We start from the raw sequence: 144,179 nt of genomic DNA, 5'->3' as shown, positions 1-144,179 counted from the left end.
CCAAATACATGCAAGAAAAAAATAATTGCATTCATTGGCATGAAGGAATTAAATTTGAGAAAATGATTAAGTGATTCTATTTTCTCTCGTCATTTAAGAGGTAATATAAATAAATCTTTGCTTACGTATTAATTTTTGTTTTATATTATTTATTAATGGTTCACTGAAAGTAATACCAAATGATCATTGAGGCTATAGCCTGCTTTACACGTTGCAATTTCGCATATGATATCGTATGCAATTTGCAACGCCCCCATCGTATGTGTGGCACGTTCAATTTGTTGAACGTGCCGCACATACGAGTAACCCCCGTCACACGTACTTACCTTCCATACGACCTCGATGTGGGCGGAGAACGTCCACTTCCTGGAGTGGGAGGGACGTTCGGCATCACAGCGACGTCACACGGCAGTCGGCCAATAGAAGCGGAGGGGCGGAGCTAAGCGGGACGTAAACATCCCGCCCGCCTTCTTCCTTCCGCATTGTGGGCCGGGAGCCGCAGGACGCTGGTAAGATCTGTTCATCGTTCCCGGGGTGTCACACACTGCAATGTGCGCTACCCCGGGTACGATGAACAATCTAACGTGCAATTCTAGAGAGAGGTACGATGTGTATGTGATGAACGTTTTAACGTTGAATCGCAATCACACGTACCTGTCACACACTGCAATGTACTTACAATGCCGGATGTGCGTCACTTACGATGTGACCCCGCCGACACATTGTAAGATACATTGCAGCGTGTAAAGCGGGCTTTAGACTGCATTCATACATGGGGGGGAGGTTTGCAATCAGGGCACAAAAAGGCATTGTTTTGTTGTGATTTTTCATTCCCCAATCACCTTAAAAGGAACCTACCACTTGATTCATGCACCCAGGTATATATTTCTCTGAAACACTCAGCCAAATATCAAGGTAGAAGATGCGGCCGGAATCTATTACAACAGACAAGACTAGTCTGACTTTTCTCAGCACCACATTCGCTGGGTGAGACACCTTTGAATCAGTGGGAGTAAAAAAGCCAGCTCGAGGCAACACTGGACTAGTCTGCTCTCTGACTCTGGTCTCCGGCCAGCTCTTCTAACTATATTTTTTACAACGCTAAAGCATAACTGAGACAGATAAAGATGGCTGCCGTCTTGCAGCCAGTAGTGAAGTGTTGGTCGCGAACAATCTGACACAAAAGGCCGCTTCACACGCTGCGATCTCGCTAGCGAGATTGCTAGTGTGCATACCAGTCCCCGTCGGTTGTGCGTCACGGGTAAATCGCTGCCCGTGGTGCACAACATCGCTAGTCCCCGTCACACTGCTTACCTGCCTAGCGACGTTGCTGTGACCGATGAACCGCCTTCTTTCGTGAAGAAAATGGACCATACAATTTATTGAGCATTTTCCCAATATCTGGTGGAAATCTATTTTTTTGATGCACAGCAGCACTCAGAAGGGAAGGAGCGCTATTTAAATTTTGGGATTGCCATTTTGGCTGGAATAGAATGCAGACACCATGTCACATTTGAAGATCCCCTGACATCCCAAAACAGCAGAAACACTCACAAGTAACCTCATTTTGAAAACTACATCTTTCGTGGAATTCATCTAGGATTAGTGAAATTGTCTCTCCAGTAAAGGAGACAAACTCTAGCACAGCGCCACCTATTAGAAGTAGCGATCCTAAAAGTCACAAGTGGATTTTCGACAATCCTTTGCAATATGACTCAGGATATATAAGCCAGATCAGAATCCCAATTTGCAGACACGGTGTTTCGGGGTGCTTGCCCCTCGTCAGTGCAAAGTATGGGGGTGTCTGATCTGGCTCATGAGAAAGCTATGTGGGGACCACGGGGGAACACTATTCTCCTTAAGGAGACTTTGCAAGCCAGTCTGGCTGCCAGGTAAGGGGACTTATAGCTGCAATGCCCCTCTGGGAAATATTCAAATTGTCTCTCCAGTAAAGGAGACAAACTCTAGCACAGCGCCACCTATTGGAAGTAGCGATCCTAAAAGTCACAAGTGGATTTTCGACAATCCTTTGCAATATGACTCAGGATATATAAGCCAGATCAGAATCCCAATTTGCAGACACGGTGTTTCGGGGTGCTTGCCCCTCGTCAGTGCAAAGTATGGGGGTGTCTGATCTGGCTCATGAGAAAGCTATGTGGGGACCACGGGGGAACACTATTCTCCTTAAGGAGACTTTGCAAGCCAGTCTGGCTGCCAGGTAAGGGGACTTATAGCTGCAATGCCCCTCTGGGAAATATTCAAATTGTCTCTCCAGTAAAGGAGACAAACTCTAGCACAGCGCCACCTATTGGAAGTAGCGATCCTAAAAGTCACAAGTGGATTTTCGACAATCCTTTGCAATATGACTCAGGATATATAAGCCAGATCAGAATCCCAATTTGCAGACACGGTGTTTCGGGGTGCTTGCCCCTCGTCAGTGCAAAGTATGGGGGTGTCTGATCTGGCTCATGAGAAAGCTATGTGGGGACCACGGGGGAACACTATTCTCCTTAAGGAGACTTTGCAAGCCAGTCTGGCTGCCAGGTAAGGGGACTTATAGCTGCAATGCCCCTCTGGGAAATATTCAAATTGTCTCTCCAGTAAAGGAGACAAACTCTAGCACAGCGCCACCTATTGGAAGTAGCGATCCTAAAAGTCACAAGTGGATTTTCGACAATCCTTTGCAATATGACTCAGGATATATAAGCCAGATCAGAATCCCAATTTGCAGACACGGTGTTTCGGGGTGCTTGCCCCTCGTCAGTGCAAAGTATGGGGGTGTCTGATCTGGCTCATGAGAAAGCTATGTGGGGACCACGGGGGAACACTATTCTCCTTAAGGAGACTTTGCAAGCCAGTCTGGCTGCCAGGTAAGGGGACTTATAGCTGCAATGCCCCTCTGGGAAATATTCAAATTGTCTCTCCAGTAAAGGAGACAAACTCTAGCACAGCGCCACCTATTGGAAGTAGCGATCCTAAAAGTCACAAGTGGATTTTCGACAATCCTTTGCAATATGACTCAGGATATATAAGCCAGATCAGAATCCCAATTTGCAGACACGGTGTTTCGGGGTGCTTGCCCCTCGTCAGTGCAAAGTATGGGGGTGTCTGATCTGGCTCATGAGAAAGCTATGTGGGGACCACGGGGGAACACTATTCTCCTTAAGGAGACTTTGCAAGCCAGTCTGGCTGCCAGGTAAGGGGACTTATAGCTGCAATGCCCCTCTGGGAAATATTCAAATTGTCTCTCCAGTAAAGGAGACAAACTCTAGCACAGCGCCACCTATTGGAAGTAGCGATCCTAAAAGTCACAAGTGGATTTTCGACAATCCTTTGCAATATGACTCAGGATATATAAGCCAGATCAGAATCCCAATTTGCAGACACGGTGTTTCGGGGTGCTTGCCCCTCGTCAGTGCAAAGTATGGGGGTGTCTGATCTGGCTCATGAGAAAGCTATGTGGGGACCACGGGGGAACACTATTCTCCTTAAGGAGACTTTGCAAGCCAGTCTGGCTGCCAGGTAAGGGGACTTATAGCTGCAATGCCCCTCTGGGAAATATTCAAATTGTCTCTCCAGTAAAGGAGACAAACTCTAGCACAGCGCCACCTATTGGAAGTAGCGATCCTAAAAGTCACAAGTGGATTTTCGACAATCCTTTGCAATATGACTCAGGATATATAAGCCAGATCAGAATCCCAATTTGCAGACACGGTGTTTCGGGGTGCTTGCCCCTCGTCAGTGCAAAGTATGGGGGTGTCTGATCTGGCTCATGAGAAAGCTATGTGGGGACCACGGGGGAACACTATTCTCCTTAAGGAGACTTTGCAAGCCAGTCTGGCTGCCAGGTAAGGGGACTTATAGCTGCAATGCCCCTCTGGGAAATATTCAAATTGTCTCTCCAGTAAAGGAGACAAACTCTAGCACAGCGCCACCTATTGGAAGTAGCGATCCTAAAAGTCACAAGTGGATTTTCGACAATCCTTTGCAATATGACTCAGGATATATAAGCCAGATCAGAATCCCAATTTGCAGACACGGTGTTTCGGGGTGCTTGCCCCTCGTCAGTGCAAAGTATGGGGGTGTCTGATCTGGCTCATGAGAAAGCTATGTGGGGACCACGGGGGAACACTATTCTCCTTAAGGAGACTTTGCAAGCCAGTCTGGCTGCCAGGTAAGGGGACTTATAGCTGCAATGCCCCTCTGGGAAATATTCAAATTGTCTCTCCAGTAAAGGAGACAAACTCTAGCACAGCGCCACCTATTGGAAGTAGCGATCCTAAAAGTCACAAGTGGATTTTCGACAATCCTTTGCAATATGACTCAGGATATATAAGCCAGATCAGAATCCCAATTTGCAGACACGGTGTTTCGGGGTGCTTGCCCCTCGTCAGTGCAAAGTATGGGGGTGTCTGATCTGGCTCATGAGAAAGCTATGTGGGGACCACGGGGGAACACTATTCTCCTTAAGGAGACTTTGCAAGCCAGTCTGGCTGCCAGGTAAGGGGACTTATAGCTGCAATGCCCCTCTGGGAAATATTCAAATTGTCTCTCCAGTAAAGGAGACAAACTCTAGCACAGCGCCACCTATTGGAAGTAGCGATCCTAAAAGTCACAAGTGGATTTTCGACAATCCTTTGCAATATGACTCAGGATATATAAGCCAGATCAGAATCCCAATTTGCAGACACGGTGTTTCGGGGTGCTTGCCCCTCGTCAGTGCAAAGTATGGGGGTGTCTGATCTGGCTCATGAGAAAGCTATGTGGGGACCACGGGGGAACACTATTCTCCTTAAGGAGACTTTGCAAGCCAGTCTGGCTGCCAGGTAAGGGGACTTATAGCTGCAATGCCCCTCTGGGAAATATTCAAATTGTCTCTCCAGTAAAGGAGACAAACTCTAGCACAGCGCCACCTATTGGAAGTAGCGATCCTAAAAGTCACAAGTGGATTTTCGACAATCCTTTGCAATATGACTCAGGATATATAAGCCAGATCAGAATCCCAATTTGCAGACACGGTGTTTCGGGGTGCTTGCCCCTCGTCAGTGCAAAGTATGGGGGTGTCTGATCTGGCTCATGAGAAAGCTATGTGGGGACCACGGGGGAACACTATTCTCCTTAAGGAGACTTTGCAAGCCAGTCTGGCTGCCAGGTAAGGGGACTTATAGCTGCAATGCCCCTCTGGGAAATATTCAAATTGTCTCTCCAGTAAAGGAGACAAACTCTAGCACAGCGCCACCTATTGGAAGTAGCGATCCTAAAAGTCACAAGTGGATTTTCGACAATCCTTTGCAATATGACTCAGGATATATAAGCCAGATCAGAATCCCAATTTGCAGACACGGTGTTTCGGGGTGCTTGCCCCTCGTCAGTGCAAAGTATGGGGGTGTCTGATCTGGCTCATGAGAAAGCTATGTGGGGACCACGGGGGAACACTATTCTCCTTAAGGAGACTTTGCAAGCCAGTCTGGCTGCCAGGTAAGGGGACTTATAGCTGCAATGCCCCTCTGGGAAATATTCAAATTGTCTCTCCAGTAAAGGAGACAAACTCTAGCACAGCGCCACCTATTGGAAGTAGCGATCCTAAAAGTCACAAGTGGATTTTCGACAATCCTTTGCAATATGACTCAGGATATATAAGCCAGATCAGAATCCCAATTTGCAGACACGGTGTTTCGGGGTGCTTGCCCCTCGTCAGTGCAAAGTATGGGGGTGTCTGATCTGGCTCATGAGAAAGCTATGTGGGGACCACGGGGGAACACTATTCTCCTTAAGGAGACTTTGCAAGCCAGTCTGGCTGCCAGGTAAGGGGACTTATAGCTGCAATGCCCCTCTGGGAAATATTCAAATTGTCTCTCCAGTAAAGGAGACAAACTCTAGCACAGCGCCACCTATTGGAAGTAGCGATCCTAAAAGTCACAAGTGGATTTTCGACAATCCTTTGCAATATGACTCAGGATATATAAGCCAGATCAGAATCCCAATTTGCAGACACGGTGTTTCGGGGTGCTTGCCCCTCGTCAGTGCAAAGTATGGGGGTGTCTGATCTGGCTCATGAGAAAGCTATGTGGGGACCACGGGGGAACACTATTCTCCTTAAGGAGACTTTGCAAGCCAGTCTGGCTGCCAGGTAAGGGGACTTATAGCTGCAATGCCCCTCTGGGAAATATTCAAATTGTCTCTCCAGTAAAGGAGACAAACTCTAGCACAGCGCCACCTATTGGAAGTAGCGATCCTAAAAGTCACAAGTGGATTTTCGACAATCCTTTGCAATATGACTCAGGATATATAAGCCAGATCAGAATCCCAATTTGCAGACACGGTGTTTCGGGGTGCTTGCCCCTCATCAGTGCAAAGTATGGGGGTGTCTGATCTGGCTCATGAGAAAGCTATGTGGGGACCACGGGGGAACACTATTCTCCTTAAGGAGACTTTGCAAGCCAGTCTGGCTGCCAGGTAAGGGGACTTATAGCTGCAATGCCCCTCTGGGAAATATTCAAATTGTCTCTCCAGTAAAGGAGACAAACTCTAGCACAGCGCCACCTATTGGAAGTAGCGATCCTAAAAGTCACAAGTGGATTTTCGACAATCCTTTGCAATATGACTCAGGATATATAAGCCAGATCAGAATCCCAATTTGCAGACACGGTGTTTCGGGGTGCTTGCCCCTCGTCAGTGCAAAGTATGGGGGTGTCTGATCTGGCTCATGAGAAAGCTATGTGGGGACCACGGGGGAACACTATTCTCCTTAAGGAGACTTTGCAAGCCAGTCTGGCTGCCAGGTAAGGGGACTTATAGCTGCAATGCCCCTCTGGGAAATATTCAAATTGTCTCTCCAGTAAAGGAGACAAACTCTAGCACAGCGCCACCTATTGGAAGTAGCGATCCTAAAAGTCACAAGTGGATTTTCGACAATCCTTTGCAATATGACTCAGGATATATAAGCCAGATCAGAATCCCAATTTGCAGACACGGTGTTTCGGGGTGCTTGCCCCTCGTCAGTGCAAAGTATGGGGGTGTCTGATCTGGCTCATGAGAAAGCTATGTGGGGACCACGGGGGAACACTATTCTCCTTAAGGAGACTTTGCAAGCCAGTCTGGCTGCCAGGTAAGGGGACTTATAGCTGCAATGCCCCTCTGGGAAATATTCAAATTGTCTCTCCAGTAAAGGAGACAAACTCTAGCACAGCGCCACCTATTGGAAGTAGCGATCCTAAAAGTCACAAGTGGATTTTCGACAATCCTTTGCAATATGACTCAGGATATATAAGCCAGATCAGAATCCCAATTTGCAGACACGGTGTTTCGGGGTGCTTGCCCCTCGTCAGTGCAAAGTATGGGGGTGTCTGATCTGGCTCATGAGAAAGCTATGTGGGGACCACGGGGGAACACTATTCTCCTTAAGGAGACTTTGCAAGCCAGTCTGGCTGCCAGGTAAGGGGACTTATAGCTGCAATGCCCCTCTGGGAAATATTCAAATTGTCTCTCCAGTAAAGGAGACAAACTCTAGCACAGCGCCACCTATTGGAAGTAGCGATCCTAAAAGTCACAAGTGGATTTTCGACAATCCTTTGCAATATGACTCAGGATATATAAGCCAGATCAGAATCCCAATTTGCAGACACGGTGTTTCGGGGTGCTTGCCCCTCGTCAGTGCAAAGTATGGGGGTGTCTGATCTGGCTCATGAGAAAGCTATGTGGGGACCACGGGGGAACACTATTCTCCTTAAGGAGACTTTGCAAGCCAGTCTGGCTGCCAGGTAAGGGGACTTATAGCTGCAATGCCCCTCTGGGAAATATTCAAATTGTCTCTCCAGTAAAGGAGACAAACTCTAGCACAGCGCCACCTATTGGAAGTAGCGATCCTAAAAGTCACAAGTGGATTTTCGACAATCCTTTGCAATATGACTCAGGATATATAAGCCAGATCAGAATCCCAATTTGCAGACACGGTGTTTCGGGGTGCTTGCCCCTCGTCAGTGCAAAGTATGGGGGTGTCTGATCTGGCTCATGAGAAAGCTATGTGGGGACCACGGGGGAACACTATTCTCCTTAAGGAGACTTTGCAAGCCAGTCTGGCTGCCAGGTAAGGGGACTTATAGCTGCAATGCCCCTCTGGGAAATATTCAAATTGTCTCTCCAGTAAAGGAGACAAACTCTAGCACAGCGCCACCTATTGGAAGTAGCGATCCTAAAAGTCACAAGTGGATTTTCGACAATCCTTTGCAATATGACTCAGGATATATAAGCCAGATCAGAATCCCAATTTGCAGACACGGTGTTTCGGGGTGCTTGCCCCTCGTCAGTGCAAAGTATGGGGGTGTCTGATCTGGCTCATGAGAAAGCTATGTGGGGACCACGGGGGAACACTATTCTCCTTAAGGAGACTTTGCAAGCCAGTCTGGCTGCCAGGTAAGGGGACTTATAGCTGCAATGCCCCTCTGGGAAATATTCAAATTGTCTCTCCAGTAAAGGAGACAAACTCTAGCACAGCGCCACCTATTGGAAGTAGCGATCCTAAAAGTCACAAGTGGATTTTCGACAATCCTTTGCAATATGACTCAGGATATATAAGCCAGATCAGAATCCCAATTTGCAGACACGGTGTTTCGGGGTGCTTGCCCCTCGTCAGTGCAAAGTATGGGGGTGTCTGATCTGGCTCATGAGAAAGCTATGTGGGGACCACGGGGGAACACTATTCTCCTTAAGGAGACTTTGCAAGCCAGTCTGGCTGCCAGGTAAGGGGACTTATAGCTGCAATGCCCCTCTGGGAAATATTCAAATTGTCTCTCCAGTAAAGGAGACAAACTCTAGCACAGCGCCACCTATTGGAAGTAGCGATCCTAAAAGTCACAAGTGGATTTTCGACAATCCTTTGCAATATGACTCAGGATATATAAGCCAGATCAGAATCCCAATTTGCAGACACGGTGTTTCGGGGTGCTTGCCCCTCGTCAGTGCAAAGTATGGGGGTGTCTGATCTGGCTCATGAGAAAGCTATGTGGGGACCACGGGGGAACACTATTCTCCTTAAGGAGACTTTGCAAGCCAGTCTGGCTGCCAGGTAAGGGGACTTATAGCTGCAATGCCCCTCTGGGAAATATTCAAATTGTCTCTCCAGTAAAGGAGACAAACTCTAGCACAGCGCCACCTATTGGAAGTAGCGATCCTAAAAGTCACAAGTGGATTTTCGACAATCCTTTGCAATATGACTCAGGATATATAAGCCAGATCAGAATCCCAATTGTCTGCAAATTGGGATTCTGATCTGGCTTATATATCCTGAGTCATATTGCAAAGGATTGTCGAAAATCCACTTGTGACTTTTAGGATCGCTACTTCCAATAGGTGGCGCTGTGCTAGAGTTTGTCTCCTTTACTGGAGAGACAATTTGAATATTTCCCAGAGGGGCATTGCAGCTATAAGTCCCCTTACCTGGCAGCCAGACTGGCTTGCAAAGTCTCCTTAAGGAGAATAGTGTTCCCCCGTGGTCCCCACATAGCTTTCTCATGAGCCAGATCAGACACCCCCATACTTTGCACTGACGAGGGGCAAGCACCCCGAAACACCGTGTCTGCAAATTGGGATTCTGATCTGGCTTATATATCCTGAGTCATATTGCAAAGGATTGTCGAAAATCCACTTGTGACTTTTAGGATCGCTACTTCCAATAGGTGGCGCTGTGCTAGAGTTTGTCTCCTTTACTGGAGAGACAATTTGAATATTTCCCAGAGGGGCATTGCAGCTATAAGTCCCCTTACCTGGCAGCCAGACTGGCTTGCAAAGTCTCCTTAAGGAGAATAGTGTTCCCCCGTGGTCCCCACATAGCTTTCTCATGAGCCAGATCAGACACCCCCATACTTTGCACTGACGAGGGGCAAGCACCCCGAAACACCGTGTCTGCAAATTGGGATTCTGATCTGGCTTATATATCCTGAGTCATATTGCAAAGGATTGTCGAAAATCCACTTGTGACTTTTAGGATCGCTACTTCCAATAGGTGGCGCTGTGCTAGAGTTTGTCTCCTTTACTGGAGAGACAATTTGAATATTTCCCAGAGGGGCATTGCAGCTATAAGTCCCCTTACCTGGCAGCCAGACTGGCTTGCAAAGTCTCCTTAAGGAGAATAGTGTTCCCCCGTGGTCCCCACATAGCTTTCTCATGAGCCAGATCAGACACCCCCATACTTTGCACTGACGAGGGGCAAGCACCCCGAAACACCGTGTCTGCAAATTGGGATTCTGATCTGGCTTATATATCCTGAGTCATATTGCAAAGGATTGTCGAAAATCCACTTGTGACTTTTAGGATCGCTACTTCCAATAGGTGGCGCTGTGCTAGAGTTTGTCTCCTTTACTGGAGAGACAATTTGAATATTTCCCAGAGGGGCATTGCAGCTATAAGTCCCCTTACCTGGCAGCCAGACTGGCTTGCAAAGTCTCCTTAAGGAGAATAGTGTTCCCCCGTGGTCCCCACATAGCTTTCTCATGAGCCAGATCAGACACCCCCATACTTTGCACTGACGAGGGGCAAGCACCCCGAAACACCGTGTCTGCAAATTGGGATTCTGATCTGGCTTATATATCCTGAGTCATATTGCAAAGGATTGTCGAAAATCCACTTGTGACTTTTAGGATCGCTACTTCCAATAGGTGGCGCTGTGCTAGAGTTTGTCTCCTTTACTGGAGAGACAATTTGAATATTTCCCAGAGGGGCATTGCAGCTATAAGTCCCCTTACCTGGCAGCCAGACTGGCTTGCAAAGTCTCCTTAAGGAGAATAGTGTTCCCCCGTGGTCCCCTCTAGGATTAGTGAGCATTTTTAACCCTTAAGTGATTCACAGAATTATAAAATTAGACTGATTAAATGAAAATGTTGCTTTGACCCTGATTTTTTTTAATTTTCAACGGGGGTAATTAGAGAAATCACATGGCACAATTTATTGCGCAATTTCTCCTGTCTTCGCCAATACCCCATATGTGGTCGAAAACTACTATTGAGGCATAATGCAAAGCTCAGAAGGGAAGAAGCTCCATACATGAGTGTAAGGGTGCCATGTCACATTGGCAGAGCTCCTGAGGTGCCAGAAAAGCAGACCCCCCAATAAGTGGCCCCACTTTACAATTAACCCCTTCAATGAATTAATTTATGGGTGCAGTGAGCATGTTGCCATATCAAGTGCCTCACAGAATTTTTTACCATTGGGTGGAGAAGAAAAAATAATATTTTTGCTACTAAAATGTTGTTTTAGAGCCAAGTTTTAATTTCTATAATGATTAATAGGAAAAATTAATTTCACAATTTGAACAGTTTCTTCTGAGCACTCCAATACCCTACTTGTAATTGGGAACTAATTTTCAGGCACAATGGAAAAACCAGAAGTGGATGAGCGCCATATTATAGTACAGATTTTGCTGTTATGGATTGCGCGTGGCGCAATGGCGTGTCACATTGGCAGAGTCCTTGAGGTGCCACAACACCTAAACATCTCAATGAATACATCTAGGGGTGCAGTGATGATATTAACACGACAGGTGTGTGACATAATTTCATAATTTCATATGATTGGGCAGTGAAGAAAAAAATAAATACATTTTTACCACAAAAATTTTGTTTTAGCTCCAGATTTCACATTTTTACATGGAGAAATGGGTAAAAATAGCAACAAAATTTGTCTCACAAATTCTTCTGAACTTAGCAATACGCCACATGTGGCTGCACAGTGCTCCTCAGCCACACAGTGAGGCTACAAAGAGGAGCACTATTTGACTCTTAGGCCGGAGTCACACTTGTGAGAGACTCGTGCAAGTCTTGCATCACATCACCCGATATGGCCTACAGCTCTCCTGACAGGAACATCTCAGCTGCATAGACATACATGCAGCTGACCCGCTCCTGTCAGGAGAGTGTGTGGCCATGCCGGGTGATGCGATGTGAGACTCGCGCTAGTCTCTCACAAGTGTGACTCCAGCCTTTCAGCACAGATTTTCCTAGAATAGTTTGCAGACTTCATACAGAGCCCCTAAGTGACAGAAGAGAAGAATGACCCCTCAAGTGACCTCATTTTGAAAATTACTCCCCTCTTTGATTTTATCCACAGGTGTAGTGACGATTTTGATTCCATGGATATTTTCCAGAAACAAGCAGCACTGGATGTTGCTGAGTGAAAATTGCAAATCTGCCATTGCAGTGCCCAGTACATTATAATGCCCCATACATTGTGCCCAGCTCGTGCTTCTGGAGACACGCACCACATAAATTTCTCACTATAGAAATGCAGAACATATGGACGCTAAGTTTAGTTTAGGCACACTCTAAAGCTCAGAAGGGAGGGGGGTTATTTTTATTTGGGAGTGCAGATTTTGATGGATTTCTTTTGGGGAGAAAGCCATGACACTTTTCCAGAGACTTTGTGTTACAAGTAACATGGAAGTGTGCCGCCCCCGTGTCAGCAGCTAGGCTGCTCGGATCTGGATCCATGGTGTTTCGAGGGGCGACCGGACCCGGAGGTCAAGCGGCCACTCAAATGAAGGGGGTATTTACAGGGGATTGTGTTTAGAGTTCGTGACGCCACCCGTGGTATGTGGTAATGTGGAGTACCACCGCTGCTATTGGGAGTACCCGGGGGCGATGGAGTGGGGCAGCCAGAGGTTAGAACCCTCTACGGGTAGGGGGAATGCCCCGGGACTCGGTGATGGTAGCTGGGTAGTGCCATGGGGAGCGAAGGGGGTTACTTTCGTACTCAGTCCAGTAACTGACACCGACAACTGGATAAACCAAAGTTTCTGGATACCGCTGCCGCTGAGGGGAGCTAGTTCGGGTCCCGTCCCCAATGGTGCTGCCTGGTGATCCGTGACCTTCCTCCTGGCACTTAGTTCACTTCTCTGTTGGTCTCGGTAGTGTAAAACTAGTCGGGTCCCGCTCCCCAGTATGGCTAACTGTCGGAGCTTGCTCTCAGGGTTCACGCTTGGGATTTTCTGGACCGTTTTTGTGGAAAGTCCTATCCCCCTTTGTTGCGCTAGTACCCTGATTTTGTAGTGGGTGGAGAGCGGATCTTGAAGGCTCCGTTCTCGTCGGGTAAATTGTCAGGTTGCCTGAAGCTACTCCCTGACCTAGGGTCCACGTACCTTGGTCCCAGCCCGGTGATGGTACAAGGCCGCCAGATGTCCTCCTCGACAGTTCCGTGCCCCTTGTCACGATCCTCTGCGACTGTGGGTCCAGCTCCTACTAGATCCAGACCACCGTCTGCTACCTAGATGCTGTCGAGGAGCCCGGCTCCTGACCTCCTCTCTCCTTCACTTCCAACACTACACTCTCCAATGACTACTGGCACTCCTGACTAGAGTTGAGCGCGGTTCGCGGTTCTCCAGTTCGCGGTTCGAGTGATTTTGGGGGGTGTTCTAGATCGAACTAGAACTTGAGCTTTTTGCTAAAGTTCGATAGTTCTAGTTACGTTTGAGAACGGTTCTAGCAGCAAAAAGCAGGGCTTTTTACAGCTACAGTGTGCAGGAGCCATCGCTGGTAGCCTGCCAGAAGCTGGTAACCAAGATAAACATCGGGTATCCAAGCAAAGCGCTTTGGTTAGTAACCCGATATTTATCCTAGTTACGTGTGCAGGAAGCCGACACTTCCCCGCTCAGCTCACTCCGCCCCCTCCTGCACGCGGCATGTACACATACATACACACACACACACACACTCACACTCACCTGTCCCCAGCCATGCAGTCCACGACACTGACGTCCTCAGCGCCAAAGACCCCGCTAGGCTCCACCTACTATGCACTCAGCCGCCAGCACACATGGATCCGCCCACCTGGCACTCTGCACACATGGTCCCGCTAGGCTCCGCCCACCTGACACTCTGCACACATGGTCCCGCTAGGCTCCGCCCACCTGGCACTCTGCACACATTACCCCGCTAGGCTCCGCCCACCTGGTACTCTGCACACATGGTCCCGCGAGGCTCCGCCCACCTGGCACTCTGCACACATGGTCCCGCTAGGCTCCGCCCACCTGGCACTCTGCACACATGGTCCCGCTAGGCTCCGCTCACCTGGCACTCTGCACACATGGTCCCCCTAGGCTCCGCCCACCTGACACTCTGCACACATGGTCCCGCTAGGCTCCGCCCACCTAGGAATCTGCACACATGGTCCCGCTAGACTCCGCCCACCTGACACTCTGCACACATTTCCCCGCTAGGCTCCGCCCACCTGGCACTCTGCACACCTGGCACTCTGCACACATGGTCCCGCTCTGCTTACCTGCGGTGATGAAGTCCCGACCTCAGCGCTGTCAGCAGTACCTCGCTGACAGCAGCACTTGTCATCCCCTGCAGTGACCTGGGCTGACCCATTGATGTTAGCTCAAGTCACTGCATTGCTCTCCCAGCCAATGGGGAACGTCCTGCTCTTCATTGACTGGGACAGTGTGCATCGTCATGGCAACCCCTTGGATTACACCAGACCTGGATTTGTTTTTCTTTCTAATAAATTGGTTAAAGAGGGAATGTATTGGGGAGTGTTTTTTCAAATAAAAATGTGTTTGTCGTCTATTTTTTTTTATTACTGACTGGGTTGGTGATGTCGGGTATCTGATAGACGCCTGACCTCACCAACCCCAGGGCTTGATGCCAGGTGACATTACACATCTGGTATTAACCCCATATATTACCCCGTTTGCCACCGCACCAGGGCACGGGATGAGCTGGGGCGAAGCACCAGGATTGGCGCATCTAATGGATGTGCCACTTCTGGGGCGGCTGCAGCCTGCTATTTTTAGGCTGGGGAGAGTCCAATAACCATGGACCTCCATAGTCTGAGAATATCAGACCCCAGCTGTCTACTTTACCTTGGCTGGTGATCCAATTTTGAGGGGACGCCTACGTGTTTTTTTTTTAAATTATTTATTTAATTTAAAATAACAGCGTGGGGTGCCCTCAGTTTTACCAGCCAAGGTGAGGCTGCCAGCTGTGGTCTGCAGGCTGCAGCCGTCTGCTTTACCCTAGCTGGCTACAAAAATAGGGGAAACCCCACGTCATTTTTTTTTCATTTTTTTGGCTAAATACAAAGCTAAGCACCCCTTAGTGCCACATGAAAAGGCACCAAAGGGTGCAAAATTACAAAATGCAGGAGAATGGGACATGATGTGTCTTTCTGCCATTATAATGACAGAAAAGTCTGATATGAAGTGTACAAGCAAAGGAAAATCACCAGAGCGCTCTACGCTGTGAAAAGCAGTAGAAAATGGCACTGGAGTGAACATTTGACCGCCTCATGTAGGTTGAAGCTATGGATCCTGGGGTAAATTTATGTATTTTCCCTCCTTCAGTTTTTTGGCAGTACACAAAAAAACGGAAGGCACATGGATGACAAACGGATGACATACGGACCGTCTACGGAACGGAAACGGATGCCACACGGATGCACCCGTGAAAAAAAACGGACTGTTTTTTGCAGACCGCAAAAATGGATCGGTCGTGTTAATGTAGCCTTATTCTGATCTGCCGTTTATAAACAGCAGGCAGAAATAAGTGAATAGCGCCCCCCAGTGTCAGAAAATCTCCGGGGTTTCAGGGGGTAGCTGAGACCCTGGAGATCATGATTCAGGACGGTTTTTCCGGTCCCCGCTCACGTGATCACAGGTATACACCGTACACCGATGATCACTTTACAGTAAATGACAGCGCCGGTAAAAAATTATTTATCTCCCATCTGGCATAAACAAACATGATAAATCTCCTCCCCGGTCCCCCGGTGTCGCCAAAGTGCCCCCCCTGATGCCCTCCCAGAAATCCAAGATGGCCGCGCGCACAGCAGTGCGCCGGCCGCATTCACCCTACTCCTCAGATTTCTGTCGCATGTGTCATGGCATATGCGACAGAAAACTCCTCCCCAGGCCCTGCCAGGTCAGCCCCTATAACCACACCGGTGTTCCCCGGTGTCCCACAGTACCTGCGCAGCGTTGATCCCCCCACGGCCCTGTCCTTCACAATAGACGCTGCCGCATGCACAGAGCGGCTGTCAGCTCAGCTTCCTGTGTTCAGACACAGTGAGTGGTGGTTATGCATCTGTAAGCTAAATGGGCAGCACGGTGGCTCAGTAGTTGGCACTGCAGTCTTGCAGCGCTGAGGTCCTAGGTTCAATTCCCACCAAGGACACCATCTGCAAGGAGTTTGTATGTTCTCCCTGTGTTTGTGTGGGTTTCCTCCGGGTACTCTGGTTTCCTCCCACACTCCAAAGACATACAGCGCTATGGAATTAATAACGCTATATAAATGAATAAATTATTATTATTACTGCAATGCCCTGCTCATGAGTTAAGGAACATAATTGATCAGGAGAGCTATACTACATTTCCAAATGGAGGGATTTGCTTTTATAGTTTCCCTGCTGAACGACTACCAAACATGAGAGTCCGTTATACGCCACAAGAAAACACATCTAAATAGCGAGCTCTGTTGTTAAGTATTCATTCAGCTGGATAACTGGACTTAAAGGGGTATTCCATCTCCAAGATCCTATCCCCAATATATAGTAGGTGGAATAGCAATAATATCAGCAAATACCAATATTTGGAAATGTAGAATAGTTCTCCTAATTAGGCATGCCCTTACCTCATGAGCAGGGCATTGCAGCTTTGGTAGCAACAGTTACGACATGGACTCTGCTGCTGTGGACCCGGGGAGAGTGAGTGCAGATTCATTGCACCCACACTCCTCACTAGAGTTGAGCGCGGTTCGCGGTTCGTGGTTCTCCAGTTCTAGGCTCGAGTGATTTTGGGGGCTGTTCGAGATCGAACTAGAACTCGAGCTTTTTGCAAAAGCTCGATAGTTCTAGATACGTTCGAGAACGGTTATAGCAGCAAAAAGCAGGGCTTTTTACAGCTACAGTGTGCAGGAGCCATCGCTGGCAGCCTGCCAGAAGCTGGTAACCAAGATAAACATCGGGTATCCAAGCAAAGCGCTTTGGTTAGTAACCCGATGTTTATCCTAGTTACGTGCAGGAAGCCCACACTTCCCCGCTCAGCTCGCTCCGCCCCCTCCTGCACGCCGCATGCACACACACACACACACACACACACACTCACACACACACACATGGTCCCGCTCGGCTTACCTGCGGTGATGAAGTCCCGCCATCCCGACCTCAGCGCTGTCACTGTCCTCCATGGCCGCCGCTTGTCACATCACCTCTCGCTTCCGACCCGAGACTGACTAGCGGTGACGTCACGGGCCTCTGCCGATACTTGGTGTGAAGGCGCTGGTCATTGAACTCAGTGACAGGGGCTGTCAGTGTGCTGGAGATCAGCGCAGGTAATGTACCTCGCTGACAGCAGCACTTGTCATGCCCTGCAGTGACCTGGGCTGACCCATTGATGTTAGCTCAGGTCACTACACTGCTCTCCCAGCCAATGGGGAACATCCTGCTCTTCATTGACTGGGACAGTGTGGATCGTCATGGCAATCCCTTGGATTACACCAGACCTGGATTTGTTTTTCATTCTAATAAATTGGTTAAAGAGGGAATGTTTTGGGGAGTGTTTTTTCAAATAAAAATGTGTTTGTCGTCTATTTTTTTTATTACTGACTGGGTTGGTGATGTCGGGTATCTGATAGACGCCTGACCTCACCAACCCCAGGGCTTGATGCCAGGTGACATTACACATCTGGTATTAACCCCATATATTACCCCGTTTGCCACCGCACCAGGGCGCGAGATGAGCTGGGGCGAAGCACCAGGATTGGCGCATCTAATGGATGCGCCACTTCTGGGGCGGCTGCGGCCTGCTATTTTTAGGCTGGGGAGAGTCCAATAACCATGGACCTCCCTAGTCTGAGAATATCAGGCCCCAGCTGTCTGCTTTACCTTGGCTGGTGATCCAATTTTGGGGGACCCCTACGTGTTTTTTTTTTAAAATTATTTATTTAATTTAAAATAACAGCGTGGGGTGCCCTCAGTTTTGGATTACCAGCCAAGGTGAGGTTGCCAGCTGTGGTCTGCAGGCTGCAGCCGTCTGCTTTACCCTAGCTGGCTACAAAACTAGGGGGAACCCTACGTCATTTTTTTTTTCATTTTTTTGGCTAAATACAAAGCTAAGCACCCCTTAGTGCCACATGAAAGGCACCAAAGGGTGCTCCACTTTTTCTCCACTTTTTCTCCATTTTTTCTCCACTTTTTCTCCACTTTTTCTCCACTTTTTCTCCACTTTTTTCTCCACTTTTTTCTCCACTTTTTCTCCATTTTTTCTCCACTTTTTCTCCACTTTTTCTCCACTTTTTCTCCACTTTTTCTCCACTTTTTCTCCATTTTTTCTCCACTTTTTCTCCATTTTTTCTCCACTTTTTCTCCACTTTTTCTCCACTTTTTCTCCATTTTTTCTCCACTTTTTCTCCACTTTTTCTCCACTTTTTCTCCACTTTTTGTCCACTTTTTGTCCACTTTTTCTCCATTTTTTCTCCACTTTTTCTCCACTTTTTCTCCACTTTTTCTCCATTTTTTCTCCACTTTTTCTCCACTTTTTCTCCACTTTTTCTCCATTTTTTTCTCCACTTTTTCTCCACTTTTTCTCCACTTTTTCACCACTTTTTCTCCTTTTTTTCTCCACTTTTTCTCCACTTTTTCTCCACTTTTTCTCCACTTTTTCTCCACTTTTTCTCCATTTTTTTCTCCACTTTTTCTCAACTTTTTCTCCACTTTTTCTCCACTTTTTCTCCACTTTTTCTCCATTTTTTTCTCCACTTTTTCTCCACTTTTTCTTCATTATTTTCTCCACTTTTTCTCCACTTTTTATCCACTTTTTCTCCGTTCTTTTTCTATGGTCGGTCTACCCATTAGCTCTGCCATGCATACTGTAGCTCTACACCTACTGCACATGTTACTTTATGATTGACATCTCTTTCGTACCAGAGCTGTCTAAGCCTACTCTGACCCCATATTTGTCATTACTATATTGTCCTTGTACTGTATTATGACATTTGTATCATGTGTTTCATTTCTTGCTGTGTTGCAATTTTTTTGCTGCATCCCAATTGTACCTCTACATTGTTCGAGTTTATGTTATTGTTCTCTCACTCTGATGTGATACTGATTATTGTCATTTTTCATGATTACAAGCAGATAAGTCCAGTCTGACGAAGGCTGAGGCCGAAACGTCATTTGTAACTTGTTTTGGACAAAAACATATATGCTTATGAAAATTTTTTTTTCTTAATACGGACCAATAAAGAGTGATTTTGCATTACTATCCGTGACTTACTGACTTAGTCTGGGAGATTTAGAGTGCCGAGGTTACTCACTAATTTTATCTATTATTACCTCTGAGCACCTATATACCAGTGAGCAGAGCTTCCTCTACAGTAGTTCTCCTGATTAGGCATGCCCTTACCTCATGAGCAGGGCATTGCAGCTTTGGTAGCAACCATTACGACATGGACTCTGCTGCTGTGGACCCGGGGAGAGTGAGTGCAGATTCATTGCACCCACACTCCTCACATGAAGGGTCCGCACTCCTAGAAAATGGGGGATACGTTCCCTGAGTGTCTCCCCCCCATATTCTAGACGGTCGTGGGACCCCTTTATTTTTTTTCTTACAATAAATTGGTGAAAGAGGAAATGTTTTGGGGACTGTTTTTTCAAATAAATTTCTTTTGTCGATTTTTTTTTTTTTGTTAGTACTGACAGTTTATGATGTTGGGTATCTAATAGATGCCATGACATCACAAACTGCTGGGCTTGATCTCAGGTGACTTTACAGCTAGTATCAACCCGATTTATTACCCCGTTTGCCACTGCACCAGGGCACTGGATGAGCTGGGGTGAAGCGCCAGGATTGTCGCATCTAGTGGATGCGCCACGTCTGGGGTGCCTGCGGCCTGCTATTTTTAGGCTGTGAAGGCCCAATAACTATGGACCTTCCTACCCTGAGAATACCAGACCACAGCTGTCCGCTTTACCTTGGCTGGTGATCCAATTTGGGGGGGACCCTACTTTTATTCTGTAATTATTAATATTTATAAAATAATTATAAAAAAGAGCCTGAGGGGACCTCCACATTGGATCCCCAACCACGGTAAAGCTGCCAGCTGTGGTTTTCAGGCTACAGCCGTCTGCTTTACCCTAGCTGGCTATCAAAAATGGGGGGACCCAACGTCATTTTTTTTTTAACTATTTTTTAAATAGAAAAAATTAATGGGCTTCCCTGTATTTTGATTGCCAACCAAGGTAACGGCAGGCAGATGGGGGTGGCAACCCATAGCTGTCTGCTTTATCTGCTGAGAATCAAAAATACCGCGGAGCGCTACGTCATTTTTTTAAAGATTTATTTTTACAGCACTGTGATGTCCAGCAATCAAAATACAGGGAAGCCCATTTTATTTTTAGTTATTTAAATAAATAATTAAAAAAATATATATGGGCTCCCGCTGCATTTTTTGTATTGCTAGCTAAGGGTAATCCAAGCAGCTACTGGCTGCTAACCCCCACTGCTTGGTGTTACCTTCACTGGCAATGGAAAATCCAGGGAAGCATTTTTTATTTTTTTTGCCAAAAAACTTGAGCTTCGCCATATTTTTGTATGCTAGCCAGGTATAGCAGGCAGGTGCTGGAAGAGTTGGATACAGCGCCAGAAGATGGCGCTTCTATGAAAGTGCCATTTTCTGAGGCGGCTGCAGACTGCAATTCACAGCAGTGGGGCCCAGAAAGCTCAGGCTAACCTGTGCTGCGGATTCCAATCCCCAACTGCCTAGTTGTACCTGGGTGGACACAAAAATGGGACGAAGCCTATGTCATTTGTTTTCTAATTACTTCATGAAATTCATGAAATAATAAAAAAAGGGCTTCCCTTTATTTTTGGTTCCCAGCCGGGTACAAGTAGGCAACAGGAGGTTGGGGGCAGCCGTTCCTGCCTGCTGTACCTGGCTAGTATACAAAAATATGGCGAAGCCCACATAATTTTTTCAGGGGGCAAAAAACTCCTGCATACAGTCCTGGATGGAGTATGCTGAGCCTTGTAGTTCTGCAGCTGCTGTCTGTCTGTATGGAAAAGAGCAGACAGCAGCTGCAGAACTACAAGGCTCAGCATATTCCATCCAGGACTGTATGCAGAAGTTTTTTGCCCACCAAAAAAATTACGTGGGCTTCGCCATATTTTTGTATGCTAGCCAGGTACAGCAGGCAGCCACGGGCTGCCTCCAACCCCCAGTTGCTTATTTGTACCCGGCTGGGAACCAAAAATATAGGGAAGCCAGTTTTTTTTAATTATTTCACTTATTTCATGAAATAATTAAAAAACAAATGACGTGGGCTTCGCCCCATTTTTGTGTCCAGCCAGGTACAACTAGGCAGCTGGGGATTGGAATCCGCAGCACAGGTTAGCCCGAGGTTTCTGGGCGCCTCTGCTGCGAATTACAGTCCACAGCCGCCCCAGAAAATGGTGCTTTCATAGAAGCGCCATCATCTGGCGCTGTATCCAACTCTTCCAACAGCCCTGAAGCCGGGTAGCTTGCTGGGTAATAATGAGTTAATACTAGCTTTGTTTTACTAGCTAGTATTAAGCCAGAGATTCTTAATGTCAGGCATGTTTGACCCGGCCATTAAGAATCTCCAATAAAGGGTTAAAAAAAAGACACCACACAGAGAAAAAATACTTTAATAGAAATAAATACACAGACACATTAGAGACTCCATGTTTATTACTCACTGTCAGCCCTCCACGATCCATGGTCTTCTGTCTTTCTCGTTCAACAAATGCAGCTCTGCTCCATCACTGCTGCATGGGGGAAGACGCTGCTTCCCGTGCAGCCTTCACTCCGTGAAGGCTGCACGGGGAGCAACGTGAAGCCTTCACTCCGTGAGAGATCAGTGCTGCTGGCTGTTAGCGGTAACAGCGGTAACGCTGACAGACGCGTTACCATAGCAACGGTGCTCCGATCATGTGATTCCCGGAGCCGCGGTTAGCGGTGACGTCACCGCTAACTGCGTTGCTATGGCAACGGTGATCTCCGTTAATGACCGGCTGTGTCAGCCAGTCCCTAACGGAACGGGGAGTCGACCGTGTGCTAGAGCATGTCGCCGGTACACGGCGATACACAAATGTGCACCGTGTACCGGAGAGTGCAATGACAGGACCTAGGACAGGACATGACGTCAAAGCCATGTGACCAGTCTATAGCCAATGAGATAATAGCCACGTGACTGGTCATATGGCTATTTTGACGACGTCACGGAAGGTCCTGTCAGTGCTGGTTATCTGGAGGACGCAGCGATCATCGGAAGGAATAGTGACAGGAGACAGAGTGCAGGACGCATCGCGGGCACCGGTAAGTGTTATGGCAATGTTTATTAACTGTATGTGTACATTTATAATGCATTTTTATGTGTTTGTGATTGCCTCCCATTCTTTCCTATTGGTTCGAGTTCGGTTCGTCGAACGTTCGCCGAACCGAACTCGAACGGGACCTCGGTTCGGCAAACCGAGCTCGAGCCGAACCGCGGCTGGTTCGCTCATCTCTACTCCTGACCTCCCCTTAACCAACCCCCCAAGTGGGTGACCCTATTCCACTCAGGCCGTCCACTGGTGTGTCTGGTGGTTGTGGTGCAGAGTGTTCCTAGGATTTTAATCAGCTGATGTAGGCAACACCATGTAGTTGGGGACCCATAACCTAGGAGGAGGTGGATAGTGCACAGAAGGGCATATTGCACAATACCCTGTGACGACCTGATAGTCCAGGGCATCACAGAAGCACCCCATATTTTCATTGACAGATGATGGATCTGAGTGGAGAATTTGTTATTTTTGTGGAATGAGATGAAGTTTTTATTGGGAACATTTTTGTGACCTTTAGTATTACATTTATCCTGTGTACTACTCAGAGCAGTTACTTAGGGCTTTACACCTAAATATCTGAATGACATGATTCTGATGAAATGCTTGATGGATTATTATAATTAGGTAGGCAGAGATACTTTGGTCTCTGACCTCTGTTCATCTATTCAGCAGTGTCCGTGTTTTCAGAAGTGCACAAAACTGTGGCTGATTGCGCTTTTATGAACACTTAAAAAGACAGACACTACCGGATCGTAGGCCAGGCATAGTCCACAATGTCTCCATCTACTTCACTTTAGGGAATGTTCCATTGGGGTTCCATCTGAATTGCGTATTTCAGAGATATACATCTAAACACTGATGTAAGTGCTCACCGTAGAGAGCAGAATAAGTGTGAACCCAACCTTTCCTCAATCTGTGGAAGAAGAATGAATACATCAGCAGCAGGTCAAGAATTGCTTTTATTTTTTTGCCCGTTTACCATGTTGTATAAGTGATTTGACAGCCTTATTCTTGTGATCGGCCTTATCATTGTGATTACGGTGATACAATATTTATATAGTTTTTGATATTTGGCCAGAATCATACATTAAAAATGCCATATTTTGAGAGCTTTAATTATTCTCTTTTTCTGCCTACAGAGTCATGTGAGGGCTTGTTTTTCCAGAATGTTTTTATTCGAACCATTTTCAGGTTCATGACATATTTTGATGACTTCTTAATCAGTTTTTTTGTAAGTAGAATGAACATCAAACGGTTATTCAGGAATTGTTTTGTTTATCCCGTTCACTGGAAAAAATTGAAAAGATGACTTTATTCCTTGGGTCAGTGCTAGTACAGCGATATCACATTTAGGCTATGTGCGCACGTTGCGTATTTCCATGCAGTTATGCTGCAATCTGCACCGCAGCATAACTGCATGGATCCTGCGTCCCCAGCATAATCTATGAAGATTATGCAGAAGATGTGCGCACGTGGCGTATTAGGCTATGTGCCCACGCTGCAGAAAATGCGCGGATTTTGCCGCGGATTTCTAGCGGAAAAGCCGCGGATTTTCCAGAAATCTGCAGCACAGCTACTCCCCAGCCATTTCTATGGCATTTGGGAAATGCTGTGCCCCCGCTGCGGATTTTTCCACAGCGGAAATCGTGCGGATTTTCGTGCGGAGAAATCTGCAGCATGTCAATTATTGTTGCGTATTTCTCCGCAGGGTCCCATATACTTACCTGCCTCACCCGAGTCACTTTCTCCGTCCAGTGTACAGGAGCGCGGTGAATCCAGGTACAGGAAGGAAGAGGTGGGCGGAGCCTGCACGAGCTCCGGTCATGTGACAGCTGGAGCTAGTTCAGGCCCGCCCACCTTCTCCTGCAGACGCTGAGAGAGTGACCCCGCTGCCGGAAAGCGAGGTGCTGCATGATCGAGGTAAGTATGAACACCCGATCACTGCAGCACTTGTTCTGCATTGAGGATGCAGTGCCGAAGCCATGGTACTGTATCCTCAATGCAGAATGCCCGCACCATATCCGCAGGACATTCCACAGCACGGACACAGACAAAAGTTGTGGTGCTGTTTCTTGGGAGCACCTGCGGAATGTCCTGCGGATATATCCGCAGGACACTATCCCCATGGGCACATAGCCTTAGAGCGCAGCGCTTCGGCTGCTGCCCGAAGCGCGCGTTCTAAGAAGTGACATGTCACTTCTTTCTTGTGCTCTGCATGCAGCACCCGCTCTGTCTATGGGAGGGGCTGCACTCAGAGCGCATGGAATCTGCTTTTTTTTTCCTTCATTACAGACTCTTTCTGCAGCGATATAAAGCGCACGTGTGCTGTTCAAACCGCTGCAGAAATTTCTGCAGGGACAAACGCTACGTGCGCACATAGCCTTATGGGTATTTTTTTTATATACATATATTTTGCCTCTTTCTCACAATCAAAGCAATTTTATAGAAAAAAAAATTGATTTTGCATTGCTGTATTCTGACAGCTATAGTTTTTTTTATTTTTATGCTAACAGAGCTGAGTAGGGGCTTGTTTTTTGCAGGACAGGATGGCCTTTTCAGGGATACCCTTTTTATTACATTTGACTTTTTGATCACATTTTATTGCACTTTGTTTTCCGGCGGTTTGATGGAACAGAATAATTTTTTGCACTTTTTATTTTACAGTGTTCATTGAAGGGGGAACACTTGCCACAGTGACAGAAGAGGAAGAAGCAGGAGATGCAATTGATGGGGCGGCCAGGGAATGGTGAGGCCCACTAGGCCATGTTTTACTGCAGTAAGATACCCAGACCTGCGCATGTTACATGCGCATGTGTACCGCCCCCGTGTCAGCAGCTGGAACTGCTGCTCTGATCCGGATCCGCAGTGGCTCGAGGGGTCTCCGGACCCGGAGGTCGTGCGGCCACACAAAACAAAAAGAGGGTATTTACAGAGGAGTGGTATGTGTAACGGTCGTGACGCCACCCACGGTGTGTGGTAAGGTGGAGGACCACCTCTGCCGTTGGGAGCACCCGGTGGCGATGGGATGGCAGCCAGGTGTTTAACCCCTCCATGGGTTGGGGGAATGCCCCGGGGCTCGGTGATGGTGGCGAAGGGATACCGTTGGGGAGGTAACGGGCACTGCATACTCACTCAGTCCAATAATGCTGACACCGACAACTTGTAATCCAAAGTTCTGAGCACCGCTGCAGCAAGGAGGGAGCATGCCTGGATCCTTTGCCCGTTGGTGTTGCTTGTTAGCCTGTGGCCTTTTCCTTGGCACCTTTCTACTGATTGGCCCCTGTAGTGTAGAACTAGTCGGGTCCCGCTCACCCGTATGGCTAATGGAGTGAGCTTGCTCTCAGTTTTCATGCTTGGCATTTTCTGGACTGTGTATTGGGAAAGTCCTATCCCCCTTGTTGCACTAGTACCCCGATTTTGGAGTGGGTGGAGAACGAATCTTGAAGGCTCCGTCCTCCTCGGGTGAATTACCAGGACGCTTGAAGCTACTTCCTGGCCTAGGGTCCACCTACCCCGTTGTGCCTTGGCACCTGCCCGGAGATGGCACAAGGCCGCCGGCTTTCCTCCTCGGCAGTTCCATGTCCCTTGTCACGATCCCCTGCGACCAGGGTTCCAGCATCTACCAGGCCCAGACCAACCTCTGCCACCTAGTATTCTCAAGGAGCCCAGCTCCTAACCTCCTCCAACTGACTTGTGACCTCTCCTCACGAAAGTCACCACTCAACTGACTTGGTCCTGCCACTCCTGACCCTTCCAAACCAACTCCCCAAGTGGGCGGCTCTATTCCCTTCAGGCTACCCATTGGTGTGTCTGATGGGTGTGGTGCAGAGTGTTCCTAGGATTTTTGATTGACTGGTTCTTAGCAACACCAAAGGTCAGGGACCCATAACCAAGGGCAGATTGCACAATACCCTGTGACGGCCTGATAGGCCAGGGCATCACACATGTGTCATTTCATGCATGTACTGTAGTAGTCAAATCATTGGAATTTGTACCTCTACTCAGTTTTTGTATACAAAGTTGGCAGATAACACGAGTTGGGTCATCCTTTATGGTCTCAAAAAGGCCCAGGCTAGTCAACTCTTGCCACCCATGCAGCTGCTTTCCTCCTCTTGAGTCTGGGAATCTAAGGAGCAGACCTTTGATGTCCATAGAATAGAATGTGTGAACAGCGCTGCAGACTCACCAATCTGCGGTTCCTCACAGTCAGTTGGGTGATTGATGAGTTGAAACACGGAGGGAAACAATGGTAATTAGAGTGCTACCTCTGAGGACTATACTGTGTGTAATGTTGAGGTGGAGGAAGAGGAGTAGAGGTCACTTGATGCAGCACTTGCCATACACTGTAGCACATGCTCTTTCTGGGCCTCATCGACAAGTCGTACCGCTATGCGGCTGCCAAAGGAAGGCAGTCAAGTAGCCTGTCCAGTAACAGAGGTTGTCAGTTGTCTTTGGATAGGATGAGCCAGTGTTTGCTCAGTAGAGCTTTCAGTAACATTAGCACCTACCCCACGTACACCTCAAACAACAAGCCTATTTCCCCTAACATTACGACCTTGGTGTTTCCCACTCATGTTTTATGTACCCTTCCCCTATTTTAACCAGCTGTTTCACAATGCCAGGCTCACCCCTGTCAGTCACCTGTCACGAAGTTAACAATCAGTATTTATTTGCTGAAATAGTGTGGCTAAAGGCCCCGTCACACTAAGCAACATCGCTAGCAACATCGCTGCTAACGAACAACTTTTGTGACGTTGCTAGCGATGTTGCTGTGTGTGACATCCAGCAACAACCTGGCCCCTGCTGTGAGGTCGTTGGTTGTTGCTGAATGTCCTGGGCCATTTTTTAGTTGTTGCTGTCCCGCTGTGAAGCACAGATCGCTGTGTGTGACAGCGAGACAGCAACAACTAAATGTGCAGGCAGCAGGAGCCGGCTTCTGCGGAGGCTGGTAACCAATGTAAACATCGGGTAACCAAGAAGCCCTGTCCTTGGTTACCTGATATTTACCTTTGTTACCAGCCTCCGCCGCTCTCACTGTCAGTGCCGGCTCCTGCTCTGTGCACATGTAGCTGCAGGACACATCGGGTTAATTAACCCGATGTGTGCTGTAGCTAGGAGAGCAGGAAGCCAGCGCTAAGCATTGTGCGCAGCTCCCTGCTCTGTGCACATTTAGCTGCAGCACACATCGGGTAATTAACCCGATGTGTGCTTTAACTAGGAGAGCAGGGAGCCAGCGCTAAGCATTGTGCGCTGCTCCCTGCTCTGTGCACATGTAGCTGCAGTACACATCGGGTAATTAACCCCATGTGTACTGTAACTAGGAGAGCAGGGAGCCAGCGCTAAGCATTGTGCTCCCTGCTCTATGCACATTTAGCTGCAGCACACATCGGGTAATTAACCCGATGTGTGCTGTAACTAGGAGAGCAGGGAGCCAGCGCTCAGTGTGCGCTGCTCCCTGCTCTCTGCACGTGTAGCTCCGTGCGCTGGTAACCAAGGTAAATATCGGGTTGGTTACCCGATATTTACCTTAGTTACCAAGAGCAGCATCTTCCACGAGGCGCTGGGGGCTGGTCACTGGTTGCTGGTGAGGTCACCAGCAACTCGTGTAGCGACGCTCCAGCGATCCCTGCCAGGTCAGGTTGCTGGTGGGATCGCTGGAGCGTCGCAGTGTGACATCTCACCAGCAACCTCCTAGCAACTTACCAGCGATCCCTATCGTTGTTGGGATCGCTGGTAAGTTGCTTAGTGTGACTGGACCTTTAGTCACGGAATTATCAATCAGTATTTACTGTATATGCTGAAATGTTTATTTGTGGCAGGACCACAGAATTATCAATGAGTATTTATATGCTGAAACATCTATGTTTTGAAATGTGGAGGCTCCAAGTTGGGTCTTCATGTTGTGTGTTGCCTATGGTGTCAGGGGTCTCAGAGCACCAGATCTACACCTACTGATAATCACGTGACTCATCCACCAGTTATTGATCAATGTTTAAGGTACTGTAGGAATGCTGAGCCAAGCTCTGTCCCATGCATCCATGTTGTGCCATTATACTATTCGTACTCTGGGGAAATTTATGCCACTGTACTAGAGTGTGCCTCTAATTTTTTGAAACATAGAGACTCCAAGTTGGGTCTCCTTGTTGTTTGCTGCCTGTAGTGGCATGGGTCTCAGAGCACCAGGCCTAGACCTGTGACTCATCCACTTGTTACTGATCAATGTTAAAGAAAGAAATGCTGGGTCATTATACTATTTACACTCTAGAGCAATTGTTGCCACTTTAGTGGTGTCTACCCCTAATTTTTTTAAATGTGGAGACTTCAAGTTGGGTCTCCTTGTTGTGTATTGCCTGTAGTGGCAGGGGTCTCAGAGCACCAGGCCAACACCTGTCACTCATCTACCTGATAATGATCAATGTTTAAGGTAGAAATGTTGGTCCAAGCCCTGTCCCACCCTTCACCATTATACTACCTGTACTCTGGAGCAATTGATGCAACATAAGTGGTATCTGTCCCTAATTTTTTGAAATATGGAAACTCCAAGTTGATTTTCCATGTTGCGTGTTGCCTGTAATGGCAGGGGTCTCAGAGCACTAGGCCTACATCTGTCACTCATCCACATGTTATTAATCAATATACAAGGTAGAAATGCTGTGCCAGGCCTTGTTCGAGGCCCTGTCCCATGCATCTATGCTGTACCATTATACTATTTGTACGCTGGGGCAATTGATGCCGCTTTTACTGATGTTTACCACTAATTTTTTGAAATGTGGAGACTCCAAGTAGGGTCTCCTTGTTGTCCTTGTTGTGTGTTGCCTGTAGTGGCAGTGGTCTCAGAGCACCAGACCGATACCTGTCACTCATCTACTGTCATTCATGTTTAAGATAGAATTTTTAGGCCAAGCTCTGCCCCAGGCCCTGTCCCATGCATCTATGCTGCGTTATTATACCATTTGTAGTCTGTGGCAATCCATGCCATTTTCCTGGTGTCTTCCACTAATTTTTTGAAATGTGGAGACTCCTAGTTGGGAGTCCTTGTTGAGTGTTGCCTGGAGCAGTAGGGCTCCCAGACTGGCAGGCAAGCACCTACCTTTCACTCATCTACCTCTTTTACTTTCCATAAATGTGTCTAGCAATAACAGTCTATGAAGATAATATTACAGCAAACTGAGTGTAGCTGAGCAGAAAAGCAGTTTGAGCTCTTGCATGAGGTATGAGGGCTCCCAGCCCACCAGGCCTACTTGTCATTCTTCCACTTGAATATTTCTTATGTTAGTAGTTTAGGAAGCAAATGGCTGTGGCACAACAGTGGGGCTTCACTGTAAAACGGTTTGAACTGTTTTGGCAGTGTTTGATCTGTTCGACTGATCTGACGTCTTGATCCATTTTCCTGTAGGGTTCTGTCTGGTCAGTCTCTGTTTTGTCTCCATTTTGTCTTGCCTGTTTTTGCCCTGGCTTGTCTCTGTTTGTCCCAACCTTGGCCTTTCTGCCCAGGTCACTGGGTTCTGCCTTAGAGTAGCCCCTGGCAACTACCTGCAGCTCAAGCTTAATCTCACCACCAGAGGCTCTAGCAAAAACCAAGTAGTTGGTTAGTCAGATGCCTCCAGTGTAAGCCCGACCCCATGCTGCAGTGCGTCCACACACTGAGAGGGCACATAGAGATGTATCAGTTATGATCACACAATTCTGCAGTGAGATCAGGAGAGTAGAGATTGCCGTAAAAGATGTCTGGTACCTGAAGGTCCAGTGATGACTACCATGAAAGGAGGTGCTGTCTTCCTTTCAGGGTCCAGGAAAAAGCCCCTCATCAGCAGCCATACAGTCTATCCCTTCCACCGGCCATATCTTCACCCACCATTTCTGAAGGTAAATGGCAGGAGAAGAGACTTCCTTTGGGCCTGGTGACAGGGGGCATTGTAGCACCATTGTCCAAGATGGGACGTCGACTTAATCGCCTCTCTGGCTGGGTCGTGTCCACCCCTGCACTCCCTCTGCCAACCATAAGTGCTGCTGTCCTCTCCTCCCCCTGGGGCCTGTGCACACCGCACATGCTCCCTGGGAATGCACTTAGGAGAGTGCTTTAAATACATCAGCCATAGCCTATCAGGGGAGGTGCCTGCGCAACGCTCCTAGTTAGTTAGCCTTTAGTCTGCTAGTTAGTCATCAGGTCCCTTTGATCCTGTGCCCATCACCTGTACCTGTGCCCACCTTCCTGTACCTGTGCCCGCCTTCCCATACCATTTCTGTCAGTACCTGCCTGTCTGTTGGTAGGAGATTCCAGGACTGTTTCACTATGGCATGAGACCTTTTCACAATACAAGGCGATAACTCCCCTCCAGCCATTACATGCTCCAGCTCCAATAGAAATTGACCTTCTCCTGGTTCCTATGTTTAAACTCCCCATTTTCTATACCTACTAGGTGGCACCTATTCGGTTTAGGTCATTATCCAGGCAACACTGGATCCTTGATATACCCGGGGCACTATTAACCCATTCCTTGATATTAATATTAGGACCCTGTCGTCCATATTCTGGACTCACATACATTTCATTAAGCCTCTACAGGCTGTTGGTTACTATAGCGACACCCATTACCTGTGTACCTACTAATACACCTACCTATCATATACACCACCTAGCCTCTTTACAGGTTATTCAGCGATGATAATTCCCTGCAAATTAACCCACATATTCTCTGTGTTAATCCATCTGATGGTCCGATTTTGATAAAGGCCTGGGGCCGAAAAGTCAAAAACTGTTAATGTACTGTTTTACACCTATTTTCACTGAATAAAGAATCCATAAGAAATTCCATTCCCTGTTTTACTTATTGGGGTTCTATGAGTGCCGGAGTTCTTTTTCTTTTTAGTACCTGCCTGTCTGGTTGCCTCAGTCAATTCCGCCTGTACCTGCCTGCACCTGTGTCCTTGCCTGGGGCTGTCTCCTGTTCTGGGGGGCAGCTGCTACAGTCTCAGTCACTGCCCTGGGAGTGGTTCCTGCCGTGTGCCTCATGCTAGGCGCTTAGTTACACCCCTCCCACTAAGGGGGTTAGCCCAGGTCCCCTCTGTTGTCCAGTGGTCCACTCCCGCTCACCGCCTCAACCACACTGGTGGTGAGCGTTACATTATTTTTATATATGTTTTTTCTTTGACAAAAAAATGTTACTAGCTGCACAAGAAAAACAATATTATGTTCTTACATAACTGTGTGAAAAGGAAAGGATGTTATTTAGAAAAAAACTGCTTCACTTTATAAACCTTTCCTTTTAGTCCACACGGCTGTTAGCAAGATTTTATTTTTAATACAAGTTCAGTGCGTAGCTTGTTCCCAAATGAATTTCTGTCACAATCTATTAGAAGTAGACTTATTCACACATAAAAGCCTTCTAAAAAAAGTAGACATCTGGGAGAGAATATCAGAATGGATAAATATTACAAGTGCCGTCTACCTTCATAGAGGACAATGTCTAATATTTGAATTTAAAAAGTTGTGCAGATATTTGTATTGTGGGCTGTGTAGCATTTCAGAACTACTCTAAATATCAACTTTAAAGCAGATTAATTTTAAATAAATAAAAACCAAAATACATAGCAAACTTGAAAATTGATTTGTTTTAACATCTGATTTTCTTGATAAATTAATTTAAATAGTATTTATAATATCCGTTAAAGGAGTTATCATCTATCATTTTTTTGGCCCGACTTTAGTTTGTTAAAAATTTACAATCCACACAATATTCACCTTCCTCTGGTCCATTAGCGAGTCTTCAATGCTGCTCCCGGTTTCTGGCAGTGAGTTCAGCAGCTCTTCCCGTGTAGCTGTAACATGCCGTTTTGAGACACTGAGGTCAATGACATTAGCTGTGTTGCAAATGTCATGTCAATAACACGGTAGCCAATCGGTGATCTGAGCAGCTGTGAATGGGCATTTAGGTTACATGGGCAGAGACACTGAACTCACTGATTGGTTGCCACGCTGGTGACTTGGCATCAGCACCATTGCCGGTGGACATGAAGAAGGTGAGTATAGAGATGCTTGTAATTGTTACTAAATTACAGGTAGGGCAGATAATTGTTTGAAAAACGACAACCTCCTTAATGACAGGCCTCTGACTGCCATAATCACCATCACAACCAGAGATTATGTTGTGAGAGGGCCAATAGGCGCCCAGAAAAAATGACAGAGAGGGAGTTGGAAGACTTAAATACCACTTAAGACAGAGCCGCGTGATCAGAATGAACTCGGATGAACTTCACCTGACTACATTGTCATTGCATGGCTCTGTCTGTGTGCCACGGCCTGATTTACGATCACAGGTGAAGGACTCACTGGTGACCATAAATCTTCTGAGTGACTGAAGTGAGCTGCGCGATCAGCGGTGCCATCACTCAGGTGGAGGACTGCAGCTGGCCGCGGGTCACCTGAGAGCTGTGGCCTCAGGGTAACCTGAGTGATGTCACCGCTGATCGCGCGGCTCACTTCAGTTGCTGCGTGGAGCTCTCAGGAGCGGCAGTGTTCCACAGCCACTCCTGTCAGCTTCATGTAGCAGAGCTGAATGCGTCGCGGGACCTCGTGAGAATTACGCCAGACCTGGACGGGTACTTGGGGATTTTAATAAAGTGGTTTATTTCAAATAAAGGATTTTTTCGGATGTATGTGTTTATTTACTTTCACTTACAGGTTAATCATTGGGGGTGTCTCATAGATGCCTGCCATCATAAACCTAGGACTTAGTGGCAGCTATGGGCTGTCATTAACTCCTTGTTACCCCAATTGCCACCACATTGTCATGTTCCCACGGGAGTCCACTCCTGCGACTTCTGCTCCGATCGCCAGGGGACGCAGTATTCCCACCATGGATAGTGCTGGTGATGGGAGATGAGTCGGTGTCCGTGGCTCTGCTGAGCACAGGCTCCACTCATCCACTAGGCTGGGTTTCCCTGTAACCTGCAGTACCACTGGCTGATTGTAGGTGGTGTGTGTCTTCCAGCTGAAGTTGCCATTATTCACCTGCAGCCAATGGGAAGACACCATACCTTTCTTATCCCCCTCCTGTCCTCTGGCCACTGCCAAAGATAGTCTATATTCCTGGTTCCTGTGCTGTTTGTATTTTGATTCCTCTGCGCTGACCTCGCTGGTGTTCTGACTACCCTTCTGCCTGTCGTTTATGTACCTCGCTGCCCAATCCGGATTTGACCTCTGCTTCGTTTGCGGATTACGTCCTTGCCTGCCGATTCTGTCCTTGTTCTGCAATTCCTGGTTTGACCCTGCCTGACGTCTACTCTCTTGGACTGCAGCCTTCCACAGCTAGTGATCACCTTGGGCCCTGTGTAATACCAAATCCCTGTAACGGGGGTTAAAGGGTTTCAGGGTTCTAGGGGTCCTTCTTGGTGAGTGGCTTCCCTCTAGCCTGTCCATTAGAGCCCGTCTGAGTCTGTGGATCTAGGCAGGAGTTACACGCACCAGGGCAATTTGGGATGAGCCGGGTAGAGTCCCGGGACGGTTGCATCTAATGGATGCGGCAATTCCAGGCGGCTGCTGGCTAATATTTTTAGGCTGGGGAGGTTCACCATCCTCAGAATACCAGCCTTCTGCCGTGTGGCTTTATCTTGGCTGGTATCAAAATTTGGGGGGACCGCATGCCGTTTTTTTTTAAACTATTTATTTATTTTACTGCACTACATAGCCCGCCCACCAGTGGCTGTGATTGGTTGCAGTGAGATAGCTGTCACTCAGCGTGGGGGCACGTCTGAATGCAACCAATCAGGTGCCAGTGGGCGGAGGAAGCAGGGAATACGAGATGGAATGACTGGTTGGCATTTTCAAAAGCTGGAGAAAACGCCGGAGCAGTGTGACAGCCGTGCAGTGCCGTGCCGGTGATCGGTGAGTATAAGGGGGAGGGGAGTTAGAGACTGACAGACAGAGAGACCAAAAGACCTGTGTTCTGTTTGTCAAAAAGGCGATTTATGGAGCTGCTAGCAGCTACTGGGCACTGTGTCAAAAGCTGTGCCCACTTGATCACCACCAGGACAGTGGATTATATGACAGCTGAGCCCTGACTCTTATAGGCAGGAGTAGTCTGTGCGCTATCCCTGGTTATTTATTCACCTAACTACTGTGATCAATAACAATTGCAGCATTTGGGGGCTTGAAGAGAGTGCGCTCCCTCCCAATGATCAAGAAGCCCGCAAGATAATCATGGGGCCCAATCGTTGTCAGTGCAACCCGAGGTCGTCATGACTACCAACAGGTCGCCCAGCTATGGCAAGTCTCTGACCTAATGCCAAAAGAAAGTTCTCAGAGGCTTATTTCAGTGCAGCACTGACATGTTTAAGAAAAAAAGTAAAAATTTGTGAAAATATTTAAAAAACAAAAAATGAAAATAAAAAAACAACTTAATATCAATAAATGCATGTAAGAAAACAAATTATATATTTATTAAAAAAAATAAAATAAAAACACATTTGGTATCGCCACACCGAGAACACCACAAATCAAAACTTTCACAATAGTTAACCCTTTCAGTGAACATAAAAAAATAATTAAAAACTGTCTTTTTATCATACAGCTGACAAAAAAGTGGAATAAAATGCTATCAAAAATACATATATAAATAAAAATGGTTTAGCTGAAAACATCTCACAAAAAATAAGCCACCACACTGCTCCGTCACAGAAAAAGTAAGTATTTGCAATACATGGTATTGATAACATCCTTCTCCAGCACCACATTTGAAAAGCATTGATTCTTCTTCTGCCTTATTTCTTCATAGTCCAATTTTCACATCTATGTAAGGGCTCGGTTTCACTGCTGTATAGCTTCCAATGCGATGCATCAGAAGCGATATGCTAATGACCCTCTGCTGCGAGTGTGAGGCGACGGTCATGCGACTGTGGCCCAATCTTGCGATCGGATCACAACTGCAGCGAAGCGGGTGGGTGGGGGGGGGAGCACTTTCTCCCTCTCCTCCGCGGCCTCTCTCTGCATACATTGGACTGCGGTTGGATGACATGCGAGTGCAGTGCGATGTTTCTCACGCACCCATACACTTGTATAGGTGCATGTGAGCTGAGACTCGCTGCCAAATGCAGTATGCTACAATTCATTTCTCATGCTGATATGGCACGAGAAAGCAAATGCAGATGGACACCGCTCTATAGTCTTGCACTGGTGTGAGCACAATCCGATATTTTATCAGATTGCACTTGTCTGTGCAAAACACAAGTGGAACCAAGGCTTTACTGTAAAGCTCGCCGGTGTTAAGGTGGCGAGCGTGAGTGGCCCTACTGGACCACAAGGGGACCCAAGTTTACCTTGACATGGGAGTGGCTTAACTAAGCGCCTACTGGGTATACACCAAAGCTTCAGATGGTCAGAATGGGCTTCGCTGCCAGTAGACGCCAGGTGCCATTTCCAGGGGTCTGTCTAGAAATGTGGCAGCTGTGTTTCAGGTTTTGGGGTGGTCGCTGGGCAAGAATGAATTTTAACTCCTTCCAAACATTTTCTTTTGGGTTCAGGTCTGGAGACTAGCTAGGCTTCTCCAGGACCTTGAAATGCTTCTTATGGAGCCATTCCTTGGTTGCCTGGCTGTGTTTTGGGTCATTGTTATGCTGGAAGATCCAGCCACAACCCATCTTCAATACTTTTACTGAGTAGATTGTTGGCCAAAATCTCGTGATACATGACCCCATCCATCCTCCCTTTCATACGGTGCAGTCATCCTGTCCCCTTTGCAGAAAAGCATACCGAAGGTATGTTTCCTCTCCCATGCCTCATGGTTGGGACAGTGTTCGTCCTCCAAACATGGCAAGAGGAGTCGATAATAAATAGTCCTATTTTGGTCACAACTGATCACATGACCTTCTCCCATGCTTCCTCTGGATCATCTAGATGGTCATAGTCAAACTTCAAATGGGCCTAGACATGTACTGGCGTGAACAGGAGAGACCTTGCGTTCCCTGCAGGATTTTAATCCAGGACGGCGTAGTGTATTACCAACAGTAATCTTTGAGACTCTGGTCCCATGTCTCTTCAGCTCATCGATCAGGTCTTCAGGCATACTTCTGAGCTGATTCCTGACATTACTCAGAATCATCCAAACCAACAAGCGGAGATCTTGCATGGAGCCACAGCACAGACCATGAAGATTGACTGTCATCTATGCGTTCCATTACCAATCTTGTGCTTGGCCTTACCTTAAACTGACAAGCAAGAACATCTAATATATAAAGCTCAGTGAGAGTGTGTGTGTGTGTGTGTGTGTGTGTGTTTGTCCACTAAAGGAATCCGCACCGTCGCATATACAATCACGAAATTTTGCACAGACACTCCATGTGACTCAGGGAACGTCATAGACTATGTTTGGGTGGGAAAATTTAACCCCGTGCTTTCCAGTTACTCTACAAAAATCCTGCAGCCATTAAACTGAATGGAGATGGGAGCTGCAGGCTATAAATAGCAACTGTCAGTGGTTGCTATAGGAACAAAATAAACTGTTAGTATAAGAAGCTTATGTGTGAGGTATAAAGATGTCGGTGGTGAGACGGATAGAGATAGAAAAAGACAGAGACAGCCCGGGCAAAGAGAGAGAGATACAGATAGACTCATTCAAATACAGACAGAGAGATAGAAACAGACAGCAAGACAGACAGACAGCGACACAGACAGAGACTGGGAGAGAGACAGAGACAGTTACTATCCCGGGCAATGCCCGGGGACTACAGCTAGTATATAATAAAACACAATCAGATCGACATAATCAGTGCTAATTGCTAGAAAAAGTCTGAATCCCTTAGGGCCACGGACTGTGCTCCATCTCCATTGGTCCAATAGTCTTTGTCCACAGCAAGTTCCCACGTATGCATAATACTTCAGGTGTACGCTAGGGGTGTATATCCACGTAGTAGATTTGTGTGCCGATTTTGTGCACACAGAACTGCATGTTTTGGCAGGAAAAAGGCAGCATAAGAACGTTTATCATTTTTTATGAGTTTTTAGTTCATTGCGATCCTCGGGGTTCCTGAGCTCTACCCTCCACGATCACCGCCAAATGTCTGGTTGATGTTACAGCTGGGATCCAGCTCTCACTGCCAGGAGCAGTGCCCATGCTGCTTCCGGCAGTTTAACTCCCTAAAGGCTGGGGATCAATAGTGTTCTCTAGCCTTGAGGGGGCAGGGAGAGGAATTGCTTACCTCTCCCTGGCAATTGGGTCCCTGTAATGCAAAGAAACCCAATCGCTGCCATGACAACCCTGGGTTACAGAGCTACGGATTGCCTCCCAGACCATGCCGGATGCATGGTGTGTGATGCGAAGTGTCAGTGCTGCGAGTGCAGCACTGACAAACCTAATCCACTACAGCGATCGAGCAGAAGCTCTGCAGTGGATCAGTGATCAGACACAGGAAAAAACATAGAAAGCATTGAGATCCTGCAGGTTATTTCTGTACCAAAATGCGATAGGAAAAAATCTGCAACATATGCACAGCAAGTCAGAATTCTCAGACTTTGCTGGGATGTGTTTTTCCTTGTAGTACTAATTCAAATCTGCAAGAAAAAGTAAAAAAAAAAAAGCAGAAAAACGCACACAGCCTAATAGTTGCGCAATAATTCTTTACAAAGATATACTCAAAAGAACGACAAAACACTTTTTTTTTTTTTTTTTTAACGACTCAGATTTCAGGTTCTGTAGCTGTTCTATAAAATTGTCAAATATATAAATTGCCTAATAATTGCACTCGCTGTGTATTTCCTAGTTTATGGCTGTACTCGGCTCATAAAAGATTAAAGAAGTTGTCCAGTTACCAAAACTGATTTTTTTTTTTCTGATAAATCTTGCTAATATGTGCCCCTCAACACATCTATTATGTTTTTTCAGCAAAATTACCTTTTATTGTGCACCAGCAGCACATGCTCATTGCTGGCTCCAGCTCTGATGGGGTTAATCTCTCCTCTGACTTCCTGTGTTCAGTTCCTACAAGTCCCAGAATTCTTTGTGGCTCTAGGGCGGTGTCTAGCTTATCTAACACACCCACTGTGTCTAATACACCCACTCTGCTCTCCGACCAAACACTCCTCCCTGCCTCTTCCCAGTGGATGTGCACTGAGAGCAATCACACAGAGACAGCAGCAGCTCTACACAGCCATGGGAAGAAAGTGTGTGTGCGCGTATATACAGTGCATGTGTGCGCGTATATGCAGTGTGTGTGCGCGTATATGCAGTGTGTGTGTATATATATATATATATATATATATATATATATATATATATATATATATATATATATATATATATATATATATATATATATATATATACATACACACACAGAGTGTGTGTGAGTGTGTATGTCATACTCACCTGTCTGCAGGGTCCCGATGCCATGCCCGCTTCCAGCCCCTGTCTCGGTACCGCCGCTCCGGCTGTGTGCAGTCTCCCCGGGGCACGTACGAAGCTTGCAGGACCTGGCGGTGGATCACCTGATGCAGTCACCTGACGCATCAGCTGATCGATTCTCGCGGTGTCGCCGGCTTTTTCGCGCCCGGCCGGCTATCAGCTGATCCTGCCGTCAGGGGACTTCATCAGCTGATTACCGGCAGCTCCTGCAGTGATGGGCCAGGATCAGACTCCGCTGCAGGAGCTGCCGGTAATCAGCACATAAGTGAGTATGTATTTATTTATTTATTTCTACTGATGCATCAGGTGATTGTATAATCGGCTTTTATACAATCAGCTGCTGTGTGATGTGATTCACATCCTTTAACCTGACACATCATCTGATCGCTTTGCCTTCCAGCAAACCGATCAGATGATATTGGATCCGGATTGGACGGCGCGGAACCCTAACCCAGGATTACTGCGGAGGGGGGTTTATTTCAATAAAGATGGAGTCTCTAATTGTGTTGTGTTTTATTTCTAATAAAAATATTTTTCTGTGTGTTGTGTTTTTTTTTTACTAGAAATTCATGGTGGCCATGTCTAATATTGGCGTGACACCATGAATTTCGGGCTTAGGGCTAGCTGATAATATACAGCTAGCCCTAACTCCATTATTACCCAGCTAGCCACCCGGCATCAGGGCAGCTGGAAGAGTTGGATACAGTGCCAGAAGATGGCGCTTCTATGAAATTCATGAAATAATTAAAAAAAAAAAAAAAAGGCTTCTCTATATTTTTGGTTCCCAGCCGGGTACAAATAGGCAGCTGGGGGTTGGGGGCAGCCCGTACCTGCCTGCTGTACCCGGCTAGCATACAAAAATATGGCGAAGCCCATGTCATTTCTTTTTTTCTTTTTGGGTAAAAAACTGCATACAGTCCTGGATGGAGGATGCTGAGCCTTGTAGTTCTGCAGCTTCTGTCTGCTCTCCTGCATACACTAGTGAATGGAGGATGCTGAGCCAAGTAGTTCTGCAGCTGCTGTCTGCTCTCCTGCATACACTAGTGAATGGAGGATGCTGAGCCAAGTAGTTCTGCAGCTGCTGTCTGCTCTCCTGCATACACTAGTGAATGGAGGATGCTGAGCCTTGTAGTTCTGCAGCTGCTGTCTGCTCTCCTGCATACAATGAACATTTTGAATAAGGAAATGACATCAGACCTTTTTTTTTCATCAACAATCTTTAATGGCATTGTGCACTGATTAAAAACGCAGTGAGCAAAAACGCAGCAAAAAACGCACCAAATCGCGGCAAAAACGTGACATGCAGCACCGCAGATGACAGAGCAGAGCAAGTTGGTGACATGCTCTGCTCTGACACATAGTGTGCTGCATGTCACTGTATCCACTCTGGGACTTGTTGTGCAGGTGACCGGATGATACATGTCACTAACTGCCCCACTCTGTGATTTCTGCTGCATAGTACCAACTGTATACACTCTCACCTGCACAACAAGTCCCAGAGTGGAGACAGTTAGTGACATGTAGCATCCGGTCACCTGCACAACAAGTCCCAGAGTGCAGAAAGATAGTGACATGCAGCACACTATGTGTCAGAGCAGAGCATGTCACTGTCTCCACTGTGGGACTTGTTGTGCAGGTGACCGGATGATACATGTCACTAACTGCCCCACTCTGTGATTTCTGCTGCATAGTACCAACTGTATACACTCTCACCTGCACAACAAGTCCCATAGTGGAGACAGTTAGTGACATGTAGCATCCGGTCACCTGCACAACAAGTCCCAGAGTGGAGAAAGATAGTGACATGCAGCACACTATGTGTCAGAGCAGAGCATGTCACTGTCTCCACTCTGGGACTTGTTGTGCAGGTGACCGGATGCTACATGTCACTGTCTCCACTCTGGGACTTGTTGTGCAGGTGAGAGTGTATACAGTTGGTACTATGCAGCAGAAGTCACAGAGTGGGGCAGTTAGTGACATGTATCATCCGGTCACCTGCACAACAAGTCCCAGAGTGGAGACAGATAGTGACATGCAGCACACTATGTGTCAGAGCAGAGCATGTCACTGTCTCCACTGTGGAACTTGTTGTGCAGGTGACAGAGTGGAGCAGATTGGTCCCATGCAGCGTCCGGTCACCTGTGCTGCAGCGGGCGGGTGGACAGTGTGATCACATACTTGCGTGACAGGGGGGATTTCAGTGGAGGAAACCCCCCCTGTACTCCACACTGGAGCCCGTACCTTCCACAGCTGACGGAGGGTAAGAGCGCGCTCTGCCTTCACCGCTCCACACCGGCGTCCTCCGGATCCTCCCCTCGATGCTGGGCTGTGACGTGCGGTAGTCACCGCCAACAGCCCTGTCAATCAGTGTGAGTGGCGCCGGCATCCTCTGACGTACCCGTCTAGTTTGAGAGCCCGGAAATGCCGGGACGTCAGAGGATGCTGGCGGCCACAGCTCCAGGGGGTCATGTGACAGGCACTGAGCGTGCAGGATAGCGCCGCTCAGTGCCAGAACTGGAAACAGAAGCCAATGGAGAAGATGCATACAATGGTAAGTAACAATCATTGGGGGAAAAAAAAAATGGGTGAACCACCCCTTTAACATAAAAATACATGTGATTCAAACATGATTAAGTACATCATAAAGTAAATTAATGTTGATTTTCCTACAAAAGGCTATGTGCGCACTGAGCGTTTTTCACAAAGTTTTCCACAACATTTTTGGGCTCCAAACTGCATGACTTTGCTTCCCCAGCAGTCTATGACTTTTCATTTTTGCTGTCTGCACACAACTTTTTAGCTGCGTTTTTGAGCTAAAAAAAAAAATAAAAAAAAATGGACATGTCAATTCTTTCCTACGTTTTTCCCCCATGCAATCCATTGGAAAAAACGCAGCAAAACGCAGTGATCAAAACGCAGCCAAAAACGCACCGAAATGCGGTAAAAACGCATGCGTTTACCGGTGCTTTTTTGCCACGGGTGATTTTTTTTGTGCGTTTTTGCTGCCAAAAATGCACAAAAGCGCAGCGTTAAAAAAAATGCTTAAGGCTATGTGTGCAATAGAAAATGGACTTTTCTTAAGAAAAATCTGCACCCTCTGGCAGAATACCGCACCCACGTTTTTTCCAAGGATTAATCCCTGCGCTTTTTTACCATTATGTATGGCAAAAAACGCAGGTACCTGCAGAAAAGAAGTGACATGCACATTCTTTTTTCTGCAGAAGTTGTGCAGAAAAACCTGTAGGGGAAAAAAAAACCGTAGTGCGCACACCATTTTTTGTTACCATAGGATTTGCTGGGGAGTAACTGCAGAAAGGTTATGAACATTTTCTGCAGCAATTTATGCAACAAAACCGCAGCAAAAACCGTGAAGTGTGCACAGGGCCCCAAAACAGATTACAGTGAAGTCATTATATTGGCCCTTATACTTAAGGTCCAGTCACACTAAGCAACTTACCAGCGATCCCAACAACGATAGGGATCGCTGGTAAGTTGCTAGGAGGTTGCTGGTGAGCTGTCACACTGCGACGCTCCAGCGATCCCACCAGCAACCTGACCTGGCAGGGATCGCTGGAGCGTGGCTACACGAGTTGCTGGTGAGCTCACCAGCAACCAGTGACCAGCCCCCAGTCTCCTAGTTACAGCACACATCAGGTTAATTAACCCGATGTGTGCTGCAGCTAAATGTGCACAGAGCAGGGAGCAGCGCACACTGAGCGCTGGCTCCTTGCTCTCCTAGTTACAGCACACATCGGGTTAATTGCCTGATGTCTGCTGCAGCTACATGTGCACAGAGCAGGAGCCGGCAGCACAGGCAGTGAGAGCGGAGGAGGCTGGTATCAAAGGTAAATATCGGGTAACCAAGGACAGGGCTTCTTGGTTACCCGATGTTTACATTAGTTACCAGCCTCCGCAGAAGCCGGCTCCTGCTGCCTGCACATTTAGTTGTTGCTGTCTCGCTGTCACACACAGCGATCTGTGCTTCACAGCAGGACAGCAACAACTAAAAAATGGCCCAGGACATTCAGCAACAACCAACGACCTCACAGCAGGGGCCAGGTTGTTGCTGGATGTCACACACAGCAACATCGCTAGCAACGTCACAAAAGTTGTTCGTTACCAGCGATGTTGCTAGCGATGTTGCTTAGTGTGACGGGGCCTTTACACTACTGTTAACATTTGCATTTATATCACTGTCATTCCAGCTCTGATGTTTGTTGTACCCAGTTTTACAATCCGGCTTTAGCAGAACATATGACAAATTCAATTCCACAGCCAGCTCCTTTTGTCAATTCTTCAAGATCGGATAAAAATCCCACTTAACTTGTTTTAAACCAGAGAACCTCTTTACCACCAATTTATAGTAGAAGTGATAACTAGTTGATGGAGAAGGAGACGATTGCTAGATGGGGGCGCTTTTATTTCCATAAGAATGGAGCAGCATTGAGCATGTACGATCTCTGCTCCATTCATTCCTGATGCCATTTTTGTACTGGGAGTCAAAGGTCCTTGCCGGAGAAGTCTATCTGCTAATTGTGTACAGTCACTGATCAGCAAGTCATTACCTATCCGGCAGCTAAGGCGAAAACGTATCTTAACCGGACAAGCCTTTTAAAGTTAAAAAGAAAAACAAATAAAACCAAACTGCAATCATTCAGTAACTTTATTGCTCACCTTTCATACAATCAGCATTCTTTAGAGTAGGCTTCTTTCACAGCTTCACAATGCTTTAGGTACAAAGAAAATCCAGCAAGAAGCATTATGTGGCTCTTGGTCACGGCTTAATAAACATTAGAAATCCACACAGGCTTTGTTTTCCTGCAGCATTCATAGAGAAAATGCCCGGGCATAAACTTCTATGCCCAAGTCGTAGTGCATTTATTTAAGAAAACAATTAAATAAAATGGAGAGCTACCACGGCACAGTCCCCAAAAAACAAAAATGAAAGAAACCCCCCCCCCAAAAAAACCTCGGGAGGAATAGGTGATAACTGCACTTATATACCATGCTAAAATCGCATAGTCCCCTATGGCTAAACACAAAATGTGTTTTAGGGCTGTTCTGGACTGCTTTGCTGTCTACAGTAGAGCTCATGTAATGGAGTCTAACCTATCAGAAAAGAAACCCGGACAGTCAAAGTAAAAACAGTAGAGAAATTAATAGGGTAATTCCCAAAATCAAGATTTCCCATCTATAGGAAAGCGGACTATTTGCCTATTGCTGGGAGCCCGGAAAACGAGGCTCTATATAGCCCCATCTTGATTGGAGTGGAAGTGCAGATGCCCAACGTCTGCTCCACTCTTTGTCTATGACAGTGCTGGAGAAAGACAAGTCCAGTGCTTGGTTATTTCCAGCTGTCCCCATTGACAATGAATGGAGAAGATGTTGAAGTTGTGCTCCTCCACTTTATTTAAGCTAGAGCACTACATTTTCAGAGGTGCCGAAATCAAGGCTCTAGGACTCAAAAACAACAACAAAACAAAAAAAATATGGGACAGTGAAGCCCAGTCTTGAATTAAGCGGAGGTCAAACATGGGCACCTCTACTCCATTTGAGACTGGGCTGCAGCGCTTCATTCTCAGGCTTCCAGAGACCCAATTTCACGTTAACTGGGACCCCTAGCAATCGGCAAGTTATCCCCTATCATACAATTAGGGGATGAATTGTGACTTTGGGAATAACTTTCTAAAGCTTCAATACTACATGTACTTTGTTAGCTGCAGTAACACAACCACCACTGTATTGCTCCATTTGGGACTGAAGACCACAGACAAGTGTAACTGTGTAACCTGCCATATAGTATACTATAAATAAAAGTGACAACTTCCTTAACCCATTACTTTCTACAGTGAAGATAATGCTATCAAAGTGTCCTTTGCATAATAGCAGTAACATCACTCCTGTAATCATGTGCGGCTCTGTATATTTGCATATATGGAGGGTCACGATCCGCAATAGTGGGACAATCTGTATGTATACTAGAAGTGATGTTTCTTAGGGTGTCAATACATAATGGAACTTTCCAGAAAATGTGACATTTAAGTCATAATTTTAAAGTTGTGTAGATTCAGAAGAAACAAATGTTGTGAGGATAATATTAATAGATGATTTAAAGAAAACCACATTTCTAGTTCGATAGAAAAAACACTTATGTTGCAGATATTTCCACACTGGTTTACAGAGGTCGGACCTGCAGTGGATTTCTGAACAAATTACAATGGCAACACTGTGGATGAAATTTAGAGGATTCTCATCTACACCATGCAGAGACAATTCAGAGTAAATTGGTAGCATTGTGGATTTGGCAGATCGATTTATGCTGCAGATTGGAGCACGAATTTCACTTTTTGCAAGGCAAAGAGTTAAGACTGATGTTAAAGTAAAGCAATTCCTCAACTGAATCCAGGGTGTAATCTGCATTGTTCTCTGCAGATTTTCCAAATAGTACCCATACATATTATGGTTCATACAAAAAAAAACAAACAAACCCTAAAATAAAAATAAAAAAAATCACCCCCAAACACCCAAAACACAGGAACTTTTGGCTGGGCTGAGCGCTCATGTGTTTGGGATTACGTTACCAAATTCCTCTTACATCCAAGAGAACAAAAGTTGGCCATTGGAAATCCAGCTTGCCAGATCCTTTGATCCGCCAACATTGTATGTCAGAAGAGATCTGGAAGGCCCCCATACACATTAGATTGCGGTCCTGCCGACTATGGCAAGTTTTGCCAACTTTATTGTAATGTGTATGGGGACATTAAGAAGACCACACTAATACAGTCTATGCAGTGATCAGCAGATTATAACATGTCCATCAGTTTCTACCGGATCAGCAGATTATAACATGTCCATCAGTTTCTACCGGATCAGCAGATTATAACATGTCCGGCTGTCCGAACCCCCAGAAAAGCTGTTTTGGCTGCTTACTTGTTCTGCAACAGCTGTTGTAGGGAAGACCCTTTAAATGTATGGTCATTCTTCTTAGGATGGCTTCACAATGAGAGTACAGACTGAGATCAGACAACTCTAGACTATATGTGAAGCTGTTGAGTTCCAGTCAGGAGACCTGTGGACAGTCTACATCGCTGTCCATCCCCAGAACATAAATGTCGAATGTGTGGAGCCAGCCAAATATACAGAGCAGGATCAAGACAGCAGGTGCTTGTTAAGAGCTGTTAAGGAAATCTGTCAGTAGGTTTTTCTATGTAATCTGACTGCACCTGGAGGTAGGGACAAAGACCCCGATTTCAGCAAGGTATCGCTGAGTATTCTGGTGCAGCAGTTATGACAGTCACAGATTTCTCTGCTGATCTAGCAGAGCTCAGTTGTTGAACTGTGTATAGCCTCACAAACACCACTGATAGGCAGCTTTCTGTGTGCATTCTATAGTGACAGAGCTGCTAATCAGTGCTGGGGGCTGTGGTTAGACCACCCTGCACATATGCCACGTTGTTCTGTAGTAATAATCTCCTGATAAAACACCAATTGCATAGAAACAGCAAAACCCAGCCTAGTAAGTGACACATCACTATAATCAGGGACTCTGCTCCTATACTATGGTGCTCTCAGATTAGATTACTTAACAAAAACCTGCTGAAAGAGTCCCATTAAATCTGACTGATAGAGGGGTCCACTTTTTATGTCTATATGTCGTGATAGGACCTTGTGAACAAACCCTTTAGTAGCTCCCATTGAAAGTGATGTATCAGCCCAAAATACTACTATAGGTAAAATGTAAAAAAGAAAAAAAAAAAAAGTAGAATTAGAGTAAAGTAGAAATGTAAGATATGGAAATGGCAATACAGAAGAGGCCAAAAAAAAAAAAAAAAGAAGAAGACTCCAGAAAGATATGTAGACCTGCATAAAACGTTCTTTTTGTCGATCCTGTACAAAGCTTGACCTGTATCTTGGTCCTATGTCATGAAACAGTCAGCTCTTAGGCCATGTGCCCACGGGACAATGTACACACGGATTTTGCGGCGCAAAACCTGTGGATTAATCTGGATTTTCCAAATAAATCCGCAGGTTTGCGCAAGTACAGACACTCCCCGTGTTATCCTATGGGATTTGGGGAGGGCTGTATCAATGCTGCGGTATGTACGGCTCTGGAATATGCTGCGGATTTCCTGCAGCCGCACGTAACTGCATGTCAATTATTCATGCGGAAATATCTGTGGATGTCCCGCCTTTCCACTTTGGAGATAGAGGCCGGGACTTCCGCGGTATTTCCGCACTTGTTCCGCAGATTTACCGCAACAAAAATGCTCGAATCCCGCAGCAATGGATTGCTGCGGATTCCGGGCAGCAGCTGCGGTAAACCTGTCGACAAACCTGCGGCAAAATCCGTGGGTACGTTGTCCCGTGGGCACATAGCCTAAATGAGAATTGTATGGTTAGTGGTAATATTACCATTCTCCACGAGCTCAATAGAGAGAGAAGTCTGAGAAATTCAGCCCAAATACTGTGTTGTATGAAAGGTGTAGAGAAAAAAAAAAAAGCGTTCAGGAATAAGATTTTATTATTTGATTCCACACATGTAATTGGTTATGTGTCAGATGGAATAACCTGATCAAAAAAAGAAAAAAACAAAAAACTTTTCTGATCCGTGTGTTACTCTTATTACCTGAGCTCTACTATAACCATAGCTGGAATAATCTCAACTGGTGTAATGCCTGCCTTGTCCAAAACCAGACTGATTATATTGATAGCCTCCATGTTGAAAGTGCTGCTCAAATTGACCCCCTTGGTTGTAGCTCTGTGCGCCACGACCACCCCAACCACCACCATGTCCTCCTCTTCCTCCACGGCCACCCCGTCCTCCCCTGCCACCTCCACGGCCACCACCTCGGTCATTCTGATGGCCTCCGTCTTGATATCTGTTGTCTTGTTGGTAGCCTCCACCCTGAAATCCACCTCCAGAGTAGGATGAGCCTTGGTAGCCACCATATCCTCCTCCTCCTCCACCTCCTTGGTAATTACTACTGTTTCCTTGATAGCCACCACCTTGGTATCCACTGCCACCTTGGTATCCCCCAGTTTGAAATCCAGAATCTCTATAGCCACTATCTTGATAGTGTCCACCAGTATTACTGCCACCACCATCTGTCCAGCCTCCTTGAACTTTGCTTCCTCTACCACCTCTGTTACCACCTTGATCATATCCTCCACGTCCTCCGCCCCGACCACCGCTTTGCTCATAGCCACCTCGACCACCACCGTGTTCATAACTGCCTCGGCCTCCACCATGTTCATAGCCTCCCCGGCCGCCATGTTCATAGCCTCCTCGACCGCCGCCATGTTCATAGCTTCCCCGACCGCCGCCATGTTCATAGCCTCCTCGACCACTGTAAGACTGTTCATAACCACCTCGTCCACCACCTCTACCACCTTGTGGGGGTCCATCTTGTCTCTTCTGCCAGGGAGGCATTTCTGGAGGAGGAGCCTCTATTTCATTTGGTCGACCACCTCTATCAGGAACTCTGCCCATTAATACCTGCAAATAAGGACACATCACTTAAATGATGTTAATATATAGATTAATAGATTAATGTCAATAAATAGATACATAGATTGCTACTAGCAGACTATAGGGGGCATTTATCAGATAAGTGGCAGAAGTCTGCCCGAAAAATCCCAAACCACAGTACAAAATGTTGGTTTAGTAAATTCCTCCCGATTTGATTTTCAAAAAGAGCCAAGAACTAAGACTGATGTAAAAACACATTTATTTCAGTATAACTGCAGACTGCTGAATCCAGACAGTGTGATTTGTATACTTGCGGTTACATGTTGACTAGTCTCATCTGGTTTCCTTCGAAAAAGAAATGAACTGAGATGTTGGATGAGACTAGTCGGCAGAAGACTGCAAGTATGCAAGTCGCCTGTATAGTGGTGACCATTTTCCAGAACAGTGGAATCATGATAGCGTGTACAAAGAACACTGTCATGATTAAGCAGTCTGCTACATTGAGTGGCTGCAGGCTTTTCATTTCAGTCTGGACAATCACTAATTATAATGAATGTAGGACATGTCGTAAATATACATTCGGCAGTCAAATGTCTTCTAGATGACGCATGCCATTAGCTAGCTGGAAACCAAATCACAGCAGTGACAAGACTTCGTTATAAAGATTGTAATTAATGTCTTACGTTTTCTGCTGAGCATTTCATTACACAATAGAAAATACAATTCACACTTGTACAGGATGTCTGGAGCCCACTGTGGGGCGGACCTCACAGCATTCATTTTGGAAATACTATTTTTTTTTTTTCTTTCAAAGATTGAGTATTAAAAGGGAACCCGTCAACTCCTCAAACACCCTTAATCTGCAGCCATAGGTTTAATGTGTAGGATAGTAGCAGTCCAATGCTTATCCCTGGGGCACGCTTACATTTTCCCTCCTGAGAGTCATAACTTATTTTTTTCTGTCCAGATAGCCTTATGGGGGCTCGTCTTTTGTGGCATGAGTTGTACTTTTGAATAACACCATTCATTTTATTAGGAGATGCACCTGGCAAAAAAATTCTAAGTATGCTGAAATTGCAACAAAGTGCAATTTCACAATTGTATTTTATTTTTATCTATCATGCTCGCTGTGCAGTAAAACTGACCTGGTAATATGATTCTCCGGGGCAGTGTGATGACATAAATACCAAATATGCACAGTTTTTCTTTTATTTATTTAAGTGGGAACAAAATTTGGAACTTTGTAAAACAAAATCCTTGTCGGTCGACATTTTATGAGACCTGCATCAATTTCAATTTTTGGGATATGGACCACTGTGATTACTTCATTTTTTGTGGCCTGAACGGTCGGTTTTACTGATAGTATTTTTGTTACGTTTTAATCTCCTCTCATTGCATTTGATTGCAATGTTGTGGAGGCCAAAATAGCGTAATTCTGATATTTCTTTCTTTTTTTCTTATCACGATATTTACGGACTGGATTAATCTATTTCAAATTTTGATAGATTGGACTTTTATGAGCACGGCGATACCAAATATGTGTATTTTTTTTTTACTGGGGCACAAAGAGGAGGACTTTTCATATTATTAAAAACTTTATTTTACACTATATTTAATAGTCTTTTTAGGGCCCTTGAAGCTGCGATCATCTCTGCTTGTGCCATGAGTAGAACTGCATCAGCACTTATGTGTAGTGAAAACCACAATCTCCTATGAACGCTAGATAAACGCTGGCTTTCACAGGAGTATCTTAATGACAGGCAAGGGGGTGTTCAGCAGATCCTTGACTGTCATATAAAGCCATCCGTGCCCCACCAGCACATCACAGGCGCCGATGTGAACAGCCACGGGGGCTCCACTCCACCCACAGCAGTTAGAGACTGTTGATGGCTGATTTAACCCCTTCACGACCTTGGACGGATCTATCCGTCCAGGATCGTGTCCCGTTAAGCCCCGCCCCCTGCCGCGGGCAGGCGGCGTGGATCGGCACACATATCAGCTGTTTTCAACAGCTGACATGTGTGCCTGCTAGCCGCGGGTGGAATCGCTTCCACCCGCGGCCATTAACCCCTTAAATCTTGCTGCCAAAGTCTGGCAGCAAGATTTAAATGCGCGCGGCCATGTTTGTTACTCACCGCCGCCCCCACCGGAAGTCACGTGTGTTATCACGTGACTATCGGTGGTTGCCATCGTAGCACAGGGTCATGTGATGACGCCTGCTGCTATGATCTTTCACTTTCATTTTCCCTCGGCCGAGAGCAGAGGGAAAACCAAAGTGAGTGAATCTGCTGATTACAGCGGTATTGCTGTGATCAGCAGATAGCGATCAGCGATCGGATTGCTGATTGCTATAGCCCCCTAGGGGGACTAGTAAAATAAAAAAAAAAAGTAAAAAAAAAAGTTTTAAAAAATAAAAAAAAACAAAAAAAACCTAAAAGTTCAAATCACCCCCCTTTCCCCCCATTGAAAATTAAAGGGTTAAAAAATAAATAAATATACACATATTTGGTATCGCCGCGTTCAGAAATGCCCGATCTTTCAAAATATAAAATCAATTATTCTGATTGGTAAACGGCGTAGTGGCAAAAAAATTCCAAACGCCAAAATTACGTTTTTTGGTCGCCGCAAGTTTTGCGCAAAATGCAATAACAGGCGATCAAAACGTAGCATCTGCGCAAAAATGGTACCATTATAAACGTCAGCTCGAGACGCAAAAAATAAGCCATCACTGAGCCATAGATCCCAAAAAATAAGAACTCTACGTGTTTCGGAAAATGGCGCAAAACGTGCGCCACTTTTATTGGACAAACTTGTGAATTTTTTTTAACCCCTTAGATACAAGTAAACCTATACATGTTTGGTGTCTACAAACTCGCACCGACCTGAGGCATCACACCCAGACATCAGTTTTACCATATAGTGAACACCGTGAATAAAATATCCCAAAAACTATTGTACGATCCCACTTTTTTTGCAATTTTTCCGCACTTGGAATTTTTTTGCCGTTTTCCAGTACACTATATGGTAAAACTTATGATTTCATTTAAAAGTACAACTCGTCCCGCAAGATTGACGGAATAATAAAAAAGTTACGGCTCTTGGAAGAAAAGGAGCAAAAAACAAAAACGCAAAAACGGAAAGTGCCCGGGGGCTGAAGGGGTTAATCAGGCATCATGTGGCGGGAAAGATGCAAGCTCGGAGTGTGAGCCAGCATCAAAGACCAGGACATGACATATGGCATAAATGTACCCTATATGTCGAGAATGGGGTATTGAATGCATACTCAGCTACAGAGAGAAAATTAACTTTTTGGCTCCCAGGAGCCGCAAGCTTTCAGCAGTCACAGAGGAGTGGTTGTCATTGTTCACGGCATTGCAAGTGGCAGCAGTAAGCACTCCCTGGCACTTTGACAGCCGGCTGCACACAGATAAATAGATCTATCTATATACATACCATAATTATATTATCACACACACAGATTTATAATATTATATATATATATATATATATATATATATATATATATATATATATATATATAATATATATATATACACATACACATATACATACACACACACACACACACACACACACACACACACACACACACACACACACACACGGTACAGACCAAAAGTTTGGACACATCTTCTCCACTCTAGAACAACTATGAAGAGGAGACTTTGTGCAGCAGGCCTTCATGGTAAAGAAGGGAATTTTGTTTACTTACCGTAAATTCCTTTTCTTCTAGCTCCTATTGGGAGACCCAGACAATTGGGTGTATAGCTTCTGCCTCCGGAGGCCACACAAAGTATTACACTTTAAAAAGTGTAACCCCTCCCCTCTGCCTATACACCCTCCCGTGCATCACGGGCTCATCAGTTTTGGTGCAAAAGCAGGAAGGAGGAAACTTATAAATTGGTCTAAGGTAAATTCAATCCGAAGGATGTTCGGAGAACTGAAGACCATGAACCAAAAGAACAATTCAACATGAACAACATATGTACACAAAAGAACAAACAGCCCGAAGGGAACAGGGGCGGGTGCTGGGTCTCCCAATAGGAGCTAGAAGAAAGATAGATTTTTGTGTACTCACCGTAAAATCTCTTTCTCTGAGTCTTCATTGGGGGACACAGGACCATGGTTATGCTGCTGTCACTAGGAGGCTGACACTAAGTAAACAGAAAAAGTTAGCTCCTCCCCAGCAGTATAACCCCTGAGCCAGAGGCGGACTCAATCAGTTTAGTGCACAAGCAGTAGGAAAAGAACCAAACAATCCTGAATAAGACAAGGAAAAAACTATAACCAAATAGACGTGCGACCAATGGCCTGGGAATAAGGCCACTGAGGCAACAGACCGGTAAAATGTAACTCAAAAAACACAAGCAGGGTGGGTGCTGTGTCCCCCAATGAAGACTCAGAGAAAGAGATTTTACGGTGAGTACACAAAAATCTATCTTTCTCCATCGTTTCATTGGGGGACACAGGACCATGGGATGTCCAAAAGCAGTCCCTGGGTGGGAAGAGAACCATCACCGGAGATCGGTAGGAAACCGCTACCTCCAGTCGGGCTTGACCCAGACCTACAATTACCTACCTTGTTACAGGTGTGCTACTGCCGCCCGCAAAGATAACGGCAAGACTGGCCACTGCCAAAGCTTGGGTGTGACCTGATAGGAACTAGTAAAGGTCTGCCTACTAGACCAGTAGGAGGCCCGGCAGACCTCGGTCCGTCAACGTCTGTAGTCCAATCATCCAAGAGACTCTCCTTGGACGGTAGAAAAAAACGGCGGAGGTCCGTTTTCCATGCAATAGGCTTCACCTATGACGGAAGAATCCCTATGGAAATCTTAGCCCTGGGCGCCAGCATGCGCCTCCTGGGACCGGATGAAAAGAGGAACTGTCCTGAAAAGATGAACTGACTGTCGGAGTAGACCGAAAGTGCGGTCCTGAGGGCACAACCTACTGAGGGCTCGTACCCGTTCAGGAACGGACTAGGCTCTTTTCAGGCTGAGAGAAGGTACTAGAACCGAACCCGAAACCCCAAACACCTTATCTGGAAGGAAGGCGGGCTGCCTTGGACCGAAGGGAGGGTAGTGGCCGGAGCACCCCCCTTGCCCTACTGGAGGACCTGGAAAAAAAGGGGGGGAACAAAGGCAACAAGAGAGAGCTGTCCGCCCTGATGCCCCTTGAGACAAGGAGACGGTCACGAGGAGCCCACCTATCCAAACATGTGGGAGTAAGAAGCCCTCGGAAAAGCTCAAACCGAGAGCCGTGAGGTGAACCCATCGCTAGATTAAGGTCCCACGTCACTAGTGGACGGCGATGCCGCCGAGCCAAAAGGACGCTTCTCTGCGTGAAACACCTTGGTCGTGGGACGAGAAGTGATAAGCCTCTGAACTGAAATGACCGCGTCGACACCAGGCCCCTAGAGGGACGCGCTAGAAAGCCGCATCCAGATCTGACTGTCAGCATGGCAGTAGTGCAGGAAAGGAGCGAGAGAGAGAGGAAAGAAGATGTGCTCTTTACACCCCGGAGGAATTCCACACGTGTGGTAATACATTTTCGAGGGAACCAGCTCCCCGGTCTCCAACATTGTCTGCATCCTTCTTGCCAACCGGCCTGTGCGAGCAAGAACCCGGGATCCGCTCTTAAGGTCGGGAAACTTAGGGGTTCTAAGTCCTGGTGGCAGAGAGGACTCGACACGGAAGAACTGGACGGTCTGGAAAGCGCCACAGGGCCTCTGCGAGTGGATTAAGTGACTTCTGTGAACTATGCTCGCCTGGGCCCCTCCATAGCCACCCTCTGCCTCGGTCCCTCTTGAGAAGCTCGAGATCATGGGAAGCCGTAGGCAGATGCCCAAGAAAATGAATAAATGAACCGGCCTCACAGCCGGACGAGGGCGTCGTCACCTAGCGCAGAAAAGGGGGGCACCCTAGACGTGCCGTTGACTAGAAAGCTGGATCGGGGGGCAATTAGGACCACGACTGGAGGTCTTCCTTCGTCGTAGATCTGGCTGGAGACGTAGGGATGTGAACTGCTGAGATTAGAGAGCGCGAGATCCGGCCCAGAGCAAGATCTTCTAGACCTCTTCCTTTTTCACGACACTTCCTGCGTCTCCCTGGTGGATGATGCACGCCACCGCTGTGTCATGGTCCGACTGGAACCTGACCGGAACAACCTCGCCCCAGTGAAGAAAACGTAACCAGTCTAACCGGATGGATCTGAAATCCTGGAATGCTGACGGGGAGACCACACATAGGGGGTGTTCCTCGGGATCGTGCTGTGGAAAAGTGGACAAGCCCACCCTAGCATAGGGGACTGGTAATGGTTGATGCTATTCCCCAGAGGAGACGGAGAGGGGATCTTCCCAGGGACCGGACACGAAAGCTGGTCCACTAGGAAGGGAAAGGCGGATCCCCCGGGGCCGACGGAGGCTACTTATCTCCGTTCTTCGGTGGGGACCTCTGGAAGGGCAAGGATGAACACCGGTAAGTGTACCACCGCTATCACCTCCCCCAGCCGCTGCGGACTAACCTATCGAACCCAACTTGGTGCGGGGAAGGAAAACTACTCCAGCGTGAAGAGTAACTTCCCTATGGCGGTCTCGAAAAACATGCCTAAGGGGATGATCTACCGGGCCGGGATCTGAAAGGACTCCAACCGGTGGAGCAGCTGCCCTAGTAGCGAGAAATGACGATGAGAGATAGAGGCGCCGTGACGGTTGCGGCTCGAACGGACAGGAGCCGAGCGGTGAAGGCGACGATCCTGAGCGTCTGGGCCGATGCTGGGAAGAGATGTGCCCTTCCCTCACGTAGCCTAGGGAGAGATGTACACTTCCCTCACGTAGTCTAGGGGATCCACTGGACTAACCTATGTCCGAAGGGACGTTCACCTAAAGGCGGAAGGAAGGTCAGCGACTCTCTAGATGTCGCCTCCGCGATCCAGCTCCTGAGGCAGAGGCCTCGACGTGTGGTCACACTGCTGCTATAGGCTCAGGCCGTGAAGCTGTTAAAGTGCCAGGGCTATGATGAGAAGGAACTTACCGAAGATGTCAACCAGTTCTGATCGGCAGAGATGGAATGTAGTCCTCTGCGTAGGGAGACCGTGTAGTCCCTGAGAGACGTCACCTTAGGGATGATAAGCCAAGAGGCAACCTGGCGGGTCGATCGCAGGGGGGCATGCCACTTCTCTCCGGAGCCCCTTGGAGAATGAATAAAGACAATAACAAGACTTACCGCTGGTAACGTCCAGTCTGGCTGATGTCTGTGAAGGAGCAGTAGCTCTGCGAACTATTGGATGTCCACTGACAAACATCATGGGTCCTCTAGAAAAGTCTTAAAGGAGACCTGTGTGCTCAGAGAGGAGAAGAGAACTATCCGTGGCCTTATGGTCTGACTCACCGTATCTTCCAGGCTAATCGTCATGCGCCGAACCTCGGCGCTTGCTCGGAATCCAGCAGAGGTGGTACGTCTGGGTTATCCCCAGAGAGGTCGGAAGGCTTCTGGACGAGCGGGAGCTTTGGACCTGGGAATGAAGGAAAAACCAGGGGGAGGCGCCGAAGGCGAGACCTGGCGGGTACGCTTCGAGCAGCGGGTGAGGTCCCTGGTACGGGACTCACCTCCCCCGGTGCGTGCACGTAGAGAAGGACTGTCCGTACCTTTAAGGCTTGACTCCCCATCCTTACCCGGCTATTAGTCATGCGCCAAACATCCCGGTACTCCTGCTCGAAGTCCAGCAGAGGTGGAAACGCCTGGGCCATCCCCGAGAGGTCGAAAGACTACTAGAGGAGAGGCAGTCTGGACCTGGGGAGTAAGGTGAACCCTGGGGGCGCAGAAGACGAGACCTGGCGGGTCCGCCTTGGGCAGAGGAAAAGATCCTTAGTACGGGACCCAACTCACCGGGGGGAATGCACCAGTCTTGCGGATGGTTACTATGGGGAGATAAGGTATGCACACCAGTGACTATGTAAGGGGAATACATGGAATAGCAGAAACTGCTGTGTGAATACTGACTTGAAAAATCCAATAGCTATGTGTAAGAGTGAAAATGTGAAAAATGGAATCTGCATTACTGCCATGAACATATGAATCAAGAGAAATTTAGCTACTGAATTGATCAATGCAATAGAGCCCCAACACTACGCCAAAGTATTTCTCTACGTTGGGGTCCCTAGCTTGTGTGTGTCCTCTCATGCAGTTAAAAAACTTACCGTGTATGGGAAGCTGAGACCCAGGCTATTTATGCGTATTATATGGATTGGCAATAGGTGTGGTGGGGAGGGTTCACAAACGAAAAACTACTAACAATAACGAATAACGTTTGGAACACCATTCTAAGTCTGAACTGGGTGCAAAAAACCTAAAAAAACATCACTATGGGGAGATAAGGTATGCACACCAGTGACTATGTAAGGGGAATACATGGAATAGCAGAAACTGCTGTGTGAATACTGACTTGAAAAATCCAATAGCTATGTGTAAGAGTGAAAATGTGAAAAATGGAATCTGCATTACTGCCATGAACATATGAATCAAGAGAAATTTAGCTACTGAATTGATCAATGCAATAGAGCCCCAACACTTATACAGTAATACTTTGGCGTAGTGTTGGGGCTCTATTGCATTGATCAATTCAGTAGCTAAATTTCTCTTGATTCATATGTTCATGGCAGTAATGCAGATTCCATTTTTCACATTTTCACTCTTACACATAGCTATTGGATTTTTCAAGTCAGTATTCACACAGCAGTTTCTGCTATTCGATGTATTCCCCTTACATAGTCACTGGTGTGCATACCTTATCTCCCCATAGTGATGTTTTTTTAGGTTTTTTGCACCCAGTTCAGACTTAGAATGGTGTTCCAAACGTTATTCGTTATTGTTAGTAGTTTTTCGTTTGTGAACCCTCCCCACCACACCTATTGCCAATCCATATAATACGCATAAATAGCCTGGGTCTCAGCTTCCCATACACGGTAAGTTTTTTAACTGCATGAGAGGACACACACAAGCTAGGGACCCCAACGTAGAGAAATACTTTGGCGTAGTGTTGGGGCTCTATTGCATTGATCAATTCAGTAGCTAAATTTCTCTTGATTCATATGTTCATGGCAGTAATGCAGATTCCATTTTTCACATTTTCACTCTTACACATAGCTATTGGATTTTTCAAGTCAGTATTCACACAGCAGTTTCTGCTATTCCATGTATTCCCCTTACATAGTCACTGGTGTGCATACCTTATCTCCCCATAGTGATGTTTTTTTAGGTTTTTTGCACCCAGTTCAGACTTAGAATGGTGTTCCAAACGTTATTCGTTATTGCGGATGGTTACGGCAGAGCGACAGCCCGGGGACGCAGCGCATGCGCACCCACCCGAGGGACGTCAGCACGGGTATGCGGGGTCTGAGAGAGGGCGCCAACCCGCCTGCCGGTGCGGGATACCGGTGCGTGCAGTGCCAGGGGCCGCGGAAGCTGGAAGCACTAATGTGACAACGTTCGGGGCAATTCATAACTGAGAGAACAGCCCTAAACCAACTGTACCTCTTATGCAAACCAAGAACCCGAATAAGAGCTCGTAAGAGTTAATATACATATATATATACATGTACATAGAAAAACCACTTCCAGATTTTCATTATTTAGAACTTATATCGCAGACTCAAACAATAACCTTGAACACAAAGAAAAAAGGGGGGGAGTCTTGAATGCAACCATGTACTTTTTGCAAATATCAAAAAGTATGTTTTTACTAAGAATAAAAAGAGCAATTTACAACCATCATAAAAAAAGCACATGTAGGATCTCAAACAATGAGTCATGGTCCAAGAAAAGACAGGTTCACACATTATGCTGCAGAAAAAATTCCCATTGAATCAAACAAATCCCATAATTTTTAATTAAATTCTCAACCTGTATTGTGCTCGTAAGAGTTAATATACATATATATACATATATGTCTACCTTTACATATTGAAATAAACTGAGCCCATGACAAAAGAAACAGAAACAACCACTACCGTTCAGAGAACGTGGCTAATGTTGGCTACTTTTCCCCCATATGAGGGTTGCTGTAGCCTCAGCAATCCGCAGACTAGGGGAACTGCTATAGTCAGTCTCTTTTTTTTTTTTTTTTTTTTTTTTTTTAAAAATGGATGCTGAGGAGGCTGGAGGTGGGGGGGGGCCGAGGAGAGCGGGAAAAAACCTCCACCGCCCCCTCCTGTGATGCCTGGGGCTGGGAGGAGGGTGGAGACCGAGCGGCCGGCGGCCAATCGCGCTGCGGCAGGAGGCGGGCCTAGGACGCCGGGGACAAGGCCGAAGCCGGGGCCTAAATTTTGAAGGCTGCCGGAGCATGGAGGGTACCGGCCGGCTGTCCTGCCAGCGAGCGGTGGCTGCGGCGCAGCTGCGAAAACCGGATGGCGGCAGTGCGTGCGCTCTGTCGCCCGATGCGGCCCGGGGCGTCCGGTGACTAGGCCCAGGCCGGAGCCTAAATAGAAGCAGCCAGCGCAGGGTAATGTAGAAACCGGCGGTTCTACCTGTGGGGGCGGCGGCGCGGCAGCGACATCCGTGCACCGGCCGTCAGTGTGGATTCCAGCGCTGGGAGAGGACGTGGCCGGGGCGCCCGGTGAGTAGGCCCGGACCGGGGCCTATATTTTGTAACCGCCTGGGGGAAGGTAGGAGGGGGTGTCCTACCTGGTCGGCGGCGTAGCCTCTGCCAGTGTGCAGGCTGCGGACCGCAGAAGGATGAGGCAGGCAGGCAGGCAGGCAGGCAGGGAGGTGGACGCCGGTGGGGGCAGGGAGCCCCCTGTAGTGAAGCAGCGCTGCGGGCCCCATCATCATCCAGACGCGCTGCGAGGTCCAGTCCCTGCTGTATGCCCCTTGCACCCTTTGGGGTGATACCGCAGGGTGAATAGGAGGTGCCCAGGAAGGATTAGCCCAGCGTGCCAACCCGGGAGTGGTACCGTGGAATTGGACGGGGGAGAGGGCCCGAGAACTCAAGCTTCTGCGACCCAGGGGAGTGGTACCCACACGGGCTGCGAGGGCTGAGGTAGAGAAACGATACCTGCAGAAAAAGAGAATTCCAACAGATGAGAGCGACGAGCGCCGCCGAGAGAAAAAAGAAAAAACATACGCAAAAAATCAAGTGGCTGAAGAGGGCCCAGTCGGCCCACATCAGCCTCCTACGACACTAAGCAAAAAACTGATTGAGTCCGCCTCTGGCTCAGGGGTTATACTGCTGGGGAGGAGCTAACTTTTTCTGTTTACTTAGTGTCAGCCTCCTAGTGACAGCAGCATAACCATGGTCCTGTGTCCCCCAATGAAACGATGGAGAAAAGGAATTTACGGTAAGTAAACAAAATTCCCTTCTTCTTTGTCGCTCCATTGGGAGACCCAGACAATTGGGACGTCGAAAAGCATTCCCTGGGTGGGTAAAAGAATACCTCAATAAAAGAGAGCCGAAAAACGACCCCTTCCTACAGGTGGGCAACCGCCGCCTGAAGGACTCGCCTACCTAGACTGGCATCTGCCGAAGCATAGGTATGCACTTGATAGTGTTTTGTGAAGGTGTGCAGACTAGACCAGGTAGCTGCCTGACACACCTGCTGAGCTGTAGCCCGGTGTCGCAATGCCCAGGACGCACCCACGGCTCTGGTAGAATGGGCTTTCAGCCCCGAATGAAGAGGAAGCCCCGAAGAACGGTAGGCTTCAAGAATCGGTTCCTTGATCCACCGAGCCAAAGTTGACTTGGAAGCCTGCGAACCCTTACGCTGGCCAGCGACCAGGACAAAGAGCGCATCTTAACGGCGCAGGGGCGCCGTGCGAGACACGTAGAGTCGGAGTGCTCTCACTAGATCTAATGAATGCAAATCCTTTTCACACTGGTGAACTGGATGAGGGCAAAAGGACGGTAAGGAGATATCCTGATTGAGATGAAAAGGAGATACCACCTTAGGGAGAAACTCCGGGACAGGACGCAGAACCACCTTATCCTGGTGAAAAACCAGGAAAGGGGATTTGCATGACAGCGCTGCAAGCTCCGACACTCTTCGGAGTGAGGTAATTGCCACAAGAAATACCACCTTCTGCGAAAGACGTGATAAAGAGACATCTGTCAGCGGCTCGAAAGGTGGTTTTTGAAGAGCCATTAACACCCTGTTAAGGTGCCAGGGTTCCAGCGGACGCTTGTAGGGTGGAACTATGTGGCAAACTCCCTGCAGGAACGTGCGGACCTGCGGAAGCCTTGCCAGGCGCTTTTGAAAAAATACTGAGAGCGCCGATACTTGTCCCTTGAGAGAGCCGAGTGACAAACCCTTGTCCATTCCGGATTGAAGGAATGAAAGAAAAATGGGTAAGGCAAAAGGCCAGGGAGTAAAACCCTTATCAGAGCACCAGGACAAGAAGATCCGCCACGACCTGTAATAGATCTTGGCAAACGTTGGTTTCCTGGCCTGTCTCATAGTGGCAATGACATCCTGAGATAAACCCGACGACGCTAGGAGCCAGGATTCAATGGCCACACAGTCAGGTTGAGGGCCGCAGAATTCAGATGGAAAAACGGCCCTTGTGACAGCAGGTCTGTGCGGTCTGGAAGCGCCCACGGCTGACCCACCGTGAGATGCCACAGATCCGAGTACCACGACCGCCTCGGCCAATCTGGAGCGACGAGAATGGCGCGACGACAGTATGATCTGATCTTGCGTAACACTCTGGGCAACATCGCCAGAGGAGGAAACACATAAGGGAGTCGAAACTGCGACCAATCCTGAACTAACGCGTCCGCCGCCAGAGCTCTGTGATCTTGAGACCGTGCCATGAAGGCCGGGACCTTGTTGTTGTGCCGTGACGCCATGAGATCGACATCCGGCGTTCCCCAGCGGCGACAGATCTCTCGAAACACGTCTGGGTGAAGAGACCACTCCCCCGCATCCATGCCCTGACGACTGAGAAAATCTGCTTCCCAGTTTTCTACGCCCGGGATGTGAACTGCGGAGATGGTGGAGGCTGTGGCTTCCGCCCACAGCAGAATCCGCCGGACTTCCTGGAAGGCTTGACGGCTGCGCGTGCCTCCCTGGTGGTTGATGTACGCGACTGCCGTGGCGTTGTCCGACTGTATGCGGATCTGCCTGCCCTCCAGCCACCAGTGGAACGCTTTTAGGGCTAGATACACTGCCCTTATCTCCAGAACATTGATCTGAAGAGAAGACTCGGTCGGAGTCCAGGTTCCCTGAGCCCTGTGGTGGAGAAAAACCGCTCCCCACCCTGACAGGCTCGCGTCCGTCGTGACCACAGCCCAGGATGGGGGCAGGAAGGATTTTCCCTGCGATAGAGAAGTGGGAAGAAGCCACCACTGAAGAGAGGTTTTGGCTGCAAGGGAAAGAGAGACGTTCCTGTCGAGGGACGTCGACCTCCTGTCCCATTTGCGGAGAATGTCCCATTGGAGTGGGCGCAGATGGAACTGCGCGAAGGGCACTGCCTCCATTGCTGCCACCATCTTCCCCAGGAAGTGCATGAGGCGCCTCAAGGGGTGTGACTGACCGCGAAGAAGAGATTGCACCCCTGTCTGCAGCGAAAGCTGTTTTTCCAGCGGTAGCTTGACTACCGCTGAGTGAGTATGAAACTCCATCCCGAGGTAAGTCAGTGATTGGGTCGGTGTCAACTTGGACTTTGGGAAGTTGATGAGCCACCCGAACTGCTGGAGAGTCGCCAGAGCGACGATCAGGCTGTGTTGACACGCCACCCGGGAGGGTGCCCTGACTAGGAGATCGTCTAAGTAAGGGATCACCGAGTGGCCCTGAGAGTGCAGGACCGCCACAACGGATGCCATGACCTTGGTGAAGACCCGTGGGGCTGTCGCCAGGCCGAAAGGCAGTGCCACGAACTGAAGGTGTTCGTCCCCGATGGCGAAACGCAGAAAGCGTTGATGTTCGGGTGCGATCGGCACATGGCGATAAGCATCCTTGATGTCGATTGATGCTAGGAAGTCTCCTTGTGACATCGAAGCGATGACCGAGCGGAGAGATTCCATCCGAAACCTTCTGGTGCTCACATGCCTGTTGAGCAGTTTGAGGTCCAGAACGGGACGGAATGATCCGTCCTTCTTTGGCACCACGAACAAGTTGGAGTAGAAGCCGTGACCATGTTCCTGAGGGGGAACGGGAATCACCACTCCTTCTGTCTTCAGAACGCCCACAGCCTGAAAAAGTGCGCCGGCCCGAGATGGGGGCGGAGATGTTCTGAAGAAACGAGTCGGAGGACGAGAGCTGAACTCTATCCTGTAACCGTGAGACAGAATGTCTCTCACCCATCGGTCTTGGACATGTGGCCACCAGGCGTCGCAAAAGCGGGAGAGCCTGCCACCGACCGAGGATGCGGTTCGGGGAGGCCAAAAGTCATGAGGAGGCCGCCTTGGAGGCAGTGCCTCCGGCGGTTTTTTGGGGGCGTGACTTAGACCGCCACGCATAGGAGTTCCTCTGGCCTTTCTCTGGCCTGTTGGACGAGGAGGATTGGGACTTGGCTGAGGGCCGAAAGGACCGAAACCTCGGTTGTATTTTCCGTTGCTGAGGTCTCTTCGGTTTGGACTGGGGTAAGGACGAGTCCTTTCCCTTGGATTCCTTAATAATTTCATCCAATCGTTCGCCAAACAATTGGTCGCCAGAAAACGGCAAACCGGTTAAGAACTTCTTGGAAGCAGAGTCTGCCTTCCATTCGCGTAGCCACATGGCCCTGCGGACTGCCACCGAATTAGCGGATGCTACCGCTGTATGGCTAGCAGAGTCCAGGACGGCGTTCATGGCGTAGGACGAAAAAGCCGACGCCTGAGAAGTCAAAGACGCAACTTGCGGAGCAGAGGTACGTGTGACCGCATTGATCTCAGACAGACAAGCTGAGATAGCTTGGAGTGCCCACACGGCTGCAAAGGCCGGGGCAAAAGACGCGCCTGTGGCTTCATAGATGGATTTCACCAGGAGCTCTATCTGCCTGTCAGTGGCATCCTTGAGCGATGAGCCATCTGCAACTGATACTACAGATCTAGCCGCCAGTCTAGAGACTGGAGGATCCACCTTGGGACATTGAGCCCAACCCTTAACTACGTCAGAGGGGAAGGGGTAACGTGTGTCATTAAGGCGCTTAGTAAAGCGCTTGTCCGGAAATGCTCTGTGCTTCTGGACAGCATCTCTGAAGTTAGAGTGATCGAAAAACGCACTCCGTGTACGTTTGGGAAACCTAAACTGGTGTTTCTCCTGCTGCGAAGCCGACTCCTCTACAGGTGGAGGTGGGGGAGAAAGATCTAGCACCTGGTTGATGGACGATATAAGATCATTTACTAAGGCGTCCCCCTCAGGTGTATCAAGATTGAGGGCAACGTCAGGGTCAGAGCCCTGAGCTGCGACGTCCGCCTCGTCCTCCAGAGAGTCCTCAAGCTGAGACCCCGAGCAGCGTGAGGAAGTCGGGGAAGATTCCCAGCGAGCCCGCTTAGCCTGTCTATGACTGTGGTCCGGGCAGGAGTCCTCCACGTGAGACCTAGGGGCCACCCCGGGAGCACGCTGCGGCGCAGACTGAGAGGGGCCTGGAGGCGATGATCCAACAGTGCCCGGGGCCTGTGTAAGGACCGGTCTGGACTGCAAGGCTTCTAGTAGCTTGGCAGACCATTTGTCCATAGACTGAGCCATGGATTGTGAAAGCGACTCAGAGTTTCTCAGCAAAAACTGCAAACTCTGTCCCTGCCGCTTGGACAGTGGAAGCAGGAGGGTCTGCCTGAGCCGAGGGGCCCACTAGTGACCGAGGCTCCGGCTGAGCAAGTGCAACAGGGGTCGAGCATTGCTCACAGTGAGGGTAGGTTGAACCCGCAGGTAACTTAGCCGCACAAGAGGTACAGGTGGCAAAATAACCCTGTGCCTTGGCACCCTTGCTCCTTGTGGACGACATGCTGTTGTCTCCTAGGAGAGTGATCACTGAGGGTATATAGCCAAAAGTAAACAACCCGGCCGCACAGAGAAAATATATATAATATATATATATATAATATATAAATATATAAATATATATATAAATATATAAATATATATATAAATATATAAATATATATATAAATATATAAATATATATATAAATATATATATATATATATATATATATATATATATATATATATATATATACACACTCTGGCACCCTAGGGGGACCAGCACCGGGTGACCGGTGTGGCTTACCGACCGCCCAAAGCGGAGTGTGTGTCCACCAGATTCCCTGCCTTAGGTCTCCCAGAGCTGCAGAGCTCGTTCCTGAAAATCCTCCACCGGCAGAATGTGTGTAAAAATGGCTGCCGGAGCTCTCAGGGGAGGAGGGAGCCGTGGGCGGCGACTAGTAAAGTGCGGGAATCTGGGGCCCCACAGTGATCAGTGAGGGGGGGGGAGGAAACCTAAAGTATGCTCCAGCCCTCACTGCCGACGTCAGGTCGACCGTCCCGCCCTTACCCCTGACTGGCAGGCCCGGGGGCGGGAGTTATGGTACTAGGCCGCAATGAAGCCGGGGACTAAATTTAATACCGCGGCCGACAAACAGGCTCGGTCGGCGCGGAAGTCCCGGTCTTCACAAACCAGCAGCTGCTGCAGCGTCTGTGAAACAAGCGCTCCATGCACAGTCCCCATGGGGACACAGAGTACCTTTAGATGCAGGGCCATGTCCCTGAGGATACATAGACTCCTGTCCGTCAGATTCCCACAGGGGCTGCGGAGGGAGCCCGGTCCCAGTAAATGGATGACCGGTCAGGATCCCACTTCTCCCAGAGCCTCTAAGGGATGGTGAAGGAAAACGGCATGTGGCTCCAGCCTCTGTACCCGCAATGGGTACCTCAACCTTAACAGCACCGCCGACGTAGTGGGGTGAGAAGGGAACATGCCGGGGGCCCTGTGGGGGCCCTCTTTTCTTCCAACCGATAAAATCAGCAGCTGCTGCTGACTAAAATGGGAAAGCATGAGTGGATGTGTGCCTCCTTCCACACAAAGCATAAAACTGAGGAGCCCGTGATGCACGGGAGGGTGTATAGGCAGAGGGGAGGGGTTACACTTTTTAAAGTGTAATACTTTGTGTGGCCTCCGGAGGCAGAAGCTATACACCCAATTGTCTGGGTCTCCCAATGGAGCGACAAAGAAATAGCTGCTAGGAAACCACTGCTAAGGACAGGCAACAAGCAGAAGAGACTTGTTTGGGCTAAAGAACACAAGGAATGGACATTAGACCAGTGGAAATTTGTGCTTTGGTCTGATGAGTCCAAATTTGAGATCTTTAGATTCAACCACCGTGTCTTTGTAGAAAAGGTGAACGGATGGACTCTACATGCCTGGTTCCCACTGTGAAGCATGGAGGAGGACGTGTAATGGTGTGGGGGTGCTTTGCTGGTGACACTGTTGGGGATTTATTCAAAATTGAAGGCATACTAAACCAGCATGGCTACCACAGCATCTTGCAGTGGCATACTATTCCATCCGGTATGCGTTTAATTGGGCCATCATTTATTTTAAACAGGACAATGACCCCAAACACACATCCAGGCTGTGTAAGGGCTATTTGACTAAGAAGGAGAGTGATGGGGTGCTACACCAGATGACCTGGCCTCCACAGTCACCAGACCTGAACCCAATCGAGATGATTTGGGGTGAGCTGGACCGCAGAGTGAAGGCAAAAGGGCCAACAATTGCTAAGCATCTCTAGGAACTCCTTCAAGACTGTTGGAAGACCATTTCCGGTGACTGCCACTTGAAGGTCATCAAGAGAATGCCAAGAGTGTGCAAAGCAGTAATCAAAGCAAAAGGTGGCTATTTTGAAGAACCTAGAATATAAGACATTTTCAGTTGTTTCATACTTTTATAAGTATTTTATTCCACATGTTTTAATTCATAGTTTTGATGCCTTCAATGTGAATCTACAATTTTTAAAGTCATGAAAATAAAGAAAACTCTTTGAATGAGAAGGTGTGTCCAAACTTTTGGTCTGTACTATATATATTATATATACACACACACACACACGTCTATCTATACACACTACCGTACATATATCTACATACAAAAATATATAGTGTTTTGAATTGTTCCAAAAAATGAAGCATTTCTCCCAGAAAATTATTGCAATTAGAAGTTTGGTTATACATATTTATTTGCTTTGTGTGTATCGGTAGAGCACAAAGGAGGGAGAAAAAAGGCAAATGGAACACATTTTCACACAAAACCCAAAAATCGGCTGGACAAAATTGTTGGCACCTCTCCAAAATTGTGGATTAACAACTTTGTTTCAAGCATGTGATGCTCGTTCAAACTCACCTGTGGTAAGTAACACATGTGGGCAATATGAAAATCACACCTGAGACCAGATAAAAAGGAGAGCCGTTGACTTAATCGTTGAATTACGTGTCTCTGTGTGCCACAGTAAGCATGGAGAACAGAAAGAGGAAAAGAGAACTGTCTGAGGACTTGAGACCCCAAATTATTGAACAATTATCAATCTCAAGGTTACCAGTCCATCGCCAGAGATCTTGATGTTCCTTTGTCCACAGTGTGCAGCATAATCAAGAATTTTACTACCCATGGCACTGTAACTAATCTCCCTGGACATGGACAGCAGAGACAAATTGATGAAAGGTTGCAATGTAGGATAATCTGGACGGTGGATAAGTAGCCTCAGTCAAATTCCAAAAGATATTCAAACTGTCCTTGAATGGAGGTTCAAAGATATTTTGGGGCTGTTTTGAGGTCTCTGGCATTGGATGTCTTGACTGTGCAAGGCATCATGAAATCTGAAGATTACCAAAGGGTTATGGGTTGTAATGTAGTGGCCAGTGTCAGAAAGCTGGGTTTGCCTCCCAGGTCATGGGTCTTTCAGCAGGACAATGACCCCAATCATACTTCAATAAGCATCCAAAAATGGATGGAAACAAAGCACTGGAGAGTTCTGAAGCGGCAGCAATGAGTCCGGATCTAAATCTCATTGTACATCTGTGGAGAGATCTTACAATCGCTGATGGGAGAAGGCGCTTTCATATATGAGAGACCTGGGGCAGATTAGAAAAGAAAAAAAAAAGAGTGGTCCGAAATTCCAGGTGAGAGGTGTAAGAAGCTTATTGATGGTTATAGGAAGCGATTGATTGCAGTTATGTATTCCAAAGGGTGTACAACCAAATATTAAACACAGTGTCAGCAATTTTGTTCGGCCAATGTTTGGAGTGATGTGTGAAGTTGTGTCCAATTTGCCTTTTTTCTGTGCTATTTTGTTTTGTTCCAATACAAACAAAGGAAACGTGTATAATAAAAACCACAATTTTTTTTGGGAGAAATACTTCAATTTCTGGAACAATTTCAAGGGTGCCAACACTTTTGGCCATGAGAGATGGCATCACAACATTAGGTCTGTTTCCCACCACTTGCATCTTACCTACCTTATTAATGGCACATGCAGTCTTTTCCCGGATTGAACCGCTACTAGTTCTCAAGATTTTCGAAAGATCGTGTCTTGCCGCCAACAAGTGTGCAACAGAAATGGAGCTTTTACCTGACAAGGCTGCACGCTTAGGCTGGTAAACCTTTGCCAATTTTTCAGACTGACTCTGTTTATGATAAAATAAATAAAATGAGACGTTACTGAACGTAATGACTGCTAGACAAAGAAGTGCCAGCATTTCAATAGGTTAGAAGATTTTATACAGTTACTGAAGGCACAGCCATATAGGGCTTGTGTGCAGACAAACATTTTACATCCAATGGCGCCCTCTCGTGGTAGAGATGAGTTTTGCGCGTTGTCAATGAACGAACATACAAAGATCTGAGCTAAATGTCTTAAATAGTGGTGAATTATAAAAGGTTTCCCAGTAAGGATCTTAATTAAAGGGGTGTTCTCAAGTTCTCTCTTAAAGGGAACCTGTCACCAGATTTGGTGACTATAAGCTGCGGCCACCACCAGTGGGCTCTTATACAGCATTCTAACATAAGAGCCCAGGCCGCTGTGACTTTATAATACTCACCTAAACAATTTGTGCGGTGCAGACTGGTCGGATGGGTGGCTCTGTTCTCCAGTACCAGCGCCTCCTCTTTCGCCCATCTTTGGTGTTTAGGTGAGTATTATAAAGTGTTTTTTACGTTCTACACAGTGGCCTGGACTCTTATATTAGAATGCTGTATATAAGAGGCCAACCGGTGGTGGCCGCAGCTTATAGGCCCCAAATCTGGTGACAGGTTCCCTTTAAGCAGCTTAGAGTTATCCAGTTTCCTTAAGTCCAGATTTTTGACAGGACAGGCTCTCCTTTTTGGGTGACAGTTGTGGTGACCTGCAGGGCTGTATGTATTGTTAGTAAAACTATAAAATTTAGCACAAATTCTGCTGTAAAACTAATTTAACACAAGAAGTACGCCTGCGTCTCAGTAAATTAAACATTGACAAATCCCTCGGGCCAGATGGCATTCATCCACGAAGATTGAGGGAATTGAGCTCCGTAATCGACACACCGCTGTATCTCATCTTTTTAGACTCGCTTGTAACAGGGTTGGTGCCTCAGGATTGGAGGATTGCTAATGTGGTACCGATACTTAAGAAAGGTAAGAGGATATATCCAGGCAACTACCGTCCAGTAAGCCTGACATCAGTAGTATGCAAAGTTTTTGAGGGCATTTTAAGGGATGACATGCAAAAATATATTGCAGAAAATAATATAATAACTGACAGACAGCATGGATTCATGAAAGATAAGTCGTGTCTAACCAACCTGTTGGGGTTCTATGAGGAGGTAAGTGCAAATCTGGATATTGGTAATGCAGCTGATGTGATTTATTTGGACTTTGCAAAGGCATTTGATACTGTACCACATAATAGCCTTATACTAAAGCTCCAGAAGCAAGGACTAGGGGAAACTATATGCAACTGGGTAAGGAATTGGCTAAAAGATAGAAAACAAAGAGTAGTCATAAATGGTACATTCTCTAAATGGGCTATAGTCAGCAGTGGGGTGCCGCAGGGATCTGTGCTAGGACCGATTCTTTTTCATCTCTTTATTAATGACCTTGTGGATGGGATTGATAGTAAAGTGTCAGTCTTTGCTGATGACACCAAACTATGTAGGATATTAAAAACTGACCTTGATAGTACAATATTACAAAAAGATCTGGATAAGATGTCAGAATGGGCAGATACTTGGCAAATGAGATTTAATGTTGATAAATGTAAAGTAATGCACCTAGGATGGAGTAATCCTATAGCTGCGTATACATTAAATGGAAATAAACTCGGGACTACAGAACAGGAGAAGGACTTTGGTATTCTCATTACAAATAAGCTGAGCAGCAGCACTCAATGTCAGGCAGCAGCTGCAAAAGCAAACAAGATTCTAGGGTGTATAAAAAGAGAGATTAGATCCCGTGATCCCAACGTATTGTTACCCCGCTATAAAATCACTTGTAAGGCCACATCTGGAATATGGGATCCAGTTTTGGGCTCCACATTTTAAAAAAGGACATTCAGAAGTTAGGACTGGCACATGACTTATTTCTTCCAAAGACAATACTAAGGACCAGGGGGCACTCACTGCGAGTGCAAGAAAAGCGATTCCGACAGCTAAATAGGAAAGGGTTCTTTACAGTTAGAGCAGTCAGACTGTGGAATGCATACCGCAATAGGTAGTAATGGCAGATACTATAATAGCTTTTAAAAAAGGGCTGGATGATTTCCTAAGTACACAAAACATTATGAGTTATAGACAAAATAGTGCCAAAAATATAAAATTGCTAGAGGAAGGTTGAACCTTATGGACCTAGGTCTTTTTTTCAACCTATGTTAGGGTACCGTCAGACTTTAGCGACGCTCCAGCGATCCCACCAGCGATCTGACCTGGTCAGGATCGCTGGTGCGTCGCTACATGGTCGCTGGTGAGCTGTCAATCAGGCTGATCTCACCAGTGACCAGCCCCCAGCCACACGTGGAAGCGATGCTGCGCTTGGTAACTAAGGTAAATATCGGATAACCAAGCGCTTGGTTACCCGATATTTACCTTCGTTACCAGTGCACACCGCTTAGCGCTGGCTCCCTACACTCCTAGCCAGAGTACACATTGGGTTAATAAGCAAACCGCTTTGCTTATTTACCCGATGTGTACTCCGGCTACATGTGCAGGGATAAGGGAGCCGGCACTGGCAGCCTGAGAGCGGCGGACGCTAGTAACCAAGGTATATATCGGGTAACCAAGCAAAGCCCTTTGCTTGGTTACCCGATATTTACCTTGGTTACAGCTTACCGCAGGCTGCCAGAAGCCGGCTCCCTGCATATTCAGATTGTTGCTTTCTCGCTGTCAAACACAGCGATGTGTGCTTCACAGCGGGAGAGCAATGTCCAAAAAATGAACCAGCACTGTGTGTAACGAGCAGCGATCTCACAGCTGGGGCCAGATCACTGCTCAGTGTCACACACAGCGAGATCGCTAATGAGATCACTGCTGCGTCACAAAAACCATGACTCAGCAGCGATCTCGCTAGCGATCTCGCAATATGAGAAGTACCCCTAACACATACAGCCATCAGTGGTGTATTCCTACATTAGACATTATTATCACTTTATTTACACAGAGCTAACGGCATTTGAACAAGCACACAGCTCTGGACAGTGAGCCATGATGCTGGGTGGTGGGGACTGTGATTCTACAGGTTTGATAAGAGAAAGATTTATAACTGCAGCTTGTCAGAAGCGGAGAAGGAAGGAGATAAGCAGGTAACTGTTATATAACAACCAATGTGCTGGAGAGAGATGGCTGGGATTTGAGGAGTTAACTCCTTTTCTGAAATGTAACTACTGGGTGCTCTGTTCCAGCTTCTGGAGGCCAAGATCCATGAAAAGCAACTGTACACTTAAAAGAAAAATCTAAAAGCAGTCATTGCAGGAGACTGGGAGCAGATAGAAAAAGCAAGTCAATTGCAAACTTGCTTATTTTTATGTTGTCTAGCTAAATAAAACAATTTAATAACTCGAGAATACCCTTTCAATTTCATAGCTAGTTATGCCTTAAACTATTGTGGCATTGGTACGAATAAGTGGAAGCCTTCTATTCTTGATAGGAAATTTGACGTACTTGTAAATCAATGGCAGACGCAGGGCCGGGGATATGAAAATACATTGTGGGCAAAAAAAAATCGTATAACAAAAATATCCATCTAACTGCATTCAGACCACATTGGATAGACTATAAATCTTCCTTTATACACAAAAGAAAAAAAGAATGTAAATGACCTTTCGTAGAAAATTTACCAAATAAATTCTAAAATAAAGCTAAAAATAGGAAAATAGAAACTAATCAATATAGACACCATGAGACTATAGCCATACGGTTCAAATGTAAGAAGCTGAACAGACCACACATCGGTGGTCACATCTTACAATATATAACAAAGATATTGAAGCTCAGTGATAATATACGAAATGCTGGAATTAACTTTGCGACCCTTTTACCTTTGCCCTGTCTGACCAGCCAAAAGACTGAACAGTCACATCCAGACGTTTCACCAACATTTTCCTCCGGACTTCGTATTCGTTGGTTATGGCTTGATTAATTGCTTCAATTTTCTCCTGAAAAAAAGAAAAATACAGATTAAATACTAAATCATCCAAAAACTTTGTTTAAAAGGGTAAAAAAAGATACATCATTTGCTGAATGTGTACAGGGTTTTGGAAAACTTTACAAAGAATTTATAAGGCCCTGTGCGCACTTACCGGATTTTGCCGCGGATTTGCTGCATGTTTCGCTGCAGAAAATGTTCATAACATCTCTGCAGTGAATCACCAGCAAATCCTATGGAGAAAAAAAATCCTGTGCGCACTGGGCGGAATTTGACAGCTGCATGTTTTGCTGCGGGAATCCCGCAGCAAAAACAAGTGCATGTCACTTCTTTTCCGCACATCGCTGCGGGATTTCACTCCATTGACTCAATGTTAATCATGAAATCCCGCAGGGAATAACGCAGGCAGCAAATTCTGTGCGGTTCACTGCGTTTTCCTGCGTTATTCCCTGCGGTATTTCGCGGTTTACCTCCGGTAATGTGCATCGCCTGTCTACGGTTTTGCAGGGAAGTGATGTCATTACAGGAAGAGGAAGCGGAGCAGAAAGTAAACACACACAGATCACACACACAAACACATCACAGACATAGAACACAGACACAGACACATAGAACACACATAGAAAGAAAACGGAAATATAGAAAACAAAGAACGTGGGCTCCGCTGCATATTTACCGTCCAGCCGAGGTAAGCACACAGCGGCGGCCCGGTATTCTCAGGCTGGGGAGGGAGAGGGGCAGGGATAATGTCCCCCGCCTCACTCCCCCTCCCGCAGCCGAGAATATCAGCCGCAGCTGCCCCGGCACTGTCGCATGCAATATGCGGCACTACCGGAGTGTCCTCGGCTCTTCTTGCCACCGTGTAGCAGTGGTGGCAAGGTAATACAAGGGGTTAATGATGGTGGGGGACCACCGCCATTAACCCCAGGCTTGATCATGGCAGCGTCTATGTGACAGCTGACATGATCAACCCGTAAGTAAAGTGAAAAAACACAGACACCGAAAAATCCTTTATTTTAAATAAAACCAACAAGCCTCGTTCACCATTTTATTAACCCCCCCCCCAAACAAAGCTCCGGCGTAATCCACACAGCTCCGGCTCCAGCGTCCTGCACTGCTGACATCCAGCCGCGACTGTCACAGACACAGCGCTGAATGAATGCAGCAGACAGCAGAGGTAATTACCGGTCATTTCCCACGGCCGGTAATGTGACCTCACTGCCGACCGTAGGAAATGCAGCGATCTGTCCTCTATCTATCATCTATCTATCCCTCTATCTATCTGTCTGTCTATCTATCTATCCCTCTATCTATTCTTCTGTCTATCTACTATCTCAGGATTAAATGACTTTTTTTCTTCAATGTGCTTTATTGCATTGAATGCAATAAAGCACATCCCAACCCGCACGCGGCAAAACCGCGGCAATACCGCAAATAATACCGCGGTAAAACCGCGGCAAACCGCATGCGGTTTTCGGGTGCGGTTTCCCGCGGTTTTTTACCGCGGGTGCGGTAATCTTTGAGAGCATGCGGAATTTTCACAAGAAAATTCCATTTCCCAGTGCGCACAGAGCCTAAGTCATCCAACAGTCACGTATGCAAATTGCCTCTTCAAAGAGGAAAATGACGAACTCTAGTGCCACCTATTGGTAGTAGAAATCCTACCAGTCAGTCAATAACGACCCTTTAACGAGTCTGGTCATAGTCATGCTACTGGCTCTACCATTATCTCTAAGCTGTATCTTACATGACAAATGTACATTAAGAGTTAAAGTGGGGTATCATTGATTTTGCCTCTGCTCTCCTGTATGTCAAACTGCATTTAAAGGGAACCTGTCATCAGAAATTTTGCTTTAAACCTAAATGTTTCCCCCTCTGCAGCTCCTGGGCTGCATTCTAGCAAGGTTCCTGTTGGTTTTTTGCTCCCTTTTAGACCAAATATAATACTTTATAAAGGTGTACCTTTTGGGATGCAAATTTTCTAAATCGTCCATGGGGGCGGGCTCTCTGGTGTCCGTTATGTCCATCCTGCCGATTTACGACGTCCCCCAATGAGATTATGGGCGGCGCTGTGATTATTATTGCAAGTGCCCACCCATAATCTAGTGCACACGCTTTCCTCTCTGCCTCCAGCGTTCTGCGCAAGCGCTGGCCGTAACCGGTGGTGTCCTGCTCCGATCCTCCCATCTATTTCCTGCTACAGGGAAAGATGGGAAAGAGGGGACGTGCGGTCATCTGGCCAGCGCTTGCGCAGAACGCTGGAGGCAGAGGGGAAAGCGCGGGCACTTGCGATGACAACACAGCACCGCCCATAATCTCGTGCCTGCGCAAACGTCACCAGCGGTCACACTGTGCACGCAGTGCACAGTCCCGCTACAGTGGCACTGCGCATGCGCCGGACCACGGGCTCACTGGGCAGCATCCTGGAAGTATGAAATGCTGCATTGGGGGACGGCGTAAATCGGCAGGAGGGACATAACGGACACCAGAGAGCCCGCCCCCATGGACGATTTGGAAAATTTGCATCCCAAAAGGTACAACTTTATAAAGTATTATATTTCGTCTAAAAGGGAGCAAAAAAAACAACAGGAACCTTGCTAGAATGAAGCCCAGGAGCTGCAGAAGGGGAAACATTTAGGTTTAAAGCTAAATTTCTGATGACAGGTTCCCTTTAAGCAAAACCAACAGGCAGGCTTTCAATTAGTGGGAGTGAGCCATTTGATGCTAAGAAGTGAGTTAAAGAAAGTTCCAACATCTATAGTGCTGGTGGAATGCTGAAGAGGAACTAACCACTCATTGACAGATTAGATGGATATGATCACCAAAATCAGTTAAAGGGAACCTGTTAGGTCAAAAAAATCGTTATAACCTACAAGCAGGAGCCTGTATGAGCTAGTGACCCCTTCCTACACATCCTTGTGTTGTTATATTGTGTAATATGAAAGTAATAAAATACGTTTTATTACTTACATGTTCCCTATGTAAATGATCAGAGGCTCTAGCCTCATGGACGTTGTATCGCCTTGTGGGCGTTTGCATGTTTTCCGTGGTATCCTGCCCCTGTGGGAGTGATACCATGGATTTACATGAGCGACATCCCAGTCAGCTCCTGGAGATCCCTTGCGTGCGCGCTTGTCAATCTCGCCCCCTTCTCATCCTGGTGTTTGCTTCTCGGCTTCAGAAGCACACTGCACATGCTCAGAAGATGCCTGCGTTTCCAGTCACATGCAGTGCGCGTCAGAAGCCGACCAGCAAACACCAGGATGAGAAGGCAGCATGAATGACAAGCGCGCACGCGAGATTCTGAACGAGCTGACGTGACGTCGCTCATGTATATCCATGGTATCACTCCCACAAGGGTGTGATACCAAGGAAAACATACAAATGCCCACAAGGGTGTGATAAAACGAAAACCATGAAAACTCCCACATGGGCGTGATACGATGGAAAGTATGCAAATGCCCACAGGGGCGTGATACGATGGAAAGTATGCAAACGCTCACAGGAGCGCGATACGATGGAAAGTATGCAAATGCCCACAGGGGAGTGATACGATGGAAAGTATGCAAATGCCCACGGGGGCGTGATACGATGGAAAGTATGCAAATGCCCACAGGGGCGTGATACGATGGAAAGTATGCAAATGCCCACAGGGGCGTGATACGATGGAAAGTATGCAAACGCTCACAGGAGCGCGATACGATGGAAAGTATGCAAATGCCCACAGGGGCGTGATACGATGGAAAGTATGCAAATGCCCACGGGGGCGTGATACGATGGAAAGTATGCAAATGCCCACGGGGGCGTAATACGATGGAAAGTATGCAAATGCCCACGGGGGCGTGATACGATGGAAAGTATGCAAATGCCCACGGGGGCGTGATACGATGGAAAGCATGTAGACGCCCACAGGGCGATGAGACGCCCATGGGGCTAGAGACCTATGCTATTTACATAGGGAATATGTAAGTAATAAAACGCATTTTATTATTTTCATATTACACAATATTACAAGAAAGGGATGGGTAGGAAGGGGTTACAAGCTCACACAGGCTCCTGCTTGTAGGTTATAACGCTTTTTTGACCTGACAAGTTCCCTTTAACTGTCTGTGAGGGGTCAGGTGTAGGAAGATGAAGTTTTTCTACAGGTTTTGTGTCAAAGAACAAAACGTTTGTATCTTTTGTTGAAAGGGTCTCCCAAAAATAATGGGAGTTTCACCGCTGGGACCCCTAGGGTGTAGTTATACTGTAAGAAGTACAAGGACAAATATTTGTGGAGGAAAATGCCTTTTTATGTAGAGAAATTATGTTACGTTTGCTTAAAACGCATAAGTTCTCAGCAGCACATCACCCGGAGTATACAGGACAATGTGCTGCCGAGAACAATGATACTCTATTCCCACAGAACATTTGTAATCACGATCGTCCTGTGTGCATGGAAGTGTGATTAGCCTATAGGACGCTTTGTAGCTGATCAGCAGGTTCTATAGAAAGCCACTTGTGTGGGGGGGGGGTCTCCCAACTCTCCCTTGACAGAAGATGTTGGGTAGATAAAGATCCAGCATGTCTGATTTAGGACTGCCGCTCCCTCTGTTCTCAGTGAGGAGGCCACAGCCAGAAGAGCCCAGCAGCGTCTCTCTCAAAGAACACAGGAATACTTGGCAAAGTGAAGGGGTCGGGAGAAATAGATGACAGCCAAACGATGGCTCAGCTGATTGTTCGTCCATCAGCTATGGTGTATGGGGCCCTTGAATGCAATCTCCACAATCATTTGCCTGGATATCATAGGTAACAGTTTTAGAAACCAGACAACCCCTTTAATGAGGAGTTCAGTGTACACTGCTGTGTGCTGCGGATCTCCAATTGAGGGTATAAGCCATTTACCACTCCAGGCCATTGACTAGCAAAATACAAATGACATGCAGAAATGCCTTAAGCTAGAAATGTGTAATCCAAATTCACCTAGACAATGGGCTCACAGGCAACACAAGACAGCTCATACATAGCATACAATCACAGCCATTACTACTCATGTGCCTGATGAGCCATAAGAACAGAACTGGGAGAAGCATCCTTAAAGGCATGCACTGCTGAGAAGACAAGGACACTTGAAAAACAATGAACTCGGAAGACGGAAAGTTTGCCAACAATAGCATTAAGCTTTGCAGTACTGGTCATAGGAAGCTCGAAACATAGCCACATGTTTTGCACTTTAACCCTTGTAAGTCTGGGAAAATTTAAGTCATTTATCCAGCAAATGTTACTTAATTTTCAAACACATATGCAAACTCTAGTAAAGTAGAGGTAGAGATCCTTTTGATGGGCATGCTGTTCTCCACTTTGAATCAGCAAATAACACAGTACGTGTCCTCATCATCTCCCATATAGACCACCGCAACATCCTCCTCCGTGACCTCCCACCTGGTAATCTTGCACCCCTTCAATCCATCTATGCTGCAAGTTAACCTGCCTCAGCTCTTAAAGTGGAGGTGTGAAGTACAAAAAAATATTTTCATCTCAATCTCTGTTTAGTGCCATAATCTAAACTAATTTTTGCAAAACAAGAATGCCGCGGAGACACCATCACATGTTTCTCAACGCTGGCAGGAAACTAGCCAGGTCTTTCACCGGGAAGGAACAACCACGGGAAGGGAAGTCTCCAGTCAAGGAGACCACCTATGCCAAACATGGTATCCATCCACAGACAGCTGTTTCGGGGTATTTGCCCCTCATCAGTGTGGAGTAGGAAACTGGCTAGTGGGAGCAATGCCTAGTAGAAGACTACATAGGTTAGTTGGTTGTTCCTTCCCGGTGAAAGACCTGGCTAGTTTCCTGCCAGCGTTGAGAAACATGTGATGGTGTCTCCGCGGCATTCTTGTTTTGCATATTTTCCCAGGAGGCCTTGTTCTAGTGTCACTGCGTTGAGAAACACGTGATGGGGTCTCCGCGGTGTTGGATGTTGACCTCCCCGAGGTCAACCATCCTTACAGGCGCTGTGGAATGGGGCACCACTGAACCCTGGGGTACGTGTAACTTAATTGTTATGTCCCCATTGACAGGTGGTGGACGGTTTTCCTTTAGGCATATGTAGCTTGCCCACTATTACTGTCATGGAACAATAACCCTTAACAATAATTAGATTCTATAATTAAGACATCCTATAGTCCTCTATGTATGTTTTGTATTGTCTAGTTTGTGGGGTAGTATTTGGTATCTTTTTTTAAAAAAAATAAGACTAATAAAAATCGCATTTTAAATTTGTATGGTTGAGGTAGACCTTGTCAAAAATTGGATTCAATGCCTTAACCTCTTCAGCCCCAGAGCCTTTTCAGTTTTTTTTTTTTGCTCCCCTTCTTCAGAGAGCCGTAACCTTTTTATTTTTCCATCAATCTTGCCATACGAGGGCTTGTTTTTTGCGGGACGAGTTGTACTTTTAAATGAAACCATAAGTTTTACCACATAGTGTACTGGAAAACAGCAAAAAAATTCCAAGTGTGGAAAAACTGCAAAAAAAAGCGTGATGGCACAATAGTTTTTGGGATGTTTTATTCACGGTGTTCACTATATGGTAAAACTGATGTGTGGGTATGATGCCTGAGGTCAGTGCGAGTTTGTAGACATCAAAATGTATAGGTTTACTTGTATCTAAGGGGTTTAAAAAAATTCACAAGTTTGTCCAATAAAAGTGGCGTACGTTTTGCGCCATTTTCCGAAACCCGAAGCGTTCTCATTTTTTGGGATCTATGGGTCAGTGGCGGCTCATCTTTTGCGTCTCGAGCTGTCGTTTCTAATGGTACTATTTTTGCGCAGATGCTACGTTTTGATCACCTGTTATTGCATTTTGCGTAAAACTTGCAGCGACCAAAAAACGTAATTTTGGCGTTTTGTTTTGTAAACAGCAGATATGGTCACTTCCTGCTTCCCTGGCCTCCGGGCTGAGTGAAAACGAAAGTGACTCGTCATAGTTGCAGGCGTCATCACATGACCCTGTGCTACCATGGCAACCACCGAAAGTCACGTGATCACTCACGTGACATCCGGTGGGGGCGATGGTAAGTGAAAATCATGACAGCGCGTATATACATCTCGCTGCCAGACTTTGGCAGCGAGATGTAAGGGGTTAATGTTACGGGTGGAATGCGATTCCACTCGTAACATGCAGGCACACATGTCAGCTGTTGAAAACAGCTGATATGTGCGCGGATCGCCGCATCCTGCCCGCGGAAGGGGGTGGGGCTTAACGTGACACGCTCCATGACGGATAGATCCGTCCATGGTCGTGAAGAGGTTAAAATTACCTTTGATGTTTCTGCTAATTGTTCCCTAACTACACCAACTATTCCACTACTTTTTTCCCTACTTCCTCTCTGATGATACTTCGTTTGAGAATCTCAGGTGCATGCTGGGATACTCAAATGAAGAGTCATTCAGGAGGCAGAGACTGCGGTCACTGTTACAAACATTGCCCCCTCCCTGAATCGAAGCGTCGTTAGGGGCTGGGCTAATCCCTGAGGGCTAAGCACTTTGCGATGTGCACAATGATAGCCTGTGCCCTGTTTCTGATCAGATCAATAGTAACAAGCCAAAAACAGAGCAGAGCACATTGCCAGTGCACATTGGCAGAGTACCCGGTGTGCAGAGACCAGCGCCACCCCACAAGAGACGTCAGTGCCGCTGTCATTGTGCACATCGCACAGCGCCCCAGCCCAAAAATCAATGACGCTTCATTTCAGGGAAGGGCAGAGGCTGTGCCAATGACCACAGCCTCTACCCCCTGATGATACTTGATTTTTTTTTAATCATGTTCATTGTTATTATTATTCAACAAAAAACACATGGTATGCGTAACAGTCCCTTCCCCTGGGAAGACAATTCGGGAAAAGAGGTAAGGCTGCTTTCACACATCCGGTTTTTGCTCTGCGGCACAATACGGCGCTCTGCAGAAAAACCGCAACCGTTTTTTTTCCGCCGGTTGCGTTTTTTTTTTGCATAGACTTACATTAGTGCCGTATTGTGCCGCATGGGCTTGCGTTCGGTCCGGTTTTTGCCGCATGCGGCAGATTTAGCCGATGCCGCGGCCGGATGGAACGTTGCCTGGAACGTTTTTTGCTCCGGCAAAAAAAACGCATCGCGCCGCATCCGGCCGCTGCGGCGCATTTTTCAATTCATGCCTATGGACGCTGGATGCGTCGCGATGCGGAAAAAAACGCATCCGGCCGCCGCATGCGGTTTCTTCCACTGCGCATGCTCAGTAGCATGCCGCAACCGGAAAAAAACAGACGGGCCGCATGTAAAAACGTATGCAAAGGATGCGGTGTTTTCTCCGCATCCGTTGCATAGGTTTCACAGCCGGATTGAGCCGCACTGCTCAAACCGGATGTGTGAAAGTAGCCTAAGGCTGGTTTCACACTACGTTTATTTAACATCCGTCCATAACGTTTTTTTAGCGGAAAAACGGATCCAATGCAAATGCGTTTTCACTTCAATGCATTTGCAATGGACTCGCGTCCACCTGCGTTCGCATGCGTTTGCGTGCGTTAGACACAGGATCCGTACTTTTGCGTTATTTTAACATGTTTCAAAAACGCTACTTGTAGCATTTTTTACCTTTGTCAAAATAACGCATCTCACAGGATCCTTCACATTGCGCCGCGAGCTGCAATGCATTTCAATGAGCGCTGGATCCTGCCTAGCAGAATGCGTCGAGTTGCGTTGTAACAGGATCCTGCTTTTGTACTGAGCATGCCCAGAACCAGTCTCGCGTGATCTGTCTCTCTCTCCTCCTCCCTCCCTCACCCTCTCTATCTCTGTCTTTCCCCCTTCCTCTCCTCCCTCTCTCTCCCACCTGAGAGCTGCGGACACTCGTAACCAAGGTAAATATCGGGTAACCACTTCTCTTAGTTACCCGATGTTTACGTTGGTTACGTGTGCAGGGAGCCCGGCTCCTAGCAGCTGCAGACACTCGTAACCAAGATAAATATCGGGTATCCAAGCCCGATGTTTACCTTGGTTACGAGCGTCTGCAGCTGTCAGAAGCCGGCTCCCAGTCTGGCACGTTTAGTTCCCCTCACTCCCGATCACATGACTCCAATGCCCGCCCCTAAACATCCAGTGACAGGATCCTGCAAAGTAAGACATGCGTTTACATGCGTTTTTTGCTGTAAAAGCAGGATCCGCTTTTGCAGCAAAAAAACGTTCAGGACGCATGTTAAAAAAACGTAGTGTGAAAGCAGCCTTAGGCTGGTTTCACACTACGTTTATTTAACATCCGTCCATAACGTTTTTTTAGTGGAAAAACGGATCCAGTGCAAATGCGTTTTCACTTCAATGCATTTGCAATGGACTCGCGTTAACATGCGTTCACCTGCGTTTGCATGCGTTATAGTGAGGATCCAGCGACTTGCAGTTTTTTAACATCTTTCAAAAACGCTACTTGTAGCGTTTTTGAGCTGCGTCCAAATACTGCATGTCACCGGATCCTGACTAAACAGCACGCAAACGCAGGTGAACGCTGGCGTGCTGATAGACAGGATCCTGCTTGCTCTACTGAGCATGCACAGAACCAGTCTCGCGTGATCTGTCTCTCTCTCCTCCTCCCTCACCCTCTCTCTCTATCTCTGTCTCTCTCCCCTTCCTCCCCTCCCTCTCTCTCCCACCTGAGAGCTGCGGACACTCGTAACCAAGGTAAATATCGGGTAACCACTTCTCTTAGTTACCCGATGTTTACGTTGGTTACGTGTGCAGGCAGCCCTGCTCCTAGCAGCTACAGACACTCGTAACCAAGATAAATATCGGGTATCCAAGCCCGATGTTTACCTTGGTTACCAGCGTCTGCAGCTGTCAGAAGCCGGCTCCCAGTCTAGTTCCCCTCACTCCCGATCACATGACTCCAATGCCCGCCCCTAAACATCCAGTGACAGGATCCTGCAAAATAACAGATGCGTTTGCATGCGTTTTTTGCTGTAAAAGCAGGATCCGCTTTTGCAGCAAAAAAACGTTCCTGATGCATGTTAAATAAACGTAGTGTGAAACCAGCCTTAGACAGTCTCCGGTCACCAGAATAACATTGGTTATGTACAATAACATGGAGTAACAAAAATAAACAAACGCACCTGTAACCCACATCCACCATCAATACACGTCACAGAATATATGACTCATTTTATCACACCCCTCTCTACCGAGTTATTTTACATCTTTCCCCACCCACATGTAAATCAGAATTATTCAACAGATCACCCTAGAGCAAAAATTAGTTAACCAGTGATAAGAAGAAGGACTTTATCTCCCATGGTATCCTGCAACAATGTTGGGGAGGGAAGACCCGGCGTATCCAGCCACACTCCCCAGATTTTATAGAATTTTTTGAGCGCATTTAGTTTAAGATACACTCCCCTCTCCAACCGAAGTATATTATTGACCCTTTCCCCAAGGTCACCCAAGGCTGGAGGAGCAGAGTCCAACCATTGGTAGGCCAACAGTTTCCTAGCTTGATATAGCAGCCGTGTAATGCAGATTGTTGCTGGTGAGCTCAGGTCTGCCCCCCCTCTAGATATCCGAGAATAGACGTGACAGGACTCGGTTGCAGTCGTATTTTAAATTATTGCGCTACTAGGTCTTATACTGCCCTCCAGCACTCCTCAATATTCCCACATGACCACATCATATGCAGCAAATTAGCATTCTCCTGCCCGCACCTAGGACAGAGATCATCTGTCCGAACACCGATCTTATGCAGTAGACTAGGCGTCCTGTAAACTATGTAGTAGGAATAATTGTGACAGTAGTTGATTTTCAGATACAGCAAGAGTTGGAGTCTGCGACAAAATCTCGCCCCACTGCTGATCCATCATAGGGCCCAGGACTCCCTCCCACTTTACTCTTGCCTGCACAGGAAATTTGTCAAGATATCTAGCTAGCAGTGCTGCGTATACCCTAGAAATAACACCATGCGAGCGCTCAGATGTCAGCAGGTCCAAGAGAATGTGGCTCCGCTTTATTCTAATCTCTACATGTCGTGTCTGTCTGGCAAAGTTGTAGGTACTGGTAGAAAGACCCATGTGGTATCCCAAATTCAGCCGGAAGCTGATCAAAACTCTTCAATACATTATCTTGTAATATCTGGGACAGCCAGTACACCCCCCTATCCACCCACATCCTCCAACGACAAAGCTTCTGCAACTCTAGCAGTTCGGGATTATGCCATAAGGGGCAGTATTCTGTTCCTGTTATTCCCAGTAGCGTCTTTGCTCTATCCCACACCTTGTATAGCAGTGCTAGCATCAGGTGTAATGATCTATTTTTGGGGGTACATTTCGCTTCCAGAAACGCCACCGGGTGTCTCCATCCCGTAAGGCCCCTCACCATTTTACCCCCACTGTCACATGCGTCATCTTTTTCCTCATCCCTTGAAGTGCTGTAACTGCACTGCGATATATATCCACGGGTTAGGGACTGCAAGGCCTCCCCCATCCTTTCCCCTGTGCAACATATAAAGACAAATCCTGGGTTGTTTTTTTTTCCACAATAGCTCCCGAAACATGATATTAATTTTACGAAACAATTTACAGTGTATCCAAATCAGGGCATTGTGGAGGAGATACAGAAGTTTAGGCATCAGCACCATTTTAAGTAGGTTGGCTCTACCAGTAAGGCTATGTGCGCACGTTGCGTACATTCACTGCAGAATTTTCTGCAGCAATCTGAAGAGCACACGTGCGCTTCAAATAGCTGCAGAAAATGTCCGTAGTGACAAAAAAAAAAAAAAAAGCCGATTCCATGTGCTCTGCCTGCAGCTCCTGCCATAGACAGAGCAGGGGCTGCCAGCAAAGCGCACGGAAGAAGTGACATGTCACTTCTTAGAACGCAGCGCTTCTGGCAGCAGAGGAAGCGCTGCGCTCTAACACGCCACGTGCGCACGGCCCCTGCACAATCTCCATAGATTATGCAGGGGACGCAGGCAGTTACGCTGCGCTACAAAGCGCAGCGTAACTGCATGTATTTACGCAACGTGCGCACATAGCCTAAGGGACAACGGGAGTCGACACCAGGCATCTATCTTACTTCTGAATTTGAGCAACATGGGCTCTAAATTCAAAGTGTAATAATCCCGTGGTCAGGTGATAACCACTATCCCAAGATATTGAAACCTATCCACCGTTGGGACCCGCAACCCCAAAGCGGTGAGATCAAATGAAAGTGGGTCTATAGGGAGCAGAGACGATATTTCCCAATTTATAAGTAGCCCTGAAAGTTTCCCGAATTCTCTAATATTAACAGCCGGACCCAGGGATGTCCCCACCTCTTGCAAATAAAGCAACATGTCGTCCGCATAGAGGGATACCTTATGGTCCAAGCCCCCGATCTCAAACCCCTTCACAGCATTAGAGGTACGGAGCAAGGCCGCCAGTGGTTCTACCGCTACCATGAACAGCAAAGGGAGAGAGGACAGCCCTGTCTTGTGCCCCTAGCCAGGCCAAAGGATGATGTAATACAGCCATTAACTCGAATTCTGGCCCGTGGGGACGCATACAATAATTTAACCCAGGTTATAAACCGATCACCCAGACCTAGTTTCTTCAGGGCAGCCCATAAAAAAATTCTATTCAATACTATCAAAGGCCTTGGCTGCGTCTAATGACAGAACTACCCTCTCCCTATTTCCCCCCTCCGAGCTGCATCCCCAGAAATAAACGCTGCAGATTAATGGAGGTAGATTTATTTATTTATTACCGGTCTGGTCCTCATGAATCACGGACGTAATCACCCGGGATAATCTGTTGGCTAGTATTTTTGCAATTAGTTTAATATCTAATGTAAGAAGTAAGATAGGGTGGTAGGAGTCAGGTGCAGCCAGGTCCTTTCCGGGTTTGAGAATCAGAACAATGATTGCTTCCATCATAGATGCGGGGAGAGAACCCCGTTCCTCAGCCTCCCTAAACACCTCCAAGAGCCTTGGAAGCAGGAGAGATGATACTTGATTTGAGTATCCCAGCATGCAATGAGATTCTGAAACAAAGCATCATCAGAGAGCAACTAGGGAAAAAAAAAAATACAATACCAGTTAGATAGTGTAATTAGGGAAGGATAGGGTATTTTTAATGCAAGTATATAAGAAATTAGTTTAGATTATGGCACTAAATTGAAAGGGATTTAGATGAAAATTACTTTGACCTGCGGATCACCCCTTTAAAGAAAATCTGTCAGCAGGATTTTGCTATATAATCTGAAGAAAGCAGGAAATAAAGGCTGACACACAGTTCAAGGATGTGTCACACACCAATTTTAATAGGAATTAGAGAATTCAACTGTTGTGGGGGAAACGCGTCGGGAATCTTCTGTGAGGTTGTTCTCCAGCAAGTTAAGTTTACCCTACTGGGATTTAATTCTTACAGGTCCACTTTAATGCAGTTGGTCATCTGCACTGGGTAACGGATTTTTGACAGCTACCTGTGTACTCCCTCTCACCCATTAGAGTGCATCTGAGGGGAGCATTTTTTACAACTACTCTGTATGGGGATTTCCCCTATGACCAACTAATATATTTAATACTAATCAGCATATTGACTATGCACCTAGTGTGATTGAATAATCCTGACTTCAGCACTAACCACACTTTCTGGGCTTTAGGTCAATTATTGACACACAGGCAGTTCTAGGGCCTACTAGGGATAGCCGACGAGGAGCGGGGGCGCCCGAAACATTATGGTGTTTACCTCCGCTGCCAGGAAGGTGAAGGACTAGGGATCTATGACCTAGCCATTTTTTAACATCTTAGTTGATATTACAATTTCTATCAAAAAGAACCTCACTGGGCTATCCTTAAATTCCCTAGTCTGATATCCCTTTAGAGTATATCTAGCTCTGCACGACTGGATGTGTGTTCACTGACCGATATAGCTACATACAATGAGATATAGCTTGAACTTATAATTTTAATGTTTATAAATAAAAATAGTTCAAGGATGTGTCACCCTGCTGTGATGTTGTTAACTAAAGGTACTGTCACACTAAGCGACGCTCCAGCGATCCCACCAGCAACCTGACCTGGCAGGGATCGCTGGAGCGTCGCTACACGGGTTGCTGGTGAGCTGTCACACAGGCAGATCTCACCAGCAACTAGTGACCAGCCCCCAGCCAGCAGCGACGCGTGGAAGCGATGCTGCGCTTGGTAACTAAGGTAAATATCGGGTAACCAACCCGATATTTACCTTGGTTACCAGCGCACACCGCTTAGCGCTGGCTCCCTGCACTCCTAGCCAGAGGACACATCGGGTTAATTACCCGATGTGTAGTCTGGCTATGTGTGCAGGGAGCCGGCACTGACCGCGTGAGAGCGGCAGACGCTGGTAACGAAGGTAAATATCAGGTAACCAAGGAAAAGGCTTCTTGGTTACCTGATATTTACATTGGTTACCAGCGTCCGCAGAAGCCGGCTCCCTGCTCACTGCACATTCAGTTGTTGCTCTGTCACTGTCACACACAGCGATGTGCGCTTCACAGCGGGAGAGCAACAACTAAAAAATGGTCCAGGACATTCAGCAACAACCAACGACCTCACAGCAGGGGCCAGGTTGTTGCTGGATATCACACACAGCAACATCACTGTTGCATCACAAAAGTCATGCCTCAGCAGCGATGTTCCTAGCGATGTTGCTTAGTGAGACGTGGCCTTTAAAGTGAAGATTTTATCACCCGGGATTATCATTGCACTGGACCACACTAGTCTGACCACACCCCCCTCGGATTAGCACCTCATTATCTATAGACTCTGTACATTGAGAGCCGTGTGTGTGTGTGTGTGTGTGTGTGTGTGTGTGTGTGTGTGTGTGTCTCGACTTTGAGCTCTGCTGCATTGTTAAAATCTAAAATCTCATTGGATTCAGAATTTCTTTGCCTACATCATAATGCTCTATTGTAGCAAAAACCTGCTGAGGATTCCCTTTAGCTCCTTTGCCATCACAATCCCTTTACTGTCTACCCATTGGTCTGTGAATTTAGTTCAAATGATTGACATAAGACTGTATATATCCTTCCCCTCCATAAATCTCTGACCTAATTGTGCACTACCTCAATACATGTAGTTCTAGTTGTCAAAAGACCTCCTTCTCCTCTTGTCTACCCTTCCCACAAGTGTCTGCAAAATTTCTCCCATACTTTCCCAATACCCAAAACCTCAATCCTTAAGGAAAGTCTACCACAATCAGGGTAAACTGAATCCACAGACAAAACCTCATGTCTTTAAATACTGTGTTTCCCAGATAATAAGCCCTAGCCCAAAAATAAGCCCTTCCAGGCATTTTCAGCCTTTTTGGAGTAAACTTAAAATATAAGAACTACCCCCAAAATAAACCCTAAGCGTGGTTCAATAATAAAGTGCACATGCAGCTAAAAAAGGTTAAAGAATACAGGACACTTCATTACAGACAGCAGACACCCCCATAAGACGGAAGACAGACCCAAAAAAAAAGCAGACTGCCCCCCGAAAAAAACCGTTGCAGTCAGCAGACCATGAATAGCTACAGCTGGAAGGTGCCAACGGCTTTCACACAGAGATCTGTATCACTGTCTGGTATATACACACACGGGATTCCTCTGCATATATATATATACACACACACACACACACACACACACACACACACACACACACACACACACACACACACACACACAGTGATCCCGTACTGCTTTCAGCCTGCAGGGAGACCTCGGATGCTGTAGAACTCTTGAGGACCAGCTCTGCTGGGAGGACCAGTGTCATTCAAAACAACTACTTGTGGCCTAAAACACAAGCCATCATGTGGCTATGCCAATGGAAAAGGAAAAAAAAAATCTGACACTTGTAAAGAGAGCGAAAAATGCAAATAAACAAACAAAAACACCCAAAAGTTTCCATAAAGGGTTAAAGATTACCCAGCAATATGCCCATGTACACAAATGTCACCCAATGGGGCAGTCACATGAGCGGCTCCTGCATAGCAGTTATGTAAATCGAGTCTATGTGTATAGGAAACTACTCACCCAGTGCGATGGCCCCAGGGGCTTGCTTAGCAGAGGCTTTCCTAGATGACTGGGCGGCACTTTTGCTAAAGTTTCTTTTAACTAGGAAAAAAAATAAAACACAAGATAAAATATGGAGAGGTCAATAGTAACTTTATATTGATATTAATGGGTGGATTTTACATATATTATGCTGAAATTATCAATGTTTAATAATAGTTCATCTATCCACTTTATGGCGAGTTCAGGTCACCCTGGAGCACCACATTGCCTATCAGAGTTACGTATACTGCCAGGCTCCAGCTCTATAGATGCACATGAGCCTGTATTTGGCCCCGGTTATCAGTATGTAATAACACCACTTTGTAATTATCTGGGGATGGGTCGATAACTGCCTGACACATTGTATTACCGTGTGGGGTAGCAGTGAATAATGAACAATGCATTCTGAAAATATATGAGAAGGCTGGAGATCTTAGCAGGTGATGGTACTGATCGCCCTATGCTCCAAATATCAAACAATCTGTAGCAAGATTGGGACATGGAAGGGGGGGGGGGGGGGAAATGAAATGATAAATCGCCTAGCATGCATGTGCAAAATAGCCCTTTCCCAAAATAGAAAAGTCTAGGGTTTTAAAAAAATAAATAGAGGCATACTCACCTTCCAGCTTCCCTACAGATCCAGCACAGGCCACCAGTCACAATGTGATTGTACGATAGTGAGGGACATGGGGTTCCTATAGTTTCCCTCACTCTATGGGACCCTAGGCTATCCCTAATCTCTGGATTACCCCTGATAGTGGAGACGCCAGAGTCCCATGCCTTACTATTCTCTAGAACAAAACTAAACCGCTTCCCCCCGGGAAGGAAGAGGCAGAAGTGTGATGGCAACACAGATTAAGACAGACAGAGAGAAAAAAAAAAAAAAAACAACTCAGACACACTGCAAACTCACAGGAACAAACAGTAGGAGACTAAGGAGAAAAGCAAGAGAAGGAAGGCAGCAACAACAGGACAAGAAGGATTAACACCACAACCGCTCAAAGCGGCAAAGTATTACAACCACCAGTAAAGTCTGGATCACAACACCTCACCATACCAGTATAGACTAGCTATAGCTGGCATAAAATGAAGGGTCCAGCCAGCATATAAAGGATGGCAGCGAATGTGTCTGGCTCCCCCACAGCATGTGATCAAAAGAGACCAACAAGCAGCCCAGCAGGGATTAACTTTGCCTAGTCTGCTTATGAACTACAAGTTTGCGGGTGGACGTCCAAGTCTGCCTGCGCTGATCACAGACATCAGTGAAGTTATCAGGCAGAGTGCCAGAATTTGAAGTCTCCATAGATCCTGACGCCATCATGACAGTTGGTGAGGTTTGTAAAAACCTTCTTGTGACACCGCTCTGGAGGTCTGTGCGTACTGTGGAAGCTCCTCCACAGCTATGATTGGCTGCAGAGGTCAGGTGACTAGAAGATAGTGTTATCGGATAGTTTGCAGTTCCTGTGCTTAATCCAGGGGGGTGGGGGGAGAGCTGAAGAGTGAACATGCCTCAAATTATTCTTTTAAAACCATCCATGCCTGAAAATATATAATAATATATATACACACACACACACACACACACACACACACACACACACACACATATACAGTCATATGAAAAAGTTTGGGCACCCCTATTAATGTTGACCTTTTTTCTTTATAACAATTTGGGTTTTTGCAACAGCTATTTCTGTTTCATATATCTAATAACTGATGGACTGAGTAATATTTCTGGATGGAAATGAGGTTTATTGTACTAACAGAAAATGTGCAATCCGCATTTAAACAAAATTTGACCAGTGCAAAAGTATGGGCACCCTTATCAATTTCTTGATTTGAACACTCCTAACTACTTTTTACTGACTTACTAAAGCACTAAATTGGTTTTGTAACTTCATTGAGCTTTGAACTTCATAGGCAGGTGTATCCAATCATGAGAAAAGGTATTTAAGGTGGCCACTTGCAAATTGTTCTCCTATTTGAATCTCCTATGAAGAGTCGCATCATGGGCTCCTCAAAACAACTCTCAAATGATCTGAAAGAAGGGAATTTTGTTTACTTACCGTAAATTCCTTTTCTTCTAGCTCCAATTGGGAGACCCAGACAATTGGGTGTATAGCTATTGCCTCTGGAGGCCACACAAAGTATTACACTTAAAAGTGTAAGGCCCCTCCCCTTCTGGCTATACACCCCCAGTGGGATCACTGGCTCACCAGTTTTAGTGCCAAAGCAAGAAGGAGGAAAGCCAATAACTGGTTTAAAGACCAATTCAATCCGAGGAAACATCGGAGAACTGAACCATACCACATGAACAACATGTGTACCCGAAAAAACAGAAAAACCCCGAGAAAACAGGGCGGGTGCTGGGTCTCCCAATTGGAGCTAGAAGAAAAGGAATTTACGGTAAGTAAACAAAATTCCCTTCTTCTTTGTCGCTCCATTGGGAGACCCAGACAATTGGGATGTCCAAAAGCAATCCCTGGGTGGGTAAAAGAATACCTCATGATAGGGCCGTCAAACGGCCCTCTCCTACAGGTGGCCAACCGCCGCCTGAATGACTTATCTACCTAGGCTGGCGTCTGCCGAAGCGTAGGTATGCATCTGATAATGCTTGGTAAAAGTAAGTAGACTCGACCAGGTGGGTGCCTGACACACCTGCTGAGCCGTAGCCTGGTGCCGTAATGCCCAGGATGCACCCACGGCTCTGGTAGAATGGGCCTTCGGCCTTGAGAGAACCAGAAGCCCAGTAGAACTGTAGGTTTCAAGAATTGGTTCCTCGAGCCCCCGAGCAAGGGTGGATCTGGAAGCTTGCGACTGTTTACGCCGACCAGCGACAAGGACAAAGAGTGCATCCGGGTGGCGCAGGAGCGCCATGCGGGAAGTAGAACCTGAGTGCTCTCACCAGAACCAACAGATGCAAATCTTTCTGAAATTGATGGACTGGACGAGGACACAAAGAAGGTGAGGTGATATCCTGATTGATATGAAAATGGGATACCACCTTAGGGAGAAATTCCGGAACCGGACGCAGAACTACCCTGTCCTGGTGAAGGACCAGGAAGGGAGAGTGTATGAGAGCGTTGCTAGCTCGGAAACTCTCCTAAGAGACAAGACCGTTACTAGAAGGCCACTTCCCGTGAAAAACGGGAAGGGAGACATCCTTCAAAGGCTCGAAAGGCGGCATCTGGAGAGCAATTAGAACCTTGTTCAGATCTCAGGGCTCTAACGGCTGCTTGTACGGAGTGCTGAGAAGACAAACTCTCCGTAGGAACGTGCGTACCTGAGGAAGTCGTCGTTTCTGAAAAAATACAGATAGCGCTGAGACTTGTCCCTAAAGGGAACTGAGCGACAACCCATTTTCCTACCTAGATTGCAGGAAGGAAGGAAACATAGACGATGCAACCGGCCAGGGAGAAACACCCTGCGGCGAGCACCGAGATAAGAACATCTTCCACGTCCTGTGGTCAATCTTGGCGGACGTTGGTATGCTAGCCTGTCTCATGGTGGCAACCACGTCCTGAGGTAATCCTGACGACACTAGGTTCCAGGACTCAATGCCACACCATCCGGTTGAGGGCCGTAGAATTCAAATGGAAGAATGGCCCTTGAGACAGCCAGTCTGATTGGTCTGGTAGTGCCCCCGGTTAGCCTACCGTGAGGCACCACAGAACCGAGTACCACAACATCCTCGGCCAATTTGTAGCGACGAGGATGGCGCGGCCGCAGTCGGTCTTGATCTAGCGCAGTACTCTGGGCAACAATGCCAGAGGTGGCACCAAGGTAGCTGGAACTGCGACCAATGCTGAACTAAGGCGTTTGCCGCCAGAGCTCGATGATTGTGAAACCGTGCCATGAAGCTGGCACATTGTTGTTGTGCCGTGACGCCATTAGATCGACGTCCGGCCTCAGTCAGCGGCGCCAGATCTCCTGAAACCCGTCCGGGTGAGGAGACCATACTCTTTCGGCCACACCTCAGCGACTTAGGAAGTCAGCTTCCTAGTTTCCACACTTGGGATGTGAATTGTGGATATGGTGGATGCCGTGTCTTCCACCCACATCAGAACCTGCCGGACTTCCTGGAAGGCTTGCCGGTTGCGCGTTCTACCTTGGTGGTTGATGTATGCCACCGCTGTGGAGCTGTCCGACTGAAGTCGGATATGCTTGCTTTCCAGCCGCTGTTGGAAGGATTGTAGGGCAAGATACACTGCTCTGTGTTCAAGAACATTGATCTGAAGAGTGGACTCTTGCTGAGTCCACGTACCCTGAGCGCTGTAGTGGAGAAAAACTGCTCCCCACCCTGATAGACTCGCGTCTGTCGTAACTATCGCCCAGGACGGGGATAGGAAGGACCTTCTTTTTGACCAAGAGGTGAGAAGAAGCCACCACCGTAGAGATTCCTTGGCCGCCTGAGAAAGAACGACGACTCTGTTGAGGGACGTCGACTCCTCGTCCCATTGGCGGAGAATGTCCCATTGTAGTGGACGCAGTAAAACTGCGCGAAAGGAACTGCCTCCATTGCTACCATCTTACGTAGGAAGTGCATGAGGCGTCTCAATGTGTGCGACTGGTTCTTAAAGAAGAGCTTGCAGCCCGTAGTGAATGCTGTTTGTCTAGCGGCAGCTTCACTATCGCTGAGAGAGTAAGAAACTCTATGCCTAGATATGTTATCGATAGGGTCGGGGTCGGATCTGACTTTAAAAAGTTGATGATCCACCCAAAACTCTAGAGAGTCTCCAGCGCAACGTTCGGGCAGTGTTGGCATGTTTCCTAAGAGAGTGCCTTGACAAGTAGATCGTCTAAATACGGGACCACAGAGTGACCCTGAGAGAGCAGGACTGTGACTACTGCTGCCCTGACCTTGGCGAAGACCAGTTGGACTGTCGCTAGCCGGAAGGTAGAGCTACGAACAGAGGGTGTTCGTCTCCTATAACGAAGCGTAGAAACGCTAGTGCTCTGGATCAATCGGCACGTGTGGATAAGCATCCTTGATGCCTAATGATGCTAGGAAATATCCTTGGGACCTTGAGGCGATGACATGGCGGAGGGATTCCATCCGGAACCGCCTGGTGTCCACGAGCTTGCTGAGCATTTTTAGATCCAGAACGGGACGGAACGGCCCGTTGTTATAGGTACCGCAAAGAATTTGGGGTAAAAACCGTGACCTTGTTCCTGAAGAGGAACGGGGGTCATCACTCTTTCTGCCTATAGAGTGCACCCTGTTTGCAGAAGAGCAGCGGCCCGGCCGGGAGGTGGAGAAATTCTGAAGAATCGAGTTGGAGGACGAGAAGTGAGCTCTATCCTGTACCCGTGAGACAGAATGTCTCACACTCAATGGTCATTGACCTATGGCAGCTAAATATCGCCAAGGCGGGAGAGCCTGCTACCGACCGAGGCCGCAAGTCATGAGGAAGCCGCCTTGGAAGCGGGTTTTCAGACTGTCGCTTTTTTGGGCGAGACTGAGCCCGCTAAGAATCTTAGCTCCTCTGATCCTTTTGAGTCCACATTGGACGAGGAAAAATGGGACCTGCCCGAGCCTCGAAAAGGCCGAAAACCCCGACTGCCTCTTGCTCTGTTGGGGTTTGTTGTGTCCGGGCTGAGGAAAGGATGAATCCTTACCCCTGGACTGTTTGATGGTTACATCCAACGCTCACCAAACAGTCGGTCAGCAGAAAAAGGCAACTGGTTAGGCAACCTTTTTTGGAAGCAGAATCTGCCTTCCATTCACTTAACGATCAGACCAGGCTCTGCTTAAAAACACGGAGTAGCGGAGGCTACCGCCGCACGGTTCGCAGAGTCCAGGACAACCTGAATCGCGTAAGAAACAAATGCAGACATTTGAGAGGTTAAGGATGCCACCTGCGGCACAGATGTACGTGTAACCGTGTCAATCTGTGTAAGACAAGCTGAAATAGCTTGGAGTGCCCCAAGGGAGAGAATGCCGGAGCCAACGGTGCGCCGACAGCCTCATAGATGGCTTTCGACCAGAGATCCATCTGTCTGTCAGTGGCATCTTTGAGTTTGCAGTTCCATCTCCCACTGCAACTATGGATCTAGCTACAAGCCTGGAGATTGGAGGATGCCGCTCGGGACATTGGGTCCAGTCCTTGACCAAGTCAGGGGACAGGGATAACGTGAATCCTAAGCCGTTTGGAGAAGCGCATATCTGGATAAGCGTGGTGTTCCTGGACTGCCTCTCTGAAGGCAGAGTGGTCCAGAAAAATACGTGAAGCTGACTCCTCCACTGGAGGAGCTGTGAGAAATAACCCACATTCTATAGATGGACGCTATAAGATTATTTACTATGGCGTCACAATCAGGTGTATCCAGATTGAGAGCGGTCTCAGGATCAGAATCCTGAGCCGCTACTTCCGCCTCATTACACAGCGAGTCCTTCTGTTAGGACCCTGATGAAACCGAGGCCGCTCATAGCGAGCCCACTTAGGCTGTCTGGGACTGACGTCCGTGCAGAGCCGTGACTCTGGGATGCGTGTGACATTCCCGGAGCTGTTAGTTATTCACACTGAGGGGGGCCATGGATCAATGATTCAACAGTGCCCATATTGTGAGAGACATGTCCGGACTGCTAGGCTTCTAGTATCATAGCCATAGTCTCAGAAAATCTGTCAGTAAATACTGCAGACACCGTCCTCATCCCCTGGCCATTAGTGCATACAATGGGAGTCTATGTAACCTGCCGGCCGTGTAGCCGTACATGCTGTACCAGCTGTATAGAAAAACATGTGGTTCTGCACCTTTGTTTTACACAGAGAATATGCTGATAACTCCTCCGCACAATCCAGGAGGGTATATACAACGTGCGAGCAAACAGTGCAATGTATATAGTACAAGCATATCTATAAGTGCACTTCTGCACTAGTGGGGTTAGCACCACAGGTGCTGCTTAACGCCTGTCACAGCGATTGTGTGACTATCAGAATGCCAGGGTCTTCCACACTTGTCTCTGTATCGTACAGAAACTGACACTAATGGCTGCCGGTGTCCTTGTAGAGAAGGAAGCCGTGGGCGTGCCTGAGAAAGTGCGGGAATCCGGATTCACAGTGCACAAAGTGAGAGGGGTGGAGTATGCAAAACATACTCCAGCTCTCAGCTCTGCTCTATGCAGCGTCACGCCCCTACCCTGACTGTCAGGGCTGTGGGCGGTAACGAAGGGAGACTAGGCCCAGAAGCCGGGGACTCGAGTTAACAGCGCGGCCGCCGTAAAAGCGCGGGCCGCGCTGAAGTCCCCGGCGCACCACAAGTGCCAGCCGCGCCGCAGTTCCAGCGGCCGGCGCGACCGATTCATAGAAGTGGCCAGCGTCCCGCCCCTCTCCTGACTGGCAGGTCTGGGGGCGGGAACGAACGGAAGCAGGCCGCAAAAGCCGGGGACTCTAGTTATCAGCGCGGCCGCCGTAAAAGCGCGGGCCGCGCTGAAGTCCCCGGCGCACCACAAGTGCCAGCCGCGCCGCTGCCAGCGGCCGGCGCGAGCGATTCCTGGAAGTGGCCAGTGTCCCGCCCCTCTCCTGACTGGCAGGTCTGGGGGCGGGAACGAACGGAAGCAGGCCGCAAAAGCCGGGGACTCTAGTTATCAGCGCGGCCGCCGTAAAAGCGCAGGCCGCGCTGAAGTCCCCGGCGCACTACAAGTGCCAGCCGCGCCGCAGTCCCAGCGGCCGGCGCGACCAATTCCCATAAGTGAGCCTGCTTCAGCAAAGCTGAATGAGGCCATGGCACAGGCGCCGCAGCGCTGATGTCCCCCGGCGCACTACAACACCCAGCATGCTGCGGTGTGAGCGCCAAATGCACGGGGACACAGAGTACCTTGAGGAAGCAGGGCCATGTCCCTGATGTACTCCGCTCCATCCAGCATCTTCTCCAGGGGCTGTAGATGGAGCACGGTCTCAGTGCCTGGAGACCGGTAAATCCCACTTCACCCAGAGCCCTGTAAAAAGGGATGGGGAAGGAATCAGCATGTGGGCTCCTGCCGCCGTACCCGCAATGGGTACCTCAACCTTACAAACACCTCCGACATACAGTGGGGTGAGAAGGGAGCATGCTGGGGACACTATGTGTGTCCTCTTTTCTTCCATCCGACATAGTCAGCAGCTGCTGCTGACTAAAAAGTGGAGCTATGCGTGGATGTGTTGCCTCCTTCGCACAAAGCACAAAACTGGTGAGCCAGTGATCCCACTGGGGGTGTATAGCCAGAAGGGGAGGGGCCTTACACTTTTAAGTGTAATACTTTGTGTGGCCTCCAGAGGCAATAGCTATACACCCAATTGTCTGGGTCTCCCAATGGAGCGACAAAGAAACAAAGATTATTCAACATAGTTGTTCAGGGGAAGGATACAAAAAGTTGTCTCAGAGATTTAAACTGTCAGTTTCCACTGTGAGGAACATAGTAAGGAAATGGAAGAACACAGGTACAGTTCTTGTTAAGCCCAGAAGTGGCAGGCCAAGAAAAATATCAGAAAGGCAGAGAAGAAGAATGGTGAGAACAGTCAAGGACAATCCACCGATCACCTCCAAAGACCTGCAGCATCATCTTGCTGCAGATGGTGTCAATGTGCATCGGTCAACAATACAGCGCACGTTGCACCAGGAGAAGCTGTATGGGAGAGTGATGCGAAAGAAGCAGTTTCTGCAAGCACGCCACAAACAGAGTCGCCTGAGGTATACAAAAGCACATTTGAACAAGCCAGTTACATTTTGGAAGAAGGTCCTGTGGACTGATGAAACAAAGATTGAGTTGTTTGGTCATACAAAAAGGCGTTATGCATGGAGGCAAAAAAACACAGCATTCCAAGAAAAGCACTTGCTACCCAAAGTAAAATTTGGTGGAGGTTCCATCATGCTTTGGGGCTGTGTGGCCAATGCCGGCACCGGGAATCTTGTTAAAGTTGAGGGTCGCATGGATTCAACTCAGTATCAGCAGACTCTTGACAATAATGTGCAAGAATCAGTGACGAAGTTGAAGTTACGCAGGGGATGGATATTTCAGCAAGACAATGGTCCATAACACCGCTCCAAATCTACTCAGGCATTCATGCAGGGGAACAATTACAATGTTCTGGAATGGCTATCACAGTCCCCAGACCAGAATATCATTGAAAATCTGTGGGATGATTTGAAGCGTGCTGTCCATGCTCGGCGACCATCAAACTTAACTGAACTGGAATTGTTTTGTAAACAGGAATGGTCAAATATACCTTCATACAGGATCCAGGAACTCATTAAAAGCTACAGGAAGCGACTAGAGGCTGTTATTTTTGCAAAAGGAGGATCTACAAAATATTAATGTCACTTTTATGTTCAGGTGCCCATACTTTTGCACCCGTCAAATTTTGTTTAAATGCGGATTGCACATTTTCTGTTAGTACAATAAACCTCATTTCAATCCAGAAATATTACTCAGTCAATCAGTTATTAGATATATTATTATTATTATTTTATTATTATAGCGCCATTTATTCCATGGCGCTTTACAAGTGAAAGAGGGTATACGTACAACAATCATTAACAGTACAAGACAGACTGGTATAGGAGGAGAGAGGACCCTGCCCGCGAGGGCTCAGTCTACAGGGAATGGGTGAGGACAGAGCTTGTTGCGCAGTGGTCTACTGGACTGAGGGCTATTGTAGGTTGTAGGCTTGGTGGAAGAGGTGGGTCTTGAGGTTCCTCTTGAAGCTTTCCATGGTAGGTGAGAGTCTGATGTGCTGAGGTAGAGCGTTTCAGAGTATGGGGGATGCACATATATGAAACTGAAATAGCTGTTGCAAAAACCCAAATTGTGATAAAGAAAAAAGGTTAACATTAATGGGGGTGCCCAAACTTTTTCATATGACTGTGTATAATTATATATATATATATATATATATATATATATATATATATATATTATATATTATATTTCACAGCTGAAAAACTGGAAAAGCCCTTTGAGGAAACTACCCTATAAATAAGGGGTCCCCAACCTGTGGCTCGTTGGACTATGATGTGTGGCTCGCGACTGTCTGCCAGCTTGTTCCATTAACACCTGATCTAACAGCCATGAAGAGCAGGTCTCCAGATGCTGAATTGTGAGAGAATCTCAGTACAGATATGGATGCCCATACACTTGCCTTGGTAGTTTAGAGATAATTTAAGTATGGTAAGGTTAGGACCAGATGATCCTACCTGTGAGAGGAGGGGATTGCAGCTGGATATGAGAGTGTGGTGAGAATGCTTAATGCTATAATACAGAATGGGGATATTGTGGGAACCCCTGGACCTTGGCATACTGAATTGGTATGATTTCTGGGAAAAGCTTTAGCTATCATTAGACCAGTAATGGGGGCTCTGTGTGTCACTACAATGAGGGGGCAGGAGCTGGATGTGGCTCATGACCTTCTCTCAGAGTTGAATGTGGCTCTCAAGGTCTGAAAAGTTCTGAACCACTCCTATAAATCAATGTCAAGCCTTGCCACATGACTAGATATTTAACCCATCTACAGACAGCAGTTTAAGAAAGAGCTCCTCGTCAGCATAGAGAAGGGTTGGGTTGGCTGAATGAAATGCCTTGATGTACATAAAGATATAGATCTGTGCAGAATTTAACATTATAACAGTTTTACTCTTCAGAATTAAGAATAACTTACTTTTTTCTCAATTCCGCTGAAAAACTGGAACATGGTTATATTGGCGGGAGGTTTGGACATTCCCAGAGTCATGCACATAGTCTTCAGCTCTGTGAAGACCTCACTGCCACCATCTTGGTCTTTTTTTGCAGGTATATTTACACACAACATTCTTGCAGCTTCAAGTTCTGATAGCAGATATGCTGTGAAGAGTCAGGGTCTCATCAATATGTTACCATTAATTCATACAATGGACATCTAACAACAATACCTTTAGCGATGATCAAATAGATTTGCACAAACCTGGTCCTGCGACTGCAGCAGTAATCTGTGGCCAACAGACCAGAGTCCTGCGAACCTCCTCATATCTTCCAGCATCACTGGCACCTTCCCTGATCAGTAAGTCAGGTGCAACATAATTGTTATCATGCCTTGTACGCATGACATTGATCAGAAGAGGTTTGGATCCTTCAGGTAGGAGACTCATAGGGCTCTGGTCTCCTGGCCACAGACAAGCAACACGGCCTCTGGACGAGGGTCCTGCAAATTTGTTTTCATTGTCATTAAACATTTTGTAAAGAGCAGTCTAAAAGCTAGTCTGTAGCATATTTACCTGCATAGTCACAAGGTGTAAAATCAACAACAGACTTTATGGTGTGTTCAGAAAAGAAAAAACCACATTGCATCACAGAGAGATCACTAGGAGAACCTGCGGAGGGCTGCACACGTCCGCAATGTAGGGGTATTGGGTGCAACATTACGCCTCAATGAAAGGTCTATAAAGTAATAATGCTTGCGTCCAGTCTGGAGGGTGAAAACACTTCTTTGCAGCGATTGCCCATTCATGCTAAGGGTAGTAGGCTGGGGTGGTACCATGGCCGTAGTCAATATGCGCCATATGACAGATTTTTATCAAAATACAGAAAGTCCTTTAAAGGAGTATTCCATATATTAGCAAGTGACACATATCACTAGGATATTCCATCAAGTAATGATTACTGGGAGTTCACACTCTAACTTGTTCTGGTCTCAGAATTAAATCTCTGCCCTATAGCACCCCCTTCACAGTGGTGTTCTCTCAATGACCCACTGTGCAGGGAACTGGCCCAAAACAGAGGGGTTTAATGTCTGACACAGTGCGGTCCCTTCATTCTCAGAATCTGTTATGGATCTAGAAGTCAGACCACCGATCATTTACTTAAAACGGAACCTGTCACCACTTTTTTGACCTATAAGCTGCGGCCACCACCACCGGGCTCTTATATACAGCATTCTAACATGCTGTATATAAAAGCCCAGGCCGCTGTGAGAACATAAAAAACACTTTAGAATACTTACCTAACGGTCGCTGCGGTGGGCCTAATGGGAGTCTCCGTTGTCTGGTGCCGGCGCCTCCTCTTTCGGCCATCTTTGTCCTCTTTCTGAAGCCTGGGTGCATGACGCGGCTACTTCATAGACACTTGCCGGTCCTGCGCAAGCACACTACAATACTTTGCTCTGCCCTGCTCAGGGCAGATCAAAGTGCGCCTGCTCAGGACCACTATGCTGGCGAGTGTGGATGACGTCGGACGCGTCATGCACCGCGGCTAGAGAAGGAGGACGAAGATGGCCGAAAGAGGCGACGCCGGCACCGGAGACGCCCATAAGGCCCACTGCGCGACCGTTAGGTGAGTATTATAAAGTGTTTTTTATTTAAATACCCCCGGCCTGGGCTCTTATATACAGCATGTTAGAATGCTATATAAGAGGCCGGTGGTGGTGGCCGCAGCTTATAGGCCGAAAGAAGGGTGACAGGTTCCCTTTAAGGCATAAATGAGCAATATGCTATCACTTACCAAGAGAGAAAACGACTTTAAGTACAGTTTGCAATCACTACAGAAATGTCATCATAGGGTAATGTTTGTAAATTAAAGTCATCCACTATTGAACAACCCTACATTACGATAAAGAAAAAAACCCCAACAAACTATACTCACCTTCTTAACCGATGCTACTCCTCTGTACCCAGTGCTGTGCATCCCGCTGGTGCCTGGCATCAACATTGCACGGAGGCGTCACAGCCAATCAGAAGCCATTGATCAGCTTCAGCGCTCATGTGATGCCCCTGGATGTTTGTGCCAGGAGACCGTTGGGGACACAGGCGTAAAGACGAGTTATGCAGGTCTGGGAGTTGAACTTAATTTTTTTTTTCTCCACCTACTTGGGCCAATCGATAAAAGGTTGTCTTGTTTTGGACAACCCCTTTAAATGAATGTAGTTGTCCACTACTTTAAGACTGATGGCGTATGCTTAGGATAGGTCAACAATATCTGACCGGCGGGGGTCCTGGGTGTCAGACCTCGGCCAATCTGCTGTTTTTGGCGCCGGTGGTCGGAAATGTTCAGTTTCGGAGCTGCCCCATCTTCTTAAACCAGCCGCAGACAGGTAGCTCTGAAACTGAGGCTATGTGCGCACGTGTGCGCTCTGCACCGCACCGAAAATGTGCGCTTCAGAGTGCAGCTGAAAAGCTTCGTTCTGAAGCGCATGGTGCCGGCAGATTCGTGCGCTCTGCATGCTGCCTCTCCCTATAGACAGCATGCAGAACGCACGAAAGAAGTGACATGTCACTTCTTAGAACGCAGCGATTCGGCAAGCAGCCGAATCGCTGTGTTCTAACATGCCACGTGCGCACGGCTCCTGCACAATCTCCATAGATTGTGCAGGGGACGCAGGACGCATGCAGTTACGCTGCGGTGCAGAACGCAGCGTAACTGCATGTAATACGCACACGTGCGCACATACCCTAAGCATTTCTGACCGTCAGCTGCTGCTACCAGAACAGAAAGTAGCTGACCGGCGGGAGTGCAGGGTGACGGATTGCAGCCGATCAGACAATGATGCCCTATCTTCACAATAGGCCATCAATGTAAAGGTAGTGGACAACCTCTAAGATAAAATTGTAATGATATTACTTACTTAGCAGGAGTAGGCAGTTTGTCTTATCAAGAAGGCGCTTGTTGACCTCTCCAGATGTCAAAGATACATATGGACAGTTCATCTCCGTCAGCAGACCACTCATTTCTAACTGAAACCCTTCAGCTTCATTGGGGCCTGGAATGACAGCAATAAAAAGGGGAAAAACGAACAAGAACCTTATTTACTTATATGTACTGAGACCAAGAACGTACAGATATAACTTTAGAATAAAGCTGATCACGCAAACCTGGTCATAAAAAAAAAAGCCTAAGTGCAGTGAGATTAAAGGATACAACACTCCAAGCAACGTGCTATACAAATTAAAGGCCATTTTCTTAGCTTGAGGTGTCAGATTCCAAGTAAGACATCTCTGCCAAAGGGGATTTCTATACCTTTCCCGGTGGACGCCAGTGGTGGTCCATCTCCCCAGACCTCACATTCATATCCCTTATATTATCTGCTTACTATTAGTGGCTTCTACATTTTCTTCCAATTTACAGAACAGCCTCAGCTCCGTTACCAGCCAGGCGCAGAGCTTGGTATATTCTGGGGAAAGAGCCCCCTGAGCGGCAGCTTGGACCAAGGCCCCCTCGTCCATTAAGGAACCTTTGTACCTGTGGGGGAGAGTTGTAAGGTTATAAATGTAGTGGGTGAATCAATGTTACATTCTTACTGATAATACAGAATTACATCAGTAACCAGAAACCGTTTGTGGAATCACCTCAGACTATTGAAGGTTGGTTTCACACCTCTGATCGGTTTTGAGGGTAAAGGCCCTGTCGCACACAGAGATAAATCTTTGGCAGATCTGTGGTTGCAGTGAAATCATGGACATATTGTTCCATTTGTACACAGCCACAAACCTGGCACTGATTGTCCACAATTTCACTGCAACCACAGATCTGCCGCAGATTTATCTCTGTGTGTGACAGGGCCTTAAGGCTACGTTCACATTTCCGTTGTTTATGATCAGTCACAATCCGCCGCTCTGATAAACAACACAATTATTTTGGCGGATTCCGTTGTTTCCCATAGACTTGTATGAGCGGCAGATTGTGACTGATGCCCTTGCGTTGCATCCGCCGCCCGACTGATCAGTCGTGGAACGAGTGACCGTCGGGCGGCAGGAACGCAGCATGTAACGTTTTTTGAGCAGCGGAAACCTTATGTTTTCACTGCGCATGCTCAAATCTTGTGTTTAATCATTCCAATGAGTGTCTCTCTCTCGGCGGCCGAATGATCAGCTGATCGTTCACAATAGCCGGCCGCCTGGAGATAAGCTATCGCTCTCAAAAGCCGCCTTTTAAGAGCGATCAGCTGATCTCCCGGCGGCCGGCTATTGTGAATGATCAGCTGATCTCCCGGCGGCCGGCTATTGTGAATGATCAGCTGATCTCCCGGCGGCCGGCTATTGTGAATGATCAGCTGATCTCCCGGCGGCCGGCTATTGTGAATGATCAGCTGATCTCCCGGCGGCCGGCTATTGTGAATGATCAGCTGATCTCCCGGTGGCCGGCTATTGTGAATGATCAGCTGATCGTTCTCTCTCTCGTTTTACAATGGAATCCGCTTTCTCATGACAATGAATTACAATTCTTGTCACTCGTTGTACAACGCATCAGTCACAAGCATCAAGCAACGCATGTAACTGATGCAAAACAACGGAAATGTGAACCTAGCCTAAGCCACTACATGGGAGGTCACAGCCTTAGGCCGGGTTTACACATCTAACTTTCACTTCAGGTTGCGGGTCTGCGGACCCAATCTCATATATATACTTCTATGGAGACCCCCCGCTGGTCTAGACATTGAGGTCTATACTCGGAAGCCAAGAGTTGGATGTGTGAAGTGGCCTAAGGCTGGGACTAAAAATGGGAGATTTTGATTACCCGGGCTGGTGTGTGACACTGTGTGCGCGTCATGCTGTACTGATGACATTGTGCCAGCATGGTCTCATCAAAAGAAGACTCAGGAATGGCAAGAGGTGAGGAGATGTGCCGGCCTCCTGCCCAGTGGCCCCAGATTACTGACCTGGCGGATGGACCGGGGTCCTGTGAATCTACACTCCCATCTTTGCGCCCCCCTTCTATATCCGGGAGCTGAAGGCTCGTAATCTCAGCCCCCCATATGCTTTCAATGTAGAGAAAGCCGCTGCCAGATGCTTCACATTGCTTCCCCATAGTTCACTGTCCTCTGGATCTGCCTGATGGTTGCCATCAGCGGGTTTGGCTACAGGTGATGTGTGCGGGCACATACTGGGCAAGTAGGGGGCCACCGAATAATGTGGCTACTTTTTCCCTCTTGGCCGATTAGTTGTAATTCCCAAATTGTCTGAAATAATTGTTCAAGTTGCACAGTCCAGGTAGGACCCGTGGTCACCGGACACAGGCCTGACTCAGCCGCTCAGGGACATCACATCTATGGCGGTGACACACTGCCCTCCAGGACAGGACTGGCTGCTGTCACCATATGGACACCACTGATTATATCGGGGTCCCCAGGCCCCGCTCCCCCCACTATGCCCCGTCATGGGAAACAGACCTGCTGACAGCAGTGGGGGTGGGGCCCGGTGTCACCACAGAGCATATGGCCCCGGTGTGGCGGAAGGTGGCCGGCTCCGGCACGGTCCGAGGTCCCCGATACCCCGCGCTGTAGAGTGCAGCACTGATACCGGAGAGTGAAGAGTGCAGGGCCGGCAGTGAGCGGATCCTCGGGGCACCGGGCGGACGTACATGTGCCCCAGCCTAACCGCAGGATCACACTGTGGTGATGTGTGCGGGTGATACAGCCGGGTGACCGGCGGAGGAAACGTGCGGAACACATAGCGCCTACAGCGCCGTACCCCAGGTCTTCCAGCGCCTCCAGGATGTCATTCTCCATGGTATCACAGTCCATGGCGTCAGCAGAACCAGCGCTGCACAACGACGACAGCCGGGGAGATGTGGCAGGACGGAGCCTACTGGGGAAAAGGACCTGGGATGACGTCACGACCATGCCTCAGCTAGTGGCTGAAGGACCTTTGGTGAGGTCATGACCATGTGATCAGTCACGTGAATGGGAGGAGTCACAGCCCGGACTTCACTGCTGGTAGTGTTCTGATAATATCCTATAGATCGGTGTGTGACAACTGGCATCCGGCTGTACTCTGCAGGAGACACACACACACACACACACACACACACACCTCCGCACTGTGTGCCTGATACACACACACACACACACCTCCGCACTGTATGCCTGATACACACACACACCTCCGCACTGTATGCCTGATACACACACACACACACACCTCCGCACTGTATGCCTGATACACACACACACACACACCTCCGCACTGTATGCCTGATACACACACACACCTCCGCACTGTATGCCTGATACACACACACACACACACCTCCGCACTGTATGCCTGATACACACACACACACACACACACACACCTCCGCACTGTATGCCTGATACACCTCCGCACTGTATGCCTGATACACACACACCTCCGCACTGTATGCCTGATACACACACACCTCCGCACTGTATGCCTGATACACCTCCGCACTGTATGCCTGATACACACACACACACACACCTCCGCACTGTATGCCTGATACACACACACACACACACACACACACCTCCGCACTGTGTGCCTGATACACCTCCGCACTGTATGCCTGATACACACACACCTCCGCACTGTATGCCTGATACACACACACCTCCGCACTGTATGCCTGATACACACACACCTCCGCACTGTGTGCCTGATACACCTCCGCACTGTATGCCTGATACACACACACCTCCGCACTGTATGCCTGATACACACACACCTCCGCACTGTATGCCTGATACACACACACCTCCGCACTGTATGCCTGATACACACACACCTCCGCACTGTATGCCTGATACACACACACCTCCGCACTGTATGCCTGATACACACACACCTCCGCACTGTATGCCTGATACACACACACCTCCGCACTGTATGCCTGATACACACACACACACACACACACACACACACCTCCGCACTGTGTGCCTGATACACCTCCGCACTGTATGCCTGATACACACACACACACACACACACACACACACACACACCTCCGCACTGTGTGCCTGATACACCTCCGCACTGTATGCCTGATACACACACACCTCCGCACTGTATGCCTGATACACACACACCTCCGCACTGTATGCCTGATACACCTCCGCACTGTGTGCCTGATACACCTCCGCACTGTATGCCTGATACACCTCCGCACTGTGTGCCTGATACACCTCCGCACTGTATGCCTGATACACACACACCTCCGCACTGTATGCCTGATACACACACACCTCTGCACTGTATGCCTGATACACACACACCTCTGCACTGTATGCCTGATACACACACACCTCCGCACAGGGCCGGATTATAGGCGGGGCAGACGGGGCTCCAGCCCAGGGGCCCCCACCAAAAGAGCTTCTAAGGGGGCCCCCACCATACTTGGCACCTGTCAGCATTTTTTTTTCTTCACACCCTCTCCCCCACCGCGGGGTGTTGAAGCACCGCTACTTATTTGTATCTGCGTCTTTAAGACGCAAAAACAAACTGCGGGCACAGGACGCTGATTGACACCGGAAGTACCACTGGCCGCTTGTACTTCCGGGGTCAGGTGTGCTAATGCTCCCTGCTATGTGCTGCGGCCGTACCCAGCGAGGGGCGGGCAGCTGCCCCCCCTCCCCCTCCCTAGAAGCAGGGGCACGGTGTAGTGCGCCGCTGTATCTGCTGTCCCCGCTGCGCTCTTCTACACTGTGTGCATGCCAGGCACACTAGCAGGAGGCAGCGCGCTGTGCTCTGTCGGCTCTGCTGTGTGCTGTGCTCGGCATGCACCCAGTGTAGAGGAGCGCAGCAGAGCCGATGACCGAAGCTTCCTCTTTCCGTTCCTATTCAAATGTATTTGCATCTTTCAGACGTAAATACATTTGAATAGCGCGCCGGGACCCGGCCCCGCCCCCGACGTGCAGCAACGTGATGAGATCAGCACCTTGCTGACGTCATCACAGTGCTGCAGGCGCCACACAGGGGACAAGAGGAAGCGAGCGCTCCATGAAGGAGCTGAAGAGACAGGTGTAATTAATGGGGATGAGTGAGGAGGGGCTGAGGACACAACGGTGAACATTTGTGAAGGAACACAGCTCTGTGACAGGCAGAGGAGGAGTACTGTATTCCGAGGGAGGGAGGAATATGTAGTGATGGGGCAGTGTAATTTGTGTGTGTAGGGGGTGATGAGGGTTGTATTGTGTGTGGGGGGAGGGGTAATGGAGGGTGCATTGTATCGTGTGTGTGGGGAAGGGTAATGAGGGGTGCATTGTATTGTGTGTGGGGGAGGGTTAATGGGGGGGTGCATTGTATTGTATGTGGGGGGAGGGGTAATGGGGGGGTGCATTGTATTCTGTGTGTGTGTGTGAGAGAGGTGATGTGGGGTGCATTGTGTGTGTGTTTGTGAGGTGATGTGGGGTGCATTGTGTGTGTGTGTGTGTGTGTGTGTGGTGATGTGGGGTGCATTGTGTGTGTGTGTGTGAGGTGATGTGGGGTGCATTGTGTGTGTGTGTGTGTGTGAGGTGATGTGGGGTGCATTGTGTGTGTGTGTGTGTGGTGATGTGGGGTCCATTGTGTGTGTGTGTGTGAGGTGATGTGGGGTGCATTGTGTGTGTGTGTGTGTGTGAGGTGATGTGGGGTGCATTGTGTGTGTGTGTGTGTGAGGTGATGTGGGGTGCATTGTGTGTGTGTGTGTGTGAGGTGATGTGGGGTGCATTGTGTGTGTGTGTGTGTGAGGTGATGTGGGGTGCATTGTGTGTGTGTGTGTGAGGTGATGTGGGGTGCATTGTGTGTGTGTGTGTGTGTGTGAGAGGTGATGTGGGGTGCATTGTGTGTGTGTGTAGGAGGTGATGTGGGGTGCAGTGTGTGTGTGTGGGGGGGGATGCATTGTAGTGTGTGGTGATGTGGGGTGCATTGTGTGTGTGTAGGAGGTGATGTGGGGTGCATTGTGTGTGTGTGTGTGTGTGTAGGGGGTGCATTGTAGTGTGTGTGTGTGTGTGTGTCAGAGCTGTGTGTGTAAGAAGCAGTACTGTGTGTGTATATATGAATTAGAGCAGTCTGTGCGGCCCCCCCCCAGAACTATATGGGTCCCCCAGAGCGCTATGTCACCCATCGCAGTAATGAGTACACCACCAAAGCTGTTTGCCACTCCAGTAACGTCTATGCCCCCTGCCCCTCCTGTAATGTATATATTGTAGCCCCCAGCCCCTCCTGTGATGTATATACAGCAGTGCTCTCAGTGTGCAGTCATGTTTGTTAGTGACAGCCATCGTGAAACACAGCCACATGTCCTGAAGGAGCTGGACGGAAACAAGCGGGAGAGGTGAGTGAGGCTGCTGGCGATTTCCCCATATTAATACCTGTAAAGGCTCATGCACACGTAACTGCTGAATATTCTGCAGCGATTTGACAGCACATGTGCGCGTCAAATCGCTGCAGAAACACTGCATAATGGAAGCAGTTTTTCTGTACAGAAAATCCGATTTCATACGCTATGGCTGCTTCCCCCACCATAGACAGAGTGGGAGCTGCATCCATAGCGCACGGAATAATTGACATGCTCATTTTATGAACGCACGGATTTGGGTCAACATTTTAGCACCCAAATCGCTGCGTTCATAAAAGCTACGTGCGCACGTCTCATGCACAATCTACATAGATTGTATAGGGGACGCAGGACGCATGCATTTACACTGCAGTGCTATACGCAGTGTAAATGCATGGAATTACGCAACGTGCGCACGAGCCCTAATGCGTCTGTGTCTGCATATATGTCAGTGTATATGACTGTGCATATATTTGTCTGTTTATATGTATTTTTCTGAATTTGTCTTCAAATATGTATATGTATGTATGCCTGTATGTGTATGTGCGTGTCTGTGTGTGTGTATGTGCGTGTCTGTGTGTGTGTATGTGCGTGTCTGTGTGTGTGTATGTGTGTGTATGTGCGTGTCTGTGTGTGTATGTGCGTGTCTGTGTGTGTATGTGCGTGTCTGTGTGTGGATGGGGTCCACTGAGACTCTTTCACCCGGAGGCCACAAAAGCCTGGAGCCGGCCCTGGCTGCCTTAACATTGGGATCAATAAAAAATGTGAGTAAAGTTTTACATGCTACAATATATATAACGATGTGTCACGTCGTAAGTGACGCACATCCGGCATCGTTAGTGATATTGTAGTGTGTGACAGCTACGTGCGACCCTGATTGTGCGTTAAAACGTTGATCGCTGACACGTCGTTCATTTTCTAAAAATTGAACGTCTGGTTGTTCATCGTTCTTGAGGCAGCACACATCGCTCCGTGTGACACCCCGGGAATGATGAACTGCAGCTTACCTGCATACTGCCGGCAATGCGGAAGGAAGGAGGTGGGCGGGATGTTTACGCCCCGCTCATCTCCGCCCCTCCGCTTCTATTGGCCGGCCGCTGTGTGACGTTGCTGTGACGCCGAACGTCCCTCCCACTCCAGGAAGTGGATGTTCGCTGCCCACAGCGAGGTCGTTTGGAAGGTAAGTACGTGTGATGGGGTAATCGTTTGTGCGACACGGGCAACAAATTGCCTGTTCCGCACATACGATGGGGGCGTGTGTGATCGCATACGAGATCGAAATGTGTAAAGCAGCCTTAACTCTACTTTCCGTGTATAAGTGACGGCTGTGAGTGATCCTGGACTGTGTCTGTATTGTAGTACTGTAAATCTGAATGTGGCAGAACAGAATAAATGTTCATTGGATTTCTATCTAAATGCTACAGTTCGCGCTCTACTGTTATGGCTAAAAATGTTAACGTTATGGGGCCCCCACCAGATTTTCTGCCCAGGGGCCCCCACCAACCTTAATCCGGCCCTGCCTCCGCACTGTATGCCTGATACACACACACACCCCTCTGCACTGTATGCCTGATACACACACCCCTCTGCACTGTATGCTTGATACACACACACCTCTGCACTGTATGCCTGATACACACACACCTCCGCACTGTATGCCTGATACACACACACACACACACACACACACACACACCTCCGCACTGTGTGCCTGATACACCTCCGCACTGTATGCCTGATACACACACACACACACACACACACACACACACCTCCGCACTGTGTGCCTGATACACCTCCGCACTGTATGCCTGATACACACACACCTCCGCACTGTATGCCTGATACACACACACCTCCGCACTGTATGCCTGATACACACACACCTCTGCACTGTATGCCTGATACACACACACCTCTGCACTGTATGCCTGATACACACACACCTCCGCACTGTATGCCTGATACACACACACACCCCTCTGCACTGTATGCCTGATACACACACCCCTCTGCACTGTATGCTTGATACACACACACCTCTGCACTGTATGCCTGATACACACACACCTCCGCACTGTATGCCTGATACACACACACCTCCGCACTGTATGCCTGATACACACACACCTCCGCACTGTATGCCTGATACACACACACCTCCGCACTGTATGCCTGATACACACACACCTCCGCACTGTATGCCTGATACACACACACACCTCCGCACTGTATGCCTGATACACACACACACACCTCCGCACTGTATGCCTGATACACACACACACCTCCGCACTGTATGCCTGATACACACACACACCTCCGCACTGTATGCCTGATACACACACACCTCCGCACTGTATGCCTGATACACACACACCTCCGCACTGTATGCCTGATACACACACACACCCCTCTGCACTGTATGCCTGATACAAACACCTCCGCACTGTATGCCTGATACACACACACACCTCCGCACTGTATGCCTGATACACACACACCTCCGCACTGTATGCCTGATACACACACACACACCTCTGCACTGTATGCCTGATACACACACACACACCTCCGCACTGTATGCCTGATACACACACACACCCCTCTGCACTGTATGCCTGATACACACACCCCTCTGCACTGTATGCTTGATACACACACACCTCTGCACTGTATGCCTGATACACACACACACCTCCGCACTGTATGCCTGATACACACACACCTCCGCACTGTATGCCTGATACACACACACACCCCTCTGCACTGTATGCCTGATACACACACACCTCCGCACTGTATGCCTGATACACACACACCTCCGCACTGTATGCCTGATACACACACACCTCTGCACTGTATGCCTGATACACACACCTCCGCACTGTATGCCTGATACACACACACCTCCGCACTGTATGCCTGATACACACACACACCTCCGCACTGTATGCTTGATACACACACACCTCCGCACTGTATGCCTGATACACACACACCTCCGCACTGTATGCCTGATACACACACACACCCCTCTGCACTGTATGCCTGATACAAACACCTCCGCACTGTATGCTTGATACACACACACCTCTGCACTGTATGCCTGATACACACACACACCTCCGCACTGTATGCCTGATACACCTCCGCACTGTATGCCTGATACACACACACCTCTGCACTGTATGCCTGATACACACACCTCCGCACTGTATGCCTGATACACACACACCTCCGCACTGTATGCCTGATACACACACACACACCTCCGCACTGTATGCTTGATACACACACACCTCCGCACTGTATGCCTGATACACACACACCTCCGCACTGTATGCCTGATACACACACACCTCCGCACTGTATGCCTGATACACACACACCTCCGCACTGTATGCCTGATACACACACACCTCCGCACTATATGCCTGATACACACACCTCCGCACTGTATGCCTGATACACACACCTCCGCACTGTATGCCTGATACACACACCTCCGCACTGTATGCCTGATACACACACACACCTCCGCACTGTATGCCTGATACACACACACCTCCGCACTGTATGCCTGATACACACACACCTCCGCACTGTATGCCTGATACACACACACCTCCGCACTGTATGCCTGATACACACACACCTCCGCACTGTATGCCTGATACACACACACACCTCCGCACTGTATGCCTGATACACACACACCTCCGCACTGTATGCCTGATACACACACACCTCCGCACTGTATGCTTGATACACACACACCTCCGCACTGTATGCCTGATACACACACACCTCCGCACTGTATGCCTGATACACACACACCTCCGCACTGTATGCCTGATACACACACACCTCCGCACTGTATGCCTGATACACACACACCTCCGCACTGTATGCCTGATACACACACCTCCGCACTGTATGCCTGATACACACACACACCTCCGCACTGTATGCCTGATACACACACACCTCCGCACTGTTTGCCTGATACACACACACCTCCGCACTGTATGCCTGATACACACACCTCCGCACTGTATGCCTGATACACACACACACCTCCGCACTGTATGCCTGATACACACACACCTCCGCACTGTATGCTTGATACACACACACCTCTGCACTGTATGCCTGATACACACACACCTCCGCACTGTATGCCTGATACACACACACACCTCCGCACTGTATGCCTGATACACACACACACCTCCGCACTGTATGCCTGATACACACACACCTCCGCACTGTATGCCTGATACACACACACACCTCCGCACTGTATGCCTGATACACCTCCGCACTGTATGCCTGATACACACACACCTCCGCACTGTATGCCTGATACACACACACCTCCGCACTGTATGCCTGATACACACCTCCGCACTGTATGCCTGATACACACACACACCTCCGCACTGTATGCCTGATACACACACCTCCGCACTGTATGCCTGATACACACACACCTCCGCACTGTATGCCTGATACACACACACCTCCGCACTGTATGCCTGATACACACGCACCTCCGCACTGTATGCCTGATACACACACACACACACACCTCTGCACTGTATGCCTGATACACACACACCTCTGCACTGTATGCCTGATACACACACACCTCTGCACTGTATGCCTGATACACACACACCTCCGCACTGTATGCCTGATACACCTCCGCACTGTATGCCTGATACACACACACCTCTGCACTGTATGCCTGATACACACACCTCCGCACTGTATGCCTGATACACACACACCTCCGCACTGTATGCCTGATACACACACACCTCTGCACTGTATGCCTGATACACACACACCTCTGCACTGTATGCCTGATACACACACACCTCCACACTGTATGCCTGATACACCTCCGCACTGTATGCCTGTTATACACACCGCTCTGCACTGTAAATCTGATACCCACACCCCTCTGCACTGTATGTCTAATACACACACCACTCTATTCCTGATACACACTCCGCACTGTATGCCTGATACACCTCCGCACTGTATGCCTGATACACACACACCTCTGCACTGTATGCCTGATACACACACCTCCGCACTGTATGCCTGATACACACACCTCCGCACTGTATGCCTGATACACACACACACCTCCGCACTGTATGCCTGATACACACACACCTCCGCACTGTATGCCTGATACACACACCTCCGCACTGTATGCCTGATACACACACACACACCTCCGCACTGTATGCCTGATACACACACACCTCTGCACTGTATGCCTCATACACACACACCTCCGCACTGTATGCCTGATACACACACACACCTCCGCACTGTATGCCTGATACACACACACACCTCCGCACTGTATGCCTGATACACACACACCTCCGCACTGTATGCTTGATACCAGGGCTGTGGAGTCGGAGTCGGAGTCGGAGCTCATTTTGGTGGAGTCGGAGTCGGAGTCGGAGTCGGTATAAAATGCACCGACTCCGACTCCTAAAATATATAATAAATTGGGGACAGGAGTGCAATGCAGAATGTGCTGAATATTTTACTAAATAACAACATTTAGTATAATGCTTATATTTAAGTGAAAAATTTATTGTAGTACAATGTGAACATCAGACATTTAATTGTTTTTATGATACAATAATCAAGATATTTGGATAGAACATAAAATATTTATTGGAATACAACTTTAGAACACAAAAAAACTAATAAATTGTAAATATGTAATATATATAATATATATATATATACAGTGTATATACACACACACAAGATATATATGTAATCTACTGTATATTACATAGTGTATTACATATTTACAATTTATTACAGTTTTTTGTGTTCTAAAGTTGTATTCCAATAAATATATTTTATGTTCTATCCAAATATCTTGATTATTGTATCATAAAAATTATTAAATGTCTGATGTTCACATACACATATTCATGTACTACAATAAATTTTTCACCTAACTATAAGCAATATATGTAGGAGTCGGAGTCGGAGTCGGAGCCGGAGTCGGAGTCGGAGCCGGAGTCGGAGTCGGAGTCGGAGTCGGAGTCGGTGCAAGAGAATTTGAGGAGTCGGAGTCGGAGTCGAAGGTTTGGCTTACCGACTCCACAGCCCTGCTTGATACACACACACCTCCGCACTGTATGCCTGATACACACACACACCTCCGCACTGTATGCCTGATACACCTCCGCACTGTATGCCTGATACACACACACCTCCGCACTGTATGCCTGATACACACACACCTCCGCACTGTATGCCTGATACACACCTCCGCACTGTATGCCTGATACACACCTCCGCACTGTATGCCTGATACACACACACACCTCCGCACTGTATGCCTGATACACACACACCTCCGCACTGTATGCCTGATACACACACACCTCCGCACTGTATGCCTGATACACACGCACCTCCGCACTGTATGCCTGATACACACGCACCTCCGCACTGTATGCCTGATACACACACACACACACCTCTGCACTGTATGCCTGATACACACACACCTCTGCACTGTATGCCTGATACACACACACCTCTGCACTGTATGCCTGATACACACACACCTCCGCACTGTATGCCTGATACACCTCCGCACTGTATGCCTGATACACACACACCTCTGCACTGTATGCCTGATACACACACCTCCGCACTGTATGCCTGATACACACACACCTCCGCACTGTATGCCTGATACACACACACCTCTGCACTGTATGCCTGATACACACACACCTCCGCACTGTATGCCTGATACACACACACCTCTGCACTGTATGCCTGATACACACAAACCTCCGCACTGTATGCCTGATACACACACACCTCCGCACTGTATGCCTGATACACACACACCTCCACACTGTATGCCTGATACACCTCCGCACTGTATGCCTGTTATACACACCGCTCTGCACTGTAAATCTGATACCCACACCCCTCTGCACTGTATGTCTAATACACACACCACTCTATTCCTGATACACACTCACCCCATGTGCACTGTATCCCTGATATACATGTACCGCCCCGCTCTTGGCTGCAGCCGAGCCGCTCGGATCCGGGCTCGTTGGTGGGTGGCTCGAGCGCCTCCGGACCCGGGGTCACTTCGCTCTGAAAGGGGATGCTGGCGCTTTTGGTGGGGATTAGGTAGGTGCACGGCCGGAGCCGCGCTCGAGGTTGTGACGCCACCCACGGGATGGGGTGAAGGTGGACACCACCGCGGCAGCTACGGGGCACTCGGGGGAGATGTTCATGCAGCAAGTTGTTAACCCCTCTGTGGGCAGGGATGGTGGCCCCGGGACCCGTTGGGGATAGCTGGGCGGTGCGCGGCCGGATGGCACTGTTGTACTCACTGTTATTGACACACACAAGTCTCTAGTAAACCAAGTTGATGGTGGTCGGTGCCCGCAGCCGGCTGCGTCTGGTCCCCCACCCGGTTCGGTGGTCTTGGCCTTTCTCCTGCACTGTGTTGTGTATATGTAGACTGCCTGCGCTTCAGCGACGGGAGTTCGCTCCCCAGCTTTGTGTATGTCAGGAGAGCCCTTTTGCCCGCAGACGCAGGCCCGTGGGATCTCTCTGCCTGTGCGGTGGCTTTCTATCCCCCTTGGTGGGCTGTAGTCTTCAGTCGGGACTTGGGTGGGAAAGGACCTATAGTCTAGACTGCAATCAGTTAACTCAGTCCAGTGGATTTTGGACCTCGTTTCAGGGTTTGAGTACCCCCCTGTGTGCTCCGGTTTCTGAGTCGGTTCCCCTGGTCAGTACCGGCTGGCCACTACCCTGTCCCGGTCCACCACGGTTCCACCGAGCCGTCTTCCCGGCTGCTGCAGGCTAAGGCCACCATTTGCCTCCTAGACAAAGGTGCCCGGGCTCCAATCCCGGCACCTGTCAGACTCCTTCACTCCTCACTCACTACTCAAAAACTGAACTAAACTCAACTGTGTTTCCTGCCTCCGGCCCTCTGAACTCCTCGGTGGGCGTGGCCAACCTCCTGGCTCTGCCCCCCTGGTGTGTTCATCCAGCACTGAGGGAGGTGACTAGGGTTTAATGGTTGGCTGATGACACCTTTTTGGGGGACAGGTGTTGTGCGGGGGTCTATCTCTGACTACCTGGCTAGTCCAGGGTGTCCTATACACATACACACTGACACTCACCCATCTGCACTGTATGCCTCATACACTCACGCACACCTCTGCACTCTATGCCTGATATACACACACAGTTACTACTCTGCACTGTATGTCTGATACAAACACGACTGTGCACAAGTTTATGTAGAGACTCAATATCCACAGTGTTGACTGTATTTTTTTTCAAGACTTCTACCTTTATCGTGACATATTGGATATCAGCTTCTGGGCCATATCCTGTCTCATGATAACCCATTCTTGTCTAATCAATGCTTGGAGTGTACCACAATTTATTTGTTTTTTTTTGTCCTGCCAATTTTTGAAGACTATCCAAAATAACAGTTGCACTCAAGTAAAGGGTAGGAAAAAATAACTGAAGGATGTAATTAGTGAATATTGAAATGAGAATATGCATTGCTGCCCAGAAAACATGAACATTTTATTTGAGGAAAAAATGAGTTATTTTGCAAATAAAATTGGCCAAATTTACTTGAGCCCAGTTACCACGCCAAGGTGTAACAATGAACTGCATCCTAATCTAAATTTCCACCTCTTTTTGTGTCAATTCTGACCTTTCTTTATCTGGACTAGAAACGAACCTGCAAAAGAAAAATGAAAACACCTGAGGTCACTGGGAGGAGTGCACAGACAAAGGACATGACTCCATAATTCAAAATAGAAGAATTGCCGGCACTTTCTAAACTGAAGGTCTGAACTGGTGCAAACTCAACATAGCATATTGTTACGAATCGGCGCCGCCATAGCCGCAAGCAGCCTGCTGCGGTTCCTGTTGCGCCCAGGCGCCGGCTGCCGTTTTTGGCCATGCCTCGGGTCGTCCAGCTGGCTGCTTCCTCCTCCACGTCTAAGTATGGAGAGGCGGCTAGTGCGTGCCGATTTACCCCAGCCAGAGCCTAAGTCCAGTATTTCGCCTAGTGAGCATGCTCAGCCTGATAGTACCATTTCTGAGGCTATGTCCTCGGTTCAGGCTACTGAGCATGCTCCTACACTTACTGCGAAAAGCCTCTTTGCACAGGTACTTGGACTTCGTGCCGCGTCTAAGCCCTGTGTTGTGCCTACTTAGCATGCTCAGGCAGATAGTCTGAATTCTGAGACTGTTGTTCGGGCTACTGAGCATGCTCAGGCACTTAGTACATCAGAGGCTAGGTCCGGTAAGGACCTCACTGGGCATGTCCGTGAGGTGGCAGGCCCTGATAAGGCAGACGGCATCAGGTGTCCTGATGACGTGACCACTCCGGACTGGCTCGCGGAGGCCCGCCCCTATGACCTGGCACCTCACCATTGGTCATCAGACGATGACTGGTGAGGTGTTTGGGGCGTGGCAGACATGAGGTCATCAGTGACGTGGCGGTTCCGGATAGGCCGCTGGTGATGTCGCTGATGACATGGCACTCCGCTATTGGACCCTGGAGGTGCCATTGTGGTCCACCCTGAGTTTGGGGCGGACCCAGGTTATAAAGGGCTTGAGACCACATGGAGGTGTGCAGTCTTCTCATATGCTTGTTCTAAGCACACCGCCATGTATAGAGCCCATTGGGGCATAAGCCTTTGTTTGGAAGCGGTAGGTAGAGTTAGGCGTCCAGTGCTTGTCACGCCAAGACACAAGTGGCTCAGGAATTTAGGGTCAGGCGCCGGGCTTCCATCTCCTACCGTCCAGTCCTTGTGCAGCCCAGTGGAGTTAACTGGGTTGCGGCTGCTGTGCCTCCTGTCTGGTTGTGCCCCCTACGCACACTTACCGCGTACCCCAGGACCCCTGTGGCGTTAACAAGGAGTTCTTGGGCTGGGTGTGTGTACCCTGTTCCCCTCGTATCGGCTTCCCAGTCAACGCTACTGGTCTGACCACCTGGCCTGACGTGTCCTTCACACATGTGGCCAGTCGAGAGGTGACCAGAAACACTAATCGGAGGACCGCTCAGCCTGACGTGTCCTACACATGTGGCCGACAGGGCGCTTTTGTGGCGGTCTTTCGGTCAACTCTACCTGCTCATCACCCAGCCTGACATGTTCCCTGCACACGTGGTCGGTGTAGCGCCAGGTGCACCAAAATGCTAACTGGGTTGTCGTCCGGTCTGATGTGTCCCTACACACGTGACCGGTTCCCAGGTTTCCTGGGTTATCTCCGAGCCATCCAGCTCTGTATTCTCCGCCTAACCTTCGGGTTGCCAGCAGCTCCTTTGTCACCTGTAGCATGGTGGGCCCTGACTGGCGATTGGAATATTTACTACCTTATCCTGATCTGCCAGTCCCCCCATAACACTTATATTATCCAAATTAACTGTTGCGCTTAAGTAAAGGGAAGGAAAAAAATAACTGAAGGATGTAAATAGTGAATATTGAAATGAGAATATGTATTGCTGCCCAGAAAGAAATGAACATTTTTTTTTGAGAAAAAATAAGTTATTTTGCAAATAAAATTGGCCAAATTTACTTGAGCCCAGGCAGCCCTTTGCTTGAGTGCAACTGTTATATTGGATAATGTATGCTATATTCAGTATGCACCAGTTCCGACCTTCAGTTTAGGAAGTGTTGGCAATTCTTCTATTTTGATTTTTTGAGGACTGACCACAAGTTCTCAGTGGGATTGAGATCTGAGATGTTTTCTGGCCATGGACCCACTGTCAATGTTTTGTTCAGTGAGTCACTGATTGCCTTGTGACATGATTTTTCATAATGCAGGAAAATCATTGTTGATCACCTAATTCTTCCTTGATCATTGGGAGACGTTTCTCTTGTAGGATGTTTAGACAACATTCACTATTCATGGCAGTGTTCATAGGTAATATTGTGAGTGATCCCACTACATGGATGAAAAAGTATGAATGGTCTCAGAAGGCTTTACTGTTGGCATGCCACAGGACTCCCCATTTCTTTTTTGGTCAGTCATTCTTACCAATGTCTCAATCAGCCAGAATGGGGCTTCTTTTTGTATAGAATATACATGTAGCATGTGCAAAAGAATTTTACTTTTGTCACTTGGGAGCCTCACTTTGAGCTGAAAGTATTGTATAGGAAAAGGACTTGAGTCATCCACCTGATGGTTAAAGGGGTTTTTTGGTCGATTCATTGGGGGACACAGTAACCCCGGGGTGACTTTCGCTTCATGTACTTTTTCTGCCCGCAGTGCTAACCTTTCAGTTTTTGTGGTGTAGGCGTGGGACAGTCAGTGGTTTCAATTTCCAGGCATTAGCAGGGTCGGCCCTTACATTGTGGAACAGCTGTCTAGCTTATCAGTGCTCCAGGTAGCTTGGCCAATCACCTCACTGAATAGAGGGCTCGCTGATTTGCCGCTCATATTTAGCACTCAGTCTCACTTCTTCCTGCTGTCGGCTGCCTGAGGATCTAGGCAGCTCTGGCTAAGGGGAGACCAGGCTACAGTGTGACTCTGCAGGCAGGTACCTATCTAAGGATCTGCAGACCGGGTAGGCTATGTTCTTCCTGGGGCCTGATACATCTGGCACTTCGTCAGCGTCGCTTCATTGATCGCTCTCATTCATTACTTCTCTGTTTCTTATGTCAGACTCCAAAGAGGACCATGCACGCTCATCAACGCAATCCACTCTATTTACTTATGCTTGTGCTGCTTGTAAGAATAAGTTTGCTACCAGCCAGTCTGTGCCCTGTTGTGCCTATTTACTCCTCCTCCCCGGTGCTGTTATCAGCTCAGGGGACCTCAGTAGTTTGTGAGGAGAATGTCGGGCTTTAGGTCAATCTGTGGTTGAGTTAACCTGTGGTGTCCAAGACTCTAGTTATGATTATGGAAGGGTTACCGATGGCTTCTACCACTCCAAGGACTCCCATCTTCACAGTGAGTGAGTGTAACCCATCAGCTATCCCGCACCAGTATGATTGGTGGCGACTGTGATCAAAGTGGCTCGGTTTACTTCATAATCTGGGGCGCCTCCTGTTTCCCAGAGGAGGCAGGTAGGGTAGTTGTCTCCCTCTCAGGATCTGCATTCCCAACAGCTATCAGACCATAGTTACAACTCAGAGTCTGTCCTACCCTTTCAGGTGGTAAAGCTAAGATGGTGGAGAGTATGGTGGTCGCTGTAGACTCACTAGGAGATACACCAGTTGACCCCACCTTCCTCAGAGTTATTTTTTTTTTCAGAAAAAGTAAGTATGTGGTCTATTTCAAACGATGAAGACTTTGTAGGGCTTCTTCAAAAGGCATGGGAGCATCCAGACAAACGGTTTCATAAATGGGGTGGCATGGAGATATTGTAGTACTTCCTAGCGGAGTTGGTGGCATCCTGGTCCAATCAGACTGTAGTAGACATGCCTGTCACTAGGCTGTCTAAGTGGACAACCCTACCTTTTTGAGAGGTACCAGCCCTGAGAGATCCTAAAGACAAACTTTTAGAGGCTATGGATATATCAGTCTTTGAGGCAGCAGGGTTTGCTTTGTGCCCAGCTTTTGTCACGACTTGGGAGGCTAATACAGTTAATGCTTGGGCCAAGTACTTATGAAGAAATATACCTACCAGTTCTCAGGAGGGGAAGCTGGTGGAGGTAGTTGAATAAATTGTTCAGGCAGGCAGGTACCTTGTTTCCTCAAAAATAAGACCTCCCCCAAAAATTAGCCCTAGCATGATTTTACAGGATTTTTGAAGAATGCTTGTAATATAAACCCTCAGTTTCTCAGGGACCCAACTCTCTTAGGGACCCAAGCAGTTGTAGTACGAAGTTAAGACTGTTTAAGGATCTTTGATGACTTCACAGTCATGTGATATGATGTAATCAAAGGTCTCTTCAAGACAGACTTGTATGAAGGACTGGCATTAGCGAGAAGGGAGAGCAAACTGGGCAATTTCACAAGACCTCCATTCTTCTAGGGGCCTCGGATCATTATATCTTGATGATAGGACTCCTTAAGGACCTTATAGACATCATGTCATGTGACCAAAGGTCTCTTAATTGCAGGAGTCTAAAGTTGAAGAGGAAACAGGCTGGTGTGTGTGTGTGTGTGTGTATATGTTTGTGTGGATAGATAGATGATAGATGATACAAACACGTGTTACACACAGGGTTTGGAAAGTTATGTTTATGTTTCTGAATGCAATATGACTAATTGAATACATGTTGTTTTTTTTGTTCAAAAATAAATGTGGATTGTTGTTCATGGGGAAAAAATAGACATCCCCTGAAAATAAGCCCTAGCCAATCTTTGGGAGCAAAAAATAAGATATTCAAGAAAAAACATAGAAAACAGATTGCACTCACTATCCATAAAACACATCTTATTCAGTGTACATTAAAACTCCAGGCAGGACTGCATGGCAAAAAAAGACAACAGCCATTTCATATGCTCCACACGCTTCTACAGGTCATATGACTTTTTTTTCACATGTGTTGCACCAAATCCTCTTTTTTTTGTACCACATGAGGTTTTTTTCTGTGATACTGAGTGCTTGGGTGGTGCCAGCGTTTTTTCTTTGTTAGTTTGAAAAATGATATAAAACCCTGTCTTATTTTCGGGAAACAGGGTACTTGTGTTTTGTTTCCCTGGATGCAGATGAATGTGCAGCTAAGATGGCATTGCTATTAGGCGTATTCTATGGCTCAAGTTGTGGAAGGTAGATCTTGCCTCAAAAAAGTCTCTTACAGGTCTACACTTCCAGGGCTCTTGTTCATTTGGTAACATATTGGACAAGATTATTGTTGATGTCGCTGTTGGTGCACAGTCCTCTCCTTCCCCAGTCCAGGGTTATCAGGTTGTTTCATAGAAGTAGGGCTCTTCAGTTTCGCCCCTTTTGGCAATTCCCAGCACCTTATGATTCCAGTCGCCAGGTTAGGGCTGGGCCCTTTTAGGCCCGTGCCCTTAGACTGCTCTCAGGGCCCACAAAGTAAGCCCTCTGGTACCAGAGGCATCAGAGGAGTTATTGCATGACTGGCCGACCCCAACTGGGGATTCCATCCAAGTGGTGGTTGTCTCATCTTTCAGGAGGCATGACTGATTGCCCAGCGATTGTTTAGGCAGGTTGTTTCCTCTTTTTACTGAATAGAATTTGTCACCCTGCCGCGGGATCAATTTTTCAGATCCCGTCCCCCTGCATCCACCAGCATCAGAGCCATTATTCGATCAAGCCATTTCATCACTTTCAGGCAGGAGTAATTGCAAGGGTCTCCTGTCATGGGTGTGTCACAGCTGACAGACATTCCTGTGGTGTGTAGCTATAGAAGATCAAAGCATTTGGCTGCGCAAACTGCTTCCTGGCCTTTTATTATTTCTGCTTGGTTTTCATCCCTTTCCCTTTAGGACTCTGCGGACATCCTCAGCCTTTCAGTTACTTTTCATCATCACTTGCCTTGTGGCTTTATATACAGTGCCTTAGTGCCTTGCAAAAGTATTCGTTCTGACTTTGTCAACCTTTACTCACATTTCAGGCTTCAAACATAAAGATAAAAAATTTTAAAATTAATGGTGAAGAATCAACAACAAGTGGGACACAATTGTGAAGGTGAATGAAATGTATTGCTTATTTTAAACATTTTTAAAAAATAAAAAAACTGAAAAGTGAGGCGTGCAATATTATTCGTCCCATTTAAGTTAATACTTTGTAGCGCCAACTTTTGCTACAACTACAGCTGCAAGTCACTTGGGGTATGTGTCTATCAGTTTTGCACATCGAGAGACTGAAATTCTTGCCCATTCTTCCTTTGAAAATAGCTGGAGCTGAGTGAGGTTGGATGGAGAGCGTTTGTGAACAGCAGTTTTCAGATTCCATTGTAGATTTTGCTTTATGTTTGGGTTCATTGTCTTGCTGGAAGACAACTCTCCGTTCCAGTCTCAGGTCTTTTGCAGACTCCAACAGGTTTTCTTCAAGAATGGTCCTGTATTTGGCTCCATCCATCTTCCCAACAATTCTAACCATTTTCCTTGTCCCTGCTGATGAAAAGCAGGTGCAAACCATGATGCTGCTACCATAATGTTTGACAGTGGGGATGGTGTGTTCAGGGTGATGAGCTGTGTTGCTTTTACGTCAAACGTATCGTTTGACATTGTTCCCAAAAGGTTCGATTTTGGTTTCATCTGACCAGAGTTCCTTCTTCCACATGTTTGGTGTATCTCCCAGGTGGCTTGTGGCAAACTGTAAACGACACTTTTTATGGATATCTTTGAGAAATGGCTTTCTTCTTGCCACTCTTCCATAAAGGCCAGATTTGTGCAGAGTTCGACTGATTGTTGTCCCACCTCAGCTGTAGATCTCTGCAGTTCATCCAGAGTGATCATGGGCCTCTTGGCTGCATCTCTGATCAGTCTTCTCCTTGTTTGAGATGAAAGTTTGGATGGATGGCCGGGTCTTGGTAGATTTGCAGTGGTATGATACTTCTTCCATTTCAATATGATCGCTTGCACAGTGCTTCTTGGGATGTTTAAAGTTTTGGAAATCTTTTTGTAACCAAATCAGGCTTTAAACCTCTCCACAACAGTATCACGGACCTGCCTGTTGTGTTCCTGTAGTTTTCATGATGCTCTCTGTGCTTTAAACAGAACACTGAGACTATCACAGAGCAGGTGCATTTATACAGAGATGTCATTACACACAGGTGGCTTATATTTATCATCATCAGTCATTTAGGACAATATTGGATCATTCAGAGATCCTCAATGAACTTCTGGAGTGAGTTTGCTGCACTGAAAGTGAATGGGTCGAATAATATTGCACACCCCAACTTTCAGTTTATTATTTTTAAAAAAAGTTTAAAATAAGCAATAAATTTCGTTCAACTTCACAATTGTGTCCCACTTGTTGTTGAGTCTTCACCACTAATTTAAATTTTTTTATTTTTATGTTTGAAGTCTGAAATGTGGGTAAAGTTTGGTAAATTCAAGGGGGCCGAATACTTTTGCAAGGCACTGTACCTTCACTTCCTATTACTCTGTGCTGGTGATAGTTCTAACTTCTTACAGATTCTGAGTACAAGCAGTTGGCTTGCAATCATCTGGAGTACTTTGTTGCATTTTGCAGTCCCTCTCCCTGTATATACTTTAACCCCTTAACGACCATGGGTGGTAAAATTACGTTCTAGCGGTCATAGGGTTAAACTCCACCTGCTGCCGCCGGCAGCAGCGGGAGATTGGCGCACATCTCAGCTGATTTATACAGGTGAGATAGAGACGAGCAGAATCGTTATCCGCCCGTGCCGTTTAACTCCTTAAATGGCGCTGTCAATAAATGACAGCGCCATTATAATCGCGAGCACAGTCAATGTTTACATACCGCCAATACCGGAAGTCATGTGATGTGGTAAGTGGTTGTCATGGTAGCACAGGATCATGTGATGACTCCTGTAGCTCACATGACTCACTTACCGTTTCACCCGCCCAGAGCTGGGTGAGACAGAAAATGAGTATATATGCTGTTCACAGCTGTGTAGCTGTGATCAGCAGATATGGCAGAGCGATCAGACAGCTAATCCATATTGCCCCCTAGGGGACCTAGTAAAATTAAAAAAAAAAGTTTAAAAAAAGTTTTAAAAAATTTCAAAAAATATTCACCCCATTGAAAATTAAAGGGATAAAAAAATAAAAAATATACACATATTTGGTATTGCCGCGTTCAGAAATGCCCGATCTATCAAAATATAAAATTAATTAATCTGATCGGTAAACGGCATAGTGGCAAAAAAATTCCAAACGCCAAAATTACGTGTTTTGGTCGCCACAAATTTTGCGCAAGATGCAATAACAGGTGATCAAAACGTAGTATCTGGGCAAAAATGGTACCATTAAAAACAACAACTCAAGACTAAAAAAATAAGCTGTCACTGAACCATAGATACCGAAAAATGAGAACTCTACTGGTTATGAAATATGTCGTAAAACGTGCGCCACTTTTTTCGGACAAACTTCTGATTTTTGTAACCCCTTAGATACAAGTAAACCTATAAATGTTTGGTGTCTACGAACTCGCACTGACCTGAGGCATCACACTGAAACATCAGTTTTACCATATAGCGAACACAGTGAATAAAATATCTCAAAAACAATAGTGCTATCACACTTTTTTTGCAACTTTTCCGCATTTGGAATTTTTTTTGCCGTTTTCCAGTACACTATATGGTAAAATTCATGGTTTCATTTAAAAGTACAGCTCATTCTGCAAAAAAAGAGCCCTCACATGACCATATTGACTGAAAAATAAAAAAGTTATGTCTCTCAATAAGAATGGCGAAAAAAAAATGGAAAGCACTAAATCAGCCGGTCGTGAAGGGGGTAAGATAAGGTGTTTGTTATTTTCCCTTGTTTGTTATCCCTGTGTGTCCTTTAGCGCCTAGTGGGGTTGATGAAGAGCTCATCCTATCCGTTAAATTGGTGAAAGAGAGAATTTGTTGGGGAGTGGGTTTTTTTCCAATAATTTTTTGTTGTGTTTTTTTTTTTTATTACTGACAGTTAGTGATGTTGGGTATCTGATAGACGTCGTGACATGACTAACCACTGGGCTTGATGCCAGGTGACGACATAGCTGGTATCAACTGCATTCATTACCCCGTTTGCCACTGCACCAGGGCAACGGGATGAGCTGGAGTGAAGCACCAAGACTGGCGCATCTAATGGATGCGCTACTTCTGGGTCGGCTGTGGCCTGCTATTATTAGGCTGGGAAGGGCCAAATAACCATGGCTCCTCCTACCCTGAGAAAATCAGACCCCTGCTTTCAGCTTCACCTTGGCTGGTAATCCAGTTTGGGGGGGACACACTTTTTTTTTTTAAATTTATTTATAAATCATTAAGAAAAAAACAGCCTGGGGTGGCTACCAAAAAAAGGGGGACCCCACGTTGTTTTTTTATTATTTATTTTTTGGCTAAATACAAGGCTAAGCACCCTTTAGGCAGCTTAGAATATGCAGAGGGGTTGGACATTATATATGTGTTTGACATCTATCCATCCATCCTAGCTTTTTATGCTGTGTGCCCATGATCAGGATTTGCAGAATTTTGGACGCAGAGTATTTTTGCTGCGTCCATAATGCTGTGTTGTGCAGTACAAGCACAGTGGAAGTATTTTTAGAAATCTCCTGCCCACCGTGCTACTTTTCTCCGCAGCATAAACTGACCTGCGGCGTGGCTTCCCGAGTCTCAGCATGTCAATTTATACTGTGGAGATGACAGTGTTCTCCGCACGGAGAATAGAGCTAAAGTCCACAGTAGCCTGAACCCGGATCATTGCCACCGAATGCTGCTCTCTCCTGTGGACAACACACACATCTCCGCAGGAGGGCTAGCTGGCACTATGTACTAGACACAGTGTCGTCGGATTGTCTGCACATAGCCTAAAAGTCAGATATTTGGCTCTATAGCAACATTTTTGTGAAGTACCTATGGATTCAAAATGCTCACTATACCCCTGAATATAATAATAATAATAATAATAATTTTATTCATTTATATAGCGCTATTCATTCCACAGCGCTTTACATACATTGGCATCACTGTCCCCATTGGGGCTCACAATCTAGAGTCCCTATCTGTATGTCTTTGGAGTGTGGGAGGAAACCGGAGAACCCGGAGGAAACCCACGCAAACACGGGGAGAACATACAAACTCCTTGCAGATGGTGTCCTTGGTGGGATTTGAACCCAGGACCCCAGCGCTGCAAGACTGCAGTGCTAACCACTGAACCACCGTGCTGCCCTGAATAAAATCCTTCAGGGGTCTAGTTTCCAAAATGGGGTCATTTGTGGGGGTTTCTGCTGTAGAAGTATACTAGGGGCCCTGCAAATGCAACATGGTGCCAGCAATTTATTTCGACTTTTACAAAATTCAAATGGTGCTCCTTCCATTCCAAGTCCTACCATTTGTCCAAACAGAGGTTTTTGACCACATGTGGGGTATCCCTGCACTCATAAGAAATTGGATAACAAACTGTGTGGTCCACTTTTTGATGTTGCCTCTTGAAAAAGAGAGAAATTTAGTGCTAAAGAAACATTTTTGTGAAAAAAAAAATTGAAAATTTTCAGTATGGCAACCTAAAGGCCCCGTCACACGCAGAGATAAATCTTTGGCAGATCTGTGGTTGCAGTGAAATCATGGACATATTGTTCCATTTGTACACAGCCACAAACCTGGCACTGATTGTCCACAATATCACTGCAACCACAGATCTGCCGCAGATTTCTCTCTGTGTGTGACATGGCCTTTTAGAGTATCAAATTCTGTGAAGTACCTGTGGATTTATGATGCTCACTATATCCTGTATAAAATCCTTGAGGTGTCTAGTTTCCAGAATGAGATCACTCGTGGGGGAGCTCCACTGTTTAGGCACCTTAGGAGCTCTCCTAACGCGTCATGGCGTCCAATAATGATTCCAGCCAATTTTGCAGTCAAATGGTGCTCATTCCCTTCCGAGCCCTGCCGTGCGCCCGAACAGTTCATTTCTACCACATCAGCGTATTCAGAAGAAATTGCACAAAACATTTTTTGGTGCATTTTTCCTGTTACCCTTGTGAAAAAAAGCTATCTGGTTGAAGTAACAATTTTTGAAGTAAAAATTTATTTTTTTATATTCACAGCTCAACGTTATAAACTTCTTTGAAGACCCCAGGAGTTCAAAGTTCTCACCAAACATCTAGATAAAATTACTTGAAGGGTCTTGTTTCAAAATGGTGTCACTTGTGGGGGGGTTTCTGCTGTTTAGGTACGTTACGGGCTCTACAAATGCAACATGGTACCTGCAATCTATTTTAGCCAAATTTGTTTCCTAAAATTCAAATATTGCTCCTTCTGTTGCGGGCCCTCCCATTTGTCCAAAAAGAGGTTTCTGACCACATGTGGGGTATCAGCGCGCTTAGAAGAAATTGGGTAACAAATTTTGGAGTCCACTTTGCTGTGTTATATATTTTAAAAGTGAATAAATTTGGGCTAGAGCAAGGTAAAATTATCATTTTTATTTTTTTTTCATTCCTAATCGTTTTAGTTCCTGTATAGCACCTGAAGGGTTAATAAACTTCTTGGATGTAGTTGTGAGCAATGTGATGGGTGCAGTTTTTAGAATGGTGTCACTTTTGGGTATGTTCTGTTGCCTAGGCCTCTCACTTGTGATGTTGTCCCTAAAATAATGATTTTATAAATTTTGTTGAAAAAATGGGAAATTGCTGATGAACTTTGACCCCTTCTCCTAACCCCAAAAAATGGTGTTTCAAAAATTGCACTGATGTAAAGTAGAGATGTGGGAAATGTTATTTATTAACTATTTTGTGTGACATGACTCTATTTTAAGGGCATAAAAATTAAAAGTTTAAAAATTGCAAATTTCGTCAAATTTCCGATTTTTTTCACATATAAAAGCAAAAATATAATTCTAAATTTATAACTATCATGAACTACAATATGTCACTAAAAAATAGTCTCTGAATCACCGGGATCCGCTGAAGCATTCCAGAGTTATAACCTCATAAAGTCACACTGGTCAGAATTTCAAAAAATGGCCTGGTCATTAAGTACAAAAATGACTTTGTCCCTAAGGGGTTAATTACCGTACGTCTATGGCACGGCAGTTTTTTGTTGCATTTTCTCTGTTTCTCTTCTGTACTCACCTGTGGTATAGAGTGCTGCTTAAAAGGAACCTGCCAGCAGATACATGTTGCTCGTGGATCAAGCAGCATGTATCAAACAGTGACTATACAATCTCCGGCAGGCATGTTTAACCCTAATATGCTGCGGAGATTCAGAGAAATCCATACTTTAATAGCTGTCAGGGACTGAGCCGGATGAAATACTAGTTGAACATATGTGACCTGGTGGCTTCTCCCTGCTCACAGCCAATGATTGACGGGTCTCTGTCTGTACACGCACACAGGAATACTTTACACCTGTTGGTCACTGGCAGCAAGCGTAGAGAAGCCATTAGGTCACATTTGTACTACTTTGTATTTCATGTGGCTCAGTCCCTGACATCTATTACAGTAAAGTATGGTTTTCTCTGAATCTCAGCCTCCCTTTAAAGGAGTTGTCTAAAAATTATTTATGTACTGTAAAGAAATTGTCTGGCAAAATAATCTAATGGGGGTTAAATTTTGTAAAAATAACAAAATAAATAATTCACACCTACTGTCACCATCCTGTATCAAGCGGAGGCCGTCCTGTGTTTTGTGCAGCATTAATTATGTCAGCGTTCTACCAGACACAGGACCGCTGCAGCTTGTGATAGGCTGCAGTGGTCAGGTGACTTAAAAAGCAGGCATCACAAGCTGCAGCGGTCCTTTGTCTGGTAGAATGGTTACATTATGCTGGCAGAGACCACAGTATGGCATGCGCTGGATCCAGGAGGATGACCTCACCAGCGCCATCCTCGTACCCGCCCATAATCTTGCACCTGTGCATTTAGCTCCCCGGTGCGAGCGAGGGTAGCTATGTTTTCTGCTCTGCCGGCGATATGGCAGAGCGAACCCTGCGCCTGCATGAGCCGAGAAGGAGACTGTACCCCAAAAGGGACAGTCGGGGTCCCCAAAAGCTCCTTGCTACGGGGACTGAATCGACAGAGAGTGCCGGGGACAGAGCAACCTGGATCACTACATTAGCACTCCAAGGGACCTGAGCCAGCAACCCCTGGGTCCACAGTGAGTAGAGACTGTTAAAGACAACCTGATGTGGTCTTTAGTATTGCCCAACTACATGTCTCAGGCACAGCCCTACCTGTGGAGGGCCTACCATCACAGCTGCCACTACCATCAGCTCTGGGAGTACCCACATACAGCAGCGTCGGTTCTCCATCCTTAAACGCAACCCGCAGGTGGCGTCACATGACAAAAACTCTTATCTCCCCTGTAAATACACCCCATTAACAAAAGGTTCCCAGAGCATGGGAACGGGCAACGTCCACCAAAGTGACATTCCCATTTTTTACTGCCTGGGACCGAGTACCCCCTTCCCTGGGCGCTACAGTTCCACTCTTGTGTTTTGGCTAAAAATACTGAGGTAAAATACTGACCAAATATGTCACGTTATTACGTGGCTTCATGGGAAAAATGTTATTAAATATTAGGTAAAAACATGAGCACACTGGGTTGTTTTGGAATATTGGATTTTTGACAAGCTATATTTTTAGTTTTTCATGAAACACCTGAATCACATATTGAGACAAAGTGAAGGTGTCATAAAAAGCTTGTTTTCTTTTTTTTTTTTTTTTTTTTACACCATGCTTCAAATATACAACCAGGCCATATTCCATACTTATCATGTTGATAATTGTGTCAGTAAAAAAAATGATCAGGATGCAATTGATATATGTGAAGGATAACGTCCAAATGAATTTCCCAGGAAAAAAATGTGCCCTGTTTTAACAGATACCACATTACAGATACAGTATAATAATGGTATAATGGTCCACAACACGGGAAGAAAATCAGAGTGTCCGATGTAATGGCTGTAAACACTCTTTAACATTAGGTGGCAGTTTCTCACTGTGCAGCTCGCCTTGATTGTCATTTTACAATGAATATCTTATTCGTTGGTGGAATAATATTTGTTCTGAAAACTTGACATTTCTAAAATGTGAATATTCTGCACTGTCTTGTTGAAATTGCATAAACATGCCGAGAATCAAAAGCAAGTTATTGATTTTACAACGTGGAATTTCAGTCTTGTCAGGAAGATAAATTTAGTGAAATTAGTAATAAGTGTAAGTGTAAATTCACAGACAGCCGATTTGAATAGTCCTTACCGAAATCCATGCACAAGCCTGTAGGGGTGGTCCTCCAAATGATCTAAAAACTTGCTCACAACAACCAGTCACTAATACTGATAAAATAAATCCCAAAAACTGTTCTTGATTATTTAATCCCTGCCACTTCAGTCCTGTCCTCCCCGATGACCTTTGTTTATGGGCTGCAGCGATGACATCCCAAATACTCCATGGAACTGCTGCAGCCCAGTAAATAAAGACCGTCCAGAAATGCCAGGACAGTCTGTAAAAATAGGGAACCTTTTTGCCCTGTTCGTAAAAAAAAAATTGAAATGTCCATGATTTTTTTTTTTTTAAGCTGAAGACACTTATACAGATTATTTTGACTGTAATCATCATCATTTTACAGTTTAGGGTATGTGCGCACGTTGCTTTTTACCTGCTTTTTACCTGCTTTTTTGCTGCTTTTTCTTCTGCGCTGTTTAATGCCAAAATGGATGTGTTCTTCTATTCAAGCAAAGTCTATGGGAATTTGGGTTTCTTGTTCACACTATGTTGTTCAAAATGCTGCCTTTTTGTGGCAGAACTTTGGTCAAAAACTCAGCTTTGCAGTGCAAAACCCAAATGGCAAAAACAATTGACATGTTGCTTCTTTGAAAAGCTGCAGGGCTAGAGGGAGGGATGGTGGGCAGACTAGGCAAAAGCTCTTGTCTCTTATCCATACAACCCCTACTTTTTGTAGAGTGCCTATTTCAACAACATCTGCTGCATTAGCTCCCCATAAACTATACAGCATTCTACTCTTCCTCAATGCAGGCAGCTTTCTCCGGTAGCTCTTTCCTTTTTGCTCTGATTCCAGGTCTCAGCGCCCAAGAATGATAAGTTGTGCCATAATTTAGCCCCGAAACCTACCAAGTTAAAGAATCCTGCCCTTCTTTGCAGCCTACTCTTTTGTCTCTGTGAGCAGCCCTTATATAAACTAGGCTGTGCTATAACTTGTGCTTCAGGGTTGTAGGGTGCATTTTTCATCTCTGGTATATGCTGGAACTTGTTGCACCTCCTGGCTATGCTTGGACATGTGTATCTCTGTGTTGCATGGTGCATTTATTCACTTTTGGGATAAATTGGAATTCACAATACCTCAACCTTGCAGTGTGCATTTATTTTTACGTAGATTTGCCATCTGGCTCTGATACGATATATTGCCATTTTTTGTTGAAGTACCGTATATACTGGCGTATAAGACGACTTTTTACCCCCTTAAAATAATGGCTACAGTGGGGGGTCGTCTTATACGCCGGATATACATATCTTACAGACAGTGTAAGGACCTCGGCAGCAATCTGCGGCGCCGTCACTTTAAGGCGCGCAGACATCCTGTTTTGAATTTCATCTGTGGGCGGAGCTACCGCCTTCTCAGTCCCACAGATGAAGGAGGCGAGCTTCTGTCCGGCGCTGTGTGGGCCCCCTCTCCACCGTGACCTAATCGGGTAAATGCCCTCCCCGCCTCCCCATTATGGGCCCCGGTGAGCTGCTTCTAACCCCCCAGATGTATGCCCTGCCAATCCCCCCCCCGCCGATGCCGCGGGTGCTGTACCCGCCGAGCCGCGGGTGCAGGCCCCACAGAGCAGCAGAGTTGTGTGTATTTGTCTGTATGTAGCAGAGTTGTATGTGTTTGTCTGTATGTAGCAGAGTTGTGTGTGTTTGTCTGTATGTAGCAGAGTTGTATATGTTTGTCTGTATGTAACAGAGTTGTATGTGTTTGTCTGTATGTAGCAGAGTTGTGTGTGTTTGTCTGTATGTAGCAGAGTTGTGTGTGTTTGTATGTAGCAGAGTTGTGTGTGTTTGTCTGTATGTAGCAGAGTTGTGTGTGTTTGTCTGTATGTAGCAGAGTTGTGTGTGTTTGTCTGTATGTAGCAGAGTTGTATGTGTTTGTCTGTATGTAGCAGAGTTGTATGTGTTTGTCTGTATGTAGCAGAGTTGTATGTGTTTGTCTGTATGTAGCAGAGTTGTATGTGTTTGTCTGTATGTAGCAGAGTTGTATGTGTTTGTCTGTATGTAGCAGAGTTGTATGTGTTTGTCTGTATGTAGCAGAGTTGTATGTGTTTGTCTGTATGTAGCAGAGTTGTGTGTGTTTGTCTGTATGTAGTCTTATACAGTGAGTATATCCCAAATTCTATATTTTTAGGGCAGAAGTTGGGGGTCGTCTTATACGCCCAGTCGTCTTATACGCCGGCATATACGGTAGCTATATTATGCACTCCTTTTTCTCATCTTTTCCTAACAGAATGGCCTCTTCTTCTGCACACTCAAAATGTGCTGAGACATGGACTTCCAAGGACAATTGACAAAAGCTACTCTTGGTGTGATAATGGTAAAGAGAGTATAAAGGTCACAAGGTGGGCATTATTATATCATAGGGACACAAAGGTGGACATGTAACTGAGAAGGGCACAAAAGAGGTCATAACTCTATTGGAATAAAAAAAGGGCACTATAACTATATAGGAGACGCAAAGGCAAGTATTATTACTTGGTTGGGCATTAGGGGAATCTGTTATGAACTTCTAACCATGGACGATCACAAAAAATCCCATTAATCAGGAAAAAACAAAAACCACAAGAATAGTTGGAAACGAAGCTGACCACAGTCTCGCAACCCCCTATCTATCGGACAACTAGAAGTAGCAGTGGGATGTTCCTAACACACCTAGACAACCTTGTCACTGCCGGAGAAACTTGCTACACCTCAAAGATAGAAATGAGGAATCCTAACTTGCCTTGGAGCAGTCCCCAAAGGAATAGCAAGCCTCCAACATGTAATGACAGGGATGTAAGAAAACACAATTCACAGAAAATATAGATTAGCAAAGGTGAAGCCCAACTTACTAGATACAACAGGACAGGAAAGATAACTGATTGTGGCCAGCAATAAACCCTGCAAAAAAATACCAAATTCCTGTTAGAAAAAAGACCCTAAGACCACACGGTCTTCCCCCACTATATCAGGCACTCCTGTGCCAGACACTTTGAACAGAACTGCAGATGGGAAGAAACAAAATCACAGAACAAATACATTTCTAAAGTGCAAATAATCCAAATCAGAACAGGGAGAAACTCCCTTTCTTGCTGAAGGAACTGCCCTCCAAAAAAGCAAATCCTCACATACAAGAAAACAGACACAGAACAAAATGGAGAAAAAAACACAAACACCCATAGGTGCAAAACCAGCAATTAAGCAAAGAAAACCTGCAAACTTATCTGGAGTGAATTCTGGCGCAGAATAAATTGAGTAACCCGAAGGACAAACTCCAAGCCATCTTCAGAGGCAGAAGCAACATCACCGGCAGCAGCTAAGCAAAAACTGCTCTCCTATATACACCAGGCTGGTCAGCAATAGAACTTCCTGGATTCCCAATTAATACCAACACCTGTTTGAGTCACAGATTCAGAATCAGCTTCATTACCATTCCTGGCCACCAGAGGGAGCTCCAAGCCAGCACCCACTTGGATGACATTCACTACAGGAATCATTAATACTGTGTAAGACTTAAAGCAGTTTTCCAGGATTAGAAAAATAGTTCCATGATTGACCATGGGTTGTGCATAGTATTGCAAATCAGCTGTATTCACTTCACTAGGATTTAGTTGCAATACCAATGTTCAGGGTTCATACTGTTACTAAAAGATTAACATTATGTCTCTCCTACAACATAATGTTCAATGTGATCAAGAACATATAGTTGTTCGAAACGCGTTATTTGGCCACATTTTTATTTGGAGATGCCTTACTCTTTTTTCACTGTTATATTTTTAACATTTTAGAATAAAGCAAGAAGTTCATTTTAGCAGTGCTGGATTCAAACCTTTTTTTTTTCCTATGCTTCTATGTGGATATTGGCCACATGATCCTTGCATTGTTTCTACACACTCCCGTTGGCTATTGTGAGGAGACGTCCATGTGGGGAGCTGATATAAATCTTTTTTTCTTTCTTCATTTAAAAATACAACTCGTCCCGCAAAAAACAAGTCCTTATATGGCAAGATTGACGGATAAATAAAAAAAGTTACGGCTCTCGGAAGAACGGGAGCAAAAATACCCCCAAAAAAGGAAAAACGGAAAATCGGTCGGGGCTGAAGGGGTTAACTATAGGTAGCCATAGTGTACATATTATACAGTCATATGAAAAAGTTTGGGCACCACTATTAATGTTAACCTTTTTTCTTTATAACAATTTGGGTTTTTGCAACAGCTATTTCAGTTTCATATATCTAATAACTGATGGACTCAGTAATATTTCTGGATTGAAATGAGGTTTATTGTACTAACAGAAAATGTGCAATCCGCATTTAAACAAAATTTGACCGCTGCAAAAGTATGGGCACCTCAACATAAAAGTGACATTAATATTTTGTAGATCCTCCTTTGCAAAAATCACAGCCTCTAGTCGCTTCCTGTAGCTTTTAATGAGTTCCTGGATCCTGGATGAAGGTATATTTCCCATTGCTGTTTACTAAACAATTCCAGTTCAGTTAAGTTTGATGGTCGCTGAGCATGGACAGCACGCTTCAAATCATCCCACTGATGTTCAATGATATTCAGGTCTGGGGACTGGGATGGCCATTCCAGAACATTGTAATTGTTCCTCTGCATGAATGCCTGAGTAGATTTGCAGCGGTGTTTTGGATCATTGTCTTGCTGAAATATCCATCCCCTGCGTAACTTCAACTTCGTCACTGATTCTTGCACATTATTGTCAAGAATCTGCTGATACTGAGTTGAATCCATGCGACCCTCAACTTTAACAAGATTCCCGGTGCCGGCATTGGCCACACAGCCCCAAAGCATGATTGAACCTCCACCAAATTTTACTGTGGGTAGCAAGTGCTTTCTTGGAATGCCGTGTTTTTTTGCCTCCATGCATAACGCCTTTTTGTATGTCCAAACAACTCAATCTTTGTTTCATCAGTCCACAGGACCTTCTACCAAAATGTAACTGGCTTGTCCAAATGTTTTTTTGCATACCTCAGGCGATTCTGTTTGAAGCTTGCTTGCAGAAACGGCTTCTTTCGCATCACTTTCCCATACAGCTTCTCCTTGTGCAAAGTGCGCTGTATTGTTGACCGATGCACATTGACACCATCTGCAGCAAGATGATGCTGCAGGTCTTTGGAGGTGGTCTGTGGATTGTCCTTGACTGTTCTCACCATTCTTCTCCTCTGCCTTTCTGATATTTGTCTTGGCCTGCCACTTCTGGGCTTAACAAGAACTGTACTTGTGTTCTTCCATTTCCTTACTATGTTCCTCACAGTGGAAACTGACAGTTTAAATCTCTGAGACTTTTTGTATCCTTCCCCTGAACAACTATGTTGAATATTCTTTGTTTTCAGATCATTTGAGAGTTGTTTTGAGGAGCCCATGATGCCACTCTTCATAGGAGATTCAAATAGGAGAACAACTTGCAAGTGGCCACCTTAAATACGTTTTCTCATGATTGGATACACCTGCCTATGAAGTTAAAAGCTCAATGAGGTTACAAAACCAATTTAGTGCTTTAGTAAGTCAGTAAAAAGTAGTTAGGAGTGTTCAAATCAAGAAATTGATAAGGGTGCCCATACTTTTGCACCGGTCAAATTTTGTTTAAATGTGGATTGCACATTTTTTGTTAGTACAATAAACCTCATTTCAATCCAGAAATATTACTCAGTCCATAAGTTATTAGATATATGAAACTGAAATAGCTGTTGCAAAACCCCAAATTGTTATAAAGAACGAAGGTTAACATTAATTGGGGTGCCCAAACGTTTTTATATGACTGTATTTTATAATACTACAGCCTTTTTAACTACTAAATGTTATTTACATCTAATATAATTAGCAATCAGAGTAAATACTGTACCAGCCCAATTACTGCCCTAACTAGAGAAAGCTGTTAAAATATGATTTGATCAAGAGAACTTCATTACACTGAGCATTTAAATTGGAACAGTGTCACTATTCACACAGCATCAAGTTCTGATAACTATACCAAAAGATTAATTAACTCCAAAGTTGATTAGTAGACAATAAAATACTTTGGAAAAGTTTTAGGCAGGTGTGGAAAAATGCTGCAAAGTAAGACTGCTTTCAAAAATAGAAGAGTTTATTTTTATCAATTAACAAATTGCAAAGTGAATGAACAAAAGAGATATTTTAAATTATAACGATATTTGTTGTGACTGCCTCTTCGCAACTGCATCAAAGCATAAATTCTTCTCAATTCTTCTAGGCACACTTTTCACAAAAGTATTTGAAGGAATTTAGTAGGGAGGTTGGTTGTTCCAGATATCTTGTAAAACCCAACACAGATCTTCTGTAAGAAAAAAGGTAGAAGTCCAACTCTGACATACAAAATCTTCTTTATTTAATCCAGTTCATATATATATATAGTGCATCATAAGGCAGACAGTGAACAAACACATGGATAGTGTTTTGAACATGTTTTAGGTGTTACATGCACCCATGATTTAGCTGGACTTTTACCTTTTTTCCTTTGGATTACACTGGCTATGACGAATCTCTTGCTCTACTTCTAAACAGGATGAGGATTAGGCCGGGGCCACACAGGGCACTACTGCGATGCTCTCATGACACTCGGCTCGCACTGGCAGCACAGCAGGAGCCGAGTGTCATGCTAGTATCCCTGCATCTGTGGTCCGACTGTGCGAGAGAACCTCAGCTGCGGGGGGCAGCCCAGCTCTTAGGAGGGGCGGGCCAGCGCTGTGGAGGGCAGGGAGGGATTTCTCTCCCTCTCTCCTCCGTAGCCGGTTATTGCGATTCTCGCTCTGCACACGCGGTACACCGGTGTACCGCGAGTGCAGTGCGATTTTTCTCTCGCCCCATTCACTTGAATGGGTGCGAGAGAAATGAGTCTCGCATTACAATTGCAGCATGCTGTGATTGTTTTCTCGGTCCGATTAGAACTGAGAAAATAATCGCTCATGTGTGCTGACACACAGGCTAGAATTAGTCCGAGTGGAATGCGATGTTTTCTCGCACTCCACTCGCACCGATTTTCTCGCTGTGTGGCTTAGGCCTTAGCAACATGGTAAGCTGGACTTAACACTTTCCTTACAGATCTTTTGTATATGAGGCTTGTGCAAATCCTTCTGTCTCTTTATGTAATCCCATACAACCTAGATGATATTGAGATCAGGGTTTTGTGGAGGACATATCATTATTTCATAGATTTCCAAGTTCATCTTTATGTTGAAGATAGGGAAACATTCCGGTAACACTGATTTAAATGAAACTCGCTAACTCTTCTGGGAGCTCGGGAGGTTTCTGCTTTTTCTAAAAGTCTTCTGGACTTTACAGGAAAGTTGGCACGTATGAGTAAGCGCAGGTTGATTACTGAGGAAATTTGTGCGTGGTTTCTCTGTGGTAGCCGTCATATATGGTTGGCTCTCAGGGTTTGGGAGGTAGTGTGTGTCTTTTTTTCATTTTAAATTTTGGAAGTATAATTTAGCTATTGACATTTATGGCATACGCACAGGATAGGCTATAAAAATCTAATAGATGCTAGTCCCACCTCCGCCTACCCAGTCTCAGCCCCCCTGGTAAGGCTGCCACAGGCCACCACATCCAGGCTGTGAATGTATGAGCAGTTGGCACTAGTGATGAACGAGCGTGCTCACCACTGTTTGATAATTGATCGAGCATCGGGGTGCTTGGCTACTCATGGTGCTCGGCCCACTGTGCGGGTACTCAGATGTGTTGTCCGTGAAAGAAAAACACAAAGAGCCAGCTCCTTCACTGAATGATGGGAGCCAGCACCCCAGTGTGAGCCATTTTCAATGTCTGAATGGCTCTCTGGGGGGATAAAAAGAACATTTTTGCATTTTTTTCTTGTCTAGAAAAAAACCCCGCTTTCCCTCTCCCTGGAAATGCTCTGTATATGGCTGGCTGTATGTGAGGATGGGGGTGGGGGGGGGGCAAACTGCTGAATAATTGACTTCCATTATACTCGTTACTCGAGTAGAGCCCTTTCAGAGCATCTGAACTGCTCGATTTGAAGACCGAGCACCCAAGCATTTTAGTGCTCACCCATCTTTAGTTAATACTATATAGTATCAAGAAATAACCTTATGCAGTGAAACAAATAACTCATGAAATAGTAATAATATTGTTTGTAAGATGGCAGCAAAAAACTGTAAAATGACAAACATTCTTATCAGGAGAAAAATTGTTGAAGTTGATTATTTTATCACGAAATTTCTACTTTATAGAACTTTTATAATGTCTCCGATAGAATGCTGAAGAGTGATTGTATTATAATTTTAGATAATTATAGCCAGTCGTTTAACCCAATGTATGTCTGTGAGATATTAACAAGATAATAATCTAACAAGAAATTTGACATTAACATTTTTCATTTCCATTATCACAGTATGTAATCTGCTTTTCTGCATCTCTGAAAGTAATTGTAATGGGAAGAAACTCTGATCTGAGATCACACTCCTAGTCTATAACAGCAAGAGCAATGCCACGTCTTATTGTGAAACCAATGAGTGTCACCAACTTTTAGATGTAAAACTGTATCTGCACATACAACACCGTTTCATTTTTCTGTTGCGATTAATGCAATGTTCAGTTTGTTCTGTGCTATAATTATAGTGTGTAAGCTTTAGGCATAATCTATTGTGGTTTGATATACATCATAATAACTTTAACAAAAATGCATTCAACTTTATGACACATAAGAGAAAAATCATTGAAATGAATAGAGAAGTCAGCAGTGACTCACTACTACCACATATAAATCGCTAGTATATAGATAACACATTTTGAATAATTACCAAAATATAATGCTTTAATATTAATCACATTTACAGGATCATTAATATAAAGGTTTAAAAGAATTTGGTCTGAGATACAAGTGCATCTCAATAAATTAGAATATCATCAAAAAGTTAATTTATTTCAGTAATTCAATACAAAAAGGGAAATTCATATATTATATAGTGATTACACAGAGTGATCGATTTCAAGTGTTTATTTCTGTTAATGTTGATGATTATGGCTTACAGCCAATGAAAACCCAAAAGTCATTATCTCAGAAAATTAGAATATTAAATAAGACCAACTGAAAAAATGATTTTATACTCAGAAATGTTGGCATACTGAAAAATATGTGCAGTAAATGCCTCAGTACTTGGTCGGGGCTTCTTTTATGTGAATTACTGCATCAATGCGGCGTGGCATGGAGACGATCAGTCTATGGCACTGCTGAAGTGTTATGGAAGCCCAGGTTACTTTGAAAGCAGCCTTCAGCTTATCTGCATTGTTGGGTCTGGTGTCTCTCATCTTCCTCTTGACAATACCCTGTAGATTCTCTATGGGGTTTAAGTCAGGCGAGTTTGCTGGCCAATCAAGCACTGTGGGTATTAAACCAGGTATTGGTACTTTTGGCAGTGTGGACCTGTGCCAAGTCCTGCTGGAAAATGAAATTTCCATCTCCAGAAAGTTTGTCAGTAGAGGGACAATTTCCAGGAAGACGGCTGCCCTTACTTTGGTCTTCATTAAACACAGTGGAGCTAGATGACATGGCTCCTCAAACCATCACTTATTGTGGAAACTTCACACTAGACCTCCAGCAGCTTGGATTGTGGCCTCTCCACTCTTCTTCCAGACTCCGGGACCTTGATTTCCAAATGAAATGCAAAATTTAATTTCATCTGAAAACAACACCTTGAACCACTGAGCAACAGTCCAGCTCTTTTTCTCCTTGGCCCAGGTAAGACGGTTCTGGCGTTGTCTATCGGTCATGAGTGGCCTGACACAAGGAATGTGGCACATGTAGCCCATGTCCTGGATACGTCTGTGTGTGGTGGCTCTTGCAGCACTGACTCCAGCAGAAGTACACTCCTTGTGAATCTCCCCCAAATTTTTTAATGGCCTTTTCTTAACAATCCTATCAAGGCTGCAGTTATTTTGGTTGCTTGGGCACCTTTTTGTACCACACTATCAGTCAGTGGAGCAGCACTAATTGTAAATGTAAAAAAATCCAGTAAAAAGTTCTCTACAAAAACCTGATTTAACAATTTAAAAACCCAGACATTTTTCTTTTTTTGCATTTTTTGTGTTTTAATCTCTTTAACTCAAAAGCCGTAATTTTCTTTTCCCATCAACATAGCTATATGAGGGCTTGGTTTTTGTTTAGAGATTCAGCTCACCCTTGTCTGACTTCACCGTGCTTCAGTCTCAGATATCGGCGCTGCCCTGGCCGCACAGCAATAAATGAATGAAGTAATCCAGCTGAGTGTTCACTGATTTATTCAGTGCAGTACAGACAATGCACAGAGACGTTAACGCGTTTCTGGTTTGACGCCCTTAATCATAACGGTTATGATTAAGGGCGTCAAGCCAGAAACGCGTTAACGTCTCTGTGCATTGTCTGTACTGCACTGAATAAATCACCGTGAACACTCAGCTGGATTACTTCATTCATTTATTGCTTCGTTTTTGTGGCACAAGTTATAGGTTTGAATGACATCATTGAGTTTAACATACTGTATATCAAAAAACATGAAAAATACATCCAAGTGCAGTGAAATGGTAAAATTCTTTTTCCAAGATTGCTTTTTGTTTTTTTTTTTACAGCATTGATTCTACAGTAAAAATAATTTGTCAATTTAATTCTTCCGGTGAGTAGGATATTGGTGATACCAAACTTTTAAAGTTTGGAGATCTGTAACTTCTTTATTTTTTATATACAAGGTGCATTGACTTTTTTTTATTATATCACTTTGGGGAACATATGACATTTTGATTGCTGTTTTTTAAAATTTTTTTGGTAAAAGTTCAGTGACTAAAAAATTGCAATTCCGACATTTTGAATTTAGTATTTTTAGCGTTTAACATTACTGTTTAAATAATGTTATATTTTGATAGTTTGGACTTTTCGTGACATGATATGCCAAATCATTTTAATTTAAAATCTAAAAATGTATTTATTTTTGAAGGTGTGGAAAAAAGAGATGATTTAAACAATAAAAAAATGAAAAAAGAAAAAGTCAGCTCACCCCTCTGTCGGGATCCTCAGCACGGAGACGCCCTGGTCCGGGTAGGAAACCGCATCAGAGTAGTAAGGAAGATCCAGAGATAAATAGGACAAGATTCCAAAAATGTTAAAATTTCATATTTATTGTGAAAAAGTTAAAATTGGCAACATGACAGTGTATTAAGAAATATTTTCTGAATACATGGTCATGTTGAAAATTTTAACTTTTGCACAATAAACATGAAATTTTAACAATTTTGGAATCCAGTCCTAGTTTAAACAATTAAGGTTGCAAAGGTCTTGAGACAGCTCACTGGTTTTACCCACCATGAGATGTTTCTTTTGTGGCACCTTTGTAATGAGTAGAGATGAGCGATGTTCGAGGTTCGCCAATTTCATGTTCGAGTGATTTTAGGGGGTGTTCGAGTCGTTCGACAAACTCGAATGATTTGCTAAAAGTTCAGTAGTTCGAGTTACGTTCGAGAACGGTTTGAACACCAAAAAGTGTACCTATTTACTAGCTGGCTTTTCACTGATAGTGTGAGTCACTGTGAATCATGATATTATCAAAATTCAGCATATAGTCTGTGGGGGGGATGGGGTTTAGATCAGTGCTGCTGCTGAGTGCTGAAAGAATGCCGATCACCATGTTTTTTTTTCCCTAACTGTGGGTACAGTGGGGCAGGCCAGGCTGTCAGGAAATCACAGACACACACACAGCAAAGTGGATTTTTGCCAGACAAGCAAGGGCATGTGTCATAGGCTGTGCATGTCACATGTCCTTGCCCTATAAGACACGGCCATTTTCCCCATCGCCGCCATTATCTCTCTGCTGTGGGTGGGTGACAGTCACTGCTCCCGCTGCTGCTGTGTGCGCTGTAGACATACAGTGCAATCTACACAGGGCTTTAGGGACTAGGGACTACTTGCAATTTCAGCCCTTTTCAGGGCTGCATTACAGCCGTTCAGAGCCATTGTTGCTAGGCAGCTCCGTGCCAATGCTGTTCAGGGTTTTATATAACAGCATCTGGCTACATCAGCTCAGGCAATTCTTTGGTGCATTTTTTCATTGTCAGGGATAGAAAGTGAGGCTTCCTTTGCTGTCCAGCTACCTACAGCACATGTGCATTCTACACACCTGCTCATTTTTGCTACGCTATTTTCACTGCAAACAGTGCTGACACTTAGTGGCGTACTAATAGTGTATGGGATACAAACTTAGTGTTCCTTTACTGTCCAGCTACCTACAGCTCGTGTGCATTCCACATTTTTGTCCATTTTTGCTACGCAATTTTAATAGCAAACAGTGCTGACACTTAGTGGCATACTAAAAGTGTCTGGGATACTAAGTTAGTGTTTCTTTGCTGTCCAGCTACCTACAGCACGTGTGCATTCCACGTTTTTGTCCATTTTTGCTACGCAATTTTCACTGCAAACAGTGCTGACACTTAGTAGCTTACGAAAAGTGTCTGGGATACTAAGTTAGTGTTCCTTTGCTGTCCAGCTACCTTCAGCACATATGCATTCTACACACTTGTACATTTTTGCTACGCAATTTGAATTGCAAACAGTGCTGACACTTTTAGTAGCATACTAAAATTGTCTGGGATACTAAGTTAGTGTTCCTTTGCTGTCCAGCTAGCTAGAGCATGTGTGCATTCCACATTTTTGTCCATTTTTGCTACGCAATTTTCACTGCAAACAGTGCTGACACTTAGTGGCATACTAAAAGCGTCTGGGATACTAAATTAGTGTTTCTTTGCTATCCAGCTACCTACAGCAAGTGTGCATTCTACACACCTGTCCATTTTTGCTATGCAATTTTAATTGCAAACAGTGCTGACACTTTTAGTGACATACTAAAATTGTCTGGGATACTAAGTTAGTGTTCCTTTGCTGTCCAGCTAGCTACAGCGCGTGTGCATTCCACATTTTTGTCCATTTTTGCTACGCAATTTTCACTGCAAACAGTGCTGACACTTAGTGGCATACTAAAAGTGTCTGGGATACTAACTTAGTGTTCTTTTGCTGTCCAGCTACCTACAGCATGTGTGCATTCTACACACCTGTCCATTTTTGCTATGCAATTTTCATTGCCAAAAGTGCTGCCATTGTTAGGGCCATACTTTCATTGTCTGGGATAGTCAGTGTTGGTTCTTCAGCTGTCAATAAAGCTAGACCACCTCTGCATTGTACACCACCTCTCCATTTTTGCTACGACATTTTAAGTGTCAAATCTGGTCACAAACAAAATGAGTGGCAAAAGGACAGATGCTGGTGGGGAACAGGCGTGTTGCAAAGGGAAAAAAAAGTTTGTGTCCGTGGGGTAGGTGGTAAAGCTACAGTAACATCTGCTGAAGAAAGGCCATCTTCCAACAAAAGTAGATGTCTACTACTTTCCGTGGACAATCTGAGGTGATCCCTTTTTTACGAAACCGAACAACTCTAACAAAGGTACAGTTAGGTCCAGAAATATTTGGACAGTGAC

At 46.6% G+C, this 144,179-nt stretch overlaps 1 protein-coding gene across 1 annotated transcript; it reads right to left on the bottom strand.

The window, feature by feature from the left end:
* Positions 1-43,366: 43,366 nt before the first annotated feature.
* On the bottom strand, positions 43,367-104,382 carry FAM98A (family with sequence similarity 98 member A). The gene is made up of 8 exons (XM_075339497.1): positions 104,235-104,382; positions 101,858-102,006; positions 101,393-101,527; positions 98,459-98,640; positions 87,804-87,884; positions 71,674-71,790; positions 67,628-67,795; positions 43,367-48,217 (listed from the first exon to the last, which is right to left on the bottom strand). Exons 1-8 carry the CDS (start codon positions 104,285-104,287, stop codon positions 47,381-47,383), a joined length of 1,722 nt encoding a protein of 573 aa, XP_075195612.1. The 5' UTR covers positions 104,288-104,382; the 3' UTR covers positions 43,367-47,380.
* Between the last annotated feature and the right edge of the window lie 39,797 nt (positions 104,383-144,179).

Source organism: Anomaloglossus baeobatrachus, chromosome 3 (assembly GCF_048569485.1).
Source record: "Anomaloglossus baeobatrachus isolate aAnoBae1 chromosome 3, aAnoBae1.hap1, whole genome shotgun sequence".
In the NCBI taxonomy this organism is placed as follows: domain Eukaryota; kingdom Metazoa; phylum Chordata; class Amphibia; order Anura; family Aromobatidae; genus Anomaloglossus; species Anomaloglossus baeobatrachus.
This window is presented reverse-complemented; position numbering and strand designations above follow the sequence as displayed.

Excerpts from the sequence above, each read along its gene's own strand:
- FAM98A (XM_075339497.1), bottom strand. The coding sequence starts at position 104,287 with ATGGACTGTGATACCATGGAGAATGACATCCTGGAGGCGCTGGAAGAC. Across the intron at positions 102,007-104,234 it reads GAGGCGCTGGAAGACCTGGG|GTACAAAGGTTCCTTAATGG; the intron begins GTACGGCGCTGT and ends TCTCCCCCACAG. Across the intron at positions 87,885-98,458 it reads TCAGCGGAATTGAGAAAAAA|TTAAAAGAAACTTTAGCAAA; the intron begins GTAAGTTATTCT and ends TTTTTTTCCTAG.